Source organism: Cupressus sempervirens, chromosome 4 (assembly GCF_028749045.1).
Source record: "Cupressus sempervirens isolate cs-2001-9-10 chromosome 4, ASM2874904v1, whole genome shotgun sequence".
NCBI classification, from domain to species: domain Eukaryota; kingdom Viridiplantae; phylum Streptophyta; class Pinopsida; order Cupressales; family Cupressaceae; genus Cupressus; species Cupressus sempervirens.
Genome location: NC_143121.1, coordinates 662,848,280 through 662,992,458, shown reverse-complemented (window position 1 = coordinate 662,992,458; position 144,179 = coordinate 662,848,280). Strand labels below are relative to the sequence as shown.

Sequence of the window (144,179 nt, the reverse complement as noted above, 5' to 3'; positions counted from 1 at the left end):
CTGCATCACCTCTTCACAACTGTTAATCAATTAACACTTTTATCTCTTGCGATGTTGTGACGATTGTTTGACTTAACCGTTGTTGTCTCTCGCAGCCTTCTTTGAGATTCAATATTAACATGGTGCGATGATGCAATTTATATGCTTTTGCCACTTCGCAACTTAATATGAATGTTAAGCTGACTGCATGCGATGCTATGATCATTGTTTAATGTTTAATTGTTATCACTTTCGTCAAATCATGACTTGAAATCTCAAGTTAGCTTTAACACTTCGACCCAACGAATGCAAGCTTTTCACTACCCTAACCACAGATTACTCTTAAGTCTTTGCAAAGATGCGAATACATGTTTTCACTCTGTCGCAACACTAACTTCGGGTCGACTTTAACTGCCAACGAGCATGCGATAAGCGTTAATCTAACGACTGAAGAGATGCATTGTTGAATACTTATAATTCCATCCTAAAACACCACCCGTCGATCTAGTCTTCATCTAAAGATCTGGACTTAACCTCTAAACCATTTGACTTGTCAACTTTGCAATGTATATGCGCGGATTAAATATAAGCCATCGATTGGATTTCAAAAGAGTTATACCACCTTTGACTAGGTTCTTTCACCATTTATAAGGATTCATCTGCTTCTCCTACATTCAATCTGATTTCTCTCGCTCCTATGATGTTCCTATGATCTGTGCATTGGTCTTGAGCTTCAATCCTGATTCTTTTAGTCACCATCTGCTCTGAATCTAGCGTGATCTCTCCTTTTAGATATCTTTCTCCTTTAGATAGAGCCCTTTGACCATGAAGTTAGAAATTCTCAGAGAACTAGAATTGCTTCCCTCTCATCTGGGAATGGATTGATACTTACCCTCCCACCTAAATCACCTAGCAGGACCTGAATGCAATTTGACTTGATTGATTCCCACCTAGATAAACTTAGGGAAGAGATGAGGGAAGAAACCCTAAATGGAAAACTAGACCTAAACAATCACATTGACTTAGCCCTAATCCTAGAAGTTTGAAAACTATAGGGGACTAAAATCATGGCAACAATATATAAAGGCAGTTTGGAGGCTTTCCATTGCAGACTTGATGACTTGTATCACAAATGAACAAGCATCTCTTATCCCCTCTCTCTCACACTTTTTACGTTTCAGCAGATATATAAATCAACATTTATGGCTGTAAGAACTTTCACAATTGACTAATGTAAATGCCATGCTAGTAACTCGTGATTTGCATCTCCATATACAAAGGCTTTTCCACTTGGCTCACGCTGAAGGTTGATCATTTCCAACTTTCTAGAGGGATCTATGTAACGCTCTTGAAACTAATGTGCATTTGCTGATGGAAAACCTGAATTGACTGAGCCCAGCACCAATGATTAGAACAGATGCTCTATCATCAAATATTCTTAGCACTATTATAAGATAAAATATAGGATAGAAAGCTTAGAAAAATCAATTAAATGGAGGCCCAAAACCTTGGAAATTTGGGCTCCATCACCTTCACCACCTCCGGTACTTTGTTGATTCATCGGAGGTTATCACAGATACTCGTACTTGGTCTATTGCTCTTTAGAGCTTATTGTTGCTACTGCCCTCCCTTCTAGTTGGGCTCGCGGTTGGTTTGTTGACACATCGATCCTTCTTGGCTCTATTGAGATTGAGATAGATTGCCTCCATGCCCTCATTGCCATTCCCTAACCAATATTTAATATCAATAAAAAGGGGGCTTGGCATCATTATTGAAATAAAGGATTTCTTAATTTAGTAAAGAGAAGAATTGAAAGCAAAATTATTTTAAAAGCCTATTTTAATAATAGGGGTAGTTGAACGTATCGTGTGGGAAAGGATGTGATTTTGGTCTCAAACTAGAGTGGAGAATTAATAGTGTGCCGTAATTGGAACCTACAACTGGAATGTATAGCAGCAAAATAGAGTTTGGGAAGATTCAACTTGGTCTTGGGTGGCATTTGGGGATTCATTCGATTGTTTTGCAGATTGATTGTGTCTATGGTAGTAAGATAGAGCTATGTGGATGGTGTTTGCAGCAGCAAAGGGGCTTGAGAACGGCATTTTTGGGGTTATGGGAGTGGAATGCAACCCCCATAATTCCCAGCATTGGGTCAGTTCATCACCAGGAGTTATCAGAGCCAGTACTTGCAGATTGGAAGTTAGAGAAGAAAACGTTACCTCTTAAAACTCCAGCCTCAGAACACATCACATGGGGGGGTTTTGGTGTCAACAGTTGGGGAAGAGATTGATAGTTTTAGACCGTGTTTGCAGACTGCAGGGCCAATTAGCCAAAACTCCAACCATACCACGGGCCTGGACTGTCTCAGTTAAGCTCATGTTATTTTTCTATGAGCTAACAACATGCATTTGCGTAGAAATTGATCATTGCAGATTAGTATTGCAGATCATAGAAGTTTGGGTGCAGATTGGTGGTTGTATTGTATTCTAGCAGTCTTCACAGGGATTGTATGGTCATTACTAGCAGCCGTGATCACCTCTAACTGATCAAAATTAGCAGCTGACTCCATAACACTACCTAAAATTCTACCATATCAGATGTCAGGTCTGATTTCAGTGATATTCTTTATTTCCAGCATTCATAATATTGGCTTTGACTGGCTACATAGTCTATTCAACTGCTATTGTGCTCAGCTTTCAGTAATAATACAAATCTTCTTTTCTTCCTGCTTTAGTGTTTATCTCTAGGAAGGTATTTCCTTAATTTATCAAGTAGTTTTTCAGCGTTCCTTAATTACCTAAGTTGTATTCAGTATTCATTGCATGAATATTGGATAAAACCAAAAGAAAAGAAAAAAATCAAAAAAATGATATAAGCCCAAAAAAATCAAGAACTGCAAAAACCCCAAAAACAATCCCTTGCATTCATTGTCAAAGGAAATTGATAGCAAACAACAGCAATTGTTCCAAGAACTGGTTTGGGTCCCTTAAAGTGGTACCAAAGCAAAACTCTATGCATCCAGGTAAAGCAGAAATAAACAAATATTATTCACGTAGGAGAGCGTAGTTGGATTTGGGTACAGGCAATCCAACAAACATGGGTGATATCAATATTGAACAGGGTCAGCAAGATGAAATGGAGAGAGTTGATGAGAACTCTTATTACCACTTGGGTCTAAATAGTACAGGCACTTGGTAGATTACAGGATACATTGGAGCAATTGGACTTGGGACAAGATAGAGATAGACATGACAAGCGTAGTAGAAGTAGATCAGTATCAATGACAACTAATCATCAGATTCAATGGTTACATTCATCCATTCGGCCTCAATTCTCCTAGACAGGAACAAGCACACACTCATACTACTGACCTTCCATTTCTTCCCTATTTTCTACCAATTGCACAACAGCAGCAAGCAGACCCAATTAATGGGGTGGCGTTCCAGCAGTCAATATTGGCAGTGGCAGATGACTAGAGGGTTCTAACTCCAAAGGTGAGAGAGGTATTCCCATTACATCGGTATTGTGCTCAGTTTCATGACAATACAAGGGTCAAAGGACATAGGCCGCACCAAAGTGGAGACCTCAAGAGAGCTACCAACAAGCTCAGCTTGACTCCTTTTGATGGTAGTGGAAGAATCAATGCACGTGCATGGGCACACAAACAAGACATTTACTTGTTGCTCAAACCCATGCTAGAGAGATAGGCCATCTAGTTTGGAGAATAAATGCACGTGTATGGGTGCACAAACAAGTGATTTGCCTATCACTCAAACCCATGCTAGAGAGATGGGCCATCTAATTTGGAATTGAATATCTTGAGGGAGTTGCTTATGATTGGTGGCACCGAGAATTGGTAACCTAGTATCATGGCATTGTCTATTCCCATGCAAAATTCACAGAGTGACTCATTACCAAATTTGATAAGAAGGGTGTAGAATTCTACTACAAGGAGTTAGAACTGATAATCAAGACGGAGCATATAGAGGCTTACATTAATGAGTTTTATAGGATGATAGATATATTTCTTAAGATGTCACAAAGACTAGTTGTTATGTTTTTTTATTAAATGACTCCAGGAGAGGCTTAAGGACTTGGTCTATGCATTCCAACCTATGACCCTTAATGAGTCTATTGACACCACCCTCTGCCTTAACACATCACCACTCCCATCTTATCATTAAGATAAGAAGCCACTCAAGAGCTCTAAACCCTTCTAGAAGGGTCCTACTCAACACAAGAGCGCACCACCTCCACCTCCTAGATTAGACCAAGAGTCTAGCAATGAGTTGAGGAGAAGGAAGCTTTTTTTTACATGCAAGAAGCCTTGAGAGTCAGATCATAGGTGCCTTAGGAAAGGAAAGGTACATCTTATAGAGGTCGCAACTGATGTAGATGATGAGTATGTACAGGATAAAACTTCTGAGACAAGAGACGCAGAGGATGGTGATGAGGGGCAGCAGGTAAAGGTTGGCAACAATGATGTAATAGATACAATAATAAGAGTTATGGGTATTGTGTCTAGAGTTCCCACAATCCATCCATTTCACCTCAAGGAAGTGATCAAGGGACAACGTGCGATGTGTTTGGTCAGAAGTGGAGTCATGCATAATTTTATAGACGAGGGATTAGTTACCAGACAGGGATTACAAGTCAAGGGCTTCACAAGATTCAGTGTGACAGTGGTAGATGGGTTTAATCTACGATGCACTAAGAGAGTTCCACAATTGAGTATACAGATGGGTGATTATACTCTTACAGATGCTTTTTTTGTTGTTGGAATCGAAGAGATAGATGCAATGTTGGGTATTCAATAGTTGCAATCCTTGGGCAGCTATGTGCATAGTTTGAGGAGGATGTAGAATGAGTTTATGATGGTGTGAAGGACGTGCTTAAGGCACTTTCACACTGAGGACTAATGGTAATCTCATCTCAAACAACACAGTCTTTCTTTAGGCATAGTGATGTAGTATGGGTAGCATAGTATTTCATTACGTCTGAGTCCCCTACATCACAGGATGATTAGACATTTCATGTGGATGCGCACAGGATTATGGATAGGCACGATGTTTTTGGCGACATTCCTCTATGGGTACTGCCAAATCGTGGGTTTGAGCATTTTATTGAGCTAGAGGTAGGTTCTAAGCCTATGATCACCACACCTTATCCTCATCCTAGGAAATTCAAGGATTAGATAGAGAAGACTATCGGAGAATTATTAGACATGGGACACATCAGTCCTAGCTCCAGCCCTTTTGCTTCTTTTGTGGTACTAGTGAAGAAGAAGGATTGCACTATACACATGCACATTAACTACCATGCACTCAATAAGAAAACAATTTAAAATAGGTACCCCATCTTGTGCATTAATGTGTTACATGGTATAGTCGTCTTTCTGAAGATTGATCTTTGTTTATGTTAGCATCAAATTTAGATCAGAGAGGAGAATATACGTAAGATTTCCTTCAAATGCCACTACAGCCATTATGAGTTCTTGGTTATGTTGCTTGGCCTCACTAATGCACCTGCCACCTTTTAGTCGTGCATGAATTGCAAATTTAATGGAAAACTCTAGCAATTTGCATCAGTTTTTTATGACAACCTAATATATAATAGGGCATAGGAGGAGCATGTGAGGCATTTGGATAAGGCGCATGGTATTATGGAGACTCGGACTCTCTTTGCCAAGATTTCAAAATGTGAGTTTGGACTTGTAGACATTATATCTGGGACATGTGATTAGCCAAATAGAATTAAGGTGGATGAGGAGAATATTTAGGCAATTCGCCATTGACCCTCACACAAGAACATCACAAAACTCCAAGGATTCCTTGGTTTATGTGTGTACTACAAGAGGTGCGCTAAGGACTATTCACATATTGTAGCACCTTTGACAAATTCCACTTGCAACAAGGCCTTCAAAAGGTCAATGGTGGCACGGCTAGTATTTGATAGACTTAAGAAGGTGATAAGCAGTCACCTAGTATTGGCACTTCTGCATTACTCTTAGCTTTTTGTACTAGACTGTAATGCATCTCGAGAGGGTATCGATGTGGTTCTTATGCAGAATTGTCATCCTACAGCCCTCCATTCCACTTTCTAATCACACAGTGCACAAAAACAACAACGTGACAGTAATGGCGTCAAGCTTACAACTAAACTAAAAATAAATTGTTGTAAAAAAAAGTGATAGGCAATAAGTTGGCCAAATCACTAATTCAATGGTTCGCATCATTCTATACAGAAATAGATACATCTTATAACCCTCTTCAACAACATAGCCATATGAAGCTTACAATGTTACCTTCATCAGCAAGAACAATGAATAATTATTGTCATAGAATGTTAGTGAGACAAATTAGCTGGTAAAAATGCTAATATGAACGAAAAATTACCCAACTGAAATGCAAATGATATACCTTGCAAAGACTAATCAATGACAACTCTGAAATCACTTTGCAATGTTGGTATCTTGATTTTTAGGTCTGATATAACCATATTTTCAAAATTCAGTTTTGGCAATATTGAAGTTGGCCCAAAAATTTTGAAAACCTTAGAATCAACAAAAAATCACAAGAAAAATCAGCACTTTTATCGAACATTTGAAAACATACAATTTCTTAATATATTCTTTGAAAAACATACATACACACCAAATTTGTAGAACATATAATGATTTGAGATATTGAACATATATTAATCAAAGTTTTGAGTTGAACAGTAATTCATAGAAACTTACAACTTAGTAGATTAACATGGTGCTAGAATCATATACCAAGAAACAAGTACATCTGAATATAAATAAGTTCAATACATATAGAAGTCAAACTCCATGAAACTATAACTTCTGAATACATATTAAGTTCAAATTTTAGTACCAATGAAAACTAAAAGTAGCAATCATAAATTTCTCTACAAGTAAAGCTCAAAAGAGATCATTGTTGCTGGGTGGATGATGATGAAGTAGTTGTTGTGGCAATATCCTCAACAGGTGCCCGAATAAGTGCCTGAGCTCCACAAAAGCCTCTAATGGATGACCAAGCTTATGTTCCTCCTCATGTGCTACTACATTTGCATCCCAATCTTTTGCCTCCATCTCAAACTCAACTAGCTTCTCATCAATCAATAAAGGATCAACCACATCCACATCTACATCCTCACCATCAGGAAGAGCAACCCAATCTATTGAATATGGATCAATGTCATCCCATTTGAGAGCTTCATATGAAGCTTTCCCTTCCACCTTCTCGTGCAAGAAAAGGTTATACTTCACATAAACCAAGTTATTCAAGTGCTTTTGAGTCAACCTATTACATTTTTTTGCATGTATGTTTCGAAAAGTACTCCAGTTTCTTTCGCAGCCAAAAGCACTACAAGGCTGCGATAAATTTTGATGGAAAACTTTTGAATGTTAGATGTTGTGACACAATAATCTTCCCACCACATATTTGCAAGGATTAAAATAACCATTTATGATGTGGTAAAAATTTCAATTTATTCCATGAGCGAAATAAATGGTATGATAAAACCAAAAAACATGTTCTTTTTACCTAGTTGCAAGGTGTGTCACCTACATCTGCAATCAGGAGAAAAAAACAATGGCCCCTCTTCCCTCTTGTAGCTCTACAAATCATCAAGTATGAGGTCTCGGAGGTCCAAATCAGCAACCAATCTTCGAATACATGTATCCAAGCCAATTTGAATGTAACATACCATTTTTACTAAGCTGAAATAAAGTCCATATTCTAGGATTATAACCAAACATCATAATAGAATGACATGAAGTAGTTGAGAAACAATACGTCATAACTATAAATCCAAAACTAAATAACGACTATATCCATTTCATATGAAAGACAACTAAATTAATTTCCTTAACTGTCTTCTACATTTTCAATTTTTAAGATACAAATCAATTCAACCACATCAAGTAATATAAAGGTACATACAAGTAAAAGATTTAGGATACATACTGGCTTAACTGAATTAACTGACAATGCGGTGTGCAAGCCTCGACATCTACCAAAAATGAAAAGCATTGACATAGGCTTCGCCTTTCAACCACGGACCTTAACATATCCCCACACAATCTCTTATGAGAAAGGCCCTACCTAGCTTGAGCTAGGCTGGTGACACCATAGTTTTGCCATCTTGAGCATACCAATGTTAGAGTGTCGGCTAAGCGGCAAACAAGGCTGGGGAATTCCTCCATCAACCTTTCCTCTATCAGCTAGCACTCTCGACCTCTGATGATCATTTATGGCAAGCATGCCTCTATACTACCTTGGCCAAGGATTTAGGTGGTTATTTAACAACCCAATCACCACCGCTTGACTTGACAACCGATTACATCTTGGACAATCATGAGCTGACTTGGACTTATGCAATCTCTTTCTTAATTAATCATATGTTTAAGACACTAAATAATAATTTTCTTTTCTTTTCTTTCGCATGATTCCTCTCCTCTTCACCCTTTTACACTTGGCTCTATTGGCCTTGGGTGCATCCTAGGAGACTATTGATAATCATGAGACTCTTTTAAGTCAGAAGTGTTTTTCAGAACCATTTTGAAATCAATCACAACTGGTAGATATCAAATAGCAGAGAAATGTTAAAATAACTAAGATCGTATCTACAAATGTACTTTTCATTGCCATTGTAATTGATGATTTCCAAATGCAGATTTGGATCTCATATATGTATAATATGATAGGAGGAGACATGTCTCTATAGTTAATCATCATGTTATAAATAACTATATGTATAACTCATCTTTAACATTTATATAATATTAATATATTAACCATATATGTAATATAATATTATATTATTATATTATTATATAATAATATATAATGCATTATATATAAAATACATATTATATTTTATATATCATATATATTATATATAAGATATATAATGCATAATAAATAATATATATTATATTGCATATATAATATATATTATATATAAGAATCACCAATAACAATTTATCTGATAAACACAAATTAGTATATCAAATAAACAATGTTTTACTTCTATTGATGCTAAAACATTAACACTCCCTCTTTAGCAAGGGAGAAGTAAAACATCATTAGATTAGAATTAGAATCATTATGTAATCAACACAATGTATATTAAAATCTCTTAGCAACATGGAGTATTTCCTATTATCTCTACTTGCACTTAAGTAATGTCTAAAGATGTTCATGATAACAGGCTTATCATTTGTAAGATCATCACCTTTACAAAGATTACCTTTTGTTTGTTTGTTATCATGGTGTCTAGCAGATTTCGGCCCAAAGAGCCATGATAACAGGCCTATCATATGTAAGATCGTCACCTTACAATGATTACCTTCTATTTATTTATGTCAATGAAAGATCATCACCTTTCATTACATATGTGAAACAACAATTATATAACCAGATATAAATTGAAATCAACATATCAAGTTTTAGCTTTAAACTATTTTAAATTAACATTTCCCTTTAGAACTTCTCCTCATAGAGAAGATATCATCCATAAGGGATTGCACCTCAAAATTTCTCCCTCTAAATATAGATCCTGGGATGACAGGCCCTCTTGTTACTTCCTCAAAAAAAAACTCTCTTTTCCCAAGGATGCTTGACAAACTCATCACTCCCTCATGATATACGTAGGAGTAGGCCCATCAACATCATGCAATCACCCACATGGATTTCTAAACTCCCTCTGAGTATCAATCTTCTAAGCTCCAACATTGCCTTCGAAGAAGTGCCACACTCCCTCTTAATGTAGAAGAATCTCATAATCTTAATCATCAAAGATTTTTTTTTCAAGAGCCTCACTTTATCCATCTTAATCATCAAGATCTTTGGAACTACTATCATTAGATTTAGTCTGCACAATAATTGGTAGCATATGTGAAGTAAATCCTCAAGAAATATCCTCAAACATAAAGGAAAAGATCAAAGAAAATAACCCTTATAGTATGTATAGAATTACAAATAAATGAATAGATAAATGTAAAAGATACAAGTACTTATTTGTCCATGAGAGTCATGGAATATCTCCTTCTCTAAGGATGGTTCAATTGGGAATGAAACATTGCCTATTATTCCCCCCCTCAATGTAAAATTTTCACTTTTATATCATTGAACACTTTTACATCACATCAAATTTGATAACTTCTTTCTAAGTCCCAACTAGGTCTTTTTATTCTTTAAGCTCCAAAACATTCATTAAGCTTAATAGTAGAAACTAACACAACCTCATCCACAATACGCCAATATTTTGATTGAGTATGATTGTGCCACTTGAATGACTCTACAACTCATACATTAAGTTTTGTTTATCAAAGAGAGACTCATAGATAGTTTAGTTAAAGTCACAACTTGCTTAAGATGTACACAAGGGGTAGGCTCATTCACATAGTTGCATGAATTTCAGTCCTCTTGATTGTTATAATCTATTGATCAATGGAGAATCCATCTCATCATGGATCACTCCCTCTTAATCAATAACACCGAGATCATTGAAGGTAATCCTCTATCTACTCCCTCTATTTCAAAGTTGTCTTTAAAGGAATGCTAAACTTAGATTAATCTTTTTTTTTCTGCAAGAACAATCTCGAAGAAAAGATCAAGGCAAACAATACTTAAAATATGTATAGAATTACAAATAAGAGGCTGACTGCAATGAATAGGTTAATATAATACTCAAGGAAAATACTTATCTGTACATAAACATCTTTGATGCAATCTTTCTTGATTCGTCCTCTTGATACTAATATCAATACTTTTTTTAATTTATATCTTTTATATTTTGAACATGTTTGTTAAATCTTTCACATTATTCTAATATTTTAGAGAATCCTTAATCTCAATCATCTTGGTCAAGATCAAATGAAGATCATTATCTTACATACCAACATTATAAAGATTATAGAAAACATAGTCAGTTTAGTCAGATCTCCCATTATGACACTATCATTTGAGTCAATCTTTCCATACATAAGATTTTATTTTAATTTTAAAAATATCACTTCAAATATTTTAAGGGTCATAATATCAAATAAATATTATTTCACTTATATCTCTACATATAAGGCAACAAATGAAGTTTCATTCTACTTACATCCAATCCTTGTGGCAGTCGTACCCTCTTCAAAATATATTGAAGTCTATATATATTTTGACTGTGCTTCATATTTTCATATACAACGATAATAGTAATATCCAAGTTATCGTTACCAACAATATTACTGTCATATATTATATATACTGTCTAAATATATTTCACACATATTTCTGCCTTTAGTTGTCTACACTGATATTGCTGCACCAATAGTTCAAAGTTCTCACAAATATTTTACAAAAAATGACATGCGCGGATTGTGAAAAACATGAGTAGATGTCAATGTATTTTCCAAATAGTCTATCATACACCTGTGAATGATTGACATATTATCTCGCACATATCTTCCACCTCAATTTGATGTAATCAGATTTCTGACATTGAGGTGAACGAAAATTTCAAATTAACAGAAAATTATCTTGCGCTGACAAAGACAGTAGTGAACTTATGCATGTTTTGGCCCAGGGCCTCTATGAAACCCTATTCTGGAAGTCCTTATGACAAGGAAGATTGTCCCTTTTGTTCCTAAACACAATGATAAATCTCATGCAAGATATAATATCAACATGTCATCTCTTTTCAAATACAGCTTGATATTCCCGCAGCTTCTATGGAAAATATTCCGCCAAGTCTCGAGCCATCAGCTCTAGACGAGCAATGCAAGGTATTTGTACCCTAATTTTTCCGCACAACGCATATCATCCTACTCGATATAGGGCGAAAGAAATGAACTCATATGTTTGCTTATGTCCTCAGTTCTTTGCATCACACATAAAAGAGCAAAGCATTCACATTATAGTTTGCCATATGGTACCATTCATTTATTCTAAATTCATTGTTACTTTCCTTGTCATTCCTTAACTAAGTAAATGTGCACTTCGGAAAATGATATTGATCATTAGACGATATCTTCTAGATTTGTTTGAATCTGAACTATCCTCTGCAATTTAGTTGAACGACAATGATCTTCCAAATGCGAAGATTTCTACATGTATGAATCTTTTGATATACATCAATGATCTCTTAATATATAAATTTGATGACTTGACTGTAGAATTCCACTGCTATTTAGCATAAGTCTGAGTCTCCTTTAATCATCTAACTTAGAAAGTCACCAATTTTTGCTAAGACTCCTTTTACATAATTGTACGCGTCTTTTAATCAGTGAGACAACCAAGTAGTTTTATGCATAGGACAACTCCTCCAATTATCTAGTAGTCTTGTTTAATGTATACAGGGTTCCTTCTTTATTCCCATGTGGCACGTGAAGTCAATATGAGATATTCATTGATTCTTCATAGATATTATGTAAAACTCTTCATATACTGTAACGTGTCAGCAAGCATAATACTTCTCCAGATATATATTTAAAGTGACAAAATTATTCACAATTCCAAACTTTACTTCAACAAATATTGGAGGATTGAAGTTTACATGAAATTGAGTTACCACAGCTTGAGACACCCAACAATCATCCATGTACAATAATATTGAACAAAAATGTATTAAAATGCAACCATTGTTTTTCACGAGTCATTTGATCTGCTAAAAATTCATAGTGACGGGCAACCACGCTCATTCTATTATTTATTCAATCCATGTCTTATTATTCTATAGTGAATATATGTTTCAACTCTAGTTCTCCACCAATAGCTTAGCAAATCCATGGTGAGGTCCAATAATATATCATAATTTCTAGAATGACTTGTAACTTCTATTATCATATTTCGCTTATCCTACACTTGCAATTTGGCTTTGATACCATGTTGAAATAACTAAGATCGTATCTGCAAATGTACTTTTCATTGCCATTGTAATTGATGATTTCCAAATGTAGATTTGGATCTCATATATGTATAATATGATAAGAGGAGACATGTCTCTTCAAGAGACACGAAGAGACATGTCTCTATAGTTAATCATCATGTTATAAATAACTCTATGGATAACTCATCTTTAACATATATATAATATTAATATATTAACCATATATGTAATATAATATTATATTATATATAAGAATCACCAATAACAATTTATCTGATAAACACAAATTAGTATATCAAATAAAAAATGTTTTACTTCTACTGATGCTAAAACATTAACAAGAAAAACAAAAGATATTTCAACGCAGATTTTACACAACATGAAGGTACTATATGGTTGCATTGGTTGGGCATTCCTTTCCCCACAATTATAGCAGATCATCCTTATGGACATGCATCTGATGCCTATGAATAGGAACTTGTCGTAATATGAAAAAAAATGAGCAAAGCCTACACTTCTCAGATGTAAATCAAACTCATGCAAATAGTGCATTTGAATAAAAGGAGCTTTCTTGAATCATAAGGCATTGCATATAATACGAATAATTTGATAAAGATACATGACTTAGATACAGAGATAAACAAGGCCAATCGCTAGTGTGGAAGCAACCACTATGTATGAAATGGCTTCACCCGAACGGCTCAATATTGCAATACTAGTATAGTATTATGCTTTTGATATTAGACAAAAGATAAGAACTTGGTTCATAGCGAAGCATATGCAAAAATGTGAGAGAGCGCGTGAGAGAGAGTCGTCTCTCAGCCGCAGGGAATGGAAATAGTCTCCCATTGCAGTTACAAGGAGCTTGATTTGCAATTACAAGAATACTTTAAGTTCAAAGTTTAAAAACCAAGACCAATAAAAGGTGGCGACGCTCATATTTTGGAATCATAAAAAAGTATATATTTTTTCCAAAATTTTAAACAAATATAATGTTTATATATATATATATATATATATATATATATATATATATATATATATATATATATATATATATATATATATATCTGTTAAAATTCAATCTGAGATACATTGTTATTATTGGCAAATCATCACTTTCTATATATATGGGTATTCAAGTAATAATAATATATTATTATATATAGTATATAATATACATATTATATATAATACATACATATGTATATGTATGTATGTATATATATATATATATATATTTATATACATATGTATATATTTGTATGTATATATATATACATATGTATATAAATATATACATATATATACATACATACATACATATATATATATATATATATATATATATATATATATATATATATATATATATATATATACTAATTATTATTATGAAATATATATATATATATATATATATATATATATATATATATATATATATATATATATATTATACTAATTATTATTATGAAATATATGTATTAATCAAATGATGATTAAACCTTAGAGGAGACATGTCTCCTCTCATATTTATATGAGATTCAAATCTGCATTTGGAACATATCTATAACAATGGCAATATAATTAAATTTGCATAATCAATCCATGTTAACAATATACATATAAATATTATGTCATCATCTTATTGAATTATGTCTATGATTGTACCTACATATACATACATACATACATATGTGTGTGTGTGTGTGTGTAATTTTGAGAGTACACATAATTTTGTTTTATTATTATATTCTCTCTAGATGCGTACCCATATATTTATAAATACATGTAAGTGTCATTCATAGGCACTATTAGAGTATCATGGTGGCATCATTCATATATATATATATATATTTGTGTGTGTAAAGTCTATAATGTTTAGCACATTCACAGTCTCAAAAATGAAAGAGAGGTAATAGTTCTTTCATGATATTAAAGGTTTATTATTTCTCTTGTTATTAAATTGACAAAGTAGCTCGTGACTGTTCAAGGTATACTCTGTTGCCTAGTCATTAAATCCTTCATCAAGGTAGTTAGAGCCTTTTGTCCTACATTTTGTCACCACAAAATGTAGGTAACAGTACGAAACTTTTTCAAATTAGTTTCGCATTTCTCTGAATTTATTTCATTATTTAATTGGTTAGCATTGATCAACCAATCGATACCAATTGATACAATGAATCTTTTTATTGAAGGCCTTCGTCAATTTTTTTTTGTTTTTCTTTTTGTCGAGCCTTTGCTTGATTTTTGAAGCCTTCACAATCCGTTATTTTCTTTTGAGTTTGCGTTTGTTTGATTTTAGTCCTTTGGTTTTGCTCATGTCATGCTTTTCATTTTTTCCTTCGATTCAGTCTAACCTAGAGGTCAATCAAAGTTGTCAGTCAAGAGATATGGTCATTTTAGTGCCTCCAAAGTGGACATTTTAGGTGCAACAGCACAAATTAAAAAAATGATATTATATTTTCATTTTGACATTCACTTTTTGAAAATATAACATTTTATTCACTTTTTGTTATGTTTTGAAGTTACTTTTCATTTAAATTTATAACTTAAAGTGACTATAGTGCACTTTATGTTATAATTTTAAGTTGAGTTACTTTCTAATTTTTCACTTAAAGTGAATATAGAACTATATAGTTACTTTTTAATTTTTTGATTTTTAAATCAAATACTTATATAAATGTCACTTTAACTTAATGTTTATGACTTATATTGATTAATATAATACATAAATATTATTTTTGACTCATATTGTTGACATTTTTATAAAAATAAGTGAAATGCATAACTTAAAAGTCTAAATGTGGACATTTTATATGCATATGCATGTAAAAAACTATGAAAAGTGAAAACTTTTCATGCTAATGCATATAAAAATTCTTTTTGAGGACATTTTTCAAGTCATTACATCAAAAACTTGTAACAGTGGACCTTTTTTATTCAATGACATGAAAAGTTGAGTTTCCATGCTTGTGCATGAAAAAGGTGAGATGTGTTTATAAAATATGTAAGTGACTCCAAAAAGTGAGATTTTGGAAACTTACACATTTTAAAATATGTAATGGGCTTCAAAAAGTGAGATTATATCTCAAAACATATTTTAAAACATGCATTGGACTCAAAAAGGTCCTCTTTTGCCTTCCTACATGTTTCAAAATATGTAATGAACATAAAAATGTCCTATTATATGAAGAAAACATGTTCTTGCTCCAAAAACCTCCTATTTTGATCATAATTTTTAATTTTCTTCATGGATTTGAATGAAATCAGTTGCATTCATCACGTTTTGGAGAGGTGATCATTTTTTCCTCATCAAAAATCAAGTTATTGCACCCAAAAACGTGTTTGAAACTCTTAAGCTAGGGCACATTGTTTGTATAAAACTCCATAAATTTTCAAAGTTTGATCACATTTTTGTATGGAATCAAATTGTTTTGGCCCTATTTGTTGATTACATCACATAGTGATCACCGTTTTTGTGTTTAAACATCAAATCATTTTGTTTGGAAGATCACTTTTTTGCTTGGAGAAACACGTTTTTACTTAAAATGTTCGAAAAATTGGAGTTTTAATCCACTTTTATATATTTTGAACCCACTTTTTTGCATTTTGATCCATGTATATCCATTTGGGGAAGTCATTTTTGCATTCACAAGTCAAAAATGATTTTAAAACATGCATTTTTTAGTCACGTTTTTGCAAAAACGGCCCAGATTTTTCAATAAAAAAGTCATATTTTTGTTCAAAAAATTCAAAAAATGCATTTCCAGCCCATACCTTTGATCAAGAGGGATTGTTTTTGAATTTTAAATGCATGATATTGTTTTTGGAGATCATTTATTTGGCACTTTCATGTCAAATCCGACCATTGAATGTTCATTACATGCAAGTGTGAAAAAAGTCAAAAAGTTGCTTAAAAATTCAGATTTAGGGGAGAATTGGTCTTAAGACTATAAAACTTGTTATTTTAGCTCTTTCTCCTTCATTTTTGGCACATATTCTTCATGAAAGTGGACCTCTTCTTTCTTGCATTTTAATTCATGCTTATCCTTGCTAATTTTATGCATGAAATCGTTGAATGGATGCCATTTGTAAGAATCTTTGCTTTAAAATGTGCATTTTTTTTTTAAATATGAATTTCTTTTTCATTTTGATGTCTTTGGTTCTTTCTCAAGTTTCAAATTCGAATTTCATTTTTGGAGTGCATTGCATCTTGGCATGTTTTGAGTTATTTTCAAAGGTATTTTTTCTTTTGTTTTGGTTTTGTGTTTTTGTTTGCTGATTTTTTTCCATTTGGAAAAGTTGCAAGTTTTTTCCCAAAAACTTGTTTTTCCTTCACTACATGCGAAAGCGTTATCATTTTTTATATTCCATTTCCATGTCATTACATCTCACATTTCATCCGACAAATGCAATTATATGTTTTTCATCTCATTCACCATCCGCATATGCATGTAATCCCATTTTCCACTTCCGTTTTCACCCATCTCACCTTTCATATCCATTCGCACGACACGATTACATGAAATGTCTTACGTGTAATTGCATCTAAAAGGTCCAATTTTGACTAAAAGTCACTTTTTGTAAAGTCAAAAAGATGTCATTTTCTTCGCTCCATATGCATTCGCACCTCCAGGAGCAAATACATGTTTCTGTATCTTTCCATGCTTTCCATCTTAGCCTTCATCCGCGTATGCATGTAAAGTGTATCTTTCACTCACACTTGCATCTCATTTCACCCTCCATCTTCCGTTACATATTGCATTTACATGTAATTCATTTTTCGTGCAGTGACATCTTGAAAGCCCAAGTCACTTTTTGAAAAATCAGCAACTTTCCATTTACATGCATTCTCATGTACCAAGCACTCTACTTCACAAAAAAAAAAAAAAAAAGGAGTTAAAGGTGCTGATGGAAAGTTGTTTCGAGTGTACATCCGAACATCATCAAGAAGGTTTTCAAAGTGTCAAAGACTCCAGTTTGTGCAAATCTACAAAGGAGAATTCATGACAACTTGAGCTAGAAAAGATGGATCACATCAAGTTTCCACATGATAATGAACAATTCATCAAAGACAACTAGAGGTTGTCAAAAGGCGCAACATTATGGTTATCAACGTGAATGCAGCAGTACAAGATACAGGAACTTCCAATCATGTTATCATCTAGGATTGCATCATCAAGTACAAGGCCTTTCAGAATTGTTCTTTTCTCTTCTGTCTTTTTTCTTCTTCTTTCATGTTTGTAGTTGGAAAAGATGCATTACATGAAAAAGTGTAATTACATGTAATGCGAGTTGCATGTGTATGTAAAAGATGTAATGCGAGTTGCATGTAAGCTTTTAGTTTTTGTAGTTAGACTTGGTCAAAGTTGGTTGAGTTGCTCCCACTTTTTCCTTCCCCTTTTTCTCAACTTCTTTGCCTATATAAAGGAGTGCACCCTCGTTGAAAAAATTATATCTTTTGTTGTATGCAAGAAAGCTCTGCCACATTTGTGCAAGCATAACTTTGATTGTGTAGTACAAATTTGGAAGAAAAGTGAATAAAAGAAGCAATTGGATTCGAAGCTTTGACTGGAAGCAATTGTGATAGAACAAATTAGAAGCTTTGACTATAATTTGTGCCTATTGTCTTGATTCATGTTATTATTGTGTGTTCAATAAAAGAGCATAGAGAGTTAAGAAACAATTGAAGCTTGAGCTTTGACCAGGAACAATTGTGAAAATCCATAGCTAGAAGCTTTGTCTGTGGCTTGTATTTTCATCTTAATTCGCAAAATAGTTAGATTGTTCATACTTTTAAGAGTCTTTGTGCCCTAATTGTAAAGATTTTACCACATAGAAGTACAACAGGACTTAGAGCCAAATTGGTACATTTTGGCTAGCGTTTGAGTTAGTTAAAATTTATCGGTATCACTGTTTCTAACTCGTGATAAAAGTGTAATTAGAGATCCACCTTGCCTATTATTCACCTTACGAATAAGTGGATCCTTTCTTGAAAGTTAAGAAAAAAGGATAATTGTAACACCCAGTTTATAAATCTCTTAATTTCTTGCTTACCTTGAGTTGATCCAAGGAACAGTGAGAAGGGGGAGCCTTCTTTTTAAGGTAGGAGAGACTCTGTCTCACACGTTGTGGCTGGTCATCCTATTTTGCGACTGAATTTTTACCCAAAACTGTCGATTGCAAAATATCCACCCAACATAGCCCATACTTGATAGTCTGACGATGGACTAAATTGGTGCCTCATTCCTTGAATCCCATTTAGCAATGCTTACCCCCCTCCATCTGCTTCTGCAACCAAACGACATTTTCCACAATAATATGTTCCTCCATTTAAATTGAAATATCAATAAAATAGAATAATTCATAACTGTCATAATGGCTAACCACCACTAATCTTTATATTAAAATACAAGCATTCATTTTTGTCAAAATAACAAAAATCAAATAACAAGACATTTTTAGATGAATCAATTCGGTAAATCATAACTTACATTTCACAAGATCATGATATCCAAGAGTATCTAACTAACCATTACAACAGCTATGGCATGATTTTAAAAGATCAAAACTTTGGGATGTAACATTGAACCTCTGCATCTTCTCTAAAAGTGTTGGAGAAATAAAAGTCGAGCTTCAAGTAGTAGGCAGTTGCATGAATATGTTCGTGGAGTTGTCGATTCCACCAACGATCAATTATGTTCCATATCGGTCTAGATTTGGTCTCATTTGACCTATACAAGTGTTGGATGCCCTCTTTGGCCCTATTCATGGCCTCATATAGAAACCCCATGGGGTTTTTATCCCCATCCACAATTTGTAGAACCTTCACAATGGTTTTGACACCTGGACATAAAAATTTATACAAAAATTAGCGAATGAAAATATTTCAAAATTAAATACTAATCATCAATGAAGAATTGAAAACATACTTTGAGGATTTCGTCCACTAGCTTTTCAAAGCTAGCATCAAACACAATCTTCTCTGCTTCAAGATTCTGGGCATAAAGACTCTCTAACCATTTCTTATCTAGAAACATGTGCCTCAAGTCTAACAACATCTCAAATATGTTTTGCAAGTTTCAAAAATTAGTAGCAAAGCGTGTGATCCCTACTTCTACAAGATCCTTACCACTAGTGTGCTCTCTCATAAGACTCAAAACCCATGTACGATTGTAGATGTACTACGCAATATTCCTTCCATCTTCATCCACCTTCTCCAGCCAACTCAGTTTCCCTAGATCCTCAAGAAGCAAGTCAAGACAATGAATAGCATATGGACTTCAAAATAATGTGGGATGCCTCTCCATCAAAATTTTATCGGCTGCCACATATGCAGATGCAATATCAATCACAACCTGGATGACATTAGCCATCCCCACTTCTATTACCACCTCATCCAACACATTGCACAAATTTTCTACATTTTCTACTTGATCAAATGCATCAGTTGATTTTTAAAATACCAATTGTCTTCGTGAAGAAACTATAAATGAGCGTCCTATTCTTGCCATCTGTCCACCCATCGGATATAATAGTGCATTATTTTTGTTCCCAAATTTTTATTTGCTCTTCCACAAGCTGATGAATGATTCTTACCTCACTGTCTAACAAAGACCCACTCACCTCATAAAGAGTTGAGGGCTTGAACTCCTTACCAAACAAAAAAATCTAAGTTACCACTTGATCCCAATACGAACTACATAAAGCATTGAAGGGAATATCATTGCCGATCTAAAATCTTGTAATTACCACATTTATCTTCCCATCCATCTCTTTGCTCCATGCATTTCCTAGCAAGTTAGGTTGAGCACCAGGAATGTTACGTGGAACTGAAAAGTCTGATAAAGACCTACTCACACTTCTCAATCCTTGTATCCAAGGCCCAATGGAAGAACCCTCTCCATCTATTTGTGATCCTCTAAAACTGAAGGTCCCCATTGGGGCTGCAATGGCCTCGAATGTCCTCTTCTTATTTTGTGCATAATTTTGTAGACTTGTCAAAGCCTCTCTTGTAACCTATTTCAGACATTTATCAGTGTAATATTATTGTTTGGAATCTTTACAAGATGGTATTTTAATCAACTTACACCTAAAGTCATATTATTAAGGAAAAAGATACATTGGACTTTTCCTTTGCCTTCTCCTAGGATCCCATATTTCCATAGAGGGTCCCTCTATTTGCCACTAACCATCTTGTGAAGAAATAGATAGACTTTCAAAACCCAGCAAAAAAATGACAATTTATATTACTATTACAAAGTATATAAGTAACAATTTAATACAATTATAAACCACCAAAAATTAAAGATAAAGATACGATAAGATAAATTTATTAATGTCCAACAAAAGACCACCCAAGGGTTTATGGGACTGAAAAGCACACAAGCAAAGAGAAAGCAACCTACAAGAGCAACAAACGGTGTCTAGGAAAGAGCAAACGAGAAATAAAAGAAATAGAGGAGCAAACAATGAGGCAAGGATTAGGGGTACTTCCTTGGCTGAAAGAAATCAAGCACCAAAGGGTATGGTCTAGGGTGAGTAAGGGCCCCTTGTCAAGGCCAAGAGCTGCTAGAGGGGTGCCACTAACAAATATAACCATTGTGAGGCCTCACAAATCTGAAGTGACTAGTGGCAAAGGTACAAGATGGTCACTTTGTCCCCCACATCGAAGACGAGTGAGAAAAGAAAGTGGTGATGAGCTAAGTCGTGGTCTCTCTCTAGGGAAATAAGAGTTGAAGGTTGTGGTCGCGAAACTACACAGTCTTTCTGAGATAAAGTGCTAGGAACCTATGATCCGTGTAGTTGAAAAAAGTGGTGAGGGAACTGCACTCTGACTAAGCAACAGAATCTTTATCTGATCTCATAGTACAATTGAATATATATTTATTGATAATAGATATATGAATTCTAAATAATAAATATCTACTATCAATTTAATATGTAAATTTTATTGTAAAATAATGTAGATCTGTATTAAAAAATAAATTACTAATTATTAATAATAATATATAACTAAATAAATTTAACTATGTACTACACATTAATTAGACTTAACATTATGATAAAATTTAATCATAATATTTTTTTTTTATCGGTAAGAGGCCGAAGCCAAGGTTAATTATTTGTTCTGATTAATTATTTCAATTATTAGTTAATCTCAAGTAGATTTGAACCTAACACCTCCCAATTAAGAGGCTCACAATTTGCCATTGTGTTGTAGGTTCTTGCCTAAATTTAATCATAATGTTAACTACTATGTATTATTTGCCTTGAATAAGAAATGAAATATGATCTATTATAATGGTTCAAGGTAGACAGCAGATTTATTTGCATTTTTCCTCTAACAAGGATCTTGACACAGTATTTATATTCTTGCACGGTTGTCACTCAATACATTTACAATTTTAACAAGCACGAAGGAATGGAAAGAGACTAACGAACATTCAAAAGTTTGTAACAAGATCTTTGATTAAAGGAGAAAGTTCAAGGAAGCAAATTTGAAATGCTAGAAGACAAAGACATTGGTCTAAATTAGAACTGAATTTAGTACTCTCTTTGAGCAAAGACTATTTGCAACTTTATTATTTAATATAATGGAGGGTGTCAGCCTTTTACCAATCGAAGAAAAAAAAAATATTTTTTATTAAAAATAAATACAACAGTTACAACTTACAACAATTTATATTAATTATTATGAAATACTATGTATTAAAAAATTCATATATACATATTACATATTAACTAAATATTACTATATAAATATTACATATTACATATTAACATATAATAATAAAACTATAAATATAAACATAATAGCATTTAACATATTAAAGTTTATGCAGAGTCTCACAACAAAAATACCTGGATTCTGCATGTGAAGCCTAAATATAGAGACACAAGAGAAACAAATGCAATCACACGACAGTTACAATGCCAAAAAATGGAGTTACAATCGCGCTAACTAGTAGAATGAAGTCACTGGCTCCCTTAAATGTTTTTTACTTTAGCAATTTGCACTGTCTTTTTAATAAAATATTTGTGAAAACACTAACTCATGCGGGCTACCTTTTATTAAGATATTATCTCCTTAGTTAAATACTTTCTATAATGGTCAACTACTTGTCTATAGTCCATCTTTCAATCTATATAGGAATGTTTCCCATCCTATCTCTTTTGTCTTTAGTCCAGATAGGAATGTTTCCTATCCTATCTTCAGTTTTGTTTCTAATTTCTTCTTCAGTCTACGTTGTTTCTTTTAGAAACAACATCCTTGTAATTCTTTATAAGGAACACATTTGTTCCTCTGTTAATTAATCAATCATCTGGAAATTCATTAATTTGCCAATTCTTGAATCTTGTAACATGGTATCAAAGCCAATACTTCACTTTTTTTGAAAATTTTATAATTTCTTTAGAAATTATCTACTACAAAAAATTTTGAAGTTATTTCAGAGGCTTTTTTCAACAACCTGTCTAGGGTTTCCGTTTTTGAGTAATTTGTATGTACAAATCCCTTCATTATTTCTAGTTTTAGCTACGGTTTGTTCATTGTTGAGGATCTCTACTAAATCGCTTTCTTTCTTTTTTCTCCTACCTCTTGACTGAAAAAAAAAAAACGTCCTTTCTAGTTCAGCAAGCTGAAAATCATGGCATCACACTGCACTGCAAATCATGACTTCTAAAATCACACTAGTTATTGCTCGCATTTTTCTTCCAACTCATAGCTTTGCTGCTCGCATTTTTTTCTGCAAACCCTCTATCAGATTGTCTCTACTCGTAACCTACTGGTCTGCAAAATCGTGTTTGATATCCTTGGGAAAGCTCATGATTTTTTTTTGCAAATCACATGTCCAAATCACGCGAGTCTAAAGCAACTTGCATCCATATATTTTCAAGCTCATTTGCCATCAAAATCGCAATTGTAGGGTCAAGGATCAGTTTGTTTCGTCTCAATTCTTCATTGTTTTCCCTCCCTTAGAAAAAATCTGCCATTATTATCAAGAAATCTTAGTTTTTTCAAGCTATTTTTAGCCAGGGCCTTTTTTTTTGAAACCCTACTTTTTGTGGCCGGAATTTTTTTTTAATTGTAGATTCTTAGTGGGTTTTCTGAGAGCTCAACTGCGTTGTCGTCCATTTTTTATAGGTGTCTCGATTTTCAAGCCAACGGATCTAGAAAATGATAGCAAATTCCTTCTGGGTTGTTTGAGCTCTTCTAGGTCACTCTAATTTTTTTAGGTCAACTAGGAATTTGCCTTGAAATTTGTGCCTATTGCATTTCAGTCTTGAAGTTTGTACCTAAATTCTTCGAAACGGCATCTTTGACTAATCTTATGTTGGAGGGCAATCTATGATTCAATGGCCACAATTATAACCACTGGAAGCAACGCATGTTAACCATCTTTGAGTATCATCATTTGGATGAGCTTGTTCTAAGCACAAAGACTCATCCGACCTCTGACCAAGCAGAATAGGACAAGTTTTATGATCGCAATCGAGAGGCTATTATGCTTCTTAAGCTCTCTATTATTGATGATTAGCTACTGCAGATTCCTTCCGACAAGTCAGCTGCAAAAATCTAGAAATATTTGAAGGAGCTACATGAAACATCTGACAAAAGCGTGCATTCTTTCTGAAAAATCAGTTGTTCTCCATTATGATGGATGAATGTGTGTCCTTACAAGAGCATTTGACAAAGATTAAGGACATCCGCGATTAGCTCGAAGCTATTGGTCAAAAAATGGAGGAAGAGGATATGGTAGTCATCACTCTGAAAAGTCTAGCATCGTCCTATGAGCACTTCATAGAAACACTCAACATTACGTCAACTAATGTTGATTTGAAGTTTCCAGAATTATGCACCAAACTTCTGCAGTAGGATCGTTCGAAACAACAGTTTGGCAGCAGTGCTTCTACAGCCTCCTTAGAGTAGGCATTTGCTATAAAATCCTTTCAACAGAACATTGGCAACCATTAGTCTTCTCAGCCTTTCCAACATCAACCTTTTGCTCAATCCCTAGATGGCTCTACAAAGCAAAATGTACAGTGTAATTACTGTCACAAGTTTGGCCATATGAAGTTCGAGTGTCAGAAACATTTGGCTGCCCAAGCAAGGCAAAATGCTTCCCAACTAACAGCACGAGTTGTCGAGCTTCCTGATCAAGGCGAAGCTGCATTTTTCGCTTTCTGAATTTGTTTCTTTTTTTTTTGGTTTGTCGATTTTCTCTTAAAAAATCATTTCATGTTGTCTGTAATATGCAAGGTTGCGTGAGATTTTGGGTTTTACCATTTTTTTCACAAAAAAAAAGTTTTGTAATTGCAATCTATTTTGAGTCATTGCACTCTTCTGGCAAAGCTTCTTGGTTTCAACATTCTGTAGATCTAGGGAGGGTCTCAATTATCTCAGATTGTTTTGACATCGATACGTTGACCATTAAGGGAGGGTATTAAGATATTATCTCCTTAGTTAAATACTTTTTATAATGGTCAACTACTTGTTTGTAGTTTGTCTTTCAGTCTAGATAGGAATGTTTCCTATCCTGTCTCTTTTGTCTTCAGTCCAGATAGGAATGTTTCCCATCCTGTCTTCAGTTTTGTTTCTAATTTCATCTACAGTCTACGTTGTTTCTTTTAGAAACAATGTCCTTGTGATTCTTTATAAGGAACACATTTCTTCCTCTGTTAATTAATCAATCATCTGGAAATCCGTTAATCTGCCAATTCTTGAATCTTGTAACACCTTTAACATTTTTTAAATAATTTATTTGCTCGGTATGTTACTTTTTTTATCAACAATTTTGTTCTCATTTATGCACACCAGTTGACAGGTTTTGCTGAAAAAATGGGGGCACATTTATTAAATATTGTCCTCAATTTTATGTGAGATAATATCACCTTTTCTTGCACTTCACAATATATCGTGATTATGGCAGTATTTTGGAGTTTTTTAAAACTATGGATATAACCATGAATACTATTGTTTGGAAACAGCCTCAAAGATCATCAAATGACAAAAACATCATCAAAACATAAAAAGAATACATATCAAAGCTGCTAAACAACATCAAACACCTCCAACCCCACCAATCAAAAACCAATGACCACGGAAAGGTAGGGATTCAAGCCATGTACCTCATACAAGGCCTGCAAGTAATACATCCTATCCCTAGGTCGTACTATTCAGCACCAATGTCATCATAACTTCCAAATCTCCATAACTTGCCTAGAAACTATTTCCAATATAAGAAGCTAGGTCAAATGAGCATTAACTCCAAACTAGTTGTCATACAAGCATAGGAAATATCACACATGTAGGGTATAGTTACAAGAAAAACTCAATTACGAACAGGACTAAGACCCATCAAGGAAATCTCTTCAAATTACCTATCAAACTCTGCAAGATGTTAGACAAAAGCTCCCTTTGTAAACATCATATACTTCATCATAATATCCAAAACTATAAACTCGACTTTAAGCCCAATCATGACTCCTAAAGAAAATTGCACCTAATCTAGATATGGTTTACATTTCAAGTCCAAAACCAAAAATCTAGTGACCAAAAGATTATGAAATTACTATCAAGTTCAATTCAACAATGTAATAGAATCATTCATTAGCATATATAAAATGAGCCCCCTCAACCTCTTTTTATTATAGCTTTTATTAAAGCACTTTTAAATTATAGAAGAATTCCTTTATCCTTCAAAATACCTTTATGAACTCTAAAATGACTTTCTTGTGCAAATTCCCTTGTGTTCCCTTAGGCATCCACTTTTGGAGGGACATAAAACAACTTTATACAAATATTTTATCCATTAACATAAGATAGAATAAGAATATTTATACCTATCCAACAAGAGACCACCAAAAGGGTCTAACGAACTGAAAGTTACAACTAATAGACAACCAGCAAAAGTACACCAAGCTGTGCCCAAGGAAAGAACAAGCAAGCAAGAGACACAAGAACAGAGAGAGACACCAGTAGGGGGCTGGAAGCAAAGAACAAGGGCAACCAACAAAGAGCGCCCCCCCCCCCCCCCCGAGTCGAGACGTATCTTAGAACCAAACAGTAACCATTGAGGCGAGAGGGGGTCTAGACCATCCCCAAGAACCACAAGAATTGGAGGGTTGTTGCCGTGGTGTGTGATCTTTACAAGGTTTCTCAGTTCTCATACAAATTGAAGTAGATGGGCCCAACAAAAGCTTGGTGCCTAACACGGAGTTGACTGGCATGAAGGAGAAGTGATGAGTTGATTTGAACCATGTCTTGAGGGAGACAGAAGTTGTAAGATGTGATTACAATAATGCATAGTGTCATAGAGGTAGTGCGCCAGACACCATTGGTCAATGTATCTGAAAAATGGAACCTAAGACCAATAATCCCTGAAAAGACAATGGAACCTCCCACGAATATCATTATAGATGGGGTAGTGGAATAAAAAGTGTAATTGTCTCTACTACATGTGTCACAAAGCTAGTATATCATATCCTCTCTATTGATATGGTGATCAATTTGAATGCAAAGCCGATGAGAGCCTAGTGGAATACACAAGTCATGAGTCCAACATTGCTCACCATAAGAGAGACACAATAATCCCATCCTGAATGTCAATGTAGTGCTCAACATAAAATGCCATCTTGAGATGGAGCACACCCCTCCTCTCAAGGGGTGATTTATCCAAGTCATGTGAATATACCTCTTGTACATGTCCATCTTGATGTATTCAATCAACACCTATAGGGTAGGGAGGAGATGAACAAGAGCATCCAACGAATACTGGAAGGGGTGAGCCTTGAACACAACCAAAATTATGCTAGTAGGGGTAGTCTAGTGACACTTGATAATGCGTCTAGGCAAAAGGGTTTGAACACGCTCAACAAAAGCCCAGTCTCAAGCCAGGAGGGAGGGCCCCCAAACCACAAAGCCATAAAGAACAGTCAGTCTAATCAAAGAATTCATAAGAGAAATCTTCAATGCATTGTCTTGGAAGTGATGTCGGAAGCATTGTCTCCTAAGCAGACCAAGGAACAAACCAAGCCCTTGTTAACCTAGAGTTGCATGGTCAGTCTCATACTAAAACTGGGTCCTAAGACTTTGATGCCCAAATAGGTGTATGTAGATGAGATTTGTATCTCTTCACCCTAGAAGAATAAGTGCATATGGGAGGTCTTCAAACAGTTGAAGACCATAACACAGATATTACCCAAGTTAACAATAAGTTGTCTCAAGTCACAAAAGGAAGTTAGACCATCCAAGAGACATTTAAGTTCATCAAGGGAGGAGGCCAGGAGAACTCCGTTGTTGGTAAAAATAAGAATGGAGATTAGGACTTTGTACAAGTAGAAGCCATCACCAAGGAGCAGAAATTCCCAGCGGGAAGCCTCGAGCTAGTCGAGGTAGATACCTAATAAAGTGGAGGAAAGTGAGCAGCGTAGCTTCACCCAGATAGTGCTTCACCGATGCACCACACTCTTGTAAAGCCTCATAGTGACAGTCAAATGAATCTCCAAAATCTTAATTTCTCTAAAGTCTCTAAAACAAAACTGCCCGAGGGATGGAATTGGACGCTTTGCAAAAGTCCACAAAGCAACAGTAGACTTTCGACGAGCGGTGTCGAGCCTCATTAGTGATAGCATAGAGTCAAAATGTGATCCATAGTCTAAAAGTTTGTCCAGAACCCAACTTGACCTCTCACAAGGCAATGCCACATGTCAAGCTCCCTAGAGAGAATGGTATGCAATACGGTCGCATAAAGTTTGGCAAAGGTGTACCCAACCATGATGGTCTTTTAGTTCTCATGGTTTGAAACTAACTCAGCTTTGTGTATCAAATTGATGATGTGTCATGACTAAGAAAGTGGGAAACCAATAGAAACCACTCTATTGAAGAGCACAGTGAAGAAAGAACCCAAGACCAAGATACCCAACTTGAAGAGTTCCACTTGGAACCCTTCCTCATTAGTCATTCTACTACAGCTCATGGATCTAACAGCCTCACAAATGTTGGTCAAGATGAAGAGATGGTAATCAGAAAGGGGGGTGAGGTGGATGGGAAACTGACTCGGGATGTCGTAAAGGCTCGAGGCGTGCGAGACAAGCGCACAAAGATCTAAGGTGGAGGAGCAGGGGGAAAGGGTACATCAAAAGAGTTTGGGGGACTTTAAGAGAGAAGCATAGAGGAATCTACATTGTGAGAGGAAAACGAGCGCTTCTTGTGGCGAAGAAGGCAACAATAAGAGAGCCTCAGTTGGGGAGACAAAGGGGCCTGGTAGGTGAAGGCGATGCAGAGCATGCGCTAGAAGGATTTACAATCCTCGTCGAGCCCTTAGTTCAAAGCGTAGGATCTCGAGCGTTGGGGGTTGCATGGGAAAAAGGTGGTGTGGTGGGGGAAGGAGAGAACCGTAGAGTCTGAATCATAGTAGCAAGGTGGTAAAACATAGTAGAGACACAACAAGTATCAATGAAGGGAGAGAGAGGTAGAAGGTGAAAAGGTCGTGGATGCGAATAGGAGGCAACACTAGTGGGATGAGGAAGGGCAGGGGGGAGGGGGGTGGGGGAGCCACTAAAGGTGAGGCCGAGGAGGGAGTGATAGGCGAGGGGATACGAGATATGGAGAAGCAGCTAATGGAGAGGATGAAGGAAGTGCAAGAGAAGTTTTAATCCACCAGGCTCGTACCCCACAAGTGGGGCCAACAAGTGAAGAGACTAGAGCAAGGGAAGCAGGAGAGCCTATTCAAGATTACTAAGTTTCAAAACTCAAATAACTGCAATAAGTGACGACCATACCATGTCAGGGGGCCACCACTTGTTGGTAAATTCTATATTGTAGCCAACGAGTAGAATAATATCCAAAAGGGTGCGTGACGGTTGAGTCACCCCTTCGAGAAGGTATATGTACAGTGTCCAAAATGGACTTTGTAATCATCATCATCATTGGAGTTATTATAATAAGCATATTGCATATATGAATAAAGTATCTGTTTTGCGTTATATCTTACTATACTACATGCATTAAGTATTCTTTTACCCTATACGGTAAACATCTGGCGCCATCGCCAGCCAAACCTAGGACGAAGGAAATGTTATGAAGATTCATGCCACATTTTCTTAACAAGAATAGAAATAAGATAAAAGATAAAGATGAAATACGTATAGCACAAGAAGTTTTAATTTTGGCACAACAAGCGGAGCGTAGACAAAAGCTTTAGCAGATTCTCGACAGACACCAAGGGGGTGAAACGGAACAAACAGAGGGAGTGCATTCACTTAGCAAGCTGAGGAGTGCCAAGGAATTGTTGGAAGAGACTCGACAGCAATTGAATTTGGTGGAAGAAACAAGGGAGGAGTTCCCTAACCTATACACGTCAAGGGTAGAACATCCGAATGGAAGGGAAGCAACTTGCATGACTAGAAGTGCCAAGAGAGCACAAGCGTGGAGTGAACTCTTTGTTCCTAATACCCAACGAACAGATACAAACAGAAAATCGAACAACTTCGCTTGAGGAATATCACTTTTCACGACTGCAAAAAATCCCATGCTACTAGCACTTACGACAAAAAGGCCTTTGGCAATAGTCGAGATGGGCATTCTAGGAACTATACTGACAAACACAATTGTGGATAGAGGATCAGGCGTGAATGTGTTACCAGAAGATATAAGGAAAAAGTTAGGACAACCCACACTGTGGCCACCTACATTCCAGTTACTCACAGCGGATCAGCATGGAATCAAACCTTTGGGAACTCTGATGGCTCAACCAGTAACCATTGGAATGCAACCATTTTTATTAGATTTTGTTGTCATTCCACTAAAAAGAAGAGGATATGACGCTATCCTTGGACGGGGTTGGTTGGTGCAAGCAAAAGTGAAACATGACTGGAAACGAAATACCCTATCCATGGAATGTAGAGGCAGAAGATTCATAATTGACTTACATACACAAATGGTAGGGGAAGAGGTAGCATCGTCAGACTCAGAAGGTGAAAGCTAGAGTGATGATGATGGAAGGAAGAGAATGGAACCAGATGAAGGAGTATTAAGATTAGAAGGAAGGTTGACTAATGATGACCTAGACTCAGTGAACAGACTACTACACTGGAAAATGGAGGATTACGAGCTCTTCCCAAGCTACAACATGTTGGGTGTCGAGGAAGAAAAAGAAGGAAACGAGTTTCCAAAGGAGTATAGTGAAATAAAGAAGGGAGAAGTGCAAGTGGATGAGACACTAGCCCATACATTCAGTGAGGATAAACCGATGAAGTATGAAGAGCTTATGGTGAAAACAATGAACTTAGGAGATAAGGCGAATCCCAAAAATATTCTTGTAGGAGATGATTGGAACCCAATTTTGAAGGCAGCAACATTCAAAATATTTATGGAGTACAAGGACATCTTCGCCTGGACGTATAAAGACTTAAAAGGAGTGCCACCGGAGCTATGTCCACCGGATACCGTTGATTGAAGGTGCAGTACCCGTACAGAAGAAGTCGTACCGAATGAATAAAAACTATGCGTCACAGGTCACAGAAGAAATCAATCAAATGCTGGAAGCAAGAATTATTTTTAAAGTGCAAACGAGTGAGTGCGTATCACTAATCGTGATTATCTCTAAAAAAGGACACCACGCAAATACGAATATGCATAGACTTCTGATTCATTGTGGAAGATCGAGTACATGCCTACAATAGGATGTCGTTCAGACTATGCAATGCTCTGGCGACATTTCAGAGGATTATCCTACACATATTTGATAAAATGTTTGTCAGAAGTTTTAAAGCATTCCTAGATGACTAGTCAATCTTTAGCACAGAGGATAAATGCATAACAGCACTCGATGAATGCATGGAGAGGTGCAGACAAGCAAGATTGGCGTTGAATCCGAAGAAGTGCAGATTCATGGTGTCACAGGACAAGCTGCTCGGACACATAGTCTGCACAGCAGGCTTGAAGACGGATCCAGACAAGGTTCACGTAATCTTGGAGATGCCACCATCAACGGATGTATCTGAAGTGAGTCATTTCTAGGGCACATCGGATATTACCGAAGATTTATTAAGAACTTTGTGAAGGTTTCCTACCTATTGGACAAACTCATCTGCAAGGGTGAACCTTACAAATGGGAAGCGGAACAGAATGAAGCTTTTGAGGGATTGAAAACAAGGTTGGCCACGACACTGATTCTAGCCTATCCGAACTAGGATAAAGAATTTCATGTTCATGTAGATGCATCGGATTATGCCATCAAAGCAACACTGGCACAGACATGTAACCACGAACTAGACCATCCGGTGTATTTTGCAAGTAGATTACTATCTAAGGAAAAGAAAAACTATAGTATGATGGAGCGAGAGGCACTGGGATGGTGTATGCAGTACAAAAATTCAAACACTATTTGTTGGTGATGCTATTTGTATTCTATGTAGATCATCAAGCACTGCTATATCTAGTAAATAAGTCGATTATTCAAGGAAGGATAAGTCGATGGTTATTATTATTGTAGTTCACATTTAAGATCATCGTGCGGCCAAGGAAAAGTCATGTAATTGCAGACCATTTGTCAATAATAAAATTAGGGGAGCCACCGGAGGGAGTTAATGATGATTTTCCCGATGCGCAGCTATTTCACGTTACAGTACTACCATCCTAGTACGCATGCATCAGGGAATATCTATCAACAAGACAGTTTCCTAGTGAGATGCCACCAAATGAGAGAAGGAAATTGGTGCTAAGGTGCCCAATGTTTCAGTTAATCAACGAGCTACTATACAAAATGGGACCTGATCAGATTCTAAGGCGGTGCGTCCTAGAGGAGGAAATTCCAAAGGTACTAAAGGAAGCGCATGAAGGACTACGCGGAAGAAGATACTGGCAGGATTATGGTGGCCAACAGTACACAACGACGCCAAATAGAAGGTCGTTGCATGCAACACATGTTAGCGAGCTGGGAAACCATTGAAAAGGGACTTCATCCCTCTAAATCCTTTGCATGCACAGGAGCATTTTGAAAGATGGGGATTGGACTTTGTCGAACCCCTAAAGGTAAGCAAAACCAGAAGGTGTCGATACATCGTGGTGGCAACGAAGTACCTGACCAAGTGGGTGGAGGCACGCACACTACCAAACAACTCGGCAGTAAGCACAACAAAATTTATTCAAAATCTATCATTCACTGTTGAGCCTATATTACCCAAGAGCCAACAGACATTCCAAAACCACGAATAAGATCCTAGTCGAACTAATTTATAAATCCTATGTAGTTGAGGGAGAAGATTGGGAAGAGAAGTTACCCTTAGCCTTATCGGCCTACCATACTTCATATAAAGTAACTACCGGACATACTCTGTTCTAGCTGATGTATGGACAAGAGGCTATGGTACCAACAAAATTCATGGTACCGAGTTTGAGGATAGCAATTAACAAGTTAAGAGACATGGAAAGCTTAAGGGAGAGATTGTACAACTTGAACAAACTGGATGAGCGACAACTGTAGGCACAGTGGACCACGAAAGTCACACAAAACAGGCAGAAGGCATGGCATGATAAGCATTTAAAATTAAATAAGTATCAACTGGGTCAATTAGTTTTGAAGTATAACAGGCAAAATGAGATCAGGCCAGGAAAGTTCAAAGTTAAAAAGGTCGAACCATACAAGATACGAGAAGTTGATGATAAGGGCGTAATCAAGCTATGGACGTTAGACAAGAAAGAGGTACCAGATGCGGTGAACAAGTCAAAGTTAAAAATATATCATGAAAGAAATGTTCCCCCGCCAACGAACAACTGAGAGAAGAACGACGAGTAATAATGTATATATGTAAGATAAGTAGATGTAGATAAAATTCAAAGTTGAACATATTTTTTGAGTGCGGGTACGAAAGTAATAAAGAAATAAAAAAGACAACAATAAAGTAATAAGAGATTGGATTATTGAAATAATAGAGTACAAAAGTAATAAATGAAGAACTACATTATTAAATTAAATGGAGTAGTCAATTAAGGAATTGTACAGAAGTGGGAGGGAGGAATATTTGATTGTACGGCTTGAGAAAAGAGGAATCAAGCATGAAATTCACTACCGTACGGTCGTAACGAACAAGGGGAGCATTACACCATATGATGAGAAATTACAGACAAAATATTGTTAAAAACTACACTGTACGAATTGAGTAAAGTGGAATCTAAAACATCGTACAATGTATGGCCTTAGGAAGAAATATTATTGACCGTATGACCTGAGGCTCCTGAAAAGAAAAACGTTGTACGACTTGGGGGATCATGCAGAAAGACACTGTACGACCATGGGTTCAAGAAAATAAAAGGAAGTATGACTTATCCAACCATAAATTAAAATAATCGCTATAAGGCACATACAAAGAACTTATGAAGATCAATCTTGTACGGCCTGTGTGACTGAAGCAGCAACCGAAATTGTCGAACAGCAAAGAGAAAAGTGAATCATATGGCCACAAACAAAAGAAGACTTAGTGTACAGCTGCATCATTGCAGAACTTGACTGTATGGCTATACGGCCATGTCAGGGGTATGGCTACCATCAAACAAAGACGTACAGCCAAGGAGGGATAAATTGAGACACCATACGATTTAGGGAGCAAAAGAGAGAACAAAGTTGTCATACGAAAAACTCACTGGAAACATTGGGAAGGCATTGTACGATCGTACGGGCATACTGGGAGGAAGAAAGTACAATGCAACAAGTGGGAAATAAATACATTGGCAGTACAGCTATTACAGAAGGTGAAGTGGTGAGCAAATTGGGAGTAGTTGTACCCTTTAGAAGCAAGGGTTGTACAAATTCTGTGGGAGAGAATAATGAAAGCCGTACAACAGATAGAAGAAGCAAAGAGGGAGGGTCATATGGATACGTATAGATGCCAAGGCAGGAAAAGGCTTCTGAAACAAGATTGTATGAAGAGGTAGCTGACCTAACCAATGTGTATTTAGCAAAACGACAGAAAGTGACAGTTATGCATTCAATTGGGAAAAGGGCTGGGAAAAAGAAGTTGGATGAAGATTCAACCATGAACAAGAATGTGAAGACATTGCCATCCGCAGTTGGTGTAGCAGGAGGAACCAGTACAGGATCAAGGAAAAAGAAAGTGAAGAAACCAACACATTCGGCTGCTACAAATATTCCTACAGTGCAGAATCTTACATTCGAAGGGTTGAATGGTGCAAAATGCCAGAAATGGTGGCAAGAGACACTAGATAACCATCATTTGAAGGCCAGCATTTAGAAAGCAAAGGTGGAATGGGTGATACAACTGTCGATATTCTGTATTAGAGACTATTAAGGGTTTCTATGCATCATGATAGAAACATATGACAAGTTCTCCCGAACCAATACATTTGCTTACCTTGGATGCAACCTAGTGTTGTCATTCAAACCATCTGACTTCACACGAGTATTATTTGGGATACCTGGCCATGCTAAAGGCAAAAGGAAAATAAAAAGTAAACCTAAAAAGATGAGTCGGGAAGTAAACATGCAATTGATACAGCTCATGTGTGGTGACCTAACGCAAGCAGAACAGGAAGCCCTCGCAGACACATCAAGGGGCAGAGGGTTGAAGAAATCCATGTATAGGAAGGTCAATGGTGCTTTCTAATGGACGTAGTGAAGAGTCGCCTAACAGGCTCTAGCCGCACCTCAAATATTTCATTTCCACATGTAGCGATGATGAACGGGATTCTACATGGTAGGCTAGATGACTGGGCAGCATTGTTGGTCGAACAGATGTCGAAATTTATAACATTACAGCACAAGACATTCTACATGCCACATTATACCATCGGCCTATTCCTGGAGGCAACGAAGTGGATGATCCCCAATGATGCACTGGAGGCCAAACCGAGACCGCTCGCGCTAGGTGAACCACCGATTATGCAGTGGAGACATCTTGATACACTTGGCACCAAGACCATCAGACAGAAACGATTAAGGCCAGAAGGTGGAAACACAAACAGTGGTTGGGAGGAGACATCTTCGGAGGAAAGTGGGACCGATAGGGAAGAGGAAGAGGACGAGGAGGTAGAGGTAATTATAGCTAAGCCATTGAGATTCCCGTGGCCTACACTTTTAGCTATGGCACATTTGACTCCTGTTGGTATACATGGCATTCTGGGTTTTGGTCAGCTCAGGCAGCCAATAGTGATGACACCAGTTTCGGTTGCAACACAGCCTACCATGGAGACACAAGCTATTCCTAAGGCAGTAGCAGAGGCACATTTGTCACCAACAGAGATAGCTGCTCCGAAGGTAATGAGGGAGCCTACTCGTGAGGCTTTACCAGAGGCTCGAGAGGAGACACTCATACCTGATATTGAGATGGACATGGAGATAGGGGTAATGGAGGTACCAGCAAGTGAGGGTTTGAGGGCGCCAAGTGTCTAATTGGACGTATTAGGTTCAAATGCAGTGGTCGCGGTGGATACGACATTGTTAGCATCACCTAAGTGAGATAGAGAGAACCGAACCTAGAAGTTGAGCGCATACTTGAGTATGAGGTTCCACCAGACCCTAGCACATTGAGTGGTGTACCTGCAAACACCCACGCGGGAAGTATTTTCGGAGGAGAACTCCTAGCAAACACAGGAGGTGGAGCAGACACAAGATGAGGGACTACCGCATAGCACTGTTAAGCCTATGGCAGAAGCTGTAGAGAGGGCTATGTGTGTGCAGCAGGAACATCCAATAGCGTTGAAAGTAGAAATGAGAGACACATTCTTTGCTGATATAGCAGCTCTAGCAACTCGAGCTCACCAGGGGGTAGCCTTTGCAGAGATTCAAGCTTTCGACTTAGTAGTGAAGAAGCTAGAGGGAGTAGTATCCTTCATGAGATTAGGATGCCTGGCTGCCTTTACAGTTTGTTTCAAAGAACAGGGATGGCCGAGTGTGGAGACTACAAAGATGTGACAAGATTGGGCCACGACGATGGGTCCTGGTATGGAGAGTCAAGTGGAGGCTTTGACTCACGAGATAGTGGAGATACACAGGGAGGCATATTACACCCTACGGAGGAGCCAGATAGATCAAGTAACAGCTGAGAGGGCTCGGGAGGAGTCAACTGCCAGGTTAGCCATGGAGAGTGTAGCCTGGGAATCCAAGAGGGAAGCCATGTTAGACACACAGAGTCAGCTACAAAGATTGGCAGCGAAGAAGGAACAGTTAACAACAGAGAAGGAGCTTGTAGCAAATGCAAAGAAGAGAGTTGGCAAAGATTTCTAGGATGATGTAGTCAACTTTAAAGCTTCAGATGAAGGCAAAAGTGGAATTGAAAGTTCAAAAGGAGCAAGTGTACAAGCAACGAGCAGAGCTGAATAAACTGAGGGCATGGATGGCCACTACACCAAGGACACATCCCTCTGTTTAGTACCTATACATTAATGTAATTAGTTGTTATTTTGAGTTTTGTTGTATTGTCATCTAAAGACGACTTTTCTTTGGGGGGAGATGATGTTGGTAAATTCTATATTGTAGCCGATGGGTAGAATAGTATCTGAAAGGACACATGACTGTTAAGTCACCCCTTCGAGAAGGTATATGTACATCGTTTGGAATGGACTTTGTAATCATCATCATCATTGGAGTTATTGTAATAAGCATATTGCGTATATGAATAAAGTATCTATTCTATGTTATATCTTACTATACTACATGCATTAAGTATTCTTTTACCCTGTACGGTAAACACCTCGTAGGAGGATCGATGGACCCAAAGTACCTTGATCTAACTGAAAAGTATAGACAATATCTGTCACCCACTCCTGAAGGGGTGTGTGTTACATAGTCCACAGATATAACTGGGGGGGGGGTGAATCAGTTATCCAACTAATATCACAAATAATAACTTTAAACAATCTTAACCATATGAGTAATGTAAACTAAAACCACAACAAGATACTCATACACAATAACACCAAATATGTTAACTAGAGAAATGCCTAACCAAAGGAAAAACCCCGGTGTGGATGGTACCCACAAGATGATGTACTAATATAAATATTCCTCGTTAGAGAATAGACCTTGTTAGGAGTTTTTTACAACATTCAATACATATGAATCCCTGTTAGGAGTTGTGGAAGACAACTGGACCCATTGCCCAAACAACTTCGATGTTAAGACCAATGAACCCACTGTCCAAATGATCTTTGTATTATTCCTTGCAAAATAATAGAACCGAATTGTAGTTCCTTTCTCTGTCTCTGTCCTGTCAACCAGACTTTTGCTCCTTCTGGTCATGTAACCAGATCACGAACTACGCATCCAATAATCCCTTGGATTGCTTACACGCATTCAATCAACACTCTGCTCCTTTTCGCACTTCGCAAATACAATGCACACTAGATACTTGATCCACTTCATCGCTCCTTACAATCAAGGAAAACATCTTTCCTTTATACCATATCTTCATAATAATTCTTTGAGTCAGCCTTAGGGCTTTCTCAATTAATTAAAATAAGATATATAATTACTTACAATTACAATAGCACTGTCGGCTCACAATCTATTACAAAACTTTACACATGCAACTCTAGGTCTTGCGCACTCGCTGATGTCATCACTTGATTGTCCTCTGTCACTGGTTGACTGTGCATCACCTCATTATATCTTGGCTAAAAGATATAATACAAACATCAGAAATTGCCAAATAGATGCTTTGTTTATGCGCTGCTCACAGTAAATCAAACACAATTGTCGTACATCTTCGACTCTGACTTCGTCCTCTTAACCACGTCATCCAAACACTCTTAGGAACATGACCTTAACTGCACATCACTTAACCCTTACTCAGTTACTGCGCAACATAAGATCTCTGACTGCTATTCTTCCAATCTCTATAGAAACCATACTATGTTGTCATTAATGACAAACACAATCATGAATGCACTATGTCAATGTTCTCCAATGCTCAAGATACTTCCCCAAAGTAGTATCATCAGCATCATGCTAACATTTTGAAGATCTCTGGTGCAAGCATTGAAGTCTAGCAAAATGATGATGGCACCCATCACTGGTAGCGTGCTGATAAAATCACGTAAGTCCCCATAGGGATCCCCCTCCTCTGTACTGTGTATAGCATAAGACGAAGTGGTCAATGGAAAACAGCAGACTGCAATGAAGATGTCCCTACCAAAAGAATCCCTTAACCCAATAGGGATCCACATGAATTTTACAAAATTGTCTTGAGTACACAATAGAAGTGGCACTGAAAAGGTGATCTTTGACAAGGCACGTAATCCCACCAGACCCCCTAAACCCACTGCAAAACTTGACCTTATCTTTGAAAGCAGAAAACCATTGAAACCTTGAGATACTGGGAAGAGGGTAGACAGAACTCATAACCAAAATGATGTTGGCGGAACCAATGACATCTTGAAAAGACTAGACAAGGACCATAAGGTTCCAACAGATGACATGTAGGGAACCGCAACATGTCGCCCACATTCCCAACTGCCTTCACGAGCATCATTTGGCCACGGAGATCATCCTCAACTACCAACCAAGGGGAGGAGAATCACAAATGACAGCCTTGAAATTCATAATGACAACTCACTTATTTTTATGCCTAGCCTCAGCAACTAAGCCCTGTGAATGCTTTAACTCTATCACCTGTGATTTTGTGAGATCCTCATCCAAATAGATCTTAGTGGGAAGAGGAAAGAGCTTCCTCCTTGTCCTAAGGACCTGGAGATGATCAGCAAGTGTGAGAAACCTAGGGAAAAGGGTACCCTTGTGCCCTATCCATGCTTTGTCAAGTATAATATCTATAATATCTAGTTGATCGCTAAGAAAGGAGTAGCATGCAAGGAGAGGACCGGTGGAGAAGGGAGGAAGGCACTGATCTCGCAAGTTGAGTTCGTGAGCCTGTCTAACATGCTCATCAACCAATCTGCATTGGACAAGCTCCTCAACTGCTGACAGTAGCAAAGAAATGGAATTGTTGCAAACAGAGGCCTGCAATTTGAATTGCTGCTCAATTTCCGAACTTATTCTTTGCTAGAGTCTACCGGCTATCTAAGATCAGCAAAGGCACAGTCCACTATGGAAGAAAACCGACAATCTACAATTTCAGCTCTGTTACAGTGGTGGACAATGAGTACCATTTCTTTCAACAATATATTCTCGTTTTCAAGCTTGGCCATGCATTCCACAAGCCTCTGGTAGGTAACTAGCATGGGTGGGGGATTCGTTTCCCTACTTGCTGCAGAATAGAAGAGCACACAAAAAGAAATACAATTTCAATAGAGTTGCACAGCTATATAATTTGAGCTTCCCAAGACTTGCCAGATACTAGATGGAGAGCTGCAGAAACTGATCAAGGAAGCAGACACTATTAGAAGGCACAGTTGTAGAAATCCCTGTGGGATGTACAGGAACAAGAGGAGCCCAATAGCAGAGATGTAGTGCCCAACAGAAAGAAGACCGACGATCACCAAATAACCACGCATACAAGCACACTCGTAGGCATGAACGGCAACCAAAGCAGCAATGGGAAGCACTCAGATCCATGCAACCAAGCACAAAAGAGTGTGAGTGACAAGGTAACCCCAACAATTGACAAACAAACACACCCAAGCCAGTAAAGAAAGCAACCCAACAACACACAGGCAAGGAAGGAATGAAGACGCAGTCCCTCGTGGAAAGCAAACACCGAGCAAAACAATGTCAGAAGGGCACAAAAGGAAGAAGCAACTGTTGAACAACACGAACGAGTGCAGGCTGAGGAATGGAAGAACAGAAGCACAGAAGCTAGACAATAGGAGATAAGCAATAACAAACCAAAACAGGCAAACACAAGAGACAACGGTTAGACCAAAGCACGATGCACAGCACAAAAATTCTGAATATCACATTTTCGCTGCATAGTGAAGCAGATTGAGCAATGCAAAGATAATCAAAGCCAACATCAACACTTACTAAAAATAGGTGTGCTTTTCAATATGTTTGGAGAACAACCCAAGAGTCCAAAAACACTTTTGGAACTGTCATTGCAATCCTTACTACAAACTAGTTCCAATGCAAGAAACAGAAACCAAGCAATACAGAACTTGAGCCATCCAAGGTCTTTGGAGTCCCATTTTCCTCACTGATTAGCATACACAAACTAATGAAATAGAATAGCTGTCACCAAGTTATCTAGGCCTGATAGGGGCGGGGGGCTTATAGACCGTGCAATGAGAATGTCTAGGTCAACGCACTCTCAAGTCAGTTCTTGATTAAAACACATCCAGAGACTAATTTGTTAAATTATGGGGAATAAAACTATCAAGAAACAGAAATTAATTTTATTGCTGCTACTGACAACTGTGTGAAGTTTCCATCACTTACCATCAAGAATGGGCACTAAACTTTCTTCACTGCTTCTGCTGATTGCTGAGCAAAATTTCTGTCACATAACAATTTAAAAACGGGTACCTACACTTCGTATGCAACCTATAGCCCTGCGCTGCAACTCTGTTTGATTCCAGGAGATGGAACTCTCAACAAATGATGCTATGATTTTTTTGTATTCTTCTTTTAATAGCTAAGCAAATTTAATGTCAACTGCACTTTAGCAATGACGTAGCTGCAGTTCACAAGAAATGAATGGCACCAGCATACAAGCTGTTGTATTATGGGTCAATGCAGGTCTGCCCTAATCAAATTTATTAATAATAACATCTGTAAGTTTAGATTTCATAAAATAATAACTATATTTTCTTGTATGATGTCCATGCAGATGTTAACTGACAAAAGATGCTGATGTGATGCACTGATGTGAACACATTATTTCAGTGGACCAAGTATAGTTTCAACAAATTGCATTTAACATACTAATTTTGATTTTTATCTTTGGCTTCTCTAAGTTGCCAATTTGGGTTGCAGTTCAGGTTCTTCCATACACACAAACATACATATATTTATATTAAAATATTATATACACATGTTTAAACATCTACGTTGTAAATATAAAAAGAAGAGTAATACTCATAAATCCATAATTGCCAATATAAATATAAATAAATACCTCACATATTTCATAATTTGCATAAGGAAAACTATTCTAGTCTGAAACTGTCATTACACAATGAAAATTTAAATTACAAATTGACATTTAATATTCATACACTCTTCATGAAAAGCATCATACACAGTCTTGGGTACTTTGTAATTTGCTTCTAAATATTTTAAGGCTTATTACGGAGATTCACTTGGTATATCCATACAAAGATTTGATTAGAATTTATAAGAAATGCATATTTTATTTCATATGCATGAACGTATATTGGTATATTTTCTTTACTGTCCTTGGGTGCTTCCTGGGTGCCCCAGTATCCAGGCCTAAATAGCAAAACCCAGTAACTAGTCAACCATCTGCCATACTTCAAAAATTCCATTTATGTTTACAGTTGCCAATGACTAAATTTTGTGCTTTTGCAATTAAGATGAGGTCAGCCTCTTACAGTCTTTCTCTATAAATACAATCTTGAGAAGAAGGAAACACAATCCTTCTCTGCCAATGACTCTATACAATCATGCTGAGAAGTTTTTGTAAGATCCTTCCCATGTTGAAACCAGACCAAGAGCTTCAACTGCAACCCTCTGATTGGAAGAGCTACAAACTTCAGTGAACATTTCCAGTAATTTCTTCCTTTCCTCCAGGTTTATATGATTCTTAAGGCCTTCAGCAACCATTTCTATCTCAGGCTGCATCAATAAAATGAATTGTCATAAGTATATACTAGAAATAATGTCATTTTTTGGCATTCCTATTTTCCCTGTATTAAATCAAATCTTCAATCTCACATTACCAAAAACACTTTCATAAACGTATGACTCTATTATAAACTGCACACTTTCTAAATTAGAACTCAAACTTCAAATCTAATTGTATTTGAAAAAGAAAATGGATGTGCCGAAGACATGATCTTAAGGCTTACTTAATGGAGGCCCAAGTTCAAATCATTGTAGCCATCTTGGAATCAAGTAAAATACTCATCAAACTCTGGGTGTGGTATGCCCCAACAGATGAGGGTGTGTAACAAGCATGCATTATTAGGACGGAGCACATATACTCACTTATACCAAGAGGAAACTAGCAATTAGAAATATTAGAAATTAAAATCAAAGGGAAAATGTCTAGAGCCTAGAGATGTTTATTTAATCATGCTGCCTTTCTATTTAGAGGTATATTTGTCCACTAAAAGAAAGATAATTCAGAAAAAAATCTGTTAGAGCCCACCAACACTTTACAAAAAGCTTTGACAGTGAAGAAGCTTGGTAAACACAATTAGAAAAACTTAAATTTGGGAATGTTATTTTGGAGTTCTTGTCCAGTGTTTCAAGTGACCTCCCTCACTCATCATCACTGAAACAAAATAGCTTCCTCCAAAAATCTTAACCCTGGAGTCGAGTACATTTCTTACATTAAACATCTGATTTTCTGTTTCCACTGCTTTTCAAATAGCAAGAGAAAGCGAATATGATACAAGACAGAAATCTTTGAGAGATGATGACAGTGGCAAATTTATATCTAAGCAACTTTAAGATTATTGTAAGCTGTGAAACAATGTTATAGATTATTATGAACTACAAAAAACTAGGAACACAAAGATACAACAAGACAACCATATGATAATGAAGGTGACTATGTCCATGATCGAGAAAAGTAATTTAGAACAAATTCTCGGGAGCAACAGTGAAGCTTTAGTAAACAGTACCCATGCAAAGTTTAAGATACAACCAATAAGCTTGACTATCAAAATTTAACTCAGCAATTGATGTAAAGTTTGACCCAAAATGTTAAAATTCAATTAAAATATACAAATATTAGATATTTTTAATATTAAAACCTGAAATTAGCAACTTCCATGTTCTCAGTAAATTTCTCATAGGATAAAAGTAGAAAGTGCAAAAAGAATCAGCGAGATATTAATTTATGCAGTATTGTTTCCACTTAAGTAGAGCAACATAATTTTCCACTGTCTCAAAAATAGGCTGTGAGAAAAAGAAAACGAGGTCCAAAGTATACATACAGAGTTTGTTTCTGGAGGAAATGTTGAAAGTATTTGGGAGATCTTTCGGAAGACTTCATAAGCCTCAAAATGACTCCCTTGCATTATCAAAGCCTGCACACAACCAAATCGCTGCCATGTAATAGAGGATGTTGATAGGATGGAAAATTAACCGCTTATGATTAATCATCTTCTACTTAGAAAAATGGTGCAGGTAATGTAACTATGAGTAAATTAATCTTATATTTGTGTTGAAAGTGCACATGCATCAAGACAAAATGGAGATCTGTATTTTATTTGGAACATATCTTTGTGGTAACAAGCAAGACAAACACAAATTGTTATTCAATTGATTCAATCACTATTCAACCTAACATTATGGGCTCAGCCCAATACTAAACATAATGTAAGCAAATTTCTATTTGAAGGGGAGCATATTTTCTGCTTGTGTAGTTGTTTATTGACAAGCAAAAATTGAACAAATCTAAAGAATATTACTTTGATCCGAGACTGTAGAGAATTCAAGAATCTCTCTTGTTTGCTGGGAAAAGGTCTGTGCTCATAAGAACAAAGGAGGTTTGGGCGTAAGGAAACTTAGATTTTTCAATAAGGCCCTCATCTCAAAGATTAGATGGCATTTTTTGGAAGACTAAATACCAGCTCAAGATTCTAAGAGTTAAATACCTAAACAAAGAGCATAAAAATGTGTTTATTCATGTTGTTAACCTTACTGGTCGGTCAGCTATCTGGAATAACACTCTTGAAACAAGAGAGACTCTTAAAAAGGGCATAAGAAAGCTTGTGGGTGATGAAAAGCATACTCTGTTTTGGAAATATGTCTGGCTAGGGGATTCTCCTCTTAAATCAATGGTTCTTAATGTTGGTCTTAAGGAGTTCATTAATAAGATCTTGGGGGTGAAAGGGAAGGACTATATTAATCGGGAAGAGGAATGTCCCAAGCGAAGGAACCTCAAAGAACTTTTCCAATTAAATAGGCAATTTAGGAATGGACTGTTTGCATCTTGGATCAGAGTTATTAAATAGCTTACAGATAATTTGGGGGATTGGTCCTCATTTTTTTGAAGGAAGAAAGGATAAGTGCATTTGGAGTGCCAACCCTACGGAGGACTTATTGGTTAGATCGGTTTGTTCTATTCTTGGAACACTTCTTGGAAGACAACCCAATATAAAATGGAAGAAGGTCTTGAACCTTAAACTTATTTCTTTTTTTTTTTTTTGGGGGGAGATTGCAACGCGTAATAGTATTCTCACTCTTGACAACTTGTGCAAAAGAAGATTTCAATTTGTTAACAAATGCTCACTATGTTATCAAACAAGTGAACACATTGACCATATCTTGTTTTATTGCCCCTTTTCTCAAGAAGTCTAGTCTTTAATCAGACCCTTACTCTAAGTGTATTGGGGTTTTTCTTCAACTTTGCTTGAATTTATAAATTCTTGGAAGTCGCTGTCCTTGGAATCATGTTATCATTAATTAGTTTTGGATGGAAAATCCCTCCAATGGTGGCACATAAACTATAGAAGGAATGAAACAATAGAATCTTTAGAGACCAAACTCTGCAACCATGAGGTCTCTATGATCATTAAACACCAATTAACAAATAATATTAATGCTGCCACTTTTTGGGTTTTCTAAGCATCTCCCTAAGTTACAGGAATTTAGGATAAAATAGCAATGGAGAATCCAGAAAGATCTGGCCAAAATACATTGGACAAAGAAGACTATCAAACATAGCACAAACTAGAAACCTTCTTTGTCAGGGGTGAAATCTATTTTTGATGGGTGGTCTAAAGGAAACCCTTGGGATTGCAAACTAGGGTTGGGAGAATATATTGCCTTAGTAGTCACACCTACACCTACTAGGATTGGTAGAATAGGGACGCAACAAAAGCAGGCCACTACCAGCCATCAAGAAAATTGCCCGGAACAAGGTTGGAGGGTACAATGGATGAGGCAGATAAGTTATTAGAAAAACTTCAAATGGGAGTAAAAGAATTACCCCCACGCTTGCCCTCTTTGATACGGATGGAAGATGTAAGGGAAGAGCAATAGGATCACCAAATAGGAGAAGACAAAGTGGAGGCAGAAAGTGAACACCAAGTAGGCAAGGAAGGAGGTATGATAGAAAAAGGGTACTTTCATTTGAATATAGAGTTGCGAGCTTCTTAGCAGAATTAAATGTCTAATGCAGGAGGATCCTAGGTTGCCTTGTAATCCTACTCATTTTGTTCCAATTATTACCGAGTTGTTAAGTGTTGGGTCGAATTGTTCAGCATTGGCCGAGTGCTTTGGTAGTTGAGTGTTCCTTCACTTGCCCAGTGAACCTAATGTTTGTTGATGCTCAGTTCCTTCTTTGACCAAGTTTGTCTGTGATTGGTTCTTAGTTTGAGCCGACTTATGTATTTCATTTGGATCATGAATTTAATGTTAGTACTTTGTTTTGGTATGTGTGTAGACTGTTTTAAGGTCGGCCTTTCTATTATGTAATGATTTAGCATCTTTTATAAGTCGTTTTGGCAAGTATAATAGTGGTGTTTAGGTTTAGGTTAAAGAGGTCATAGAGAGATCACTTAGAGAGTCTAGATGGGAGAGCGAGGTAGAAGAGTTGGAAGTCTAAATTAAGGACCTGTAAAGGCTCTTAGTGTGGGATTTCACAAATCTTGTTGGCAGTAACCCAAAAGGCCTCACAGCCGAGCATGTATGCTAATAATTTGATGAATTAATAAAGTATTGTTTTTTTCCTCTCTCCTTGGTGTTGTTCTCTCTATGTTATTTTCTTTTGTTGTCTTGACTTAGCAAGGTGATTGGATAGTTAGGTGTGCCTTTGGCCCTAGCTATTCAATCCCTCTTGTGTCAGGTGGTATTAGAGCTTAAGGTTCATCCCTGAGGAGATTGGATCATGTGGAATCCTGAGTCGGATTTGGTTATAGGGTGGATTTGACCTATAACTTGCAAAGGGTTATGATCTTGCAAGAACCTGTTTGTCAAGATGGTTCGAGATAGATGAAATATTGACACTATTATTATGGACACATTGAGAGAAATTGCAGCCAGAGTAGATGTTGTGGAGACAACCCAAAGAAGAGGAGTGCATCTTGATAATGTGAGTGATGATGAAGCAATGGCACCAAACCCTAATCCAGAGCCTGAGGAAGATCAAGATGAGGAAAGATTATTAAGTGTTGTCTAGGGCACATTCAAAGCCTATTGTAGAAGTTCTTCCTTATAATGGAAAATTGGACACCAATGTTGTTTTGGATTGGATCTCGGATGTGGAGTTGTTTGAGTTTGAAGGCACTCCTAATAATAGAAAGGTGAAAATTGCAGTCACTAGGTTGGAAGGTCATGCCTCATTGTGGTGGGAGCATTTGCAAACTGATAGACAAAGAAAAGGAAATGAGAAGATTAGGACATGGTTGAAAATGGTGAACAAGGTGAACAAAAAGTTCCTTCCGGTTGATTACCAAGTTAGCTTGTTGAGAAAGATGCAAAATTTGAGACAAAAGGACATGACTGTGAAGGAGTATACAAAGGAATTCTATAGATTGGACATTAGATTTGGATGTGGAAATGAGGTTGAGAAAGTTGCAAGGTATCTGAATGGATTCAGATCTAGAATTCAAGATGAAATAAATTTTGTCAAATTGGAAAGTGTGGAAGAAGCATATCAATATGCCTTGAAAGCTAAGGAGATCTTAACAAAGAAGCGTGAACAAAGACAGAGAGGTAGAGGTGGTAGATTTCAGAGAGGCAGAGGTGGATATTATGGAAAAAGTGGCAGATCTAACAATCCCGTGCAAGATAAGGCGAAATTTGAGTGGAAAAATGATGATAAAGGTAAGACCGGATGGAAAGGTGGTAATTCTTACCAAGGAGGTACTAGTTCTTATCGAGGAAGAGGTAATTCTTATTCCAAAGGAGGTTTCATGGCAATTGTTTCAGATGTGGCAAACAAAGGCATAGATCCTTTGAGTTTCAGTACGTTGGTGAAAATGAACAAGGAATAGAAATGTTGTGATTCAAGAAGATCTTGAGGGTTGACCTTGTGGACCTAAGGTTGGAGAAAATCTGATGCTAAGGACAACTTTGTGTGATAAGACAGTTGATGAGGAACCTATCCTGAGGAGAAGTCTTTTCAAGACCAAATGTAAGATGGCAAGAAAGTGTTGCAAAGTGATCGTTGACAGTGGAAGTTCAACAAATTTGGTATTAGAGGAGTTGATTACAAAGTTGCAATTGCAGAGGTTGAGACACCCTAAACACTATCATGTTTCATGGGTCAAGGATGAGCATAAATTGTTAATAAGTGAGCATTATGTTGTGAAATTCAAGATTGCAAACTATTTTGATGAAGTTTTGATAATAAGAATATAGTGATGACCGGGCAACAGATAAAGGTCGAGCAACAGAAGATGGTAGATGCCAAGTAACAAAAAAAATGACAGTGCAGGCCGAGCGCCAATAGAAATTGAAAGCTTGTTGAATGAGTATAAAGAAATTATTGTTGAAGATATACTTAATGGTTTAACACAAGTAAGAAGTATAAGTCATTGCATGGACCTGATTCCTGGAGCTAATTTGCTGAATAAAGCACCATATAGGTTGCCACCTACAGAGAATGAAGAACTTAACAAACAAGTGCAAGAGTTGTTGCACAAAGGTTTGATCAGAGAAAGCTTGAGTCCATGTGTTGTACTTGTTGTATTGGAACCTAAGAAGAATGGAAAATGGAGAATGTGTATTGATTCCAGAGCTATTAACAAGATCACAGTAAATTATAGGTTTCCTATGCCAAGAATGGATGACATAATGGATTGTTTGAGTGGAGCAAAATATTTTACCAAGATTGATTCGAAAAGTGGTATATCATCATATCAGAATCAGAGAAGGTGATGAATGGAAGACCGCTTTCAAGACGAAAAATGGTTTGTATGAATGGTAGGTTATGCCTTTTGGTTTGACTAATGCACCTAGTACTTTCATGAGGTTGATGAATGAAGTTCTCAAGCGATTCTTGGGTAAATTTGTGATTGTTTACTTGGGATGATATTTTGATATTCAATAAGAGTAAGGAAGAAGATCTTGAGCATGTTAGACAAGTATTGCAAAGATCGAAAGAGGATAAATTGCTGATTAATTTGAAGAAGTGTTCCTTTATGCAAAAAGAGATTGTGTATTTGGGATTTGTGATTTCAGCTGATGGTTTGAGAATGGTCCTTCGAAGATTAGCATGGCCTACACCTGAGAATGTGGGTGAGGTAACATCTAAAGAATTTCAATTGTGTTTGTAATGCTATGACTGAGACTATGAGGGGAGATAAAAGGGATTTTAAGTGGACACATGAGGCTGATAAGAGTTTTGAGACTTTGAAACAAAAGATTGTTGAATTACCTGTATTGGCTTTGCCTGATTTCAATAAGGTATTTCAAGTCGAATGTGATGCAAGCGATAGCGCAATAGGAGTTGTGTTAAGTCAAGAAGGTATACCTGTTGCTTTCTTTAGTGAGAAGTTGAATGATGCTAAAAAGAAGTATGTTGTGTATGATCAAGAGTTTTATGCTATTGTTCAAGCCTTGAAGGAATGGAGACATTATTTGATCTCTAAGTAGTATGTGTTGTATACTAATCATAAAGCTTTACAATATTTGGAAAGTCAACATAAGTTGAATCAAAGACATATGAAGTGGGTTGAGTACTTGCAAAATTTCACATTTGTGATAAAGCATGAAAGTGGAGTTCCTAACCGAGTTGTTGATGCATTGAGCAGAAGACGTTTTTTGTTGACCGAGATGAAGGTTGAAGTTCTTGGTTTTGATGAAATGAAGGCGTCGTATGATACTGACCTTGAGTTTTCTGAAGCGTGGAGAGTGCAGAGCACCAACTCTATCAAGTCAACTGAGTATTTCATTCCAGAAGGTATATTGTTCAAAGGAATTCAGTTATGTATACCAAGAAGTTCTATGAGAGTTAATTTGATTAAGGAAAAGCATTGTGGTGGATTGGCTAGATATTTTGGAATTGATAAGACATTGAGTTTGCTTGCGGATAAGTATTATTGGCCACAGATGTATAAAATGTTTAGAAGTTTGTAAGGAGTTATGGAATTTGTCAAGTTGCAAAAGGAGTAAGTCAAAATACTAGATTCTATACACCTATTTATATTCCTAAGAAACCTTGGAGTGACATCAATATGGATTTTGTTCTTGGATTACCTAAGATAGCAAGAGGGTATGATTCCATATTTGTTGTTGTGGATAGATTTTCTAAGATGGCACATTTCATACCATGTAAGAAGACATCAAATGCAGTGCATGTTGCTAAGATTTTCTTCAAAGAGATTTTTAGATTGCATGGATTACCAAAAAGTATTATTTCTAATACAAACAAGTAGTTTGTTGGTTATTTTGGCGACTTTGTGGAAGAAGATGGATACTAAGTTGAAGTTTAGTTGTGAATAGAACCTTGGGTAATTTGTTGAGATGTTTAGTTGGAGATAAGCCAAATAATTGAGATGTGGTATTGGCACAAGCTGAGTCTGCATATAATAATTCTGTGAATAGGAGTACTCAAAACACACCTTTTGAGATTGTTATTGGAATGCAGCTTAGAGGTATATCAAATTTGAGAGATGTTGTTGGTGAAGAGAAGAGAAGTGTTGAAGGGGAAGAATTTGTTGATTTTATGAAGTCTTTGCATGAGGAAGTAAAGTTGAAGTTGGAACAAAGTACTCAGAAATATAAGGAGAATGTTGATAAGTCTAGGAGACATCATGGTTTTGAAGTTGGTAATGAGGTGACGATTCATTTGAAGAAAGGTAGATTTCTTGTTGGAACATACAATAAGCTTAAAATGAAGAAGTTTGGTCCTTAAAGAATTTTGAGGAAGTTTGACAATGGTAATGCTTATGAAATTGAGTTATCTGATGACATGGATATATCTCCTATATTCAATGTTGATGATTCGCATAATGAGTCAGATGATGAAGTTGTTGTACCAAATGATTATCCTAAGAAGCAGATTGAAGAGGTTGAACAAATATTAGATTAGAGAGTTGGTAAAAGCACACGAGGAAAAGACTACTATGACTATTAGGTGAAGTGGAAGAACAGACCAGTTGAAGATGCTACATGGATTTCCCAATCTAAGTTGGATTCAGCTCAGGTTGTGACAGCTCAATTATTCAAGAGAATCATTTCTTTCAACCTCGATTGTTTGATGTAAGAGCATCTTGGGATTACCCCGATTCTCTGATGCAGAAGCATCCTCGGTTACCTTGTAATCCTGCTCATTTTGTTCAAGTTATTGTCGAGTTGTTCAGTATTGGCCGAGTGCTCTAGTAGCCAAGCGTTCCTTCATGTGTCGAGTGAACCTAATGTTTATTGATGCTTGGTTCCTTCTTTGACTGAGTTTGTCTGTGATTGGTTCTAGTTTGAGCCAACTTATGCATTTAATTTCGATCATGAATTTGATGTTAGGACATTGTCTTCGGATGCGTGCAGACCGTTTTAAAGTTGGTCCTTCTATCATGTAATGATCTAGAATCTTTTGTAAGTTGTTTTGGCAATTATAAATAGGGGTGTTTAGGTATAGGTTAAAGAGGTCACGAAGAGATCGCTTAGAGAGTCTAGATGGGAGAACGAAGTAGAAGAGTTGGAAGTCCAAATTCAGGACTTGTAAAAGTTCTGAGTCTGGGATTTCGTAAATCTTGTTGGTCGTAATCCAAAAGGCCTCACAGCTAAGCATGTATGCTGATAATTTGATGAATTAATAAAGTATTTTTTTTCCTCTCTCCTTGGTGCAGTTCTCTATGTTATGTGCTTCTGTTGTGTTTACTCAACAAGATGATTCGATAGTTAGGAGTGCCCTCTTTAGAGAAGGAATGGAGAGTGGGGAAAAAAATGAGAAATGGAAAACATCCCACATAGTGAAGACACTTATAGGGCAGCCACCCCTTATACATATATTAGCATAGATGGAGGGTACATTCAGAACCTGAGTCATAGAGCTCCAACAAGCAAAAAGGGAAGTAACAAAGATCATAAAAGAATTGACCCTCGTGGAGGCAAATACACAAAAGTCAAAAATAGAGTGGGAGTTGGAAAAAGCAGCTCACGTGGAGAAAACTAGACACGGCAGAGAAAGATCAGAAGGATGCTCTAAAGTTACTACAGACAGCACAGGCTAAGCAACTAATCGTGGAAAGGGACTTCAAACTTCTAATACAATGTAGATCGGTAATAAACCATTAGTATATCTATTGTTACAAGTTGTTAATAAGGGATTCGGGTAGTCAACGAAGGGATGTGTCTATTGGTTTACTTAACCAACCGAAATAGAATATAAGGACTGATGTAAGTAATCTAAACGAAGATTTTCTATGGACGATTTTTGGAATCAATAAAATATAGCATTTCCTTCGCATTGCATGGTATTTTGGTGATATATCTATTGTGTTGTAGACAATGTTGTATAATGGTATGGTAGATAGAAGTACAAGCAATCGTTAAAGTATACATTCTTGGTATAACTCATCTACAACCATAAAGGTCACTGTATAGAATGCACTACTACAAACTTGGGCATAAAATCCAAAAACATAACTACGGCCATGACTGTCTACAAGGGAATCAAACTTGTTGAAGCTCTAAATTATAACAAGTTGGAAGTGGAAGAGGGCTCAAAACTAATAATAGACATTTTGATGTTAAGTTTTTGGCCTAGAAAAATAATGATAAGAGCAATACATAAGAGAATAATCAATACACAAAAGATCCAGAATTTATCCTTGGAAAACCCCGCAACTAGAGAGAAAAACTGAGCCACACCAGCATAATATATCTTTTCTTGTAAAAAGAAATGTTCAAGTACAAGGCTTCCACTTAAATATCTTACAATACACCAAGCAATCACATAAATAGATTGCATTTAGACTCTTCAACTTACACACGAAGGTCTATTCAAATCCAAAATACAAGACCATGTTTCCAAGAATTCAACACTTCATATTTTCAAACACATGCCTCTTCGCATGACGTATGACACACGTCTCAATATAATATTATCTTCAATATTATGTCAAATGTCTCTTTCAACTGAAGATGACCATAACGGTCATAACTAACATATTTCTATTTCATAAAATCAGAGATAAAGATCTCTATCACGGCTACAATCTTCGACATTTACATAGAGTCGTGAATGACAAGGCCCCATAACACCAAACAATTATTTCACGTTGGTCCAATGAATTGATATGTCCAAATGTGCCCAATGTAGTAGCTCTTCGGCAATAAAACTCAATTGGCTCTTTACTTTCACTGGGAATGAAAGGAAACAAGGCTTCAACATTAATATAAAGCACAAACAAATATCCCTGAATGTAAATAATACTGCACTCAAATATTACTAAGAACATAGTGTCTTGACAAACAATGTTGAGTAACAACAAAGTGTCATTGTCTTCAAATAAGTCAACACTATGTTTCAACGGTGTTACCCTAAGTTTTTGGGATGGATACAGCAAGGAACCGGGGGATAAGTTTCCAGGACAACTATTTTTGACAAATTTTTTTGCCAATTTTGGCTATATAACAATGAGGAAAATTTTAAGATATAGAAAATTTTAAAATACTCATATAAAAACATGGATAAAGCACGTACTTACATAATAAAATCTTAACAAATAAGAATAAGTAGAATTCATATGCCAAAATTTGTGTTACTTTGAGAATCAAAGTCAAATTCCTCTAGAAATCTAGGTCAAAGTCCCCTAGGTGTCCCTTGTCCCTGTGACGTTTTGGAGAGCGGATGACTAGAAAAAATATGAAGGATGCATCACCCAGTAACACTATGTTTCAGCCATAGAACTTTGTCTTTTTTTCTGCCACTATTATGGACATCACACATATTGATCACCACAACATATTCCCATATAAGTCTAACACAAAAGTGACAAATATTAATACCAACATACCTTATCTGTATATCAAGTTGCAACAACTCTATGAAGTCATTTGGTGAACATTGAGGGATCCTTAACAAGATAGTAAACCTCAAAGATATATCGGCAATCAATGATTAGGCATATTCTGTTAGCATGGAGACTCCAACTAAATCAAATACTAAGCAATCTTCTAAAGATTTTTTGGCTTTAATAGTTAAAGAATAATCCCAATAGAGAATCACTGTGATACTCCCATGACCACCTAGGGCAGATCTCTCACTGTCGACAGTGACAATCTTAGACACAATGCAAGAAGATAAGTTTGAAAGAATCCTCAATTTAAACTGATGAAATACTAATCATAGCATGAGTAGTCTCCATCTGCAAAGCCATTAAATAATACCACATTTAGCTCATTCCTAGTAGTTGCTAACTAGATACTTTAATTAAGGTCAATTTATAATTATAATTAAAAGATCAAAATATATTTGTTATTATTATGGACCATAATATTAAATAATTAAATTCCCCTTTTAAACATTTTAGCTTATGTGAATTAAACAATATTTAATTTCTCAAAACCCATCAAGATTGTGACATTAAAAGTCATGTTGCACAAGATTGCTTGTACAGACAAAATCTGGCACCGGAGTCCCAGATTAGTCTCCAAACCCAATATGAACTCTGATTGAAACATTACACTGCAAGATACCTGAAACTGTTATCCACCTACCCCTAGAAAACTGTCAAATCGTTTTTCGTATTAAATAATTCAATTCATCATCTTGTCTCTTGTCCTTGTTTAATGTCCATATGCTACTCCAATGACTATATCACTCATTTCTTCAAAAAATCTAGAATCATCACAGAAAGACATTTTGGTGAAAAGACATACCTCAAGGACGACTTCAAAATGTGCAAGCAATGCTTCTAACCTCATCACATCATTGTCTTCTAAGAAGCATCCATCCACGCCTTCAATACTATCTTTTGCCCGTCAAGAATGATCTCCAACTCCCTTGTTCAAGAATATTGACTATATTTACCATAGTAACAGGGGGGCACGTTCCCCCCCTTTTCGCCCCACAAACTGGGGACTTGGAGACTCCCTTCTCCCATCCCCAGCAGCACCACCAAATTCTACCACCTCTGATGAGGATGGGGGGAAGTCTCGGTTTTAACTATTTGTTGATTTGACAAATTATGTTCAATGTTCGATGTTCCAATTCAATGCAATGTTCAAGTATTTACTCATTTACATCTTTATATCTTATATTGGAATACATCTTTTCATAACTAGCATTTTAAGTACCATATGTATAGTATATATAACCCCCCAAATCCCCCAACGCCATCCCCTTGCCATCCTCAAATTAAGGCCCCCCCTGTCCCCCCATCCTGAAAACTTGTCCCCCCGTTCTCCTGTCCCCTCGTCCCCCTATGATATTTACTAATTGATTGCAACCACGAAAAATCCCAAGGGCCAATATAATATTAATCTCACCAATCCTGATTCAATTAAACCCAGCACTGAGCATATATTCATCTAACTAGATGCTCAACTATGGAATCTTCTTATTGCAACTTGTTATGAATCCCTCGGTTGTCATGATCCTAAATCTTTATAAAAGTCCTTAGCTTGTACTCGCTTTTTTGCTACAAGATCCTCATTAATAACATTACAAGTTGTTGCACTGTCCAGCAAACAAGTTAACCTCGTTGCCATTACTTCTCACTCAAAAAGGGTGATGTGTAGATCATCTGGATGGGCAGGCAATGGTACCATGTGCCTCCTTACGCTTTCTTCCCAAGCTAGAATTTGTTACCCTATACTCTATGTCAAATGTGACCTCAGAGATGAAGACAATTTGGAATTGTTAGGCCTTGTCTATCATGTTGAGATGGTAGAATGGTATAAATAAATGCAGGGAACTATGTTAAATATGCACCTACAAATACATTGTCAGCTAGATTCATGAGGATCAAGACCTATTAATAAGTGTATTAATGCATGGTTGACCAAATTAGTATAACTGGTATATGATATCCCATTCTCCAGCAAAATCAGTTGGTGGATAATTAGCCTATTTCCTGAGTTTTCTGGTAGTCTAATTGGTAAGGCAGAACTCCAAAGATCTTGGAGACCACAAGTTTAAGAGGTTTTTTGTTCATGGCATTGCGCTCAATTAGTAGTGTGAATCCACTGAACACTTTCAAAATTGATTTCTACCCTTTGTGGAGCTTCCCAAAATTCTTCAACAAGAATACTATTTGTCACTATTATATTGGTAATGGTTGAAATTCTATTTTTATGACATTTTGGTGCATTCAGCAACTTGGGTAAGTTAATTCAATTATTCACTTATGTAATGTTGAAATATTTAAATAACAGTTTGGTGTATTAATTTGTTTTAAAAGTGTCTGAAAGTTGGATAACTAGCCTTGGGGACTTGTTTGACACATTGAAACATTATTTATTTCAATGTTCAAATATTAAAATGACAGTTTAGTGTCTTAATTTGTAAAAAGTTACAAGTCTGTTTGAAAGTTGGATGACTAGCCTTGGAGGCTTGTTTTACACATTAAGATATTATTCATTTTCCAAAAGGAGTTCATTTTAAAGGAAAAATACTGTTATTTTTTAAATTGCGTATTTCCCTCCACAAATGATATTAACAGAGGATAAGAGCTGATTTGACAGGTTAAACTTCAAAATGTTACTCAACTTTGCAGTGCAGAGAACACAGGCTCTTCCAAAATGTTTTAAGGATGAAAACCATTTTGACATTCTCTAGTTTCAGGGACGAAAATTCCCTAGCTAGTAGGTGTGATTTCATCCAAGACATCGTTGTGCTACAAATTGAAGCTTTGGATTTTGTGTCGCAAAATGATGATTATTGTTGTGTTTTAAATAGTAAGTTTTAGGATTGATTTGCATATTACTTCAAAATATTTGAAGTGTTTTTTGAAGGTTTCATGCTGTTGGTGACACTCACCTGTAGTAGGTCACACATCCCTTGCAAGCTGCTTGTGTAGATACATTTTCTAAGTTTGTTCTTCCCAGCTGCTGTTTAGTTGCCACTCCCGTCATCTCTCCGTACAGATTGCAAAGGGGTTGCAAATATAAGAAGCAGGTCGCACTACATAGTACAGGCCATACCATGGCATTAGAAGTGGACAGGAGGCTGCTCGGAAAACATATGTTTCTAGGCCAAATTCCTTGTTAATAGCTGGTGCTAGTCCTTCCTTATTTTTCCCAATAGCTTTGGAACTGCAATTTTGCATTTTGATGGACTTAAGTTGTATTTAATGGTGTTCCAACTGCTATAGGAATGCCATTTACACAATTATACGTTATTAAAGTTACTTACCAATCTGATGCAATCTTCTTCTAGTGCGCTATGGTGAATAAGGATATGTTTTGAGATGTACCAATTTATGTTCATGATTGGCTGTTGAGTGAGAGTTGGTGGAGATTATTAGATGATTTCCTTACTGTTCAAACCTGTTGCAGCATGTTACAGTTTAATCCAGAACTGCAAATCTGGCTAATTTCGTCATCAAAGGCATAATTTATAATGGGTCATTCAGTAATCAATATATTTGCATTTGGTTTATTTTGGGGTTGTTCAACTATCAAATCTATTATGAGCAGTTCATGATACTTCGGAAGGTTTCACCAACAAAGGGTTATCTTTATTACAGAAGTAACTAGGCTTGTTTAGTGTGCTCTGCACTGTTCGCTTTGGGCTGCGAACCTGACTGCTTAGACTATGCAGCTAAGCATTTCCGACATTCAACCTTCATGTGTCCAAACTTGTGGCAGTAGTTGCATTGAATGTTCTTCTTTCGAGAACCATTTGATGCTGAAGTAGAAGACTTCTGCTGAGATGGCTGCTGAAACTTGCCTTTATCCTTCTTAAAGGATTTCGCAGCGAAGGCTTGCTCTGTGGAGGTGGAGCTGAAGCTGCTACTGAATTGTTGTTTCCACCAATCTTGTTGAAGCAACATGGTGCAAAGATCAGTGAATTTCAAATCAACACCAAAAGATGTGATGTTGAGAGTCTCAATAAAATGCTCATAGGATTTTGGTAAACTCTGAAGAGTGATAACAACAATATCCTCTTCCTCCATCTTGAGACCGATGGCAAGTAACTAATCACGGATTTCCTGAATCCGATTCAGGTGTGCCTAGAGCAAGGTGCGCTCATCCATGACAATAGAAAACAAAGTGTTTTTCAAAAAGAGGCTTTGCTTTTGCCAGAAGTCTTATGAAGACCTTTGAGATGTGTCCAGATCTCGGCAACTGTCTTGCCAAATGGAATCTGAGAAAGTTGATCATTAGCCACAGATAATTTGAGAAGCATCACTGCCTCTCGATTATTCAAATTCCATGTATCTTGATTAAGACTCAAAGAAGTCGGACACTTTGTAACACCCAGAACAAGTTGATCGATGTTCTGATATTCAAAAATTGCAATGATCCGCTGCTTCTAGGTGCCATAGTTTCGACCATTGAATTTGGAGCTATGCTCGAGCAAAATGTTTGTCAGAGATGCCATGGCACGTTTTTCAATGAAAAACAGTGAAAATCTGTAACAGCAAGTTCCTTGAGGCAAAAAACGGAAGACCTAGAAAAATCAGAAAGTGACCCAGAAAAGAGCTCAAAAAACCCAAAAGAAATATGTTGTCAGTTTCTGGATCTGCTCGGTCGAAAATCGAGGCACCCAGAAAAAAAGGACGACAACACCAAGAATCTGAAATCAAAAAAAAAAAATTTGAACCCAAAAATTAGGGTTTCGAGCAAAAAAACAGATCGGCGCCCATGGAGGTCAAAAACAACAGAAAAAATGGCGATTTGAGAAAGAACTTTCAGATTTTTGTTTCAGAGCTTGACTGGAGGCTAAGACGAAACTGAAGAGTGCTTAATATATGGGGATTTAACTCCACAAATGGCTGTAAATGCAGGTCTGAGGTTGTGAAAGCCATCAGCAGAAAAATGACACAAAAAAACAACCCTCTTGTTGGTTATTGCCGTGGTTTTTGAACACTAGGAGCTGAGAAATCGCCCCTTACAGAGGTGTGATTTAATCATGATTTTCTCCATGCGATCTCCTCTGCAAATCACGATTTTCAATCCTCAAACCCTAGCTCGAGATTGTATTAGTCTGATTCGAATTTCTCCAGGCAGAAAACCCTAGGCGGGTTTTAGAGAAATTGACTGAAACAATTTTGAAAAAATTTAGACAAATAATTTCAACGAAGAAATTATAATTTTTTTGAAAACATTGAAGTATTCGCTTTGATACCATATTACAGAAGTAATTGGTAGAATACTTGCTTGTTATTAACAGAGACCAGACGGTCAATTTATACAAAAGAATGAAACGATATTTCCTTAGGAAACAATCGTAAAAAATAGAAACATTCTATTCTAGAGAAAGCAAAAAACGAAAGCAAACTAAAGCTAATTAGATATTTACAATAGATAACCATTAACTAATAATAGACGACTTATCTATTATTGTAATAATCTTTTCTATGCTGTCATATTGTAAAACTAGATGGTTTAGTGCCAGTTCATACTGCATTTCACGAGCCATTAGTTTGATGTTGATATAACCCGTATTGGCATTGAACAAGCTACTGTATCAACCCTTTTGATCTCAGGTGAACTTAAACATTCTGCCAGTGGCCTGCTATGGTTCACACAGTCTGCAAAAGAGATGTTGATTAGGCCTGCTATACGACTTCAGTGCTTTGGTCAACTTACCACCAATACTACGTAATCACATCCTTTTACATAGCTGTGTGGCTGGAAGCACCATATGCTCTCACCTTGCACAGACTAGGATCCAGGTGATTAGAAAGTGTTGAAGACTTTAATTCTGCTAGAAATTTGATACAGCATCAAAATAGAAAAATGAGAAGCAAAAGGAGCAAGATCTAATTAGCAATTAAAGCCACTTAATTTGGGAGTGAGTTTTTTTGAAAAACTATTAATTAAGTCATTGTTCATATTGAAGCAAGATGCCAAATAACAAAATTCCAAAGAGAAAATCCGACTCCATCACTAGCAACTTCACTTACACAACAGAATTCCAAAGAGCAAATCAAAATTAATCAGTAGCAATTTCATTTTGCACAGCAGAATGCAAATGTCAAAGATTGACAGTTATTTTAGTAGTTGTCTTTGCTTACATGGCATTTACAACCTTTCAAAATGCTAAATTAAATTTGATATTAAAGAGATACATCAGTTTAAGCAGAAGATTGCAGACCCTTAATGCAGTAGCAGAACAAGGTGAATTTTCTACCATATTAGCATTTCTTTAACTGATGCTCCTGAAATCAAAGGTCTGCTAATCAGCTACTCTAACTGATGCTTTAATAAAGCAGCTGTGGATATCTATATCAAAATCAAAGATGGCAGTGATCAATAATTGCAGTATCTAGATTCAATATTTTTCTCAAACATCAGTGAGCTTACAATCATCTATAGTAGAACTAAGTATTCATAAAACATCGACTCCTGCAGGGAGCACATGATATAAAAAATATCTATCATTGAATTTCATCAAGTTTTCCCTGTCAGGATGTCCATCTCTTCCTTAAGTCACTAGGTTATGATAACCACTGACAAAGTTGCCAAATTCACAAGTTGTGACCATTTTAGCTCACGGTAACTGGAGTTATGAGACTAAATCCATAAAATAAATGGACTGGTCTTCACGAATTGAATCTTGGGACAGCTACAAATTATCTTGTGTAGGAAAAACGTAAGGCAGGAGCCAGAGGAATAATAATTAAAAATCGATACTTTCTGCCCACAGAAAAGCCATTAAATCACTGAATAGTCAATTTACATGCTTTTAAAAGCTAAAGGAAAATATTGTGACAGCTACCTGCAAGATGCTTATAAAATCAAATGCAATGAGTGTCAATTGTTCCCCATCTTGGTGTCAAGCTCGTGTTCCAAATTCTACAATAAAACTTATGGCAAAAAGCTGATTAGAACTGTGGTTTGTTAAAGTTTTGCAGGTTGACAGATATTTTTTCTTCATTTTTTCGTAATTTCAACACCAAAATGAAAATTGCACTGAATGACTTGCAGTTTTCCCCACTAAAAAAGATCACAGGGCAATTTTATTCCCATTAAATCACAATTTTTTCCCATCTCCTACTTCTATACAGCATATGACATAAAATACTAGAGTACTAGAGTATGAGCTTCAAAACTCAATTCTTAAAAAGTCCAGAGAGTTCATTACTACATTGAAAATGCAATAAATTGATGAAATACAGGGACGTCAATTCTTTCAGCACAAAGAAAACTCCTTAACCTTATAGAAATCACTCTTATTCATTCTCTGGACTATTAATCTAAGAATAGGAATAATGGGCCAAACCGCTTACCCAAGCCTGTAAAAAAGAGGAGCGTGTCCGTGATGCTACTGCACCATTAACCATAATTGCAGCACGATCTGCTTTAATTCCTATATTTTCTGCAAGGCCCGATAGAAATTGAGCTGCCTCCTCACCACCAAATTGAGGCAATGATGAACCATGTGAACTACACCATTATACATATTCCCACATAAAAATAATAATGTTACCACTAATATAATTAAAAATCAAAAGTTCTATGTGTTAATACAAGGTAGGAAAGAATTAATTTCAAAATCATTTTTAAGATTCAAAGCGAAATGTTTTGAAGTTCGTCACATGACTCGAAACAGACATATTTTACCTGCTACATGTAGTAAGAACAAAGTTAATAGCATCCCGATACAAGGAATCTCGCACATTACCAGTTTGAAAAGATACTGTAGCGCCTGAAGTTTTGCATATTTGACGAAGCTGCTTGGAATTTTATGGAATTAGAAGTCGATAATCATAACTGAATAATATACAGAAAATTTCATAAGATATTTGTAAGGCAAATTTTATGTAGACAGATATTCAAGAATAAACAAACCCAAATTCTACAAAATTAATATTATACAGAAAATTTCATTAGTAAAAAGAATTCAAGAAATTTGATGAGTTAGCCAATTCATCTGATTTAAACACAAAAATTACAGAGCATTGACTGTTTGGCATTGGATGGGATGTCCCTCTATTGCATATGGAAATGATTTTTTCAGTAAATGTAAAATCAAAGAGTGTTTTGGGTCTCTGCCTATATAAAGGCATAACTAGAAACTTTGGACTTGACAATATAGACGCTAAATTGTTTTAAATGCATCACAAGTGTGCAAGAATCTAACATATTGACAATCATAGAGAATTCCTGGAAATCTTGTTTCCAATATCTAATATTAAATTTGCACATATATGTGTGTATTCTGAGTGGTTGCATGAGTCAAGTTTAGGGTAAAAAGTTCTGAAGAGAAACTTTTGATCTACTAAACATTTTAAGATAGGTTGCGTGAGCACATGTACCCACACCCCTGGGATGCATACCCACATACCCAAGTACCAAATAATCAGTGGAGAGCATCATAACTAAGGACCTTGATTAAGATTGCTGATTTTTGTTCAAGTTTTTTGTTTCCATATCAACTTGTTGTTTATCGAACTTAATTCAATACATAATCAGTTTGAAACTTTGATACAATACTGATTAATGATACACTTTATCACTATTCAAGTCAGAAGTTAACATCTGCAATATGTCATTGTTATATGATTTATGATCTTCTTGATCATGTTTAATGTCTGCCTTCTCTGTCATGCATCTAAACATTTATCATTTATTAAACTATTACAAACATATTGCAAATCTGAAACTGAAAACAATACATTACATTTGCAAACTTTATCACTTTCTTGTTTTGAAAAACCATTGTCATGACATAATTTCAGAATTTCTATAAATATTAAATTATATTAAAAAAATGTTTGACATATCCAAGTACCCCTGTCCCCTGTTTTGAAAAATAGCAGTACCCATACCCCAAGTACCCAAGTACCCATGTCCCCATGCAACCTTGATTTTAAGCAAGAAAGAATCTGATAACATAGCATCAAAAGAAACTAATATGTTAGTGGTTGTTCTAGGCTTTCTATATTGGGCTCTGCAATTCTGCATTCGAGCTAGACTCAAGCTATGTTACACGCTCCTTGAGAACAGGTTTTAATAGATGATAATATTGTACTCACGCTCCTTGGGAGCTTAAGTTTGCTTGTTTTGCTATATAGACTGCTTGCATGAACCATATTTTTATATACTTTCCATTATCGCAAAAGAAAAATGCAAAAAGCTAAAAGAGGCAGATGAACTGACTTGTAAAATCTCTTCTTCTGTAAAATCTCTTCCACTCATCCTGCTGTCCTCAATCACTGAACCAAGCACAGCCAATATAGAATAATAATATTATTATAAAGTCCAAAAAATTTCAAAATGATTATTGAATAAAAAGAGTAGGACAAATATGAGCCAAAATCAATAAAGAGTCTACCACATTTGCTTATTGGTTTTTTCTCCTAACAAAATATAGTCATTGCAAACTGCGGCATTTAACAAAAATGATAGAGCAACTTTGAACATGTCTTTCTTGGTCCACTCTACATGATTTTTACAAAATGCACCTCCTAAAAATAGAGAGAAACTAGTACCATAGACCATAGTTCGCAGACTCGGACTTGGAGAGTACTCGGCAAGCCCAAAATTTTCAACTCAGCAACTTGAGGTTACTAATAATTGAAATCTCTTAGAGAAACATATGTTTTTGGTAAAATTCAGTTACAGAATATATCAAATAAAATTAACATCTCAAAAGAGAAAATGCATGGCTCTATACCAAAAAAACATGTGAAAAACACATTTTATCCGACATTTTACCTGCATCACCATTTTTAGCCACACTTTTTTTCTATTAAAACATGAGAGTTAAGCTTTCAAAAACTTGCCCACCCAGAAAAATAGAGTACTCGACAACTAGGAGTGTACTTATAGATTTGCAAACTGTGCTAAATAACTCATACAGATACAAGAATTCAAAGTTCATCTTTATTATTCAGACAAAACATAATATTAGAAATTCATGAAGCTCATTATTACTTTCTAATTTTAGTGTAGACAGCACTCTCTTATTAATATCATTATACATATTTGTAATGTCCCCACTATTAGGGTTCGATTGGCACAACAATAACAAAAAATTGGTAAGATCATAATGAATTTAACTAAATATTTTGCCCTTTGTTGCAGGTGGACACATACTTATCATGGTATTTAACAAGTTATGTAATTGAACATTCATAATGAATGTTCTCCACCAAGAGTGCTTGGATCATATTACAACATTCACACAGAATGCCCTCCACAAAGTGTACTTGGATCATACCATGACATTCACAACAAATGCCCTCCACCAAATTATACTTGGATTGTATCACGACATTCACAATGAATGCACTCCGCCATGTTATACTTGGATTGTATCCTGTCATTCACAACGACTGCCCTCCACCAAGTTATACTTGGATGATATGCTTAATGATTATATTTACCTATTTTATCTTTTATTCCATTGTGATCTAAATCCATAAGAAACCATACTTCTATCTTGATACTATCAATTAATCCTTACATTTAATAATATTCAATTATCAAATCTCATTATTAAATATTATACTTATAGATTGTCATATACTTATGTTTTCATATTTTAAATGCCTATCATATATATTAATATATTAATAATGCAAGAGAATAAATAAATATATATATATATATATATATATATATATATATTTCATAATAATATCAAAGGAACATAATATATTACCAACTTGCTTTTATGGGGATGTACCCACCCCTTAACAGACCTCCCCCACTATATAACCTTAGCACATGAAAAAGTTGAATTTGTACAGTAATGTGTCCTCAACGCAATGTCCAGCTTTCAAAATAAGTGTTAGTGCATACCCTCTTGAAACTACCGACAAGGTTTAATTGTTGTTTGCCACACTACTAACGTGTTTTGAGTCAACGACAAGTATAACCTCCACTTGTCTACATATTGTATGATGATCATACCAATCTGTCAGTCAGCTCCAACGGACTATGATTCACCACCTTTGATGGAGTATGCATGTTGGCACCTAATCCTGACCTGCTGATTATACTCTCGTTTACATTCCATGTGGTTACAGAATTAATTGGTTTACGGTTCAATGCCCTTTTGTTGGTATTATCACCGTTTATTTAAATGAAACTCTAGTCTTCAAGGAGAGCACCCCTTATGGGTGAGACCCATTGATTGCCTCTTTATCCCATCTTTTCCTGGGATGTTTATATGAACTATGATATAATAATAATTGAATTAATTTCTAACTAGAATTAGATAGAATTGGGTAATTGTTTTACTAATTATTTCATAATTATTTAATTCATATCAATCGATAATAATTATTAGTTTAGTTCAATGTTAATATTATTTGTTCATTTATTAATTGATATCTAATATAGATATATGTTCTATCAAAAAAAAACCATTTTTAATAGGAATATTTTAAAAAAGATTATTAGGGGGGATATTACAATATTCCTCATTCACTTTCACAGAAAGCAATCCAAAAGGGATCAGTAATGATTAAGTTTCAACTAGAAAATAACAAGAATGGATAACAAAAAAATGGTGCTAAGAGTGGTGGCTAGCAATCTTTTTGGCCTTATAACTTTGTATCATGTTAAAACAAGTTGTAATTTGACTAGCATTAATATAAGAAAATTGGGGTAAACATCTCAAAATTCAGGCTGAAAATATACATGTTCCCCTAAGCAATATCCCACATACTGTGTTTAATTAAAAACAGAAAATCTTCTTCCATACATAATAGATATATAGTACACACAATTTGAACATGTACATCAACTATAAAATGAAGTTGAATCAATTCATAATTATGTCAAGTGAATTAATAAGGAGCAGAATTGTTTTATTCATAAATACACTGTCAAATCATAGTCACCTGATTACTTTGGACCATGATCAAATTGTGGTTTATGCAAAGCTTACAAAAAACATAGTTACACTGCACTAGCGGACGGGGGGACAAGTTTTCTAGCGGGCGGACAGTGAGGCCTCATTTTGGGGCATGGGGGTTCAGTGGAGGGTCGGTGGAGCGGAATGGAGGGAGATGGGTATATACTATATAGTTATACCATACATGTGGGACTTAAAATGCTAATTATGAAAAGATGTATAATGATATAAGACAAAGATGTAACATTACAAATACAAATTTTTCTAATATTTGAATATTTAACAATGCATTGTAATTGAATATTGACCATGAAAGGGGAACATTGAACATTGAACTATAAATATTAGAATTTTAAATACTTGAACGAACAAATAAAAAGTCATAGATATCAAATTTTCATGAGTATCTCGTCAATCATCATAAAGATGATTACATTGAGCAACATAATAGACATAAGTTAAATGATTTTTTAAAGCAACCTTCTGCATTTTTGCCTAGACAAGGGACGCCCGACCATCCCCTAGGGTCAAGGGAAACGTTATCATCCCCTTGTTCCCCTGTCAGGATGTCACCTAGTTTCCTCTGGGACAGAAGCTATTTGGTGGCACCACTGGAGACGTCAAACGACATCCCTCATCCCCAGTGCGTCCCCATCTCGAAGAAGAATTTTTGGGGGGAAATGCCTCCATGTTACTATATACAACAAAAATAATCCAGAATTAAACTTCAAAGAATTGGCTCAAGCTTAAACAATAGGGTTCAGCTTAAACAATAGGGTTCAATGGAATCTTTCCTTACAAATTTCCAAAAACTTTCAGTGGTGATGACTGATACATCAAATAAAAGATTGGTAGTTTTTTTTGTGGATGGCTAATCAGAACCTTTAAATGGTTGGGTTAAAGCTTTCAACGGATCCACCTTACAAGAACCCAATTAAAAGAGCTACAAACATGGAAAATTCAATCTTGAGAAGTAAATTATGTGTTTAATTAATCAAGTATTCTTCCATTTACGTTTGTAATATGGTATCAGAGCCAGTATTTAAATTTTTTCAAAAAAAAATTATAATTTCTTTTGAAATTATCTGTTTAATTTATTTCAGTCGATTTTCTCTAAAAACCCACCTAGGGTTTTTTGCTTGGAGAAATTCGAAATCTAGAGCTAGGGATTTGTGCTCTCAAAATCATGATTTTTCGTCTGCACCTCATGTCTGAAAATCGTGGTTGTTTTTATCTAAAAACGCAGGTTTTGTGCTCGCGATTGGTCGAAGTTTACTTGCTCATGACTGGTCCGATTTTTACCCTGCAACCCGTGTGTTACTTTATTTGCAGCTCACGTCTAGATCTGAGCAAATCGCGTCTGCAAATCTGGTTTTGTTGCAGCCGTCTAGCCACCATTTGCGTGTCTGTTTTGGAGGATTCTTGGGTCAAAATTCGCCATTATTCAGAGGCCAAACTCAACTCTCCAGCCTCACCTCTACTTACAAATAAGGATCTGTGCAAAAATTGACCATTATTCTCCTTGAAATCGTCATTTTTCTGCATGCAAAACCTTCATTGGCCGCTGACTGAGTTTTGACTTTGAAACCCTAATTTTTGGGGTCGAAATTTTTTTTGATCGCATATTCTTTGTGGGTTTTTCGAGATCTTAAATAGATCTTCATCAAATTTTTGTGGGTGCCTCAATTTTGGTGCCTCGATTTTTGAGCTAGCGGATCCGAATTCCGACGTCTTATTTCTGGGTTTTTCGAGCTCTCATCCATGTACTCCAATTTTTTTGGGTCTTTCATTTTCTCACCTCTAAGTTTGTGCCATTGAGATATTCACATATTATGACCATCTGTAATAACCATAGTAACGAGAATCGCCCAAAAGTCGCCTGAATCGATGATTCCGCAACCAGATTCATGCTGTGCAATTTTTTTTGCATCGTGTATCGGTATCGCCAATTTCTTGGCCATGAATCGCCTGAATCGCCGATTTAGGCGATTCATGTAAAAATCGCCAAAATCGCCTGTAAAAATCGGGTATGAATCGCCCACAGCATGTAAAAAGGGAAGTTGAAATTTTAAAAAAAATCACTTATTTTCTTCACTTTGTTTTTGACCTATTCTCTTTGTTATAACCCTAAAGGGCCTTCTATTTGTTAAGCATGAGTAGAAGAGAGGAAAAGTGAGAGAGAAGAAGAGAAAAGAAAAGCCGTAGGTTTCCAACCGGCAAGAAGGAAGAGCACCAAAGAGATCAACAGGCCATTTGGGGAGCCCATCAATTGCTTTGGGAGCATTAAGGAGCCAATATCAACACTCCTCAACTCATTTGCAAGAGGTAAGTGCTTATTTTTTCTTGCATGTTAGTGTATTATGCATTTTTTGTTAAATTTTTAATGTATTATGTGTTTTTTGTTAAATTTCTATAGTTTTCAAGAATTTTAGTGTAAATCTTGAACGTTCTTTATTTTTACTAAGTTGCAAGCTAGGGTTTGTTGATTTCTAATTTTTATTAGCTTCAAAATTTGACATTTTACATTAAAAAATTTATTACAGCAGCCTTTGCTCTCATTTTTCGCAAATTCCAATGGGTAAAACACATGAATGTTGGAAATATAATGAAGAGTTTCCTGGAAGAACCAAATATCAAACAAAATGCATGTTTTGTAAAGAAAAAATAACTTCCGGGGGTATTTATAGATTGAAATTCCACATTGTTGCTATACCTGGACACGATGTTACAATTTGAACTCACCAAACTCCTGAGGCAAAACGCACTTGCTTAATGACATTAGAAAAAATTGAAAAAGACAAAGCAAATAGGAAAATGCAAGTTGAAGGGTTAAGGGGTATTGGCTCCCATGTTCCCGCATCTGCAGTCGCATCCACATCTGCATCTGCATCAGCTTCTGCATTCGTAGGTTGTGTTGGAGAGGGTTCTTCTAGGCCTCCTTTTTATCCTAGTTCTTCTGCTCGTGCTAGTGCTAGTGCTAGTGCTAGTGCTAGTGCTAGTGCTAGTGCTAGTGCTAGTGCTAGTCGGTCACATACTGAGACAGAGTCCCACACCAACCTATTGCAACCTAGAGTGCGGAAAAACAAAATGGATAGTTACTTTGTGGCCCGCACTACTCCTGGTTCCCAACCCACGCTTGAGGGCATGGGTTTGAACAAGGAGATTCACAATGCTGCCAGAAAGGAGATATGCAAATTTTGGTACTTTTGCAACATTCCATTTATTGCAGCCAGGTAATTGATTCTTTTTTCTTTGTTTTCTTTAAAGTTAAAATTAAAAGTAAAAGTAAAACTTTAATTATATCTACTTGTTTTATAATTTGAGTCTTTGACATCTAAACTTTTATTTGTGATAGGGCTCCTTATTGGCAGAATATGATAGATGCCGTTGCTATTTGTGGTCCGGGGTTTAAAGCCCCAATTGAGGTTGAGTTGAGCGGATACCTCCTGGATGAGATGGTAGAGGACATGAGGGTTGGCCTCGAGGAGAACCGAAAGGGTTGCACCATCATGACTGATGGTTGGACCGATAGGAGGAATAGAACACTCCTCAATTTTCTTGTATCCTGTGGAGGTGATTGATCATTCTACTTTCCTACATACATAATTGTAAATTTTGATTTGTTGAATGCTAATTCGTTAATGATCCATTTAATATTATAATTCGTTGTTTTGTTCCTTGTAGGATATACCATGTTCATAAAATCCATTGACACTTCCGCACATGTGAAAAATGCCACATATTTATGTGAGGCTATTGAAGAAGTTATAGCAAAGGTGGGGGAACAAAATGTGATCCAGGTGGTGACGGATAATGCAGCAAATTATGTTGCAGCAGGTAAACTTTTAACTTTTCAAGTTTTGAAAATAAATTTATTTGAATTTTGACATTTGAGTTTCTAATTGACTTAAAATTGTTGTAGGTAAACTTTTGATGGAGAGGCACCCCACCATATTTTGGTCCCCTCGTGTGGCACACTGCATTGACCTCATGTTGGAGGAAATCGGCAAACTTGAGTTTGTCAAGTCATGTGTGGAAAAGGCAAAAAACATATGCAAATTCATTTATAATCATGCATTTGTCCTTAGCACAATGAGGAAGTACACAAAAGGCAAGGAGTTAGCTTGCCCAAGTATCACGAGGTTTGCCTCGAATTTCATCACCCTGCAGTCCTTGTTGACATCAAGGGATGGATTGAGGAGCATGTTTGTTGGGCAGGAGTGGATTTGCTCTTCCTATGCTACAACCACTGTAGGGCTAGATGTGGCGGATTGCATATTTGATGAGGATGGTTTTTGGAAACCCGCTAGAGAAATCCTTAAAGTAAATTTATTACAATTTAACATTTAGTATTTTGCTTTTACTTTAAGTTATATTATTTTATATTTAAGTTTTGACTCAAATTTTTTGTTTTACTTTATATGTAGGTCACTGAGCCCCTTGTAGCTTTGCTACGAACTACTGATGGGGAGAAGCCTTCTATGGGCTACATTCATGAGGGCATGGATAGGGCCAAGGAGGCCATCAAAGCCCAATATGCAGGAGTCCAAGAGAGGTATGGCCCTATTTGGGACATCATCGATAGGAGATGGCAAAATCAGCTCCATTGACCCATCCACGCAGTAGCTTACTATCTGAATCCGGCATTTCGTTTCCGTCCTGAGTTCAAGGCGGATGTGGAGGTTCTCACTGGCTTATACACAGTGATTCAGAGATTGAGTAGCAATGAAAATAGCGTTGCTGCGATTGTTGAGCTAGACCAGTTCAACAATAAGGAGGGGCCACTTTTCTCTAGCAGGATGGCCATAAATGCTCAGACAACACTACAGCCAGGTAAAAATTAAATAATATATTCAATGTTCATGAATCTAGATTCTAAACTTAAAGTTGATTATATAATGCATTAATTTTAGAGTTGTAATTTGTAAATGAGACTAATTGTTTTTGTTTTTTCCTTATTTCAGATAGATGGTGGCAACTGTTTGGGGCCACAACCCCAAACCTTCAAAAAATTGCTATCCGCATTCTGAGTCAGCCGAGCAGCGCTTCTGGATGTGAGTGCAATTGGTCCATGTTCGAGCACATCCACTCGAAGAGGAGAAACAGGTTGACAATGCAGAGGTTGAATGATCTTGTCTTTGTTCATTACAACCTTCGTCTTAGGATCAGACAGATTTTGAGCGCTGACTCCTCTCTGATCATTCTGAAGGAGATTGATCCAGAATCAGAGTGGATCACAGAGACCGTGGACCCAGTCTTCACTGAGGAAGACCGCGCGTGGGTTGACTAGGTGGATGTAGTGGCTGAGGCTGTGGCCAGGGCAGAGGAGGCAGCTAGAGCACGTTCAGGCATTGGTAGACGCACATGCGCACGCACAAACACAAGCCCTAGCGACGTTATTCATGAGCCCATTGCCCATGCAGGGGACATGGCTCGGCAGTCCTCTAGGACCTACCTTACACGCCTTTCTCATAGGCAAACTGGATACTCAGAGGCTGAGGTTGAGGCTGCAGCAGAGCTAGAGGATGATGATGAGGATGATGAGGCTTGAGTTGGAGCCTTGTTTTTATATTTTGTTTACACTGTATAGATATTGATAGTGATACTGAATCACTGATAGACATGTTTCAAACTTTCATCGATCTTCATCTTAGATTTATACATACATTTATGATTTGATGTCTTATAGATCTTCATGATTTCATCTTATTGATTCTATGATTTGAATCATTATGATCATTTGATTTTTATTTACTTCAGCTAGCATACAATTTACATTTTAGTACATAATGATAACATAGTTACGTATGTGATGGATTTTATGTTTCATGTTTATGTATGTTAGATTCTATTTGATGATGTTATAGTGTTTTTAAGTTATATTCAATAAAGGGTGCATGAAATAAGTGTTAAATTGTTAATATCTTTACATTTAAAAGGTTTTTTCAAATTTGTCGATTCATCGACGATTCACCGGCGATTCACCCCCGATTCACGATTCGATTCAGCTGTGCCGATTCCGATTCACGTTACTTTGGTATCAGCAGCATCAGAAGTCAAAGTCAATTAAAAGACAAGCCAATGCTGCCCAACACTAAAAGCAGAAAGAATCTATCTACCATGCCTTTATGGCCAGCATACCTACAAATCATGTGAAATCTTCTACTTGGTACATAGATTCCGATGCCTCCCAACATTTCACTCACAGGCGTGATTGGTTTGTTGAATTCACTCCCTATTCTGACTCAATAATCTTTGGAGGTGGCGAAGAATACAATATTGTCGGCAAGGGCAATGTTCAGATTCAATCTGGAGGAAAAAGACTCATGTTCCTCAATGTATGTTATGTTCCTAGCATGAAACATAATCTTTTGTCTGTTAGTCAAATTATAAAGCACTCCCCTCAGTTGGATGTCGTTTTCAGTGGAAATAAGTGTTTGATTATTGATTGTGCTTCTCGCACTACACTTGTTGTTGGTCTTGAGGATCATGGTATTTATGAGCTTGTAGATTCAGGCGATTCCCTCGAGCGTGCCTTCATTGCTAAATCATCCGCTCTCAACAGCCTCTGAAATCAGCGATACAGTCACCTAAACATTCAATATTTAGCACAACTTGCTTGGGATAATTTAGTCCACGGCCTACCTGATATTCATACCCAGAACCATCATGTTTGCGGAGCTTGCCAAGCATGGAAGCAACATAGGACACCATTTAAGGATGGTGAATCATGGCGGGCATCTAAAGTACTCTAGCTGGTCCACACTGATATATGTGGTCCTAAAATACTTCTTCTATTACTGGGAACAGGTACTTCTTACTCTTTGTGGATGATTTCAATCGCAAAATTTGGGTATATTTTCTTAAGAAAAAATTAGATACTTTTCCTGTATTTCAACAGTTTAAAGCTCTAGTAGAAAAAGAGTTTGGTTCCTCCATCCGTACTCTTAGGACTGATAAGGTGGGGGCGGGGAATTATGTTCTTCTGCTTTCTCTACCTTCTATACTACTCGTGGCATTAGACATCAGTTCACCACACCTCACACTCCTCAACAAAACGATCTTGTAGAGCGTCGAAACCGTACCATCACAGAAATGGCTAGGGCTATGCTAGAACATAGAAATATTCCCAGAAAATATTGGGCTGAAGCAATATCCACAACTGTCTACCATCTTAACTGATCACCCACCCTTGCAGTTAACCATAAGACTCTTGAGGAAGCCTGGTCTGGTCGCAAACCTAGGATCAACCATTTGAAAGTTTTTGGCTCACTAGCTTATGTATGGATTCCTGATGCCAAATGCACTAAGTTGGATTCCAAAAGCCAGAAAGTCATGTTTACAGGATACTGTCACACACATAAGGCCTACAGACTGATTGATGTAAATACTGATTGTTTAATCTTCAGTCGTGATGTTGTGTATGATGAGGAAATTGGACCATTTCCACTCTCTGCCTCCCCGCCGCATTCCAAGATTCAGTCTTCAACAATCTCTGACTTGGGTTCTTCTATTTTATATGAGTCATTTGATGCTACCGATACACCACCTCAGCCACTTCTAGATAATATAGCTCCTGCTCCTCATCCAGCTATTTCGATAGCATCTGATGTTGGCCCCTCGACTCTTCGGCCAAAATGGTGGGCTCAAACGATTAGTGATCTTCATCCTGATGAACTCAATGAGGGTAGAACCTCAAGAAATAAGAGCATTCAACACAACACAGTTAATGTTGCTCTTATGGCCAACATCCACAATATCCCTGAGCCCCAGACATATGCAGAGGCCAAAGGAATTGCAGAATGGGAACAGGCAATGGAAGCTAAGCTTCAAAGTCTTCAAAAGAATCACACCTGGGTTCTTTAAGATCTCCCTCTTGAGAAGAAACCCATTAGCTATAAATGGGTCTATAAGGTCAAGTACCATGAAATAGTACCTTGGACAAATACAAAGCCAGACTTGTTGCTCGAGGATTCACCCAGCGCAAAGGCATTGACTATGAGGAGACCTTTGCCCCAACAGCCAAGATGAGCACTATTCGCATTCTTCTTGCCATTGCAGCTTAGTATGGTTGGAAAGTTCATCAGATGGATGTGAAGAGTGCTTTTCTCAATGGTGAATTACAAGAAGTCTACATGACGCAACCCCCAGGTTTCAATATTGTCGTTTCAGAACCAAAAGTATGTAGACTCTAGAAGGCCATCTATGGTCTTAAACAAGCCCCTCGGGCTTGGTACATAAAGATTGATCAGTACTTGGTTGCTCAGGGATTTCCACACAACCCGTCAGATAGTAATTTGTATATTAAACACTCTGGTAATGATATTCTTTTTCTTGTTGTCTATGTCGATGATTTGATCATTACTAGGAGTTCAAAACATTTGATTTCAGCAATCAAACAGGATCTATGCAAAACTTTTGATATGACCGATCTTGGATTGCTTCATTATTGTTTAGGTATTGAGGTTTGGTAGACTGAAAACAGTATTTTCTTTCCTCAATCCAAGTATGCCATAAATTTGCTTGACAGGTTTCGAATGCAGGATTGCAAACCTGCATCCACTCCTATGGAAACTGGTCTGAAATTGTCTGCACAATCTAATTCTCCTCTTGTAGATGAAACACTCTTCAGGCAGCTAGTAGGTAATCTCATCTACCTTACTACTATGAGATTGGATCTCAGTTTTGCAGTCAGCTACATCTCACGGTTCATCACGAACCCCAATTCTGATCATTGGATTGCAGCAAAATGTGTGTTACGCTATGTACATGGTACTTCAAATTATGGTCTTCTTTACACAAGGAGTACTACTCCTCAACTCAGTGGATTCACCGATTCCAATTGGGCCGGCTTAGTTGATGACAGGAAATCTACTTCTGGCTATGTGTTCAGTATCGGATCTGCAACAATTACTTGGACCGGTAAGAAGCAACGGCCAAATGCACTCTCCTCTACAGAAGCAAAATATAGAGTTGTTCTCAAGGCAGCTTGTGAAGCAATTTGGCTCCGTCAGATGCTTGCAGATATGAATATTCCTCAAGCAGGTCCAACTTCTTGGTTTTCAGACAATCGGGGAGTACTCAAACTTGCCAAGAACCCAGTGTTTCATGAACGAACCAAGCACATAGAGCTTCATTGCCATTATATCCGATAATTAATAGAAGATGGATCTATTTAGTTACTCTATGTCCCTACCTCAGAGCAACTAGCAGATATTTTCACAAAACCCTTTGGTCCTGACAAGTTTATTAAATTCAAGGGATCTATTGGTGTAGTAAATAGATTGAGCATTAAGGGGGGGTATTAGAATAATCTTTATGTTTCTTTTTAATGCTCACTATTGTATCTCTGTAAATATTAGAATGTTTCTAATATTTAGGTGTAGTCTAGAATAGAATGTTTCTATTCTATTCAACTCTCTTTTTTGTATATATAGATCGTTATGATCTCTGTTTAATTAATCAAGTATTCTGCCATTTACGTTTGTAATATTCTAATCATGAAGTTTCCACCACAAAAAGGAAAAAAGATTAAAAAAACACTCTCATAATGTATCAGATCAGAACAAGAAGTTGCAACATGGAAAGAGAGAAATTAGAGAATCTCTCAAGGCAAAGCTTTGTCGCAAGAACATCTAATCAAGAAATAGAAAATTGGGTAATTGAATTTGCTAACAATATTGCAAGGAATATGAAATTATGCGAAAGCATCAATAAAAGTTGGGATGATGAGCTAAGGGGCTTCTCCGGGCTCAAAATAACCCTCACTAAGAGGCAAATCTTCCTCAGAATCAACATGATGTGGTGGCCTAGACTACTTCAAATGATGGATGGACCAAGATTTGTTTTGATGGAGCTTCAAAGGGCAACCTAGGGCTGAGAAAAGTTGGTTGCATAGAGAAGCCATTCTTACAAAGAAATTGAAACATTTCGGGGAAACCACAAATAATATAGTTGAGTTTAGGGAGGCTCTAGTTTGAATAGAGTTAGGAGTTGAGCTAAATGTGAGGGAGCTACACCTTGAAGGAGACTCACCAATCATGATCAATGCCATTAAACAAATTTCGACACCTAACAGTTAGCTCAACCACTAGCCCAAATCGCTTTGTGAACTAATTTGCATATTGTCAAAGTTCAAACATCCACATGTTTATCAAAAGAGTAACAAACTAGTGAAATAGGGTCTGGTTTGTGTATGATTTTGCACAAACTTGAGTGAAATTAGGGTGCTTTCATACAATTAAGAAAATGCTAGTGCATCATTACCACACAAGGAGACACTGAATGAGGACATCAAATTATTGATTTGAATCCTTGTGCCATATCAGATTATATCAAGCAATCATTTCATGATGAGGAGATGGTTGCCAACCTTTGGAAAAATCCCAACACAACATGTCATTAACAAGGTTGGCGAGTACTTGGAAGACTGATTTAATATGATAAGTCATGATATCACGAAAGGACACTTTATTTGTAGGTGGTTACTTGAAAAATTAGTATGAGGTGTCACCTCCTTCTATGTTGCCAACTCAATTACACCAATCGAAGTACGTCAGATTGAGTGGCAATTAACACGTCATTTATATCGTAGTACTTGTGCAAATATGGGAGGATTTGGAGAATAAAGAGTATTACAAAGCCATTGTTCCCAAGTTACCTCAATAAATTCATATATGTAATAACCCCCCTTTGTGAAATAGGATTTAATAATAAATAATAATAAAACTAAAATATTAAAAAATAAATAGATAAATAATAACAAAATATTACAAGTTAATTAATTTAATTAAAGGTCATCAGATAAATAATAACGAGTTGGGAGAAGAGTTCAATGGGAAGGGAATTTGAAGGAAGAATGAAGTGAGCATGGGAATTTAAGAAAAATTGTTGGAAGAAGAAAGCAATGTCAAGAAAATAAGTGAGTCTCTTAAAGAGTAATAATGATGAAGGGTTGCAACTCTTTCAAATGGTGGTAATTGTGAAGAGTTGCGACTCTTAAAAAGGGTTGTAATTATGAAAGGTTATGACTCTTTGAAAGGGTTGTATTTATGAAGTGTTGTGACTTTCAAAAATGGTTAATAATTATGAAGGCTTGTTACTCTTTGAAGAGGCAAAAATGTCGAAGGGTTGTCTCTTTTGAAGGGTGGTAATTGTGAGGTTGTGACCAATTGCAAAGGGATAGACATGATGAGGAGGTGCGATTCTCCCCACATTTGAAGATATTACGAAGAATCTCATTTCAGGACATCTAAAGGACTTTAATTTGAGAAATAATATATTATTTTGAAAGACGACAATGAAATGTGGTGACCCAATCCATATAAAAGGTGGTGAACCTTGCACCGATAAAGGAGGACTCTTTGCAAGCATTCAAATGGATACAAGTAATCAGTACTCATTAATGGCATATAAAAAAATTACCATAAGCATATCTAAGTCTAGGGTGTTATATTATTGTATTTTTGGTAATGCAAATACAAAGATTAAATCATCTATGTGATTTTATTATGCATTTTTTTCATTGTTAATAAACATTAAGACATGAACTTAATGTAGCAATAGTTGGTCACAAAGGAATGAGAAAGAATCTAAAATCAAGAGCAAACCACTACAGACACTCTAGTGCAATGACAATCAAGGGAGAACAACTATGAGAGCACCCTACAGCACTATGAGATGGAGAACTGCTAAGGGCATCCTATTGCAGTGATCATATTTGGGAAGAACTATGAAGGCACCCTACTACACTATGAGAGGGAGAACCACTAAGGAAACCCTATTGCAAGTACCTTCCCAACTCCTATATTGGGGATTATAAATGAATCATAAATAACTCCAACCATAGACGAATGGAGGACAGCATAGAATGAGAACCGTTGTCTTAGGGAACCCCACCATGCCTCATTTCTCTACATCTTTTATAATTGAGATGCATATACAACCTAAGTGTTGCAAAATGATGAAGATATGTCCTCTTTAGTCTTACCCTTGATTTATTTATGAATAATGTTTACATTGTGATATAATTCTAATACCATATGTGTGCCCTAGCATTTGTGTTCATGTGGTGAATGCAAGATTCAAGTTACGGATCACATAATTATAGAAACCATTTAATTGGTAAACTATAACCCTAAATTTTGTAATTCTAATTTAGGGCAACTTCTAGGGCAATTTAGGAAGGGAATGTCACAATCTCATGCAATGGAAACATGTTGATCGCCACTATTTGACCCTGAAATGGCTTGTGGAGACTCGCTCATTTGACAGAGAGATAGTTGATGTATGTTCACACTAGATGGATACTCCCATCGAACTTCTAAAAAGTGTCAAATGTCATTCATAGGTGAAGTTTCAAAGAAAAAAGATTAAAACCATACTAACATCTAGGCATGCTCTAGTTGTACAATAAGTGGAAACCATTATGGGAGGAGAGTGCAAAAAGGTTTACCATAGATATCAAGTCAATACAAATAAGACCTCAATGTTTATGGCCACTCAACTAGAAACGGTAGAGCCAAAGATTGGGGGAAGGATGCTCTGTGGAAAAATGTTCAAGGGACCATTTTTGGGGAAAACTAAGGATGTCTTAGAAAATATGGGCAAGGATAAGCAAATCCCCTAACCACGGGACTATTATCTTGTAAGGCATTGTAAAAGGGATGTAAACAAGTTCCAACCTATCTCAACTTAAAAAGCAGGTTGCATTTGTATAAAGGAAACCTCTTATCTCCATAAGCATTGTCTTTTTCAAGAAGCTTTTTTTATTTATGTTGAACAATGGTGAGTTTTGGATAAAAAATTACTTGCAAAGTGAAGGCCTTAATAGCGAGAAGAACAAATCATCCACAGATGGTTTCATCAAAAAGGATACCGCTTTGGTGGCGAGCATGGGGCTCCAATATGATAGTGCAAATTTGGTTGCCTATTTGAATTGTAGCCCTGGGTACTCAAGCTAGGGTAAAGCTTCAACCAGGTTGAAGATCAGTAATGTTTAGTGAGAAGGGGTGGTCTACTTTTTATGTTTATATCCATATAGTGGGTGATTAAGAAGGTATAGTCTTTTTTATAGGCTATATAGCAAAAGATTGTGGGGTTGAGTCATATTTTTCATTTCTTAATGGCTAGATCTAAAACATTTGCAATACAACACTCATTTATGATGATTTGCCACCCTTTTGTTCTCAGTTGACTGTTATGTTTATGTCCTCTAACTCAGGTCTATTTTGCTATATTGGTGTCAGAGGTTCAATAATGGATCCATATATCCTAGTTGGTCCCCTCTTTTCCAAGATACAAATGAAATATTTTCTATAATCAATATAGTCAATGCTTCCTAGTACAAGCTATTTACTCACCAAAAAATTAACTTTAATTCTTTGATTCATTCTTGCTACATTCTATCTTCAGAATTTAAAAGAATTTTTTATTTTGAACACTACCAGAAATGAGACATTACATCCTATTTGGATTATACTTCTTTCCTTGTAGCTCTTAAGTGTCGTGCTTGTTCAGGAGGCCAAAACTAGGCTATGTCCTACTATGTTGCATGGGTACGTATTGTGTGCTGGTACACATACCCAGGTATTGGGTACTCGCAGGACCTAGATTAAGATTTCTAATTTTTGTTTCACTTTTTTGTTTGCATATCAGCTTGTTGTTTCATATTTAATTCAATATATAATCAATTTGAGACTTTGATACAATACTGATTAACGATTAACTTTATCACTATTCAAGTCAAAAAAAATTATAATTTGCAATATGTCATTGTTATATGATTTATGATCTTTTTGTTCATGTTTAAAGTTTTCCTTCTTAATTATACATCTAAACATTTAGCATATTTATTATTACAAAGATGCAACTCTGAAACTGAAAAAAAATACATTCCATTTACAAACTTTATCATTGTTCTTATTTTAAAAAAATCTTTGCCATGACTCATACTTTCAGATTTTATATAAAATATTATATTATATTAAACAAAATTTATGTACCCAAGTACCCCCATCCCTAATTTCAAAAATAGGTATGCTTGTATCCATACCTAAGTACCCTTGCCCCTGTGCAACCTTGTCAAGACACTAGCAATAAAATCAAAACTACAATGCATATTAGGGACTTTGATGCCACAATAGGACATTGATGGTATTCGTAGACACTCGTACATTCACGTTAGTATCCCTTTAAGAACTAGTGTCCTATGGTGCTCTAATTTTGTGTTACTTCACAATCAACTAGGTTGTATGACTATTTCTTAAGGAAGATTTGGATATAAAAGTTGTTCCCCTTGGCCTACTAATACTAATCATTTTGTCACTTGTCGACAAGTACCATACTATAGCTTTATTGGACTAGTTTGTAGACAAGTGTGTGCTTGCTTATAACCAGTCCATTGTCATCCAATTTGTTAAGGAGCTTGTACCTCTTAGTAAGGCAACCTCTTCTCAGGACTCCTTGTGTTTAGGTATTGTTAAGTTGATTATTGAGTAGATTACTGGTAGTTGTTAACCTTGTCCTATTCCGTGTTCCAAAAACCAATGGTAGAGTCATCTAGTCCAAAAGTGTTAGTTCCTTGCAGTTCCACAATCTATGAGGGTTTTCATCGTGTTTTATGAGTTTGTAGAAATGTGTTGGTGTGGATTGTGTTTGAAGATATTTCATCCTTCCCTTGTCTTGTCTTGTGAGAGAATGCAATTATGGGTTAGTATCTTCTTGTCATTTCCCTCTCATAGCTTCCTTATGGGGATTTTGTCCTATAATTGGTGATCTTCCACTATTGTCATCTTGCTTGTAACAACGATGAGGTTGTTCATGTAGCTAGTTCCCTTATGTTGTAGTGTTTCACATTACACTTTTGTGCAAATTGTTGTGAAAGTGCAACATGTCATATCTTAGTGGTTGTGTGGTTGTTGTTTCAAAATGAATATTTGTTTAGTCAGATAACACTAAAGGTATATGCCTTCAAGCATTATAATTGAGTTAATGTAAGTAGACTTGTGCGAAAATCATATCCTAATGACTTGTTCTCTCTTACTAAAAATCTCAACAAGTTACCTAACTTTTTTTCACCCCTCATTTAGGTGATATGATAAACTAAACTTGAGCACCATGTTCATTTTCTTCCACAATGTGCTCCAAAATTAACTGCAATTTAGTCTTGGTTAGAAATTATACTTCTTATTAATCTCGCAACCTCCTCAAAAAATATATTGACTATATGTACCATATCATTTGTTTTCTTGCATGTGTAAAAGGTGATAGCATCAATCGAATTGAATCATCCACAGAGCATAATGTATGTGTATATATATATATATATATATATATATATATATATATATATATATATATATATATATATATATATAATTTTGGTAGTTCAGGTCTAGAGCTCATTCCGCCGATAAAAGCTTCCCAGGACATGGGTAACCATTTAAGGGCTATTAGAGATAGTTCTTTGTCATCTACCTGATTTTCGATGGTTGCAAGTTGGTCTTTTAATTCTGCAATTCTCAGGAAATAAGATGTAATAGTCACTCCATTGTTCATTTTGATATATAGCAGTTGTTATTTCATGGTGAGCAATCTGCTGGTATTATTGATTTTAAATGTGTTTTTAGTAGTCATGAACATTTCATTGGCAGTTTTGAGATTTGATATGCATGGAAGTATGTTATCTTTAACAGAATCTATGATAATCTTCATAGCTTTATTATTATGCCTTTTCCAAGTTGATTTATTTGGATCATTTTCAGGCATTTCTTATCTTCTTCCACATACCCTTCTAATTCAAGTTCTTGTAAAATAATCATAATTCAAATTTTCCATGAAACAAAATTAGAAGCACCTTCAAGTCTGTCTTCTAGTCTCACATGGTTGACCATGATTTTAATCTGAAATTTGATTAAAACTGAGTATGCTCTATCAGTTTGGCTCTGATACCATGTAAAAGTGTACAGTATCTCTGCTAGAGTAAAGTTACATCTTATGATGATAATTCACTGTAGGTCTGATATTGAATAGAAGTGATTTTAATATTTAATATATATGAAAGTTGCTACAGTGAACAACTTAATTATTGACTAAGCATGTAATATGTAGTAGTTCCTGCATAACAGTAATTTCTCTATGTGAATTCATTACTGCTGATTATTAAATTGGGACTGTAACCAATTGCTGCTCAAGGTACTCTGAATGTCATTGTTATTGATGCATTTCCTATCGGCAGCGATTCACATATATATGATGTTCAATAGTCATGTCAAGTAGAAACCTGACTCTATGTGGCTATTGCCACGTAGGGTCATGTCCCTACGTGGCATGACCAACCTTTTAATTAATAATGACCTTTACAACCATTTGAAAGGTGCTGTAGTTAAGGATCCAATCATCTTGTTTGAGTTTATTGGGTGTTACAAAGAAGCCTGATCGGATCATATTTAATTTATTACTTTGGATATATATATATATATATCCAAAGTAATAAATTAAATATGATCCGATCAGGCTTTTATAGTTATAGGTGGGATGGATGGTTATGCTCAATCCCGAGTAACCTTATAATCCTCAACAAAATGGAGTGGCAGAAAGAAAAAACAGATCTATCATCGAATTTGCTAAAGCCATGATGCATGACCAAAATCTCCACATCACATTCTAGGCTAAAGCCTCTAATACCACAATATACATCCAAAATAGATGTCCTCGTTCAATTTTAGAAAACATTACCCCTGAAATAGCCTTTACAGGAAACAAACCAAACTTAAGTCGCCTGAGAATCTTTGGATGCCCTATGTATATTCATATTCCGAGAGATAAAAGAACTAAGCTAGAACCCTCTGGAAAGAAAGGCATATTTATAGGGTAATAGTGAATCATCCAAAGGTTACAGGGCTTTCATTTCAAGACAAAGAACTATTGAGATTAGCAGAGATGTAAAGTTTGAAGAAGACACTACTTATAATGTTTCTAGAAACATTGAAGAATCAACTATAGAATAAAATGAGAATCCCATAGTTGAAAATTGAGAGGGAGTATAATTCAAAAGACCTTTCACCCTTCTTCAAATACAAAAAACACCAAAAACCCTAACAGTAAGAAAATGCCATTATGGGCAAGAAAGATGATTAAAGAAAACCATGTAGAACTGAATGAAATATTTAGGGTCCGTTTGGTTGCAGGAATTGCTGAATGCGACATTCGGTAATGTTGGAATAAGCCCACTTTTAGAATTTGCGCATTCTTAAAATAATTTCTGGAATATCATTAGGACCTGTTTGGTTGAACTGGAATAGGAGTCAAAAGATGCAAATTCTATGTTTGGTTGCAAGAATTGAAATTGGAATTGGAATAAGTTTTTTTTTTAAATTAATAATTTGAGCATCAAACGACATTAACAAGCCATTTTGGAGTTGGGCTTGCTCAATACATTTGAGAAAAATTTATCCAAACTCCTCGACTATTCCTCTGTCATTGCGTGTCTCACCAGATTTGACCAAAACATAACTTCCCTCCAATAATTTGGTTTATGCAACTAGGATCAGACTGATGAGATATAAAATTTGGTTTTTAAAAAATAGAATAAGAATAGGTTATTCCTAGTCCACCTTTTGAGTAGGAATTCATCTATGCTCGTTTTGGGCTAAAATTAGAATTAATAAATTCTAATCCTACTTTTCATGTTTACAACCAAATGCTGAATTTATGAATTCTAGCAATCGAATTTTCCTATTCCCATCAAATTCTGACTACCAAATAGGCCCTTAGAGAAAACATGAAAACTAGAAGTCAGTCATGCTATGTTGCTCCAATCTCCAAACTCATCAAATCTAAAGCTTCGAGTACTGAAGAGGCATTATCATGTCAAACTTGGGAAGATGCAATGATTGAAGAATATCAATCTATATTAAAAAATGATGTTTGGGATATCGTACCCAGACCTAAGGACAAGTCAGTTGTCTCCTCTAAATGGTTATTCAAAATCAAGCATGCACTAGATGGTAACAATGAAAACTATAAAGCTAGATATATTGCTAGCAGATTTTCCCAAGAGGCTGGAATTGATTATGAAGAGACATTTGGTCCAGTTGCTCAATACACCCCTATCAAAACCATTATAGTCATTGCAACATCTAAAGGATGGAAGATACATTAGATGGATGTTAAGACTGCCTTTCTAAATTGAGTTATCGAAGAAAAAGTATATATAGAACAACTAGAAGGATTTGTCACTCACAACAAAAATTCACATATGTGAAAATTAAAGAAGCCACTCTATGGCCTTAAACAAGCCCCTAGGGATGGTACAATACAATAGATAGTTACCTCTCTAAATTAGGATACTCCAAAAATGAAGCTGATCCTAAAATCTATTTCAAAGTATCAAAAGGTGATATGATTATTCTTGTATTATATGTCGATGACTTACTAATAGCAGGTCAAGACCATCTTATAGCAAAATGCAAATAGGATCTGGCAGCTGAATTCGACATGAATGATCTTGGACTTCTACACTACTTCTTGGGTCTAGAAGTCTGGAAAATGGAAAACTACATTTTCTTAAACCAAGGAAAATACACAGTTGACATCTTGCCCAACTTTGGAATGATGGATAGTAAGCCTTTGCCTACACCAAAGGAAACAAATTTTCACAAGCTTAAAAATGACGAAGTCAAATCTGAACCTATCGATCCTAGTTACTACAAACAAATAATCAAATCACTAATCTACCTGGTGAATACTCGTCCTAATATTTGTTACGCAACCAATACATTAAGTTAATTGATGTGCGAACCTAAGAAGATCCACCTCATTGCAGCAGAGCACATCCTACAATACATTGGACTTGGTCTTAAATATGATAAGTTGAGATTCAACTTCATGGGTACTCAGATTCTAACTGGGCCAGTAGCTTTGCTGACCGCAAAAGCACTACTGGATGATGTTTTAGTCTTGGTTCAGCGATGACTTGGTTTAGCACGAAACAGTCATCAATTGCCCTAAGTTCCACATTAGCAGAATATATAGCTGCCTCCATGGGAACCAAAGAAGCGGTATGGTTAAAGAAGTTGTTAGTTAGATTATTTGGGAAGCCTTTACAAACAATCAAAGCTGCATTAAGTTGTCAATAAATCTAGTTTTCTACAACCAATCAAAGCATATTGAAATTTCTCACCATTATGTCAAAGATATGGTGGACTGAGATGTTCTCAAGTTAGAATACATCAACACTGATGAACAAACTGCTGATATCTTCACTAAACCTCTCTCTCAGCCCAAATTGGAGTATTTCTGAGATAAACTAGGGATGGTTCAAATGTGATTGTAACTACTAAGAATGGATCTCAATTTTATAGTTGTTGTAATATGTGTACATATAAATTCTGATGAAAAGTTACTATATCACATATGTGTAATATGTCATGAAAGATGACGATCTTCCATTGATATATATTCAAAAGGTAGCTATTGAAGGGTGACGACCTTATCAATAGTTTGAATTGTTATCATGACAGATTTCATTAAGTTGTTGTCCCTGAGTGTTGGAAGTCATGATAACGAATGTATCATGATCAGACTTCATTAGGTTGTTGTCCTAGAGTGCCGAAGATTATGATACTTGTCATGATATAGTCCATGATATTGTGAATTCTTGTTATCTAATAGACTACATTAAGTTCCTGTCTCGGAGTGCCAAAAATCAGAGAACCTATTCTCCTGATAGGCATCAATGAGGTAAATGCCAATGCACATATCAAGAGAATATAAGCATTTTAGACTGCTCACTTATCCCTCGCTAAGAGGGAGTGTTAAAGATTATAGCATCAACCGAATTGAATCATCCACAGATTATATTGTATGTATATATATTAACTTTTGTATAACTTAAATAAATAAGTTGCGTGTGTGTGTGTGTGTATAATGCAAAGACACACACACACACACACACACACACACACACATATATAATTACATATTCAAAGTAATATATTAAATATGACTTGATCGGGCTTCTTTATAACACCTGATAAACCCAAACAGGATGATCGGATTATTAACTACAGCACCTTTCAAATGGTTGTAAAGACCATTATTAATTAAAGGTTGGTCATGCCACATAGGGACATGACCCTACGTGGCAATAGCCACGTAGAGTCAGGTCTTTACGTCACATGACAGAGTACCTTCAAAAGCAATTATGTGCAACCTCAATTTAATAATCAGCAGTCATATTGACATACATAATTACTATTACACAGCAACTACTACATATTACAGGCTTAGTCAATAATTAAGTTGTTCGCTGTAGCAACTTTCATATATATATCAGTGTAACACGGGGACGCGTCCCCTCCCAAAATCTGGGCCGTCTCGGAGACGGGGACGTCCCCGAGACGGGGGGATGGCGTCTCGGTGTTTCGGGCGGCGCCACTCAAAGCACCACCGCCACCGGAGACGGCGAGACGTCTCCGAGACGGGGAGACGTCTCTGAGACGGGTGCGGGGGGACGCCAAGGAGTCTCCTCCGTTGTGGGGGGACGCCTGGACATCTCCCGCGGCAAGCAAAAAAGACAGATAAAAAAACAAAAAGTTGAACTCATTTTTAAAATGTTTTAATGTTTCTTATTTATTGTATTGGATTGTGGGGCCCATCCATTCCTCCTCCTTTGTTTAAAACCCTTCTATTCTTCATTTTGATTCACATTTACATTTCTCATTGTTTGCAACAGCAAGAAGAAGAAGAGTGAAGAGCTGAGATAAGGGTTTGTACAAGAGTGAAGAGAGTGTTTGCAAGAGAAAAAGGAGAGTTTAGGAGCAAGAAGAAGAAGAGGAGGGTGGTTCTGGGTTCCGGTTCACCGAATCTTGTTGAAGTTTTTAAAGCAAAAGGTAGGGTTTCTAACGTATTTGTATGATTTTGAAATGCATGTTTATGAATGTTTTTGTTTGTTTAGACAACCTCTGTTATCACTGGACTGTTTGAAATGTCTATTTTCGATTGTTTAAACCGACGACTTCCACTCTCTTCGCACTATATTTGGGGAAAAGAAAAAAAAAATTTAAAATTTTTTTAAAAAAGAAATAGTATAAAACGAAAATTGACTTCCAATGGTTCCGTAGGATTTGGGCTTTTCTGAGCCGATTTCAGTATGTAAGAATTAACAAAAAAAGTTTTTTAAAAAATTAACTTTTTTTGTTAATTCTTACATACTGAAATCGGCTCAGAAAAGCCCAAATCCTACGGAACCATTGGAAGTCAATTTTCGTTTTATACTCTTTTTCTTTTTTCTTTTTCTTTTTTCTTTTTCCTTTTTTTTTTTCAAATAATGTCACAATGAATACTCGTAGAGATGATGAGATGGAATTTCATTCAGATAGTAGCAATGAATCAGAATATGAGCCTGGGTCTGAGGTTGGGGCTGAGGATGATGATGACACTGTTGAGAGGGGTGACCATGAGAGTGACATTGCGATTCCGGTTGGGCCAAATCAGCAAGGGGCCCAAACTAGTTCCACTTCCATGGGTACTGGTTTTATACTATCTGGTACTCCATCTACTGATTGCCCCTCCCCAGCTTTGGCACAGTGGGCTAGGGGTAAGTTTGATCCAAAATCTCCTTTAAAACAATTTGCCACTAGAATAACAAGCGGACAAGGAACAGGTGGCACAAGAAAGTGGAGATGCAATATTTGTGGTCAAGATTGGTATGGTAGCATCACTAGAGTGAATGTACACTTCCTCTTTTGGACAGGTAAAGGTGTCCAACCATGTGAGTTTTTGGGTGAATCCACAAACTTGAAGATTAGAGTTGAATTCAACAAGCTTTGGGGAGTTCCAGAGGACTTGCGCCTTCTAGTGCCTACTACTTTGGCTGGTAGGCAACAGATTCAGACTATACAGGAGGTGCATGAGCAACAAATACTGGGGCAACAACACCGACGCATGTCTTCTTCTAGACCACAGCATATTGCTTCATCTACTTCATTGCCAGGGGGAGCCTCCATACCTTCCTCTACTTATAGCTCTATAGGTGTAGCAGCAGCTGAGACGAGCAAGAGGAAACGCAGGGCACAGTCTAGTGACAACAACCCTATAGCAGAATTGTTTGCAGCCCAGACGAGAGAGAAGTTAGATGCATACATTGGGAGAATGTTATTTGCCAATGGCGTTCTACTTCACATTGCTCGGTCTCCTTATTTTAAGGAGGCATTTCAAAAAGTAGCGAAGGCGGGATTACCATCATATGTGCCACCAGGTGAGCACAAATTGAGGAGTAAAATCTTGGATGATGAGTATGCCAAGATTGGTGAGTTCGTGGAGACCATGAGGGCTGTTTGGGAGGAATCGGGGTGTAGCGTTGTCATGGATGGGTGGACGGACATTAGGCACCGTCCACTCATCAATGTCATAGTCACATGTACAGAGGGCCCATTCTTTCTTAGGGCGGTTGATTGTTCGGGGCATCGAAAAGATGCTGATTTTCAATTTTAGATTCTTCGGGGAGCCATTGAGGAGATTGGGCCACAAAATGTGGTCTAAGTAGTGACAGATGCAGCTCATGTGTGCAGAGCTGCAGGGAGGCTTATTAAGACCACATATTGGCATATTTGGTGGACTCCTTGTTGTGTGCATGCTATGAACAATGCTCTAAAGGACATGAGGAAGATTAGTTGGATAAATGGAGTGGTGAGTGATGCTAGAGATGTGTAGATGTATATCTGCAACCACCACACCTCACATGCACTATTTAGGAGCTTCGCCAACAACGAGTTCTTGAAGCCAGTTGAGACACGATATGCATCCTATTTCATTCTCTTGGAGAGAATGCTTGATTTGCAGGAGCCACTGCAACTAACGGTTATGACAAATGAATGGAATAGGTGGGATGGTTCCAAGTCGGAGCAGGGGATGAGGGTGAAGGATATAGTTAAGAGTGATGTATTTTGGAGCGATGCAAAATACATTGTCTCTATTAGTAGGCCAGTTCTCGAGGCGATCAAGTATGGAGATGGGGATGCGCCCACACTAGGAGAGGTGTATGAGTGCATTGATTCTATGCTTGGGCAGATGAGGGCAGTTGTGCGATAGAAGGACCCCACATTAGCCTTCTACAATGATCACATTTGGCCTATTATTCAGCGTAGATGGGACAAACTTAACACACCCTTACACATGGCTGCATATGCATTGAATCCGAGGTGGTACATGACTAGGCCTGGTAGAGTTACACCACTTCACGATGATGAGGTGATTTATATTATTATTATATAACACTTTAAGACTTAGATTCTTATCATTTTATAAATTAAAATCATTTACATTACTAGTATCTTGATTCTTCTATTTGCTAATAAGATGTACTTTTTAAATTTTTTCAGGTGAAGGAAGGGTTCTTCAAGTGCATAGACAGGATGTATGACCTTGAGACAGCAGCTAAGGTTCGCATTGAGTGGACCAAATTTGCTACTCTTAGGGGTTACAGACAAGCGGCAAAGGCGGATATCAAGACTATGGCACAAGAGGATCCCATTTTGTGGTGGTCTGCTTATGGACCGAAATCTACAACCACCACACTAGCTATTTGTTTGCTGTCCCAGGTACTTAGTTCCTCAACTTTTAACTTTTCATTGTTTATTGTTCAATGATCATTGTTCAACTTCTAATTCCCAAGTCTTACATTAGCCAATTATTTTTCATCTCAGGTTTCTAGTTCCTCAGCTTCTGAGAGGAATTGGTCTACATATAGCTTCATCCACTCTCCTAAGAGGAATAGACTTACCTCTCAAAGAGTAGAGAAGCTAGTGGCTGTACACAGTGTGTTGCATATCAATGACCGCACCACAAGTGTGTACAAGGAAAGCCCAGCATCACGATGGGATGTAGAGCCTGAGGAGCCATCGCAGATTGATGAGGAGGATGCTTTAGATCCAACCACAAGGCTAGTTGGTGTTCCCTTTTCAGCTCTTGATCTTGGAGAGACTGATAGTTCCAGTGGCGATGAGTTTCAACCTCCAAGGGATGATCATTGATCATTGATCATTGATTTGGCATTTTGATTTGGACTCTTGGAGACTCGTAGTTTTTGTTTGCATTATATACTTATTTTGATATCATGGTTCATGATACATGATACTTAATTGTAATCATCTTTATGTCATGAGTCATGACTCATATTATCATTGATTACAATTGGATAGTAGTATCTAGATACTCATACTATTGATCTGAAGACTGATATATAGTCTTATAGACTAATATTTATTATTTTGAATATTTTCTGATGTTCAATGTTCAATGTCCATTGTTTGTTTGTTATAACTTATTTGATCATGAATCATGACGTTCTAGTTGAAAACTTCAGTGCAATGTTCAATGTTTAACTTTTTTACATCTATGTATCTTATATTGTATAATTGTAGTACATCTTTTCATAACTAGCATTTTAAGTATCATATGTATAATATATACACCCTGCTCCCTCCGCCACCCCCGCGTCCCCTGCCGTCCCCAAATCAAGGTCCCTCTGTCCCCCCGTCTCGGAAACTTGTCCCCCCATCCCCCCGTCCGCCCGTCTCCTAGGGCAGTGTAACTATGATATATATAGTATTCGAATCAGTTCTATTCAATATCAGACCTACAGTGAATTATCATCAGAATTTGTAACTTTATCAAAGATCCTGTATACTTTTACAGCACACTATGAACTATCTTAAAAACAAGTCAACTACCACATATATCGAATAATAATTATATATTACAATTTAGAATTTTTTTTGTATTTGTTATTATAGCATTTTGTAAATACTTTAACACTCACTTGAATTGAATCAAAATTATAACCCTAATTATAATTAACTCTTTAACTATAACTCTTGAACTTTAAACCTTATGTATCCATAATTGTAACCACAAAGAGAAAATTATTTAAAATGCTATGAATAATATTAAAAATTATATATATATATATAACACTTTAGAATTAAAACTAGACTCAAATGAAAAAGTAAAATTTAAATACTTTTTTATCTTTATATTATAGCATTTTGTAAAATGGTTGACATCAAATTAAAGCTTAACAATAATTAAAACATGGAAATAACCAAAAAAAAATCTTTAGAACTTTATAAATAAAACAAAAATCTTAGGATTTATGAAAACTAAATAATTTTTTTCCTAAATTATAACTTAAAACAAAACCCCTCTATGTTGATGAATTGAATACAAATCCATACTCAAGGTCTCTTTAGAATTCAAAATGATTTGTAGAATTCAACATTTTGACTTCTCCCTTTTAAAGCCGAACAAATTTTGCAATTCTGAACATACCTTACAAAATAATGTTCACTTACAAATGCCACAAACTCCAAAATGTCTTCTAAACGTCTGTTATATCAATCAAATTCTCCCTCATTGAGCTTCGAGGAATATATGATTGACTTCCCTTGATCAGCATATATTTTTGAATCAAGCAGTTATGCCACTAAATTCTGTCCATGCTTTCATCTTCCTCACAAGAAATTCCATACCTTAACAAAATCAATATCAGCGTCATAAAAATGCTTCATTTAATCAAATCCAACTACTTTAACTCTCATTTCAGTAACCAAATTTGGTCTCCTACTCAATCCATATACAACTCTATTCGACTTCCCAATTCTATGCTTCAGTTTAAAAGAACAATTTTGCATAAAGTCAACTCATCTCATGTGTATATCTAAATTTATTTTGGTTGTTCAAATATTGTAATGATTGATGATATATATTATATATACAACACAAGCTCCTTAGAAAATGTAATGTCTCCTTTAGGAACATTTCTGATTTTTCTCTCAACTTAATACTTACTCAAAATGATAATGCCTTTTATCTCAAATTATGAATTTATTATAATATTCAGATTCTTGATTTATGACATAATTCTGAAAATAAATCACGTCTTGATTTTCTAAAAAATTCTTCAATAGTAATGATTTCCTCTTGAATGTCTACTTTGTAAGTGCTTTCAAATCTAGTTGGATCAAGGATTTTCATCCCAACTCAGCAAATGGACAATTTAAAGTTTTCAACCTTAAAATCCTAAGCGAATTTTGTTAATGGTATTTTAGCTATGGTCGAATTCCTTCAGAACGACATAGATAACATAAAGGCATTTCTAATATATAAATATTATTGGTATGATTTATGGATTAGATTGTGTTCATTTTTTTACCATCAACATTTCGAATCACACTACATGATTCATCATCAAGATGAGAGAACAAGAGGTGCAAAACCAAGTGAAAGAAAAAAATGGCCGCATGCGGGTGATGCCCTAGTAGGGGTTCCATTCAACATGGTTGTTGGAATTACAAGGATTCTTCAGAGCAGCACAGGCCTTTCAACAGACGTTATGCCCAGCAGATGGGGATCCTCACACTCTCACATAAGGTTGGTCCCTAGAGATGGTTGGCCTTATCGGGGAAGACGGAATCACTTTTCGCCTGGTAAGGAAACTACATGGAACAAGGTTGATCCTCAAGATGACTAGGAACGTAACTATTGGAGGTATGCAAACATCCAACTACAACAACCCTTCAACTTGAAGATGCTGGAGCAAAAATCTTGGCATCCAAAAGCCTCTTGCCCGACTCAACAACCTTTTGAACAAACCCCCCTAATCATTCACTCAACGAGTATCAAAGTTTTGATAGGAAATAGTGATTGGAACATCTCTATGAACTATTTGTAGGAGAAAGGTTTCTTTATTAAATGGAGCAGCCCATGGTTGGCCTTTAGAAAAATAAGAAAACTGTGTGACATATAATGCGGTAGGGGAAGTGTGATCAAAACTCTACCCAATGGTTTTTATTTCGTCGTGTGTGATGATAACAAAGATAAGGAATGGAAAGATGGGAATGGCTTATACATGATCAATGGTTAAGGTTTCTACATCAAGGACTAGCAACCAAACCTCAACCCAAAACATAAACTATTGATGAGGTTCGCATATGGGTAAGATTGTATAACTTTCCCCATGAATATTGGAATGAAAACACATTGAAGGTCATTGGCAATAAACTAGGGACTTTTCTGAAAACACAAAAGAGTTCAGCATGTATGCAAGAATCTATATCATATGGCAAGCTGCACACCCTTTTCCAAAAATAATAGAACTTGTGACAGAGGATGGGATCTGGAGACAACCGAGGGAAGTTGCAGAATTTGTAGATTCATGCCAATACTGCAATGGGATGTACATTGTTTAGGAGAATGTCCAACAATGACAAAAGCTAAAGGTCTCCATGTAGTCAGAATAAAGTAACTATTATGTTTAGTACTTGTTAAAGCTAGTCGAGCTGGGAAGTTAGGAGGTAAGGGAATGCGTCGGTTAGTTTCCAACCAACCGACCCTTCTATAAGTACTTAGAATATTGTCAATGTACTCACGTTGTTTTTGCTATTAATAAAAGAAACCATTTCCTCCCCTACTGTTATTGTGGTATTAATGGTACATTCTATGTTTTACTTTATACGTATCTCAATTGTGTTATTCCATATGATTAGCATATCTCTGTGAACTTGAGGGTTACTTCCACTCTACATTTTTGGCATCATTGGCTACGTTCAAACTTGGAGATTGGCAGGATGGAGTAATGGGAAGGCCCTTTGTACTGCTCATCCAAGTAACAAATAGTGACAGAGAAGAGGAGGAAATAAACAGGGAAGATAAGTTGACACGTGATCTGGTGACGGCTTGGGAAGTTGCGGTCGATCACTACGTACGAAGGGAAGCCCGTGAGAGAACGGTCCCTAAAGGTACGGTAGGCGACAAGCTTTCGATGCCACCAACGGTGTATGATCTCCTAGGAGAGATTCCTCACATGTTAGCGCGCAATTTGTTACGAGTAGAAGAGGAAAGAGCCAAGACAAAAAGGGACCAGAGAAGACAACAAGTACTCTAGCAGTTTGCGGAAAGGAGGACCAAGGAATGTGAAGAACCTGAAAATTCCAAAAAGGGAAACAAATAATTAACAAAAAGGAAAATAGATAATAAAACTTGTTAAAATTGATTCATGCCCCTAATTCCAAACATATATCCGAGGCAGGCACAAGGAGAAGAAACTGAGGAAGAAGTCGCCTTGAGGACACTACGTCTCCAACAACAGGAGGAGAGACGTCGTAACTTGAGAGAAGGAGGGGCAGAACCCACAAAAATCCAAGAAGGGTTGATCGAGCATACTATCGAAGGTATTGCAAATTTGGTCATCTCAGAGGCACCAGCAAGGAAGTTAGGATACAGAAATCCAGAGACATCGACATGAACAGATCTCTGGCAGGAGCAAAGTCCGAACAAGGAAGATACTTCCAGCAATCAAGAAAAGGGTTCCTCGTCAGGAACAAACTTCCAATCAGGAGGGAGTGTTCCATCAGGAGGGAGTGTGTCGTTGGGAGGAGTTTCATCAAGAGGTGTTCCATCAGGAAGAGGAGTTCCATCCGGAAGTAGTGTTCTAACAGGTGGAAGAATGCCCCACATAATGGCAATAGACAAACAAAAATTGCCAAGGTTCACAAGGGATGGCTCAGAGGACCCCGCTCAACATTGTGAAACATGTATAACAATATGGCGAGTGAACAAAGAAAATGATGCAGCAAAATGGCTAAAAGCTTTCCCGGCCACACTAAGGGGTATTGCCATTCATTAGTATACCGATTTGGAGGCAGCAAAGAAAAACACATGGAATAATATCCGCACAACCCTTAAGGAAGAATTTAGACTCCTAAGGGATAATGACGAAATAGTACCAGAGATTTATAACACAAGACAAGGGAAGAGTGATTCTGTCAAAGACTACAGTAGAAGAATGAAAGAGCTGATAGGGAAACCAAACAACAAGCCGAAAGACGGACTAAAGAAATGATAGTTTGTTGAAGGATTAACACCATCCCTTAGGTAAAAGATGAAGATAGTCCCACCATCAACTTCTGGGGATGCGTGTACTCATGCCATGGACATAGAAAGCGAGAGAAAAACTTCCAAGGCAAGAAGGCATGGAAGCGCGAGTGAAAGTTTGAAGGAGACCGAAGAAGAATTCAAAACCATTCAAGCCTTGAGAAAAGACCTGAGGCAATTGATGAAGGAAGTGGCAAGGTGTAAAGAAGAAAAGAAAGGAGGGAAGTTTGATGCACTGACTATGAAAAGGAAGGCCATACAAAATGAGCATGCCCAAAGAAAGCATTTTGTGAGATTTGTCAGGTACTGGGTGTGATATCCCTTGGATATCTGGTTGGGTATTCCACTTCTATCCCCTGCACCTACAAGGGTGTTAGTACTCAAGTAGAGATATGAATAAAAATATAACATTATTTAACAAATTAAAGAATAACCTAGGTCCCTAATCCCAATTACTTCCCTTCTTAACAAGAGGTTGTGATCAGATACTTAGTTCCTGAGGGAGGGTTCTCCATAACTTTTGTTGTTCTAAGAAGACTCTCCACTAAGTATCGTCTTCTCACTTGACCTTCCCTCATTAAGACCTATGGATAATCGTTTCCGATTAAGCCATCCTTCCTAAAAGATTTCTCAATCTAGGCCTTATGGATAACCTCATTGGGTAAATCCATCCTTTCATACGAATATCCCTGTTCTATCCAGTATGCTGATCTTCAGAGGTAAATGACCACTGCCTTAACTCTTATTTTTGGATTCTGAGTTATTTTGATCTTCCTATGCCTTTATTTGTCAATATGGTTCCTAATTCAGTATATCTCAAACCCGACTTATTTGCAAAATATCTAATTCAAATGGAAGGTTCACTGATTCTTCTGAGAAGTAGTAATCTGATGATTTCTATATATTGTTTATCTATTGGGTGGTGGTCAGAGTGTTGTAGCAATAGAATGGACGGCTTAAAAAGAAAACTTCGTTCCTCTCCTTTGACTGCAAATGCATCTATTAATACGTGACTGTTGTAGTGAAGCTTGCCAAAGACAGGGGTGTTTTCTTTGTTATGTCTTGACTCTATTCAATGTTTGAAGACTCCCTTCGATCTGCTTCTATGTAATCCTTCTACTGGTACTCGGTGGTATGACGTTTTGCCTCAAATTTGGAGGTCAGCTCTTGACTGATGGTAACAATGCCTGTAATCTCTTCAGGATACAATTTCCAGTGTTTCTTCCTTGCTACGTCCGTCAGTATGCTTGATCGATATTGCAATGCTCACTTTGACTATGATATTTTGGATTGTCTTTCTTACCGTCCCTGTAGTGTACGCTGTCTTTCTCCTCAATTGATGCCTCCATTATCGTCTTTTTCTTCCTGCCTTACCTTTCCCCTCATGATGGTTGTCTTATATGGGCCTCAGGTGCATCTGGAAGGCTGCGACCCTTGATCGACCTCTTTCCTTAGGTTCGGCATTAAACATTTTAATAGTCAGAGCTTGCCTTATTGCATTATTAAGTTTAGCCTTTTAAATAATAGTCATGTTTGCCTTTTTAATTAATAACCAATGTTTGTATCAATAATCATGTTTGTCTTATCATTATTAATTAATTACTATGATTGCTTTAATAAAATTTAATCATGATTACTTTATTGTTTTTAATGTTAAAACAAATGAAATAATTAATTAATTATCTATAAAAGGATTCAAGATATTAATGATAAAATATAGTTTAAATACAAAATTCTATTTATCATCCTTGACTTGTTTGTTGAGGAGTTATCACAGTCTCCCCCGCTTGATTTTGCTTGTCCTCAAGCAATTTGATAGTCTCATCCCTTTCCTAGGCGACATCCTCCTTGGGTAGATTTCTCCATTGGATTAAATATTCTATAATTGTTCTATTCCTCAATTTCCTTTTCAGGTATCTAAGATGACTTCGGGATCTAATACCAGCTGACCATGGTCATCTAATGGGGGTAATTCTGCACGTGGCTCTATTTTTCTTCCTAATGCCTTTTTGAGTCGGGATACATGAAACACATTGTGGATCTTACTTCCTTCAGGGAGTTGTAGTTCATATGCCACCTCTCCAATTTTCTTCAATATTTTATAGGGTCCATAAAACCGAGGTTTTAATTTTTCTGCTCCATTCCTTTTTATTGAAGTTTGTTTATATGGTTGTAATCTTAGGAATACCAAGTCCCCTTCATCAAAAGTTCTTTTAGTGTGCTTCCGGTCGGCATAGATCTTTTGTTGGTTTTGGGCCTGTTGCAAGTTCTCCTTAAGAGTTTTTAGAATGTCAGTACTCTGTTGATAAACTCTTGCGCACTTGGTACTCGACTATCTTGTGTAAGCAAGTTTGCAAATGTGGGTGCCTCATACCCGTACAAAGCTTTGAAAGGAGTCATCCCAATGGACATGTGACGGGTCGAATTATAGCAAAATTCGCCTAAATGCAACCATTTGATCCAAGTCTTTTGTTGCCTGGTTACATAGTTCCTTAGATAGCCTTCTAGCCACTTGTTCACTATCTCGGTTTGACCATCTATTTGCGGATGATAACTTGTGCTAGGAGTTAGACTTGTTCCTGCTAGCTTGAAGGGCTCTTGCCAAAATTGACTGATGAATTTGCTATCTCTATCGCTGATTATATTTTGTGGGAGTGCATGAGTCTAAATACTTCCCTGAAAAATAGTTCAGCTATCTAATGTGTCGTTGATTCTGTAGTAACTGGAAAGAAATGAGCATATTTGGAGAGTCTACTACATAAATACTATTCTTCCCTTGTACTTTGGGTAAACCTGTTATGAAATCCATAGCAATGCTTTCCCATTTCTGCTTGGGAATAGGTAAGGGTTGTAGGAGCCCCGCCGGAGGTGTTTGTTCAACCTTATTCTGTTGACATGTCATGCATTCTTGTACATGTCTCTAAACATCTTTCTTCAAACCTTTCCATGAAAAATTTTCTCTTATTTGTTTATATGTTTTGAAATAACCTTGGTGGCCAGACATTAAGTTATTATGGTATTCCGTTAAGATGGTTTTCTTCATCCTTGATCTAGGGGTCAAAAACACTCTTCCTTTGTAAAGTATAATATCATTATGTGTTTTGAAATCTGCATTCAGAGCTTTCCCTTCCAAAATTCCACTGGCTTCAGGGTCTTTTGCATATTCGGCAATAATGTCCTCTTTCCAATTTTCTAAAATACAAGTGACCGTCTTGAGGTGAGCGTGTCTAGATAAAGCATCGACGACTCCATTATTCATCCCTTTAACGTACTCTATGTCAAAATCATACGCTTGTATCCGACTTACCCATTTTTGTTGTTGATCATTAAGATGTTTCTCGCTTAGGAAGAAAAACACAAGCTGTTATGGTCTTTCTTCACATTGAACTTACCACAAACGAGGTATTGCCAAAACTTGGCTAAGGCATGCATGATAGCCAACATTTCATTATCATATATAGAGTAGTGTTTTTCTAATTCTGAGAGTATACGACTCTCAAATGCTATGCGATGTTTCTTTTGCATGAGGACTGCTCCAATCCCATCTCTTGACGCATCACATGGTAGCTCAAAAGGTATGGTAAAGTCTGGTATGGCTAAAACTAGGCAAGAACTCATAATTACTTTTAGTTCATCAAATGCTTGTGCTTTTTCATTCCATGCAAAAGCACCCTTTCTGGTTAAATCTATAAGGGGTGCGGTAGTCTTAGAAAAGCCTTTCACAAACCGTCTATAATAACTGCATAGCCCAATAAATCCTCTAAGTTGGGTAAGGGTTTTGGGTCTTGACCATTCTTTTATAGCTTTGATTTTCTCTTGATCAACACTTACTCCCTCTGCATTGATCTTATGCCCTAAGTAAAGTATCTCTCCCAATCCAAACTCACATTTGGAGAATTTGGCATAAAGTGACTCTGTTTCTAAGATATTTAGGACTTCATTGATGTGTTGCAAGTGTTCTTCCCATGCTTTTCTATAAATGAGTATATCATCAAAAAATATAAGGAGAAATTTCCTTAATTGTTGTCTAAAAATGTGATTCATGCATGATTGAAAAGTAGGTAGGGTGTTTGTAAGACCAAAAAGAAGTACTAAGAATTCAAAATGTCCATAATGGCATCTGAATGCTGTTTTGGGAACATCTTCCTTTCTCATCCTGATCTAATGATACCCTAATCTAAAATCAATTTTCGAAAAGTAATATGCACCATGTAATTCATCCATTAACTCATCTATCCTTGGAATTGGATACCTGTTTTTGATTGTTTGCTTATTTAGAGCTCTGTAATCGATGCCCATCCTCATTGTTCCATCTTTCTTCTTAATGAACACTACTGAAGCAGCGAATGGGTTGCAGCTTGGTTGGATGTGTCCCATTTCCAATAATTCTTTGATAGTCTTTTCAATCTCTTCTTTGTATTTACGAGAATGCCTATACAGGGTGGTTATAACAGGTTTAGCTCCTCCTTCTAATTCAATGGAATGTTCAAACTCCCTTTTTGGTGGTAAACCTGGAGGGATCTCTTCAAAGATTCTTTGATGTCTTTTTAAGATGGGACATATATCAGCATGTATCTTATGTTCATTATTAGGTGATTTATCAAGAACAAAAAATTCATCTATCCATTCTCCTTGATTATGTCTGAGGATACGTTCAATCCTATTACAAGATACCATTCTAGGAGACCCATCAAGTAATCCTTTTAATATTATATTTTTTCCTTCATGTTTGAAGCATACTTACAAATTAGGGTTATCGATAGTAGAGTGGCCTAAGGAGTCAATCTAAGGCATTCCAAGAATAATATCATTTTGTAATTTCACAACAAAGAAATCTCCTTTTATAGTGTGGTTATTTAGAGTAATCTCTAATTGTGGAATGATCTTCGTGCATTGATCAAGGGTACTGTCACCCATTATCACCTTAAAGCCTTCGAATTCTCAAGTTTTCAGTCTTCTTTTTGCTACGAGGTCTTTGCTAATAAAATCGTGGGATGCCCCAGAGTCTATTAGGGCTATCACCCTTTGACCCTTTAATATTCCTTTGATGTGAAAAGGTCTCTTTCCACTTTCTTGGGTAACCCCTACTAGTGTACTTAACTCCGTCTCATCTGTCTTTATTCTTATATTTGGCTTTTCATCTGTACTTGCTTCTTCTATCCTATGTAGTTCTCCCCTCTTACATCGGTGGTCCCATGCGTAAGGTTCTTTTGTCCCTCATTTTTTGAAGTGTAAGTCTTACATCTTTCTTTTGATACGTTTGACTCTACCTTTCAAGCCTTTTGAATGGCTTCTTCTACTGTTTGAGGTTCTAAAGGGTTCACTATGTTCTTAATGGAATCTTTTAGACCTTTGATGAAAAGGTAAGTAAGTCTCCATTGGGATAAGTCAAGAACCATGACTGAAAGTTTTTGAAACTCATTTGCAAATTCTTCAATTGTTTCGTGCTATCTTAAATGGGCCAGTTCTTCAAAATACCATTCAGGTTTGATTTGATCAAACCATTTAATAAGTTTCAAAGAAAATTCTTGGTATGAGGTTACATGTTGATGGCCTAAGGAAAGAACTCCATTGTGCCACCATTCATGTGCTATCCCTTCTAAGTGAAGAATGGAAAACTAAACGGCATCTTCTTCAGTGATTGAGCTAAGTGTAATGTAGGAATTTAGTTGTTGGAGCCAAGCATGGGCTGTCATTTTTCTTGACCCATCAAAGTTGGGCAATATCACTTTGTTTACCTTGTGTTTTATATCTTTATTAATATATCTTCTTGTTCTTTTAGGGACTTCGTGTTTTTGGCCCTCACAAAACTCCAGAAGTGTTATAAGTTCCTTGATATCTGGTTCAAGGCTTGCATAGGCTCTTGCATTATCTACTGAACTATTATTGGTTTGATCTATTCTTTCCTCTTCTCTGGGTATTTCTTCTCTTGGCAAGAAAGGGGGTCTTGGAATTCGAGAAGATGATGATTCATTGTTGTTCGGCTCATTTGAATTTATATTTCTCGCATGGGATGAGTTATTTTTGAGGTTATTGATGGAATTTTCCATTATTTGTAAAGCATTTAGAAGGGCCTTGTTGGATTTCTCCATTTGGTTCAGAATAGTTTGATTAGTTTCATTGGTTTGCTCCATGTATGACTTGACTTCGTTTGCTAGGTCGTTTATTGTGGTTTTCGTTCTCCCCTTGTAAGTGTGCATAGGCCTTAACTCACAGGATGGCAAGATTATGCTCTGAGACCAAGGTGATATCCCTTGGATATTTGGTTGGGTTTTCCGCTTCTATCTCCTACACCTGCAAGGGTATTAGTACTCAAGTAGAGATATGAATAAAAATATAACATTATTTAACAAATTAAAGAATAACCTAAGTCCCTAATCTCGATTACTTCCCTTCTTAACGAGAGGTTGTGATCAAATACTTAGTTCCTAAGCGAGGGTTCTCCGTAGCTTTGTCGTTCTAGGAAGACTCTCCACTAAGTACCGTCTTCTCACTTAACCTTTCCTCGTTAAGACCTATGGATAATCGTTTCTGATTAAGCCATCCTTCCTAGAAGATTTCTCAATCTAGGCCTTATAGATAACCTCAATGGGTAAATCCATCCTTTCATCTGCATATGTCTGTTCTATCCAGTATACTGACCTTCACGGGTAGATGACCTCTGCCTTAACTCTTATTTTTGGATTTAGAGTTATTCTGATCTTCCTATGTCTTTATTTGTCAATATGGTTCCTAATTGAGTATATCTCAAACCCAACTTATTTGCAAAATATCTGATTCAAATCGGAGGTTCACTGATTCTTCTGAGAAGTAATAATATGATGATTTCTATACACTGTTTATCTGTTGGGCGCTGGTGAGAGTGTTGTAGCAATAGAATGGACGGCTTAAAAAGTAAACTTCGTTCCTCTCCTTTGACTACAAATGCATCTATTAATACGTGACTATTGTAGTGAAGCTTGCTAGAGACAGGAGTGATTTCTTTGTTATGTCCTGACTCTATTCAACATTTGAAGATTCCCTTCGATCTACTTCTATGTAATCCTTCTACTGGTACTCGGTCGTATGACGTTTGCCTGAAATTTGGAGGTCGGCTCTTGACTGATGGTGACAATGCCTGTAATCTCTTCTGTATACAATTTCCATTGTTTCTTCCTTGCTACGTCCATCGTTATGCTTGATCGATATTGCAATGCTCGCTTTGACTGTGATATTCCAAATTGTCTTTCTTCCCATCCCTATAGTGTACGCTCTGTTTCTCCTCGATCGATGCCTCCACTTTCATCTTTTTCTTCCTGCCTTACCTTTCCCCTCACGATGCTTATCTTATATGCGGCTCGAGTGCATCTGGAAGGCCGCGACCATTGATCAACCTCTTTCCTTAGGTTCGACATTAAACATTTTAATAGTCGGAGTTTTCCTTACTGTATTATTATGTTTAGCCTTTTAAATAATAGTCATGTTTGCCTTTTTAATTAATAACCAATGTTTCCATCAATAGTCTTGCTTGTCTTAGCATTATTAATTAATGATAACTATGATTGCTTTAATAAAATTTAATCATGATTACCTTATTGTTTTTAATATTGTTTTTAATGTTAAAACAAATGAAATAATTAATTAATTATCTAAAAAAGGATTCAAGATATTAATGATAAAAAATAGTTTAAATACAAAATTTTATTTATCATCCTTGACTTGTTTTTTGAGGGGTTATCACACTGGGGCACACAATTAAAGATTGCCCCTACAATTTAAAAACAAGGAGTGCTCAAGTATTCCTGATCCAAGGGCAGCAATCTACACCCCCCTCCACTCCTCCAAAGAACACAAATACGGAAGCCTCACTAAGAGGATACAAAAATGTAGAGTGGAAGTATCCCTCAAGTTCACAAAGATATGCTAATCATACAGAATAACACAATTGAGATACATATAAAGTAAAACATAGAATGTACCATTAATACCACAATACTAGGAGGCGAGGATTTGGTTTCTTTTATTAATACCAAAAACAACATGAGTACATTGACAATATTCCAAGTACTTATAGAAGGTTCGGTTGGTTTGAAACCAACAGATGCATTCCCTCACCTCCTAACTACCCAGCCCAACTAGCTTTAAGAAGTACTAAACATAACAATTACTTTATTACGACTACACTCCAAAGTGAACTTCAACAGTTTATTGCTAAAAAAGTAGAGTTTTGGCATGATCGTCCTACATTGCTACAGATTACAGTAGGATTGATTGACCTCTATCAAGAGAGCGTAGTGGACCCCACTTTAAATGTCTGGATGACTCGCAACTAGCTAGACATTAGCAGTCTCCCCAAAATCTTAGTGTTGGAATTAGGGTTTATTCAAAATCCATGGGTACCTCCTTTGTCCTCCTTCATTGTTGGCCCCACTACCTAAGTCTACCTTGGTTTTCTCCTCACCCTTTAGGTCTTTTACCCATTACCCTTTGACCATTGACTCCTCCCTGAGTTGTGAAAAATCTCTTGATTCTCCTCTGAAGGATCCTATGTCCCTCTCCAAAAATGTTATTCCTTGGGCACTCCCCACTTACTTCTTTAGCTCGAGCTATGCAGAAGATGTTTCTCAATTTCAACTCCAAAACACTCCATGGGTTATCATACCCTAATACCCTATGTGATCAGCCCTACCTACCTACTAACTCCATATCTAAGTGGATCACAAAATAACGTGTTTGGGACCATTATTTTCAAAGACATGGTTGTATCACCACAACGCAACCTATCAAAGAAATCTACAAAAGTTGTGGAAAAGGATGAAAGAAACAATTGCAAAACTTATTGTGCACTCTTTTTCAAACAAACAAAAATGAAAAGAGGTAGAGAAACGTGGCAAAATGTCACTCACAACCCAGTTGGAACTAATTGGTTGTGCATTGGGTCAAACCAAATTGAGAGCAATCCCCCCTTTTCTCAGGGGCAATAAAGGTCCTTCTAATGAATGTCAGAGGTTGCAGTGCCCCTAACAAAGTTCATTTGTTCAAGAGGTATCTTGATCAAACACATCCAGAGGTAGTTTGGTTATAAGAGTTAAGTGGTCAGGAGCTTTTGGACTTTTCTAGGCACTTCAAGCAATGGCAGTGTTCTCTTGTTAAAGCTGAAGGAGCTTCCAAGGGAATTGGTATACTATGGAACTTTAAGGCTATAGACATTAATGTAATGGCCTCAGATAAATCATGGAAATGGATTCGGATTTCTTCTAAGCATCTCAGTGGTGGTTTTGACTAGATTAATGTCATGGTCGAACACCTACAACGGGCCTTCTAGATCTTTGGCTTAGTTTATCTAACATTTTATAAAGGGAGAAAGACAATCTTTTTGTTTTTGGTGAAGACTTTAATTTTGTTATTTATATAGATCAATTTGGTGGAGATCAAACTAACTTATGTTGGCAAAAATATAGTACCAATTTTGAGTATTTATTCAACTTCTTGGAATTGTAATATATATTAGAAATACTTTCTTTTCAATTCAATTATGATGATGAGGATAAACATGAACTTCTCTGAAAGCAGATCTATTTCAAACGGTATTGAATATATATATATATCACTAATCGAATATGAAGCGGATGACAAACTAAATTAGTTTGATGGTTGTGATTCATATTGCCTTGTATTGATGTGTTTCATCAGCCATCGAAAGGTAATTAATATCATGAGTAACATGACCCTACGTCAGCATTTTTGCTTATCATAGTCGATCATAACATAATGATGGTCGATACTTAACCATTCGGTTCTTAACAAGACCGATATTGATTATAATTTCAATGATATATGTATGATATAATATATGTAAATATATAGATATACATTGATGATGTGTATGTGTATGTGTATGCGTATGCGTATGTGTATGTGTATGTGTATGTGTATGTGTATGTGTATGTGTATGTGTATGTGTATGTGTATGTGTATGTGTATATGTGTGTGTGTGTGTGTATTTGTATGTGTGTGTATATATGTGCATATTATATCAGGCTTTCATATATTTTATTTCCATCAAAACATATATATATTAACATACACTATATATGGAATTTGCCTCAATTCACCATGAGGCTAAATTCCGCAACACTTCATCTTTAGCAAAGAGGGAATTGAAGCAATTTTATATAAGTTTAAACACCACCTTAAGTGTGGTCTATGATAGCAACTATATTATGGTGTCCGACAAGATCCGACCCAAAGAACCATAACAAATTAATTTTCATGGTGTCTGGCAAAATCCAGCCCAAAGAACCATCACAAATTGATTTTCATGGTGTCCAGCAAAATCCGGCCCAAAGAACCATGATACCACTTGCTCCTAGACATCCAACACATTTTGGTGCTACAGGTTAATGCAGTGTATCTCGGAGACAGATCAACTATTGATAAGGTCTTCACCTTACAATTGTGATCTCACACATATGAAAGATCGTCACCTTTCATAACACACAAATCCAAAAAAATTAATTTTCAATTATTCATGAATATATTAAGTTACAAATGTATTTACAAACTTGTTATGCCAAGTTTACCTCTGAAGTACTCTATTTTCAACCTTGCAAGAGGCTTGGTGAAAATGTCAGCATTTTGCTCATCTGTGCTGATATAAATCAGTTTGATAACATCTCTATCAACCATGTCACTGATGTACGAGTATGGAGTCTATATATGCTTTGATTGATTGTGGAAAATAGGATTAGCAGACAGTTTGATGCAGCTTTGGTTATTAGAATGAATCATTGTGGAACTTAGTTGCTTTCCAAGAAGTCCAAATAATAGCTTTCTCAACCATACTGCTTCGGAGGCTAACTCAACCATAATAGTTCCCATGGAGGCTGTCATATACTTAGCTTCGATGGAACTCAAGGCAACTGTTGGTTGTTTTCTAATGAACCAAGATATTATTTTTAATCCAAGACTAAAGCAACACCATGTAGTAATCTTGTGGTTTATGGAAAAACCAGCCTAAAATATCCCAAATGAATATTGTCCCGATTTCTTCCTTACGATAATATTCAAAACATAAACATATGAAGTTGCATTATACAAACCCAGTAATATAAACCATAGGAAATATCCCAAATAGATATTTAACCCATTCTCTCTCCAAATTATATTCAAAATTCAAGCATATGAAAATGTGTTACTGTCATGTCCCCTTCTCCGCACTAGTGTTTTGGCGCAAGTTAATCTATCTCCACATCTAGATAGATTAACGACATTAGCTATCAGGATGCCTACTAGTCACATCGCAGATTTTAAGTTATGTACTCAGTTATTTTATTAAAGTGTGTGGATAAAGATACTTTATGTTATTAAGTCATTTACTTTATAAAGTGACTTAAGTGACTAGAGGATGAAATCGTGTTTTATCCCACATTCCTTATTTCATTGTTTATCCCTCACTTCAATGTTATAAAATAAGGAGCTTGCATTGGGATTGACACAAAAGAATTTATGAATAGAAGATATTACAAGTTCTGGTTGCTTTAATGTGACTGGTTGGAACTCTGAGGACGAAACCCCTCGAGTTTGGCTTTTTTCCGAGGATATTGAATGTTACCCCAAACTCCTCTTCAGAAGTTAAGACACAGTTCAAGCAGAAATCGCCAAGCTTAGATTGAAAGTAAGTGCATTATGTTATTGCTTACATGGAATAAATAGTTTATTTGGTCTATAGTGGTGATGAGCAGGGATTGATGAACAGTTTGGCATTAACAATCAAGTACATGGGTTGAGTTCAGTGAATGTATTATCTTCAGAGCATATGCGAACTGTAGTTGCAAACTGGAGCTCCAAAACATTGACAAGTCTTTCATTTTGAGTAGCAAGGTGTGCTCATGGGACGGTTGGCAACACGGATCTCTGGAAAGCGTGAAACTCATTGCTTGGTCACACTCTGGGAGAGCACCCGCAACAGAATACACACGTCACAGGCAAGGTTATGAAACAGCAGCAGTCGGTGAAGGAGACTTGGTTGCTTTCGTGGAAGCCTTGGCTAGCAGTAGTAACGTCTTCTACTCCTACCACAGGTTAAGTTGAACCTCCATCACACGGCTGTTAGAATATATACAGTGATAGCAGTAAGCTGGGTGGGTACTGGATATTGCGACAAGCTGAGCGTTGGGAGCATTCGCGAACTCCTGTAGGGTACTCTCCATTGTTACAGGTCTGACTTTTATATCTCCTTTCCATTATTCATACTGAAAATTGTTAATAGGGGAGGTCAGCTCATCTTTTCTTCATAGTACGTACCTTAATGTCTCCTTGATGTACTGTTGTGTATGCATGGTTAAGATTATTAAAATTTTAATCTCAGTACATTTTTGGTTGGTTGTACATTCTATTATCATATTTCATAGCTCTTACTTTAGTAATAAAGTAACATATCATGTTTAAGCTGAATATTGTTGAAGGATTGGGTTTTCATGACAACTGTTTGATATAATACCTCAAGTTCAAATTGGTATATTTTTGTTAAGAAATAGCAAAGGTTATTACAATGGTATCAGAGCCACAAGACCTGCCATCTTGTGGGAAATAACAGAATTCTTGCGGACCAAATTTTTATCCAAAATGAAAGCCAGGAATGAGTAAAAGACAACATAAATTCAGTCAGCTACAGTCAGAACAAGCAGATTCTTCAGATCATATCGAGATTGAAGATAGTTTTACAATGGATGAGGAGATAACCTTTGAAACAGGTGAACAAACTAATATTACTCAACAGGTTGATCATTTGGGACAAGCTGAACCGGAAAACAACTTTCAAATGTCACATAATGAGATGAAACAGGAACGTGAAGTAAGAGAAACATTGCGGGCTATCAAAGATGGACTAAACAACATTGACAATGCTCTTCAACAATTAGCAGGTACCATGCAGCAGTTGGCATCGGTCCATAGAAGAGCTCCAAGCCATCACAATGGAGACGGTAGTATAGCTGGGTCTCCCTGAGCTGCTAGAGTTCCCACACATCACACTGACAGGCCCTTAATGCCAATTTTTAATGTAGAAGCAGTACCACCAATAGCTCCAAATTTATTACCGAACAATGTTATGGCAATGTTTGATAAATGGGATTTGTTTCCGGATCCAATTAAACAAAATCTTACCTTTGTTCAGTATTTAAATCAAAAAAGAGAGGCTGATAGACAGCAGCAGGATTGGAGACCGAAGGCACCTAACAAGGACCATAAACATGCTATGAACAAATTAACTCTCCCCACCTTTGATGGCAACAGTCAAACATCCACTAGAGCTTGGATTCACAAGCTAGACACCTATTTGACACTTAAACCCATGGCTGAGGTGGAAGCCATCAGATTTGCCACAAACCCATGGCTGAGGTGGAAGCCATCAGATTTGCCACAATGCACCTTGAGGGAGCTGTGTATGATTGGTGGCATCATGGATTAGTCACCCAGGATCATGGCCTCATAACTTCATACGAGATTTTCAGCTCCAAGCTGATTACTTGCTTTGACAGGAAAGATATTGAAGTCTATTATGGGGATTTGGCTCAGTTACGTTAGAGTGGGTCTTTGGATAAGTTCATTGATGAGTTTCAACGCATATCAATTATGGTGTCAGATATGTCAGAACAGTCCAAGGTGATGTTATTCACAAAGGGGTTAAAGGACAGATTTAGGGGTTTGGTTAAGGTACTTAAACTGAATATGACATAGTTAAGATCGCTCATGACTTGGATTCACCTTCATCACTATTGCAACCTCCAAAGAAACCCTATAGAGGGTCTACATCAAGTCAAGGAAACAAAAGCCAGCAAAAACCAAATCCTCCCAAATTGGATTTTGAGAATCGTAATGAACTCAGGAAGAAGAAATTGTGCTTCACCTGCAAAGAACCTTGGACCCCAGATCATAGATGCCTTGGTAAAGGCAAGATTCACTATGTGGAGGTTCTTTCCAAGGATGAGGGAGAGCAACAGGAAGGTGATGATGTTGAGGACAGCGAGGAGAAAGCAATCGAGGAGCAGACCCTTAAGTACAAAAAGAAGGTCACTACGGAACAACCTCCTGTTATAGCCACTTTCTAGTGATCCAACATGTCATCCTTTCAAAGTAAAGGGTGTGATTAGGGGACAGCGCATTGTATGTCTTTTGGATACAGGAGCATCCCATAATTTCATCAGCACACAGATAGTATCTAGGGGAGGCTTGCAGACAGTTGACATACACGAGTTTGAGGTGAAGGTAGCCGGCAGTGAGGTTTTGAGATGCACAGAGAAAGTAGTCAGCCTTCAAATACAGTTTGACGACTATCTTTTAGAGATTGACTTCTATGTTGTTGATTTGGATGGGTTGGATGCCATTTTGGAGTGGTTAAGGACTCTTCGTAGGTACATTTTTGATCACGAGACCTTGCAGTTGGAATTCTCACAGGGTGATCGAGTAGTAGTCCTAAAAGCCATACCAGATAGTGGACCCAAGTTGATTACAGCTCACAGGATGGAAGCCATTTTGAGGCACGATAATATAGAATGGGTAATACAATGTTTCATCTCTTCCAAGGAGACTCAGGATACAGGACAGTAGTACCATTGTGACATTCAGACGGTTCTAGACAAGCATAGGAGGGTGTTTAAGGATATACCTCCGAGAATTCCACCAGATTGAGGGTTTGAGCATATCATTAAGCTAGAGGAGGGTGTCAAACTTATCGTCACCCCAGGCACTATAAGGAAGAGATAGAGAAGACGATCAAGGAACTTCTAAATATGGGACATATCAGACCTAATTCTAGTCCCTTTGCCTCTTCAGTAGTGTTGGCTAAGAAGGACAGCACCCTTCGAATGTGTATAGATTACTGCACCCTAAACAAGAGAACTATTAAAAACAGGTATCCGATCCCCCGCATTGATGAGTTATTGAATGAGCTCCATGGGACTTTATTTCTCAAAGATAGATCTTCGATCAGGGTACCACCAGATACGAGTCCGTGAGGAGGATGTGCATAAGACAGCTTTTAGATGCCACTATGGACACTACGAGTTCTCGGTGATGCCATTTGGGCTCACTAACGCACCAACCACTTTCCAGTCAGCATGAACCGAATCTTCAAAAAACAGTTAAGGAAGAGCATATTGGTCTTCTTTGATGACATATTAATTTTTAGCAGGACTTGGGAAGAACATTTGCAGCACTTGGATGAGATTCTTAGCCTCATGGAAGAACATTTTTTATTCACAAAAGAGTCTAAGTGTGAATTTGGGTTAACCAAGATTCTCTATTTGTGTCATGTGACTGGTGCCGAGGGGGTTAAGGTGCATCAAGAAAAGATACAGGCAATCCTAGATTAGCCACCACCGAAAGATGTATCTGAGTTGCGGGGTTTCCTTAGTCTTTGTTCCTATTACCGACAATTCGCCCAAGGTTTTTCTCAGGTAGCAGCATCCCTTACCGATCTGACACAGAAAGCAGCATTTAGGTGGACAGAGGATTCAGAGGTAGCCTTTGATAAACTGAAACAAGTGATGAGTACATGTACAGTGCTAGCACTTCCTGATTTTTCTAGATCCTTTGTTTTGGAGTGTGATGCTTCTAGAAGCAAAATAGGGGCAGTATTGATGCAAGATCGTCATCCCATAGCTTTTGAGAGAAGGAAGCATAAGGGCAGCAAATTACTATATTCTACTTATGATAAGGAGATGCTAGCCATAATGCATGCCTTAGCCAAATTTAGGCAGTACTTGATGGAAAGTAAATTTACAGTGAAGACCGATCATAACAGCTTACACTACTTCCGGGAAAAGAGGAATTGAATGAGAGAGCAGAAATGGGTCAGCAAGATACAAGCTTACGATTTTGACATTGAGTATGTCAAAGGGAAAAATAATATAGTTGCTAATGCTATTTCCCGAAGACCCCCAATGCTAGAGTGCTACGCCATTTCCAAGATTTCAGCAGATTGGAGGTCCCAACTGTTAGTGGAGTAATCTAAAAATACTCACGCATGTCAGATTATGGATGGTATACTTCAAGTGAGTAGTACCACGTAATGAATGATGCTATATATTATAAAAATAGAATCTATCTAGTACCTGAATCTAAACTAAAGAGGGATATTATACACACCATACACGATGCACCATCAGCAAGGCACCCAGGTTTTTTCGAAACCTACAGGCAAATCAGGGAGAGATTCTCTTGGAAGGGGCTAAAGGACGATGTATTGCAACATGTTAGAGTGTGCCAGACTTGTCAGCAAAACAAGTCTGAACAGGGCTTTCCTACAAGTTTACTTCAGCCTCTCCCTATTCCAGCTCAGAGGTGGGAGAGCATCTCCATGGATTTTATCACAGGGTTGCCTAGGGTCCAGGGCAGAGATTGCATTTTTGTGGTGGTAGACAGACTAACTAAGTTCGCGCACTTCTTCGTGATTGTCGCAGATTGGTCAGCCTCTCAAGTGGTTGAGTTGTTCTTTCGAGAGGTTTTTCGTCTCCATGGATTACCAGGATGTCTATTCGGATGACTCCTTTCCGCGCCCTTTATGGTTACAAGCCTCTCTCTTTTATTGATTTAGCCTTATAGGACAACAGGGCGCCATTGGCCAAAGATTGGATTTTGGATCAATAGGACATCCTCAAAGCTCTCAGGGATAATATTCAGCAAGCACAAAACCAGCAGAAGTTATATGCTAATCGGCATTGTACTAAGCAGAGTTTTGAGCTGGGAGACAGGGTTTTTCTTCGTCTACAGCTATAGAGACAGAGCTCGTTGAAGAAAAGTTGATCAGAGAAACGTAAGCCCAAATTTTACAGACCTTACTACATCACCATAAGGGTAGGAGAGGTTGCTTATGAGTTGGATTTGCCAGGTGACAGCCGAATCCACAACGTATTTCATGTCTCATGCTTCAAGAAGGTCGTTGACCAACAAATTGTGCCTTTAGAGAGTTTGCCCCCGCTTGCTAAGGGGGGTAAACTTATTTTGGTACTGGAAGAAGTGATTGAAACCAGGGAAAGGAAGCAGCGTAACAAGACTGTCAAGGAATATCTAGTTCATTGGAAAGACTTACCTTATGAGGACGCCACCTAAGAAGGTGAGTCTATTCTGCAGCACCTAGTATTGAGATTGCTTGAGGTAAAGCATAGTGTTTTGGCACCAAGTTAGTCTATCTCCACATCTGGAAATATTAACAGCATTAGCTATCAGGATGCCTACCAATCACATCGGAGATTTTATCTTATGTACTTCAATTATTTTATTAAAGTGTGTGGATAAAGTTACTTTATATTATTAAGTCATTTACTTTATAAAGTGACTTAAATAACTACAGGACGAAATCGTGTTTTATCCCACATTCCTTATTTCATTGTTTATACCTCACTTAAACGTTATAAAATAAGGAGCTTGCATTGGGATTGACACACAAGAATTTATGAATAGAAGATATTGCAAGTTTTGGTTGCTTTAATGTGACTAGTTAGAACTCTGAGGACGAAACCCTTCGAGTTTGGCTTTTTTCTGAGGATGTTGGACGTTACCCCAAACTCCTCTTTAGAAGTTAAGATACAGTTCAGGCAGAAACCGGCAAGTTTAGATTAAAAGTAAGTGCTTTCTGTTATTGCTTACATGGAATAAATAGTTTATTTGGTCTACAGTCGTGATGAGCAGGGATTGATGAACAGTCGGCTAAGGGAAAGCCATATCGGTTTGGCATTAACAGTCAAGTACACGGGTTGAGTTCAATGAATGTATTATCTTCAAAGCATATGTGACCTGTAGTTGCAGACCGGAGCTCCAAAACATTGACAACTCTTTCATTTTGAGTGGTAAGGTGTGCTTACGAGACAATGGGCAACATGGGTCTCTGCAAAGCGTGAAACTCATTGCTTGGCCATGGTCTGGGAAAGCACCCGCAATAGCATACACACGTCACAGGCAAGGTTCTGAAACAACAGCAATCAATAACATTGAAGGAAACTTGGTTGCTTCCACAGGAGCCTTGGCTAGCAGCAATAACATCTTCCACTCCTGCCATGGGTTAGGCCAAACCTCCACCACACGACTGTTAGAATATACACAGTGACAACAGTAAGCTAGGTGGGTACTAAATATTGTGACAAGTTGAGCGTTGGGAGCATTCATGAACTCCTGTAGGGTACTCTCCATTGTTACGGGTCTAAGCTTTATATCTCCTTTCCATTATTCATACTGAAAATTGTTAATAGGGGAGGTCTGCTCATCTTTTCTTCATAGTACGCAGCTTAATGTCTCCTTGATGTACTACCATGTATGCATGGTTAAGATTATTGTAAAGTTTCTGCTAAATCCTTATCTCTTAATCAAACTTTTAATCCAGTCTTATATGCTGAGAATGATCTTCTAAGTAGCATGAATATTGATGAAATTAGTGCTTATTATAATGCAGAGACAATACTGAATATTTAACCTTTTATTGTGATAGAGAATCTCAGATATAAATTGTAGGATATAAAATGTTTATAGGAGCAGACTGCTATAACTGTGTGTCCTATAATTTGCATTTACAACCTACTTATATCCTTTCTAAAGGGTATGTCCCTCAAGGGACATAACCCTTCCTAACTTGGCACCTATAGGAGAGATATATATTTCATTAAATGCCAACATTAGAGATATATTACTATTAAGAGGAAGTACGGTTTGTATTGTCAGACCTGTACATTTATCTTGCTTAATATTCTTAACACTCCCTCTTAACCTGATAATCCTACAGAGAGATATTATATCTAGCAACACCAATACAAATGAATAAGCAAGAATTAATACTCTATATCTGTTTGTCTCTTCTTAGTATGTAGTATCATAGAACACATGATACAAAGTCATATTACTAAACTTGTGATATGACAAATCACTACCACTAGTGATATTATACAGGATAAATCTAAAGAGTAATCTCTTCATTTATCCAAGTTATAATTTCATAGAAACTGGTATTTCCATATCACAACATGATCCTAAGTTTAAAGATCTACCAGAATACAGGATAAACCCAGAGAATATTAAGATTCTTCCTTTATCCAATTTGTGACCCATGAACATAGCAATGTCAACATCACAATATGATCTTGAATTCATCTAGATCTTACAGTAGAACTCTATTGTTTAGCACATTGTCTAAGAGATCATCACCTCTCATAATGTTTTATACAAGTGTTCATTATTTTTCAAAGATTGTCACCTCTTAAAATAATGAATACAAATGAATACAAATGGTGGAGACCATAACAGTCAATAGCCTAACAAAATAAAATTATTTTATTAATAATCAAGAGAGTACAAAAGGATTACAACTCAACCATACCAAATCTCCTCCTGAAGTGTTCCATCTTCACTCTAGATAGAGGTTTGGTGAATATGTCTGCTATCTGATCTGCAATGCAAGTGTACTCCAATTTTACAAAATTCTCATCTATCATATCTCTTACATAATGGTAAGGAATTTCAATATGCTTGGACCTGTCATGGAAAACTGGATTCACTGAGAGCTTGATGGAACTCTAATTATCACAATGAATAATCGTGGGATTCATAGCTTGCCCAAATAATCCCACAAGTAACTTCCTCGACCATACCGCTTCTCGAGAGGCCATTGCTGCTGCAATGTATTCGGCTTCTACGGAACTCTGTGCTACTGAAGACTGCTTTTTACATATCCAAGATATCATTGCTGATCCCAAACTAAAACAGCATCCTGAAGTACCTGTCTTGTCTTTAACACTTCCACCCCAATCTGAATCAGTGAATCCATGTAAGTCTAAAGTAACTTTCTCATATTTGAGTCTGAGATTAAGAGTGCCTTGTATCTCATAATGTGTTTAACTACGACTAGGTGAATCTCCTTCGGTTCACACATAAACTGACTTAAGGCATTAACTGCATAGCAAATATCTAGTCTTGTATTTACTAAGTATATAAGAGACCCAATCATCTGTTTATAAAGAGTAGAATCTATGGATGGTGATTCTGCAGTTGCTTCCTTAAGTTTATATAGATTAGTCTCCATTGGAGAAGACATAGGATTGCAATTCCACATTCCAAATTTCTTTAAAATATTTGATGTATACTTCCCTTGATTTAGTATGATACTGTCAAAATTCTGTCGTATTTCCAGTCCTAGGAAGTAATGAAGGAGTCCCAAATCTTTCATCTCAAATTCTCTCGTTAGATCTTTCTTGCACTGATCTATGAGATGATCATCACCTGTTATTAGTAGATCATCAACATACAGTATCAAAATTACCATATCATCTTTATCTCTTTTATAATATAAATTTGGATCACCTTCATTCTTGGAGAATCCTAAGTTGGTGAGATACTTATCAACTCTTTCGTACCAAGCCCTGGGAGCCTGTTTAAGCCCATAGAGAGCTTTCTTGAGCCTGAAAACAAAAGTGTTAGGATCATGAGTTTCAAATACTTTGGGTTGCTCCAAATATACTTCTTCTAAAAATTTTCCATTTAGGAATGTTGTTTTGACATCCATCTAATGTACCTTCCATCCCTTTGATGTGGCAATTGCTAAGACTACTCTTACGGAGGTATATCTGGCATCAAGAGTAAAGGTTTCTTCATAATCAATCCCTTCTTTCTGAGAAAGTTCTCTGACTACAAATCTGGCTTTATACTTTTTCATTATCTCCTACTTATCAGCATGCTCTATTTTAAATATCCACTTGGAAGAAACAACAAATTTTCCTTTAGCTCTTGGAACAATTTCACAAACATCATTTTTCATGATAGATTGGTATTCTTCTGTCATAGCTTCTTTCCAAGCTGTATGTTTAATAGCATCAGAGGGATTGGTTGGCTCTGTTTTGGATAAATCACTTATGTTAGTTGTATAACCAGAAAAAAATTTAGGCCTTTTGCTTTCTCTGACTGTTCCGAAAGGTGCAACAAAGTCTTGAGCTGCTTGAACTATTTTAATGGCCCAAAGTGGTCTTTTCTTTGAATTTTCTTCAAGGTTCATATTTTAAATTTCATCTTCGATTTCTTCTAAGTTCCCCCTCTGGGACCTAGATTCACTATTTCTTTCAAAAATAGAGAAAGGAGAAGGTTCATCAAAACTTATGACTCTTTTGAATGCAAGATATTCTTCAAAGATTACATCTTTGCTAAGTTCAATAGTTTTCTGTCCACGTATGAAAATCCTATATGCTTTAGAAGTTTCACTATACCCTACAAAAATACCTTTCCTCCCAAAGGGTTCTAACTTGGTTCTCTTTTCTTTTGGAACATGGATATATTCAGGACATCCAAAAATTATAAAATGACTTATATCGAGTTTTACTTTAGTAAATACTTCTTCAAGTGTTTTATCTTTAAGATAGGAATAAGGACTCCTGTTTTGAATATATATAGCAGTACAAGAGGCTTCTGCCCAAAGATAATATTCTAGGTTTTGGTCAAAAATCATAGCCCTCGCAGCTTCTATAATTGTCCTATATTTTCTTTCTGCTACCCCGTTTTGCTCTGGGTTATAAGGAACAATGTACTCCCTCTTAATCCCTGATTCTTTACAAAACCTTTTAAACAAGTCTGAGGTATATTCTCCACCGTTATCAATTCTAAGGGCTTTAATTTTATGTCCTGAAAATTTTTCAGTTAATGCTTTGAATTCTTTAAATCTTTGTAAGATTTCTTCTGATTCCTTGCATTTTAAAAAGTAAATTCATGTTTTCCTAGAGAAGTCATCTATGAATAAGATATAATACCAGAATCCTCCAAGAGAAGGAACAGACATAGGTCCACACAAATCTAAATGAATTAATTCTAGTACATTACTTGTTTTCCTAGTGCTATCATGAAAGAGACTTCTGGTGCTTTTACTGAGAGCACACCCTTTGCAAATACTAGGGTGGTCTTTATTTAATTTGGGTAATCCAGTAACCATCTTTTCCATAGTTGATAAAGTTTTAAAATTTAAATGCCCTAATCTTTTGTGCCATATTTCATTTGAATCTTCAGCTTCGTGGACTAGGGCTTGAATTAATCGACTAGATTTTGTATTCAATTCATAAAAATATCCCTTTCTTTGACCAATTAACTTTGCTTTCTTGATGGAAGAGTTCTTAGCCCAAGTTAATACTTTGCTATCCACGAATGCAACATTGTGTCCATCATCTTCAAGTGATGTAATTAAGATTAGGTTTCTTTTTATCCATGGTACATAGAGTACACCTTTAAGAAGAAGAGTATTTCCTGATTTTAGTTTCAAAGTACAATTTCCAATTCCTTCAATGAAGTGTGTTGAGTTATCACCAATGGTAACTTCATCGCTAACCTTCTCTGATAAAGAATCTAGAGTTTCTTTGTATCTCGTTATATGTCTAGAAGATCCACTATCAATTACCCATGCTTTATTTGAAATTTCATTTGATAAAGAGGAATACAAAACACAATTCTCAGGATCATAAGTATCTTCTTCTATAATGACATTTGTACAATTTGTCTGTTGTTTGGAATTTTTAGGACAATTAGATCTATAGTGTCCAAGTTTTTCACATTTGAAACACTTTATTTTAGATAGATCTTTCTTGGGCTTTCCATTATTTTGATTTCCCTTTTTCTTCTTGAAATGCTTCTTCTTGCCTTTATAGTAGTTTGCATTAAGAATCTGAAGTTCTTCATCTTCTACTTTTGATTTCCCTCCTTTCTTTAGTTTTCTGGATTCCTCTTGAAGACAATCATTCTTGAGTCTGTTAAAGTCCAGGAGCTGATTTCTGGCATTTATTCCTTGTGCAAATGTCTCCCATGAATCTGGCAATTCATCTATAGCCATAAGTGTTAATTCTATGTAACTAATGATGGTTCCTATGCTTGATAGTTCATCTCTAATGCCGGCAACTCTTATGAAGTAAGAACTTATCGATTCTCCTTTCTTTATCTGAATGTGATTCAGTTGCCTTTTTAGTGCAAGAACCCTGGTTGCATTGTTTACTTCATAGGCATTTAGTAATGCATTCATCATATCAAAGGCAGTTTGATGTTTTGTAAGCATAGGTACAACATCATTTTTAACTCCATCCAAGATGATTTGAATAGTTTTTCTATTTCCTCTACTCCAGATAGATTTGTGAGGTTCAACTGGGGATTGTTTGGATGCTCCATCAATGAATTGTTTTACATTGTTCTCTTCAAGAATCGTCATGATTCTGAACTTTCAGGCTTCAAAGTGCTCTTTCCCATCGAACTTGTCCTCAAGTCTGATTGTGTAAGCCATGGAAGATAGAAGATTGTTGCTTGATGTGTACAAAGTCTGATTACTGAAATTCAGCAGAGCCTATGTTCGATTACCAAAGCTCTGGTACCATGTAAAGTTTCTGCTAAATCCTTATCTTTTAATTAGACTTTTAATCCAGTCTTATATGTTGAGAATGATCTTCTAAGTAGTATGAATATTGATGAAATTAGTGCTTATTATAATACAGATATAATACTGAATATTTAACCTTTTATTCTGATAGAGAATCCCAGATATGAATTGTAGGCTATAAAATGCTTATAGGAGCAAACTGTTGTAACGGTGTGTCCTATAATCTGCATTTACAACCTACTTATGTATCCTTTCTAAAGGGTATGTCCCTCAAGGGACATAACCATTCCTATCTTGGCACCTATAGGAGAGATATATATATCATTAAATGCCAACATTAGAGATATATTACTATTAAGAGGAAGTACGGTCTGTACTGTCAAACCTATAGGTTTATCTTGGTTAATATTCTTGAAAATTACTAAAATTTAATCTCAGTACATTTTTGGTTGGTTGTACATTTTGTTATCATATTTCATAGCTCTTACTTCAGTAATAAAGTAATGTATCGTGTTTAAGCTGAATATTGTTGAAGCACTGGGTTTTCATGACAATTGTTTGATATAATACCTCAAGTTCAGATTGGGATTATTTGTTAAGAAATAGCAGAGGTTATTACGTTACAAAACAACAATATAAAACTAGTAAACTCTCATAAAATTCCTTAAAAGATGTTATTGCATTATACAATAGCAATACAATAGCCAACAGTCAAAATCCAATCTTAAACACAGTTTTACAGTCAAATTGGAACACTAAGAGAAGAACTTGTAAGCACATGCGAGACACCTGATGAGACGTCTACACAGAGAATGGGTTTTTGTCCACTATCTACCGGCGCGAGGGGCTACGTCCTTACACTGGCTGAAAGCTGAAGCTTTCTGAATAACTCTCGCAAGAGAGAAACTGAAACTTGAATCATAAATCAAACATGTCAAATGAATGAGTCTCTTCTCCTTTTAATCCACAAAGTTGTGACTCTTCGACTCCCTTCCTAGCTTTTCATCTTATCTCTCATTGTCATTTTTTAGCCCATTTTATAATATTAAATTGACCTTTCATAATTTGAATCCACGCTCTCAAAATCAATTTTAATATTATATGAATGTCTTTAAATTTTCTAATGTCCCAAAAAAGGGACATTACATAGCCCAATCAGAATCAGCATATCCTTCAAGTTTAATCTCAGCATTTTTGTACTTCAAACCAAGCTCAATAGTACATCATAGGTATCTCAAGATATGTTTAGCAGGCTTCAAATTATCTTCTTTGGTTCACACAAGAAATGGCTTAATACATTGGTCGCATAGCAAATATTGGGCCTAGTGTTTACCAAATACGTAAGTGATCCAATGATCTATCTATAGAGAGTGGGAACAATAGATTTTGAATTCACTGCTTCTTCTTTTAACTTGTATAGATTTGTTTCTATAGAAGTTGCTAGGGGCTTGCAGTCCATCATACCAAATCTAGTCAAGATGTCATGGGTGTACTTCCCTTGATTTAGAAAAATATGATTTTTTTTTGACATACTTCTAGACCTAGAAAATAGTGAAGTAGGTCTAGATCCTTTATTTAAAATTCAGCCACAAAATCTTGCTTGCATCTTTCAATTAGATGATCTTCAACTATTATTAGTAAGTCATCAACATAGAGAACAAGAATTAACATGTCATCATTAGATATTTTGAAATATATGTTAGGATCAGCTTCATTTTTGGAGTATCCTAGTTTGGAGAGATTGCTATCTATCCTTTCATACCAAGCCCGTGCTATCTTTAGTTTACATACATATAGGTTCTTGTCTTTTATAGTAAAACCTTCAGGTTGTTCAATATATACTTCTTTATTAATGACACCATTTAGAAATGCGGTATTGACATCCATTTGATGTATCTTCCATTGTTTGGATGTTGCATTTGCAATAATTGTCCTTACTAAAAAATATAAAGCAACTGGAGCAAATGTGTCCTCATAATCAACACCTGCCTTCTGAGAGAAACCTCATGCAACAAATCTTGCTTTATGTTTTTCAATACTACCATCTGAAGCATACTTGATTTTGTATAACCACTTAGATGAAACAATTGATTTGTCTTTTGGCCTAAGTACAATATCCCAAACATCAATTTATAATATCAATTGATATTCTTCGGCCATAGCATCTTTCCATGCTTGACATGATGAGTTTCTACAACAGTTGATGGTTCAGATTTTGTAAGCTTAGTTACTAGTGCAATGTAGCATGATTTATTTCTAGTTTTCTTACTCTCTCTGAAGATTTCATCCGGTTCAACATTATTTTCTTCAATTATTTTCCTTGCCCATTATGGTCTTTTCTTGACATAAGAGATGTCCCTATTTTCAGTGTCTGATAATAGTTCATTCTCTTCTGATATGTTCTCCCTCTGATATTTAGTTTGCCGATTTTCATCCAATTCTATGATTGGCTCATCTTCTGTACTTGTGGATAGCTTGAAGGCAATGTCTTCTTCAAATTTGACATCTCTGCTAATTTCAAATGATCTTTGCCCAGGTATTTAGACTCTATACCCTTTAGTGTTTTCATTGTATCCAACAAATATACTTCTTCCCGAATGGTTCCAACTTGGTTCTCTTTTCTTTAGGTATATGAATGTAAATGGGGCAACCAAATATTCTGAGATGACTTAGGTCAGGTTTCATTCCTATAAAGGCTTCTTCAAGGGTCATGTTTTCTAGGATTGAGTGTGGGCATCTATTTTGAATATATACAGTAGTATTAGTGGCCTCGGCCAAGAATGAGAAGTGTAAATTTTGATCATGTAACATGGCTTTTTTTGATTCAACAATGGTTCTAATTTTCCTTTCTGCCACTCCATTCTATTGAGGATTATAAAGTACAGTATACTCCCTCTTAATCCCAACAGAGGTGCAGAAATCTTTAAAATTTTCAGAGGTATATTCACCCCCATTGTCAGATCTTAGAGTTTTTATTCTGTTTGACATTTGATTTTCCACAATTGCTTTGAACTCTTTATATGTCAATAGAACTTCATTTGATTCTTTGACCTTTACGAAGTAAATACAAGTTTTCCTAAAAAAGTCATCAATAAAGATTATGCAGTATGAGTATCCTCCTAGAGAGAGTGTTGACATAGGTCCACACAAATCAGTGTGAACTAGTTCCAAAATTGATTTAGATTTGTGTTCACTTGGGGGAAAAGATCTTTTTACATTCTTTCCTAGAGCACATCCTTTACAAATTCCTATATGGTTTGAATTTAAGTTAGGTATTCTGGTGGTGATTTTTCCTATATTCGGTAGTGTACTGAGTCCAACATATCCAACCAAGCCTTGTATGCCATATTTCATTAGGGTTTGATACATCATGATTTAGGGCTTGTTTTTGAATTTTACATAGTTTATATAGAGTTCCATCTCTAGACCCTATGGTGATGGCATTCTTAAGGTTAGAATTTTTCATACTTTGTCTTTATTAAAGGTAACATGATATCCTTCATCTGCAAGTCCTAAGATGGATACTAGATTCCTTTTTATGCTAGGTACAAAGAAAACATCTTTCAATTTTAGAGTGATCCCAGTTCTTAGTTGTATAGAACAAGTCCCAATTCCTTTTATTGGATAGGTGGAATTATCTCCAATAGTGACTCCTTCAGTGAGATAATTTTCAAAAGTTAAAAACTTATTTTTGAATCCTATTATGTGACGAGATGTACCATTGTTGATTATCCACACATTTTCATTGGAGTTCATCTCACTTGATAGAGCTAAGTAGAATAATAGATTTTCTTCCTTTTTCGCTTCGGCTATGGTGGCTACAATTTTTTCCCTTTCTAGACAAAATTTGTATGTCCAAATTTCTCACGCTTGTAACATTAAACTTTGGAGAAGTCTTTCCTATTGTGATTATTGTTCCTTTTCTTTGGTCATTTTTCTTCCCTTTATGTTTAAATTTCCTCTTCCTCCCTTTGTTATTAGAGATTGAGAAAAGGGCTTGACTTTCTCACTCTTGGTTTGAAATGATCCCTCTAGAAATTAGTCTTGATTCTTCTAAGGTGTAATCATTTTTAAGTTGATCAAAAGCTGGTATTGAAGGTCTGCTAACGACTTGGATGAATGCTTCCCAAGATATAGGTAGCCCTCTAAGTGCTATTATGGATAATTCTTGATCTTCAACTTAATTTCGGAAATTCTTCTGAAGTACGATGAGATTGACTCTCCTTTATTCATTTTTATATTCATAAGTTGATTTTTTAATGTGAGCAATCTACTTGAGTTGTTAATCTCAAATGTATCCTTAATTGTTTTAAATACTTCAAATGCTTTCTTGAGATTTGATATGGAAAGAAGAATATGATCATTTACTGAATCGACAATGATTTTTCTGGCTTTATTATTTTGCCTTTTCCAAGTGGATTTTTCTGCCTCATCTTCAAGTATTTAAGTGTCTTTTTCAATGAATCATAATTTCAATTCTTCAAGGATTGTTGTAATTTGAATTTTCCATGAGAAAAAATTTGTTGCTCCTTCAAGCCTATCCTCGACTCTAACATTACTTGCCGTGATGTCACTTTTATTTTGTGATTTGAAAATTTGTTTTAAGTAGTTTAGCAATCTCTCTACCAATTTGGCTCTGATACCATGTTATTTATATAGATCAATTTGGTGGAGATAAACTAACTTATGTTGGCAAAAATACTATATTGATTTGAGTATTTATTCAACTTCTTTCTTGGAATTCTAATATATATTACAATTACTTTCTTTTCAATTCAATTATGCTAATGATGATAAACAAACTTCTCTGAAGTAGATCTATTTTAGATGGTATTGAATATATATATATCACTGATCAAATATGAAGCAGACGGTAGACTGAATTAGTTAGATGGTTGTGATTCGCATTGCCTTGTATTGATGTGTTTCATTAGCCATCAAAAGGTAATTAATATCATGGGAAACATGCCCACATAGGGGCATGACCCTAAATCGACACCTTTGCTTATCATTGCCAATAAGTCAATAATGATGGCCGATACTTAACCATTTGATTCTTAACAAAACTGATACTCATCATAATTTTAATGATATATTTATGATATAATATATCGAAAGATATAGATATATGTAGATGATGATTATATATATCAAAGTAACAAGAATCGGAATTGGATCGGAATCAACAAGGCCGAATCAAATCAGCCACGAATCGGCAAATTTTAAAAACCCTTGAAATTTAGTAACTTATTTCATAAACCCTTCACCGCTAATTCGATTCACCAATTCACAAAAAATCATTTGGCTTGAAACGAATCACGTGAAGCGCCATGATTCTCGGAACAATGATATGTATATGTATATGTATATTATATCAAGCTTTCATATATTTGATTTCCATCAACACACACACACACACACATATATATTAACATATATTATATATGGAATTTGCTTCAATTCACTATGAGGCTAAATTTCTCAACAAATTCTATCCTAAGAATTGCTGATAAAAAAGGTGAACTACGCTGGGAAAGTGCCAAATAGAGAAACTCCAATAACTTTGTGATGAGTAATGACTTGTTTGAGGTAGCTTTCCATTCAGGGGGAATTCACCTAGATAAACAGAAGTCAGGACTTCTCCAACATTGCACAAAAAAAGAGGATAGATTCCTGACAGTGGGTAATTGAGCCACAAAAGTGTCAACATTCTTCTTGGGTCGGATCATTTCCCAATTTCCTTGTGTATCATGGAAGGTCTAATTCCAAAGCGAAGTTTGTTCAAATTCAGGAAAATTTGGATCCATACCGACGGCTTTAATGATCTAATCAAACATTTGTGCATAACTACATCACTTTGGGAAGGTAACAGAGCTTTTATCTTCTTTAAAAATTTACAATTTTTGAAAGAGCAATTGAAAAGGTGGAATAGAGTAGCTTTTAAAAACATCTTTGCAAAAAAATTGAGAATTGAACATGAGTTAAAAGTCTAGAATGAAAAAGTGATTCGGGAAGGGATGAATAATTTAAATTTTGAAGAAAGAGATTGAATGTAGAGTTTTTAAAGTCTTTACAAAAGGAGGAAATGTTTTGGAAACGAAATCCAAAGATACTTGGTTGCAAGAGAGAGATAGAAACACAAAATTATTCCATAACTCAATTACAGCAAGAAGGGTTGTGAATTGTATTTTATTCTATCAAAGACTTTGCAGCCAACATTTCCACAAAGAAAGAGTCTATTCAACATGAAGAGGTGAGATTTTTAACTGAAGGTTTTCAGCAAGAGGTAACCCAAGCTGATGACTTTGATACTATTCTAGACAGCATTCCCTCCTGTGTTAGTGGAGCACAAAACAGAATGCTTCTTAGTCCTGTATCAATGATAGAAGTCAAAAAAGCTCTTTTTGGCGTAGGAGGCGACAAGGCTCCAGACCCTGATGGTTTCCAGCTGACTTTTTCTTGAAATTATGGGACATCTTTGCTCAAGACATTTGGGAGGTTGAGGAGGAATCCAAAATGGGTGACTTCAATCTAAAAGATTTGGACAACACCTTAATTGCTTTGATCCCAAAGAATAAAAACAAGCAAACCCTTCAAGATTATAGAACAATTGCTTTGTGTAACACAATCTATAGGATCATTTCAAAAGTCATTGTTAATAGATTGAAGTCAATCCTGCATTATGTTATCTCTCTAGAATAAAGTGGCTTTGCACCAAACAGATCCATTTATGAAGGTGTTATTATGGCTCATGAGGCAGTGCACACTATTTGACAAGTACGAGAATACTCGTTAAATTGGAGATTAAATGGGCTTATGATGAGGTTAACCAAAAGTTTTTGTTAGATGTTCTCAAGTGGATGGGGTTCTCAAGTGAGTTGGAACTTTATCTTGCAAATACTTAGGAATCCTACTTTTTGGTGGTGCGAGTAATCCAATCTATGGCAGAATTTGGCAAATGATTGCTATGAGAAAATGGACGGTTGGAAGAGTAGATGGCTCTCTTTAGCAGGAAGAATCCTTATGCCAATAAGGACAAACTCCCTCTTTTGGCTTGGGATAAGTTTGCACTAGCAAGCATGATGGTGATGCAAGAATGACAAATTGGCACTCTCTCAATGAGGCTTTACGCACAAAGATGGTATGGAACATGTACACTGAACCAAAACAACTACGGATATGAATTGTAAAATCTAAATATTGGGATTTGAGGGACAATGACCGAATTCTTGCTATTAGAAACCCACCTCAGGGTTGAGCAACATGCAATTTTTGTATCTCATGCGGACAAATTGTCACAGACCACCTCACGTGGAAAATTGGGAATGGCAAAAGAAAACACTTTTGGGAGGACTCTTGGAATGGATATGCTAATTTGGACAGCAATGATGAGCTAACATTAGTCAAAACTAGTGTAAAGTGCATTGGGATGATAAAGTCAAGGACTACACTGAAATTGTTGTAAATGCCCTAGGAGATAGGACTCAGGAAAAATGTAGAGAACTCGAATCTACCTACAGCTTGCAAAGCCCAATTACAAGCTCTCTTTAATGCTAGGATGGTTACTCGAAATGGTGAGACAATTAAAGTGATTTGGTGTGGTACAAAAGATGGTAACTACTCAGTCAATTCAAGCTACAACCTCCTAGACAAGGCACAAGTGTATGATAGTTGGTTGACTAACTCATTTTGGGGAAAGGAATGTATACCCAAAACCGGTACCTTTGCATGGCTAACAAATAGAGGCAGAATTCTCGGTTATGATTAAAAAAAAGTCTCGGCTTCCAAGGACCAACTAAATGTGTGTTGTAGTGAGGCTGAGGAAGATGTAGATCATTTATTGGCCTCTTGCAAATTTACCAAGGAATGTTGACAAATGATTCAAGGGAATTTAGGTTAGCAAGGCCATAAACAGAATAAAATCAAACTGACCTTCTAGAAATGGCCTCAATACATTACCAAATCCACCCTTTCTAGCATCTAGAACTTAAGTCCTCTTTTGAATTGATAAGTATGGAAAGAAAGAAATGAGCAAATTTTCCAAGACAAAGAGAAGTCATTGGATAGGATTAAAGTTGAGAATTAAGAATGCAATCTAGGAAACAACAAGAGCAACAACCTCTAGGTTCTTTAACCCCGTAGTCCCATTCAGATTGGGTGATATACACATTCAAAGAGAATGGTTGGGTATCAAGCTTAAACACATGAATGAGTATTCAAGGGTTAATCCCTCCCTTGTCGTGGGGAATGATGTTCTTTGGCAAAAACCTAGTGAAGGGTGGTGGAAATGTAATTGTGATGGTGCTTTAAAGGGAAACCTTGGCCTTTTGGGATCAAGATTTATCATCTGAAATTCAAATGGTAATCTCATAGCCTATGAAGAAGAAACATCTTGTGCATGGCACGAACAATGTGGCAGAAGTTGAAGTTGCTCTCTTGACAATCTAAGCATCCAAGAAGCTAGGGGTCAGGAGACTACACGTTGAAGGTGACTCACAAATTATCATAAGTGCTACCATCAAAGGGAACATGGCAGCTTGGCACTTGCAGAAACATAGAGATCAAATTAATGCAGAATCTTCCTTTTTAGAAGACTTCAAATTGACACGTGTCAAAAGACAAGGGAATAAAGAAGCCAAAACCATGTCATTGGGCTTAAACATTTATGAAGTTGTACTCAAGGATTTTCGAGATGTAAGGATTAAGGAATGAGATCCCAAAAAATTATTCCTATCCTTAATCAGGTCACTACCATCTTGTCCCATAAATGTAACATGCAGAATTGGCTTCTTACCTTCATCTACATTACTAAATATTATAAGAACCAATGCAACACATAACTTGTCATGCTTTAGGTCATCTAAAAACATTTTCCAATCCACTAAACAAACTTTAGCATTATTGCATACTTGTCTCTCCAAGTAAAACAAGAAATGGAATAGAGTTAGCCATATCATTTGCCAACTATGGAATAAGATAGATCATGGATGAGACCTGCAATTATGTTATCATTGAAACATAATGCATAAAACATATATTTCCTGCTAGGGTTAGGATCATTAACTCAATCATATGATATAGCAAAGTTCATTGATGAAATTCCTTCGAAAATCATATAAGGCACCTCGAGCCTATTCTCCGGAGCACAAAATGACACCTGCCATTCAACTTCCTAGTCCTACTCGAGGTTAATACTGCTTGAATGAAACTAAGGTGCTACTTGCATTCCTTATATGCATTCCATCATAATGTGTATGTGGAATTCCCTTAAGGCTTTCCCAAATAACCTATCCCCACTATGAAGCACCATGAGAGATCATAAAAGCTGCATTAAGCCTATCCATCAAGCACAATAGCACAAATATACCTATCATTCCGCCTCCCAACCCTATTTAGAGTAACCGCTACTCAAATGGACCTTTATGCTACTTGCACTCCCAGTTTGTACATCTACCCCACCATGATGGAGCAACAGATTGGCTATAGGCCTAAAGGAATCTTCATCAGCATTAATTAGACATGCATTCCTACTTCATTATTAATTATACATTAGAGGCAATAGAATATCCACAAATACTCATACTTACATGAAGATGTATAACAATTCAACTAAAGCATATTGCAATGCATTTTTCTCATACCACTACCTATGACAATATATAAACCACTTTGTTGTATAATAATTCTGAGTTCTATAATCTTTTATTTGATTGAATGCTGATCTTTCCTTCTTTGATTTGTGTTACTTTGTCTTACTGGGAGACTTATCCCATTAAATGAATTTCTCCTTTGCTGATTAATATATATACAATATTATTCCTTGATTGAATACTGGATAAGTAATTCTGATTTTCCTTTGTACTGCTGCTCACAATGATCTTTTATGATCTGAATCTGTGTTCTTTCCTTTAGTGGTGTACATACTTCAATCTCTCTTGCCTCCCCTTCTCAAATGAAACCTTCTTCCCTTTTATATCTTCCAATGTAAGGGAGAGGTCACATCTCTTCATCATGTTTGCCCTTTGGCAAGACACAACCTTACACAATTACCATCCTTGGAAAGAGTCACAACCTTCATCACTGCTTCCCTTTGGAGGTTGCCTGCTTATTTTTTCCCCCTCCCTTATTTTTTTCACTAATCCATCTCTAACTCTTTTTTTCTCCTTCACTCTTGCATACTATTCTGAGCGAATTTCATCCTTGTGGTTATTTATTTTTACCCATGCCATCAGGTTTTTAAAAAAGAAATCTTCTTCATTATCAATGACACTCTTTCTGGTTCATCTACTTGGCTTTGTCATTCACTTTATTCTTCATCTGTATATGCAACTCTTCCATTAACTTCTAATCTTCTGCTATTACTTCCTTGAACTTGGGAACCCTCAATGCCCAATGGTCTTCTCAATATCTTCCAGCGCATCTGTTATATATTTCTCTACTTGCTGGTATCCATCAATCCTCTTGCCTCATTGGTCTTCATATAAGGTCTTCTGCCACCGTCCTCGTGTCTCCCTCTCTAGAGTCAACCACCTCCTCTGCCTATTTTGTCCTAATCTCAAATGTTTTTTTCAAGATTTTGTCTGCTTTCAATGCAAATTGGAATACCTCAGAACTGTCTACAATCTTGTCATTCATAATACTTCAGGATGGATCATCTCAATGAATTTAGGCATCTTGCCTCATTTTCCTGATCTGCTTCACTTCCTTCAGTATAATATTCACATTGTTGTCTCTCAAATTTTGAAATCTTTTCAATAGTTCTAATTGATCATTAACAATTTAAATTATCCTATTTTGAAAGTTCTAACTTTACATTCAGATAATGGAAGACCAAAACAGATCTCCAAAACAGTAGATACTTTCTAATTGATATCAATTGGAAGCTCTCTCTGGAACATTGAAATAAAGTAGTGAAAAAAGGCAAGGAAGCTATTTTGTGTGAATCCAAAGAGAGAAAATATCAATCATAAGCACCAGGAGATGGCCATCATAGTCTGCATATAAAGAAATTAAATTCCTTGCTACATTTTTTCATCATAAGGGTATTTCTCCAAAATGCATCTGATGTCTTCTATGTTGTTCAAAACTAATAAAAACTTTCTAGTGTTTTGCATGTATTCATTAGTTTGATTTTGCACAGCTGATGATGTGTTAAACTGACATTTTAACGTTGTAGCATAGGTCAATGTTTTAGCATACATTGCTGTAAATGCAATTATGCAAGCATTTGAACCTGCACACAGTGTTTACAAGCAATAGCAGTTGTAAATAATAAAAAAATCTGCCATGTATTATGTGCATTAGCATGGAATTGCAAATAAAAATAATTTTCAGTAGTATGGTTATGAGCTTTGGCCATAAGAACATTGAATCAGCCATGTGTATCTAGATGGCAAATTAATAAAATATAGTTTTGTCTAACATGAATTTCAACAAAACAGTTGTTGAATTACATTAGCTTTCTCACTGCATCAACAATTGCACTTGGAAACATTTTTTGTAATGTTCCCTCGATGATAAATTGACCACTCAGGGATGATTATCAGAAACATTATGAGAACAAGACACCTTAGAAAAGAATATGGGAAGTATTTTCTTACAAGTACCATTAAAACTTCCATGTAATGAGAGAACTAATGTTGGAACAACCAACCAGAAAATTGGTAAGATGCTTCGAGTTTGAATCATCAATTAAATATCGAACAACTAGCCAGATAAAGTCTTGTCTCTTATTCACTCGTATGATGCCTTAAATGGGGATTGTTCTAGAAGCTAATGTTTTCCAAATGGTTATATCTTAACAATTCCTTACCAAAATATTCAACATTTGGTAATGGAAATTTGCCTCGATTTGAATATATCCCTTCCTTAAGGGTTAATCATTTTTTCTATATATTAATAAAATCTTAAGAAAAACAACAAAACGTTTTTAATCAGCACTCCCAAACTTAAGCCGCCAATGATTTAATATTAAGAAGAAAAAAGGGGCTTGTATTTTTGTACTTCAAAGTATTTTAGTTACCCGGGTTCACCATATTGGCCCAAGAACCCTGCCTAGGTTTGAACCGGTTCAAAATTCGGGTCCAATTCGACCCAGATTCAACCAGGGTTCAAATTTCCCTGGGCTGGTTCAAACCCACAGCCTAGAATTCGAACCGGGCAAATTTGGGCTGCCCAAATCAAACCCATGCCGAATTGTCGTTGTTGGGCGACTTTCAAGTCAATTTTTATAACAAATTTAATATGTTTTGAGGTCCGGTTGCCCTAAAAAGTGAAATTAAGTAGGTTATTTTGGCTTCTAACATCATTTGTGGTATGCAAATAGGTGATTTTGTGAGCAAATAGGTGATTGAGCAAAAGAAGTTTGTGCAAGGTGGAGTTGGAAGACTAGATTGTTAGCTATATTGAAGTGTTTGTATCTCATTTTTACATCTTTGCAAGCTTACAATGTCAAGAAGTGGTAAGTTCTTGTTCTATTTTGCTTTTGTTTCAATGTTTCATAAATATTAAAGGCTAGAGTTTTAAAATTTATTCTCAATAATAATATCAATATGTCAATATGTACACAATTTCTTATCATAGGAAAAGGAGCTTCAAAGGGATCTACATCTTCCTCAGTAGGCAATGTCAATATCCCACAAAGAAAAGAACCTCCGTCTGATTCTCCTTTGTGAAAGTATGTGGATATTCTAGAACCTCTTCTAGGAGGTGGTGGCTTCCATTGGAAACGTTGGGATTGTGATGTAGAAAGAAATAGTTCATATTATCGTGTGGTGCGTCATTTGTGTGGATACCCTGGTAGAGGAGTGAAGAAGTGTCCAGGAAAAAAAATGCACCTATGCCAAACTCAATAGTATTAAAATATATTGAAAAGCATGAGCGAGCTAAAAAGAGAGAGGTAGGCAAAATGCCATCGATGGCAATAAGAATAAGAAAAGAACAAAAGGAATGAAATTCACCCCAGATGTTGTGATAGAAAATCACCCCTTCTATACTACCTCAGCTGCCCCTGATTCTCAAAATGAAGCACCCATTCGACACAAAAGAAAGGAACCACTTGAAACTGCATTTCAAAATCAAAGTAGGGAAATTGCCAACATTGATGCGGCAAGATGCTTTTATGGAAATGGGTTGTCTTTGAATCTTGTTCGCTCTCCATATTTCAAGCAAATGTTGAGAAGTGCTAACAAAGCACCTGCAGGGCATTCAAGTCCCAGTTTTGAGAGTACGAACCACCTTGTTGGATGACAAGGTCAAGTTGATTGATGAGCAACTAACGCCCATCAAGGATTCATGGATTGAGATAGTGGTAACAATTATTTCAAACAGGTGGAAATATGCTAGAAATCATCCATTGATCAATGTTTTGGCGGTGTCCCCTAATGGGGCAATGTTTTTGAAAGAAGTGGATTGTGAGGTGTTAATTGTATAGGATCTCTAATAGAAATAATAACAGATTTATATCAGACTTTTACTTACTTGAGTAACTTTAATGCAAATGGTAGATACCTACAAAAATGCTTCTGATATGCTGTGACTGGAATGTCGAATGCTGACAGGAATGTATTTTGTAATCTACAATGTTTTTTTATTAAGCATGGGACTGCAAGTACGTTATGTCTTTCATATTGCCTGTCCACCAATTAGAACAACTATATATATAATTGTGAAGAGTTGTGACCCCGTAGGGGCATGACTCTACATGGTGGTCATGACCCTACATGGTCATAAACTAATGTTTTGTTAACCATAAACATACAATGGTTTAATCATGCCCGATGATAATGATCTTAATACTTATCGAAGGCAATACAAGTAAGACCCAATCCCTGATCGGAGATGATAGACAAATCTGAAAGTAATCCAAAGCAGTCGAAGTATCAAGAATGACAAAACCCAATGTGAATTGGTAACAATAGTAAGTATGTCTGATTTGAATCATATCTTTCTAAATTATATGTATACATATTTGTACATATATACGTATGCATATTATCATATGTATATATATATGTAAGACAGAGATAACATTTTCAGATACTCAGTATTATTCGACTAAAGCTAAACTTTCAACACTCCCTCTTTAGCAAGGGAGAAGTAATAAAAAATCCAGATATTAGAATATCCACACATAATACATTATTTGACACTGCCACTCTAAGAAATAGAGACTTGTCAAATAACATAAATCACAATGCTATAAAGACTATCATAACATAAATTCTGATCTATAATTGTTTGAAACAATATCTAGAGTAATCATAATGAATTTGTTATTCATGACTTCCGAAATATCCTGACCAACAGTCATAATAATAGGCCTATCATTTGTACGATCATCACCTTACAAAGATTACCTTCTGGATATATATGTCCATGAAAGATTGTCACCTTTCATTACATATCTAAAGCAACAATCATAGAAGCATAAACACATATAAATTGAAATTAAATTCAATGTTCAAAATTACAATTTAATCACACCAAGTTTTTCTCTGAAGTACACCAACTTCGCTTTAGCAAGAGCTTTGGTAAAAATATCAGTTGTTTGTTCATTAGTGCTGATGTACTCAAGTTTAATGATATCTCGATCTACATATCTCTGATGTAGTGATAAGGAGTTTCAATATGCTTTGACCGATTGTGAAACATTGGATTAGTTGATAGTTTAATACAACTCTGGTTATCACAATGAATGATGGTAGGCTTCAAGGCTTCTCTTAACAAATCAAATAAGAGCTTTTGTAGCCATACAACTTCTCTAGCTCCAAAGGAGGTGGCTATGTATTTTTCTTCTGTAGAGCTTAGTGCAAATGAGGACTGTTTCTTGCTGAACCGAGAAATCATCCTAAACCCAAGATTGAAGTAACATCCTGAAGTACTCTTATGCTTAGTAGAACTGTCTACACAATTTGAATTTGAAAAACCATGAAGATTTATCTCGACTTGATTGTATCTAATTCCCATGCCAATAGTTCCTCTTAGATATCTTAGAATATATTTAGCTGCCATCAAGTGAATCTTCTTTGGTGTAACCATGAATTGACTCAAGGTGTTAGTAGCATAGCATATGTCAAGACGAATATTTACTACATACATCAATGCGCTAATGATTTGTCTATAAAGAGTAGGATCAGCAGGTTCAAATTTATCCATGTCAGCCTTCAGTTTATGTAGATTAAGTTCCATAGGAGTAGAAGTTGGTCTACAGTCCATCATTCAAAATTTAATTAGAATATCAATAGTATATTTTCTTTGGTTTAGAAAGATGTAGTTTCCCTTTTGCCAAACTTGCAGTCTTAAGAAGTAGTGAAGAAGGCTTAAGTCTTTCATGTCAAATTCAACTGTCAATTCTTGTTTGCATTTGCTTATTAAATGTTATTCACCTGTAATTAATAAGTCATTGACATATAACACCAGAATAATCATATCATTTCCATCTACTATAAAATATAGATTAGGATCAGCTTCATTTTTAGAATACCTAGCTTTGTAAGATAATTGTCTATTCTTTCATACCACTCTCTAGGAGCTTGTTTGAGCCCATATAGTGCTTTCTTTAACTTGCATACATGAGTATTCTTGTTGTGAGCAATAAACCCTTCAGGTTGTTCAATGTACACTTCTTCGTCAATTTCACCATTTAGAAAAAGTTGTCTTAACATCAATTTAATGGACTTTCCATCCTTTAGATCTTGCAATGGCCAAGATGGTTCTAACTGATGTATACCCAGCAATTGGAGCAAAAGTTTCCTCATAATCGATACCTTCCTTCTGTGAGAAACCCCGTGCTACAAATCTAGCTTTGTATTTCTCAATGCTGCCATCAAGTGCATGCTTGATTTTGTATAGCCATTTTGAAGAAACTACTGATTTGTTTTTAAGTCCAAGTACAATGTCTCATACATCATTTTTTTAATATTGAATTGTATTCTTCAATCATGGCTTCCTTCCAAGGTTGACTTAATAAGGCTTCTTTAGTGTTAGAAGGTTCTGATTTGATAAGTTTTGTTACTAATCCAACTTAACAAGACTGATTTCTTCTTTTCTTCTTTTCTTTTAATGCTTCATCAGGTTCAACATGATTTTCTTCTATGAATTTTCTGGCCCAAAGTGGTCTCTTTTTATTGTTGTTATTTTCAACATCATTAGAAGTAGGTATAGGAGATGAAGTGTCATTCTCCCTCTCATTCTCTATCGGATGATCTTCATTTGTCTCAATTGTAGGTTTTGTGAATATCTCATTATTTTTAAGAAGGTTGAAGGCAACATCTTCTACAAATTTAACATTCCTGCTGATCTCAATTGTTCTTTGACCTGGGATATAGACCCTGTAGCCTTTGGAGTTTTCACTATACCCGATAAGAATTCCTTTCTTTCCGGATGGTTCTAGCTTTGTTCTCTTTTCTTTAGGAATGTGTACATAGATTGGACACCCAAATATCCTTAGATGACTTAGATCTAGTTTGATGCCTGTAAATACTTCTTCTGGAGTGGTATTGTCTAAGACTAAGTGTGGACATCAATTTTAAATATGAATAGCAGTGTTAGATGCTTCAGCCCAGAACGAAGTATGAAGGTTTTGATCATGCATCATAGCTTTAGCTGATCCAACAATTGATTTATTATTGTGTTCTACAACTCCATTCTGTTGAGGATTATAAGGTACAGAAAACTCCCTCTTAATCTCAACAATAGTGCAGAAATCTTTAAAAAATTCAGAGATGTACTCTCCTCTATTATCAGATCTTAATGTTTTGATTTTCTTTCCTGATTGATTTTCTACTAGAGCTCTAAATTCTTTGAATTTTGAGAGTACTTCACTAGATTCCTTTTGTTTTAGGAAATAGATCCAAATTCTTCTAGAATAATCATCAATAAAGATTACATAATAGAGGCACCCATTTAGAGAGGGTACAGACATGGGACAACATAGGTCAGAGTGAATGAGTTCAAGTATTGCTTTAGATTTATGAACACTTTTGGGAAAGGTTTTCTTGATATTTTTGCCTAGGGCACAGCTTTTGCAGACACCCAAGTGATCTGATTTGAGATTAGGTAACCCTTTGACAATTTTCCCTAAAATTTTGTTGATTACATAGTTTACATAAACTCCCATCTCTAACACCAATAGTGATAGCTTTCTTGATGTTAGTATTTTTAGGCCAAGACAGAACTCTATCTTCTTGAAAAGCAAATATGTATCCTTGATCAGAAAGACCAGATATAGAAACTAGATTTCTTTTGATTCCAGGTACATATAAACCATTGTTGAGTTGAAAAGTAATGCCAGAATCTAGTTGAATAAAGCAAGACCCAACACCTTTAATTGGATGTGTGGAGTTATCCCCGATGGTTACCTCTTCTGAGTGGCATTTTGAAAAGTTTTTTATTTTGTCTCTAAAACCTATTATGTGTCAAGATGCTACACTATCTATGATCCAAGTGTTTTTGTTTGAGTTTAACTCACTGGAGAGTGCTAGATAAAATAAATGATTTTCTTCTACGTCCTCCTTTTCTTCTTTTATTTCTACTAGAGCAGCTTGAATTCTTTTACTTTCAGGGCAGATATTATGAGAGTGACCAATTCTGTCACATTTAAAACATCTCACTTTTGACCAATCTCTCTTCTTATAAGGTTTGTTGGATTCTCTCTTATTTCAATTGAATTTTCGTTTCCTATTAAAACTTGCTTGAAGTGCATGAATGTCTCCGTCTTGATTTAGACTTATCCACCTTGAGACTAATCTTGATTCCTCGTGAGTGCATTCATTCTTGAGTAATTCAAATTTTGGAAGCTTAAAAGTTTTCCAAGATAGAGGAAGTCCCCTTAAGGCAATCATGGTAAAGTTCTTTATCATCAACTTGACTTCCAATTATGGGAAGCTGATATTTTAGTTCAGAGATTCTTAGAAAATAGGAAGTAATAGTTTCCCCACTGTTCATTTTTATGTATAATAAATCTTGTTTTAATGTCAGCAGCCTACTAGTATTATTGATTTCAAATGTATTCTTGATAGTGGAGAACATTTCAAACGTTGTTGAAAGGATAGAAATAGATAGGAGAATATGATCCTTAACAGAGTCTATAATTATTTTCATGGCTTCATTGTTGTGCCTTTTCCACGTTGTTTTGTCTGGATCATTTTCTAGAATAGTTTTATTTGTTTCTACATATTCTTCTAATTCCATTTCTATTAGAATTATCATGACACAAATCTTCCATGAAGAAAAATTTGAAGCCTCCTCCAATCTATCTTCTAACCTTACGCGGTTAACCATTTTTTTAAAAAATTTAAAATGGTAAAAGTCTGAATAAAGTTTTATATAAGTTCTGAATAAAATTTATTATTAGTATGGCTCGGATACCATGTTAATTGTATAAGATCTCTAATAGAAATAATAACAGATTTATATCAGACTTTTACTTACTTGAGTAACTTGAATGCAACAGGTAGATACCTTCAAAAATGCTTCTGATATGATGTGAGTGGAATGTCGAATGCTGACAGGAATGTATTTTGTAATTTGCAATGTTTCTTTATTAATCCTAGGACTGCAAGTATGTTATGCCTTTCATATTGCCTTGTCCACCGATTAGAACAACTATATATATAATTGTGAAGAGTTGTGACCCCATAGGGCCATCACTCTATGTAGCCAAAGGCCATGTAGGGTCATGATCCTACGTGGTCATAAACTAATGTTTTGTTAACCATAAACATACAATGGTTTAATCATGCCTGATGATAATGATCATAATACTTATCGAAGGCAATACAAGTAAGATCCAATCCCTGATCGGAGATGATAGACAAATCTGAAAGTAATCCAATGCAATCAAAGTATCAAGAATGACAGAACCCAATGTGAATCGGTAACAGTAGTAAGTATGCCTGATCTGAATCACATTTTTCTAAATTATATGTATACATATCTATACATATATACGTATGCATATTATCATATATATATATATATATATATATATATATATATATATATATATATATATATATACATGTAAGACAGAGATAACATTTTCAGATGCTCAATATTATTCGACTGAAGCTAAACTTTCAACATGAGGGGCATGTAAAAGATGGGTCATTCATTGTTAATATCCAAATTGAGGCCATTGAACAAGTGGGTGCAAGAAACATTGTCCAAGTCATAACGGACAACGCAAAGAATTGTAGAGCTGTTGGTTTGTTGGTTGAAGAGAGATACCACCATATTTTTTGGACACCCTATGCAGTTCATTCATTCAATCTTATGCTACAAAAGATTGGGAAGAGTATTCAGTGGATCAAGGAGATATATGCAGAAGTTGAGGACATCCAGATGTTCATCACAAACCACCACATGACTCAAGGGATATTCAAAATGTTCTCACGTTTGGAGTTGCTGAAGGTAACTTGTAAACTTGAACTCAAGTTACTTAATTTTTAAAAAAATAGTATCTTACAATTTCTGATTTTTTGATTATGTAATGATGTATATTCTTTTATCAGATATGTATCTAACAATTTGTATTTTTTTGCTCTATTTTATGTTAAAGGTTGCTGAGACACGTTTTGCATCAAATGTAATCGTCTTGAGATGACTTATGCAAGTGAAAGAGGCACTTACTAATATGGTAACCAGCAACAATTGGGCTATATGGCGGCAAAGCAATACTGAGAGGGCAACCACAATAAGGAGGATATTGGATGAAAATTGGTGGGAACGTGTGGAATATCTCATTAATCTCTTCACACCCATTATGATCATGCTTAGGTACACAAACATGGATAGGCCTTGCCTTGGAGAGATCTATGATGGCATAGACTCAATACTTGAGAAGATCAAGCAAATTGTAAATGAAAAGGAACAAGATCCTCAAGAGACCTTCTTCAAACAATTGCAAGCAACTGTTATAGAAAGATGGAACAAACTAACCACTTCTCTACATTTGCTTGCCTATGCATTGATGCCCAAATACTATAGCACCCAATATACTGATCTACCGGGAAGGCTACCACCCTATAGAGACATAGAAGTGTCTGATGGATACAAGGCAGCATTTGAAAGACTCTTTCCTGATGATGAAGTGCAAGATTTGATTACAAATGAGTTCATATAGTTTGTGGAAGCAAAAAATTTAAGTAATGATGCTCTTTGTCATCGGTTTAGGAAGGATGCTCATAGTTGGTGGTACCTCCATGGCCAAAGAGTTCAAAGGTTGCAGCCCCTTGCAATCAAAGTGATATCACAAATAAGTTTAATTTTTAAAAAATTGTTATTAGTTTCCTTTGTCTTAAAAAATTGTTAGAAATTCTAAGATTCAAGTTACATAATTTAAATTTTATTTTAATTGTTTACATGTCATGTCTTCATAGATTGCTAGTTCATCTATTTCAGAGAGAAATTGGAGCACATATTCTTTCATCCATTCAGTGAAGCACAATAGGTTGCAATCAAAAAGAGCAGAGAACTTGGTGTATGCGCATTACAACTTGCATCTCCTCTCGCACAAGACTAAAAAATACAAAGAAGGGGAGACAAAGAGGTGGGATGTAGATGCAGAGTTGGCGGACTTGGATATTTCTATTTCTCGGCTTACAATTGAAGACTTTGAAGATTTTGATGCCCATACTATTGTTGTTGGTGCTGATCTCATTGGTCTTAGCTCTATTGCTGAGTCAACTAATGCGAAAGGACTACATGAAGAAGAAGAAGAAAATGAAGAAGAAGATGAAGAAGATGAATATTAAAATTTTATTCATTATGATTACTTGACTTGAAGTTGAAAGTTGAAACAATGATACTTGAACTTGCTGTTATGATTCATGGATAATGATTTACTTTTAAGTTTTAATGTTTTGAATCTCTGATGTTACACTTGAAAATTCAAATATATGATGGTATGATCTTTATTCCTGATGCTACGATTACAACTTACGTGTTTAAAGTTTATGCCTATGGTGTTTTTGTTGTTTAAGTTTAAATGATTAACTTAGTTTACATCATATGATTTTGTGATACTCTGCTTCTAGGCTTCATAAATATGTATATATATATAATTTTTTATAATTTTTACATGTTTTTTGTACGGACGAACCCAAAACCCTTTCCAAAATTTTGTCGTACTGGCGAACCAATTCGAACCAAACCCGAACTAGTAACTATGCTAAGTATGTATGTTTCCACAAAATCACACTTGACCTTAATCCACATTATCAGTACGAGAACAATGAAATTAGATCTCTAATTCAACAAGATCATGTTTTCTTAATCCTTTTCATTGTTCAGGAAAACTCTTTAGGGTGTAAGATTGAAATCGGCAATTGAAGCTTGAGAGTGTCCTTGAGGAAATACTATTTACATTTATGCATTGGATCTAGAATCTCCCTCACTAACAGCCAGGTCAGAAGTTGGTTGATTCAACATAAACAAACCCGAGGGCAGCACACCAGATTTCAGCCTAGGCCTTGTTGCAGCAAGCCCCCAGAATAAACACTCCACCAAGCTCCAATTAAATGTTAAGTAAGGAATACTATAATTAATCAGCAATATTAACGGAAAATTAAATTCATTTCAATTTAATATTTCAACTAGATAATATGTTCTTTCTTACATTGGTTGAGATTCTGTTTTCTTTCATGCGTTGCTTATATAAATCAGATCAATTACATTAAGAAACTTAATGTGAAAATTCTGAGTAATCTGTTTATAGAACAAAATCCAGGATACAAAAGGAAAAAGAGATTAAGTTGGCATGGTGATTTGGACTTTGCTCACTATCCCTAGGCTGTTTTCGCCTCGCAGTCATTATTAAAACATTTAATTCATTTACTTAGCTAGCCTTTTATACCGGATACACATTAGTGGATATACTTTATTATATCACAGAGTTCAAAACATATAAGTATATATGAAACTTCACAAAACAGCTGCTGACAGGAATCCATGCCAAGACAGTCCACAAAATCAGCAAAACTTATCCCAACATTTGTATTCCTAATAGAAACAAATGATAACTAAAAGAGCGTTTAAATAAAATAATAACAATAAAACAAAACACCTGGCAAAATGAAATAGTACTTCTGCCCAGGACACCAGCAGAACTTTGAAACATGCTTTCGTCTGAAATCTTCCCTCTAAAAGGATAAAAGGGAACAAACCTTTGAGAAGGGCATTGGCACGGAGCTGACCAAACGCAGAATCCTGGGGCGATGTGACTGGCCGTATATCTGGAGGTGGCCACCAGCTCGGCAAACGGGGCGCCGAGGTTTCCTTCCTCGAACTCCCGCGCTTCTCTCTGTGCCTCAGCAGCTCTTTTTCGCTGCGTGACTCCCAATCACTGGTCCCCAAAGGACTAGAGACTTTACCGAAAGAAGCAGGGCTTACCCCGCGCCTACTCACCACAACCTCCCTTCCAGCGAGGCTTCTATCCCTTCGCCGAACCCAAGACCCGTCGGCTCTCCATTCCCAAATCCGTGCCCTAATCAATTTGTAACCCATGGCAGCAAACACTGAACAAAGCAGAGCGCCGGCAAGGAATTGGAGTGCGGAGTAGCGCAAAAAAATTATCAAACCTTGATCAGTTACGACTACGCTTGTTCGCAAATCTTTCCAGAAATCCGATACAGAGGTCTTTAGTCTCAAAACAGCCGCTCCTGAAGCTTTCTCCGCTTTTTTCACTACCTCCGTCGCTCTCTGCCTCGCCCTTGTCATGTCAAATGTAATAATTTTTGTTCTGTCATCTGACCGCGATGGAGTTGAAGTCCGGACTGGGAATCCTCCTTCCCGATGGCGTTGCCTTTTGTGCCGTCGAACAGAGGCTATGATGTGAGAATTTCCATTGGCATTGGCAAGGCGGAGGAGCGGGCGTTGATGTGCACAAGAATTTGTGAGGGGAGGGAGAGAATTCATCGCCTTATTTCATTTCGTTTGCAGGGAATGGTGGAGGAGATGTCCCTGGGATTCAAATTTTATCGTACGTCGGAAAAATGCAGCGGCACTTTATATACGTATCGGCAAGGTAGGAATATTCGAAGGCCTTCAATCTAAGGCACGCATCCAATTGGGCTCATCAGGACTTCTATGGAGGAGAAGAGCACTCATATATTCGTTTATTTTCCCAGCATCTATCCAATAAAAGCAAAATTTTAATTTTTAAAAAAAAGTAGTAGTTTCTCAATAAGTTTTACATGTATTAGTTTGTTTACGATTATTAGAACATTTGTACATAAGTAATGGTAATTTAGTGTTTAATTGTTGGAACATTTTTAAATAGATGTTAGACAACACTTTGAAATGCTTGTGCTTAATGAATTTTGCATAAAGCATCATTAATGAATAAATGTGAAAAATTAAATTTTATATAGTTAAGATTGCATACAAAAACAACTATGACATATGATATATAATTTAGGTTGTGTGGATGTGTAAAGTTAACTATATTAATTACTAGTACACTTCTCTTAGATCATCTTTCCCAGTCTAAAATTAGAGTTTATTTAACATATGGCTTTTACTAATTTGATTAAAGAGAACCCTAAAGAAAAATTGGAAATAGAAGAGGATTTTAGTTTAGAGTGTGATGTTTAAAGGACAAGTGTATTAATATCTTGTTAGGTAGCTTGTAGTATGATTAATTTAGCAAGAGGACAATTCAAATATCAAAATTGCTCATTATCAACTTGTATTGGAAAAGGATTGATTTGTAGAAAAATGTTTTGTCGATCAAGCACTATGTCTAGTCTAGTAGACATTCAAATTGTATTGTTTTTCTATTTGCACAATTTTGGGAGAATTAAATACTATTCATAAGTAGTATTGTACTTTGACTTCTTCTAGAAAATATCACCTACTTATCAATTGATTAGCTAAAAGGGCTCTATAATTGATGGTTCACAAGGCACATAATCTTGAAAGAGACTGTGGTAAAGTGTACTTGAATTGGAGCAATATTAAGATCATTCTTCTTCCAAGAAGGCCCAATGATCTACCTTCTTTAGCATCACCTAGATGTAATGTTAAGTGTATCATTCATTCATGTGAGAGATTGGCTCTTCTAAACCACAACTCATGAACATAGGTCAATGAATTTGACTTGAAAACTATGCAATCAAATCTTGATAGTAATCATCATTTTATTTTATATTTTATGTAACATAAATTTTAGAATTTGTATATGTGATAAAGTTATTGTATAGTTTGTAGGGATGTTTAATTTAAATGTTAAGCATATTAAAAAAATGATTAGTTACTATATATCAATTTCAACCATGAAATATTTCACTTGTCATTTTAAAAGTGTATTTAAGAACTAAACTTAATTCATTTGAACATTCATTTTTATACATCAAGGAGATCAAAAGGACTATCATGTGATATCATCATTTATATTACCATTCTCACAGTTGTTCATTATTTTTAATCTTTGTATAAAAATGTTGAGTCATAAACCTTGAAGTTTAACAAATGGAAGAAATATTCAAAGTCATTTCCAAATTCTTTTAGTCAAACTATTTTTTTAATGTATTTTTAAAATTAAGACAAACAACTTTTATTAGTCGATAGACTATGTCTATTTGGAAAAAAAAAAATGACGGCTTTCAATTCCTCGTGTTGGGAAAATAAAAAAATCGGTGATGGGAAAATGGGTGTTGATGCCAAAAGAAATATCATTGGTTGAAAAAAAAATTAGAAGAATGTCCATGTCAGAATTGGGGGACACCAAAAGAGGGGTCTGAGGGTCATAAAGAGGATGATGAAAAGGCCACATTAGATATTGTTAAGATTCTACCCTTAGAATATATTGTGTCTTCTAGGATTTGAAACCCTAGCCTTGGTGTAACAGCTACCGCATTCGGAGCTATAAATATTCACCTCTAGGGCAAAGTTGCTTGTGAGTAGCAGATTGTTATGGTAAGATAAAAAACAATGGGGCTTTCTTTCTCCAAGTATGTGCAGGAAGCGAACGTTAAAGAGAATAAGAGTAATATGGCAAATATATTTTCCTCTATATGTGTAAGCTCTATCATTATTGAGCTTATTTGGGAATCTCAAGCCATGAGTTGTACTCTATTGCTACTTTGTAGAGTTTAATAGTGATAATATCTAAAGGAACAATTCGACCAAAACAAATTATGGACTGGTGCAAGACACTTATGTGGTGAAATTTCCTAATGTGTACACTACAATTTAGTCCAAATATATTCAAGTGTATTCCATAGTGCCTGTAGTGTCTAGAAGAGATTTTTTTTATAACTGTTGCGTCTTAACCAGGGCAACTAATTAATAACTAGTAATTGCAACTTAGTGTGTAATGGTACGTCAAAGAGATATGGAAGTTCAATTAAAAATTATTCACTTGTAAGTATCAAAATATGACAAAAAAATCTTACAGCCAAGATGATAATCAAGTTCCATATTTTTATATACTAAAAAGAGGGAAAGATGTGAATAAAAAGAAGTAGATCTTATAGAGAGAATAGGGGGGGAGGGAGAGAGCGTGCACTCATAGACATACAACATGCTGGTTCATCTTAATATGCTCTTTCAATACTCGAAATGAATTTTAATAAAGCTTCTTCTCTAATAAGACCTCAAAAAATTGTCCACTGAATTTAAAAGGTGCAAATTCAACAACCCTAAAATTTAAAAACAGTTAAAATTTTGTAGAAAAATCAAACTTTTCCTTAGACAAAGATCAAATCTTTACATCTTATATTGGCTAAAGTAAAGTAAATGTGAAGTCAAAATATGTCAAAATGCACACATTAATAAAGCCTTGATCAGTTACGACTACCCTTGTTCGCAAATCTTCCAGAGATCTAATACTGAGGCCTTGAGTCTTAAATAGTTGCTCCTCAAGCTTTCTCCACTTTTTTCGATGTCTTTGTTTCTCTTTGCCTTGCCCTTGTCATGTCAAATATAACAATTTTTTTTTTGTTATCTGACCGCGATAGAGGTGGAGTTTGGATTGGGAATCCTCCTTCCCCATGGCATTTCCTTTTGTGTCATCGAACAAAAGCTGTGATGTGAG

At 36.2% G+C, this 144,179-nt stretch overlaps 1 protein-coding gene across 2 annotated transcripts; it reads right to left on the bottom strand.

Annotated features, from left to right (window-relative positions):
- Positions 1-42,088: 42,088 nt before the first annotated feature.
- LOC149563001 (phosphoribosylformylglycinamidine synthase) lies at positions 42,089-141,124 on the bottom strand. 2 transcript variants are annotated; one of them, XM_089826440.1, is made up of 6 exons: positions 140,308-141,124; positions 63,141-63,196; positions 61,602-61,711; positions 61,268-61,424; positions 43,907-43,999; positions 42,089-42,578 (listed from the first exon to the last, which is right to left on the bottom strand). In XM_089826440.1, the coding sequence occupies exons 1-6, from the start codon at positions 141,056-141,058 to the stop codon at positions 42,405-42,407; spliced, it is 1,341 nt and encodes a 446-aa protein (XP_089682566.1). In that variant the 5' UTR covers positions 141,059-141,124; the 3' UTR covers positions 42,089-42,404. The 2 variants fall into 2 exon arrangements, with proteins under 2 accessions (XP_089682566.1, XP_089682567.1); XM_089826441.1 differs by having other exon boundaries at positions 61,268-61,356; positions 61,663-61,711.
- Positions 141,125-144,179: the final 3,055 nt, after the last annotated feature.

Excerpts from the sequence above, each read along its gene's own strand:
- LOC149563001 (XM_089826440.1), bottom strand. The coding sequence starts at position 141,058 with ATGAATTCTCTCCCTCCCCTCACAAATTCTTGTGCACATCAACGCCCG. Across the intron at positions 61,425-61,601 it reads GTTCTTACTACATGTAGCAG|TTCACATGGTTCATCATTGC; the intron begins GTAAAATATGTC and ends ATAATGGTGTAG. Across the intron at positions 44,000-61,267 it reads CCTCTTTTTTACAGGCTTGG|GCTTTGATAATGCAAGGGAG; the intron begins GTAAGCGGTTTG and ends GGTTGTGTGCAG.